At 50.5% G+C, this 142103-nt stretch overlaps 1 protein-coding gene across 16 annotated transcripts; it reads left to right on the top strand.

Moving 5' to 3' along the window:
- Nucleotides 1-49661: 49661 nt before the first annotated feature.
- TLE3 (TLE family member 3, transcriptional corepressor) lies at nucleotides 49662-96300 on the top strand. Of its 16 annotated transcripts, none has more exons than XM_037502834.2 (20): nucleotides 49662-50828; nucleotides 51379-51479; nucleotides 52001-52064; nucleotides 53069-53113; nucleotides 70617-70679; nucleotides 72967-73041; nucleotides 80958-81162; nucleotides 82565-82581; nucleotides 86162-86281; nucleotides 87027-87077; nucleotides 87641-87793; nucleotides 88158-88263; nucleotides 88757-88941; nucleotides 89731-89807; nucleotides 90534-90783; nucleotides 91121-91368; nucleotides 92287-92434; nucleotides 93605-93755; nucleotides 94883-94959; nucleotides 95902-96300. In XM_037502834.2, exons 1-20 carry the CDS (start codon nucleotides 50805-50807, stop codon nucleotides 96007-96009), a joined length of 2268 nt encoding a protein of 755 aa, XP_037358731.1. In that variant the 5' UTR covers nucleotides 49662-50804; the 3' UTR covers nucleotides 96010-96300. The 16 variants fall into 16 exon arrangements, with proteins under 16 accessions (XP_037358731.1, XP_037358730.1, XP_037358728.1 ...); XM_037502833.2 differs by having other exon boundaries at nucleotides 88757-88956; XM_037502831.2 differs by having other exon boundaries at nucleotides 88158-88290.
- Nucleotides 96301-142103: the final 45803 nt, after the last annotated feature.

The raw sequence follows: 142103 nt of genomic DNA, 5'->3' as shown, positions 1-142103 counted from the left end.
CACAGTGTGGTAGGCCAGTGGGAGCTCGATGGCGGGACTCAGGCACAGAAGCAGGACACATGATTGAATCTCCCAGGCAGCTCACACTTATGCCGGCTACACTGATTCTTCCAGCCCAAGCACAGCCCAGGTTTGGCAGATCTGTCGAGTTTGGGGCATGTTACATCATTAGCAGAGCCCTTGCCAAGCAGGCCTCCTGGGGTCTTAAAATACGTCAGTGAACACATGAGGCCCTTCTCTCTCCAGATCATTGGAGGTGCACTTTTGGCCAATCAGCCAGTTTACTGAGTGCCGTGGGTTGGCTCTGCAAGGGACAGTGTGGGGGAAGGGCTGCACAGACTGGGCAGAGAAACTGTGTACCTGAAGAGAAAAATAGTGTGGGGCCTCCCTGGTGGTGCAGGCAGTTGAGCTCAGCGCTGTGAGGCTGCCTGCAGCCTCTGCAGTGTGGGCTCAATCCTGGTCGGCTGCTGAGATACCCACATGGCACGGCAGACCTCTCCTGTCTCGCCCGCTACTTCCCTCAACAGTGTATTTCAGTTGGTCTGCCTGTTCTGTTCCCCGCTCTGTCTCTGGTGAGTCCTCTCACCCTCCTGCACATCTGGGCTGTACCCCTGTTCTTGTATGAGTGGATAGATGAAAGAAAGAGAGAGAGAGAGAGAGAGAGAGAGAAAGAAAGAAAGAAAGAAAGAAAGAAAGAAAGAAAGAAAGAAAGAAAGAAAGAAAGAAAGAAAGAAAGAAAGAAAGAAAGAAAGAAAGAAAGAAAGAAAGAAAGAAAGAAAGAAAGAAAGAAAGAAAGAAAGAAAGAAAGAAAGAAAGAAAGAAAGAAAGAAAGAAAGAAAGAAAGAAAGAAAGAAAGAGGGGCCTCCCCGGTGGTGCAGCGGTTGAGCGCTGGGTTGCGAAGCTGCCCGCAGCCTCCGTGGCGCCTGTTCGATTCCCGGCTGCTCCCCGGCCACCAGAGGAGGGTCCCACATGGCGCGCAGACCTCTCCTGCCGCCCACTGCTCCCCTCAGCAGTGTACTTCGGTCCTTCTGCCTGCTCTGCTCCCCGCTCTGGCTCTGGTGAATTCTCTCACCCTCCCGCGCTTCTGACTGTACCCGGTGCTTGTATAAATAAATAAATAAATATTAAAGGAAAAAAAAGAGATGGCGAGCATTTTAAAAAAAAAAAAAAAAAAGAAAGAAAGAAAGAAAGAAAAGAAAAGAAAGAAAGAAAGATAGTGTGGCCTCAAGGATGGAGATCAGTGAACAATCATGGGGGCAAAACCCTCTGGGTGTTTGGGGACAACTAGAAAGAGGACTGTGGAGGAGGATTAGCTTGGAGGCATAAGGCCGGGGGGGAGGGGGCAGGCATTCCAGAAGCTCAGGAACCAACCAGTCTTGTCGCTTGAGACTAACACTATCCAGCTGGACTTCAGGAAGAGCTATGCAGGGGCAGCCTGTAACATGGGCTGGGGGGCAAAAGAAAACAGGGCAAAGAGACTAGTTGGGGTGCCATTGTCCAGACCCTAGAAGGGTAATGAGAGCTTGAACAGAAGTAGTGGCTCTGAAGCTGGAGAGGCAGGCATATAAGAGGGAAGGTGGAAGGAGAAAGATCGCTTGCACCTCCATTCTGTGCTGGATGCTCTGCACACTATGCCTCACCCTCCACCCATTTCACCTTCTTCACTGCCGCTACAACTGGTAAGGAGGTCCAGGAAGCATCAAACGTCCAAAACACCATGACAGAACATTTGCAACGGAGAAAGGAAAGATTATAGAATGGAAAAAAGAATGGCCTCACAATAAAATTATTTTCTCTGTGGCAATTCCAGTAATTACTATGTCTTATGTCAAACTTGTAATTTGTGATTGCAAGCTAAAAATAATGGAATTGCATGTTTCCCACGTGTGGGGTGCTGTGTCCTGCTGTGACTATGTCATCACCAGTAGCAGTCCAGAATATTTATGACATCCCCTCATTGATCGACCACACCATTTCCAGCCAAAGCTATGGAACTGTGTATGTGGAGCAGTGTCTGCTTATTATTCCCATTTCATAGATGGGGAACACTTGCCAGAGTCACAAAGCCAGGAAGGGCTGAACCGAGTCTGTCCAGTGGAGCCTCTTTCCACGTCCTAAGCCCCAGGAAGGGGGCTGGCCAGCACTTGGTGACTAATGCCCACTCACGGTCCCAGGGGAAGGGACAGGGACTTGGGCCACCTCCTAGAGGCCTGAGCCTCCCAAGCAACAGCTAAGGGAATGCAATCCCTGCCGGGCTTGGCCACGCTGTCCCTCCTGCCACCAGGAGCCCTGATTGAGTGCAGCGCTTTCAGAGCAGTGAAGGATGAAAACGGGAGAGGAGGAGCAGGGGCGGGAGGGAGAACCTCGCCCAGAGGGTCGACAGCACCCTATTTAGGCCAGGCGTAGGTCTGCTCTGCCCGGCTATCACTGCACTACCTATTAGCACTTTAATCAAATGCCTGATGAATGGGTTCTCCCAGATGTCAAAAATCCAATCGGACACATTTATTGGCCTGACAACCAATTTTCTGCGATGTATCATCAGGGACTGATGGTCCATTCGAGGCAGCAGGGGAGTTGGCAATAATGGAGCTGGGAGAGTCACTGCGTGCCCTCAATATTGTTTCAGGAGGCTGTCATGGGGAAGAAAAGGTATCTGAGTCCATGGCAGCAGACAGACAGACAGAAAGCGCGTGCCTTGAGTCTCAGATGGTGGGGGGAGTGCTAGGCTAATAGGAGGCGGGTCATGGACAGCCTCCATAGCCAGGATATCACCCCTGCCTAATCTGGGCCTCCTCGAGGTCTCACCAGTCACAGCGGGAGAATGGAGAGCAAGAATCTGATAGGGTTGATGTAAAGACTTGGCATCTGCCCAGCATCCTCCCTGCAGAGGGGGTGGAGAAAGGTAGACCATAGGGATGTGAGTCCAGTCCTTGGGGTAAATTCCAGGAGAGTGGGAAGGTTTGGAGGGAACCGCAGACGCACTCCTCTCTCATGCCTTTCCAACTTGCACTGAGGAGGCCTAGGAACCTCCAGGAAGTTGCCAAAACTAGACCTTACTTTAACAACAGCAGCCCTACTTATAGCTTTTATGCCTTTTATATGTTGGGCTTCTGGGTAAAAATCACCTTTGAATTAAGGGTTGTATTCTTTTAAAAATAAAAGTTTAAAAAGCACTGATTTAGTCCAATTCTCTCACTTTACTAACAGGGAAACCGAAGCCTGGAGTGGTTTAGGGACACCAAGACAGCCCAGGAGGCCTGCTCAGAGGAAGCTCAATATACTGAGCCTTGAAGAGCAAGTAGAATTTCCCCTGCATTGAGAGGCAATGACAGGAGGAAGGGAACCCCCCCATGTGGGTTCCCATCACTGAATCTTTGCTCAGGGTCTTGTCCCCTGGAGAGCCCCATCAGCTTTTCCCCTCATTTGCTCACCATTCTCTTTCTTTGGCAATCAGCTAATGTTACCTCCCCTCAGAGAGCCTCCTGTCCAGAATGAATAGTCCCAGCACCCTTCTCTTAGAACAGATTTGCGGGACAAGTTAGTGCTCCCCTAATTGTGCTATGCCTTTGGCCCAAGGTTGGAGGTGTCAATGGCCATGCAGCCAAAGAGCACAGGAACACACCTGTGTTTGAACAAAGGTAAGGGTATCACCATGGCAACAAAGGAAAACTTACACTGTGGGGGATTTTGTGAGAAAGCGTTACAAGTGATTTCTAGGATTTGGGCTGATGATAAGTGACTTGGGGGAAAATTCGAGGAAGCAGAGTTTTGCTCTGAACGAAATGCTGTCCAGTAGTTGGGGGAGGGGGAAGTGGTTCTATAAAAGAGTGTCTTGAGGAATCTTATCTAGAAGGGGAGAAGAGAGCAAGACGAACGTGGCCCTTGCTAAGAAGCAGTCATTCCTGGTCTTAGCCAGGATGTTTGAGGATTCTTTGGTTTGGGTGATCTTGTTTTTGTCTGTATTCAAACAGCACTACAGAGTGGTCTTGTTTTTGTCTTGCTTGTGGTCTTGTCTGATGTTTATGTTCTAGGAAGTTGTTTATGTTGAATAGGAGACCACTGCGGCCTGGCTGGGGGGCCTGGCTGGAGGGCCAGGCCAGCTCCATCAGTCAGGGTCTAGCTGCATTCTCCAGGGCAGGGACAGAGCAGACACTGGGCACAAGAGGTTGGGGTGCAGGGCGGGTTTGAGGACTCAGCATGGCTGAAACCAAGGACACGGGAGTGCAAGCCATGGAGGTCAGGAGTAGGCCTCCAATGCCAACTAATCAAATGAGATAACCGAGGTGACTGCATTCTGGAAGGTATAAAGTGCGGGGGGATGGAGAAAGATTAGTCTTATCTCCTGCTTCTTCCTCCCTGACATTGGCCTGGCGACTCACAAGCTGTTCGGCAATCTCATCAGCCTCCAGAGACAGGAAGGGAGGAAAGCACAGCTCAGCAGAAGGCAGAGAAGCCCATCCCAGTAGGCGGGCCAGCAAGGGATGCTATTTATCCCGAGGACACCCCTGACCTTTCCCCACACAACAGGGACAGAAGCATGGTGTCTGGCCACATCCTTCTCCTTTAAAACAAGAAATGGAAGCATTACTCACCAAGCCTGGCCATTTATCATGGTCTGGGGACATTAATTTGACAGTGTGTCATTTTCCATTTAGTTTGGGCCCATGGAGGCTGCCCTCGAAACACCTTCAATTAAATGCAGCTAATAACACAGAGCTATTTTGAGCAAAGAGAGCCCTTTGTCATCGCCCCCACCCTGCCCCCAGCTTTGGTGTGTGTATGTGTTGGGGGGATAGAGGCTTCTTCGGGGAGATTGCAGCTCATGGTGATCCCAGTGATGTGCTTGTCTCCCACAAATCTGGGCTCAGCACCTTTGCCAGCAAGTGAAGGGCACACAGGGAGCATGGGGAGGACCACCTCAGCCCCTGGAATAGAAGATTCTAGTCACTAGCCAGGCTGTGGTCCCAGCATCTGGGGTGGGGTCTCTTGGGAGGCTATCAGCCTAGCCTAGCTGATGAGGAATACCTGCTAATACCTGAAGTCACAGCCTAATACCAGCTAATTTGTGCTAATACCTATAACCTCTCTGAGCCTTACTTAGTTATCTATAAAATGGAGATAAGAGTTCTTTCGTGGAGTGATAGGGTTAATTCATATTATTTTATGAACTCCAACAAAACATTACGCATATGAGACTTACCATTATTGGCAATAACTCATAATCACCTTTTGTTTTTCAACTTTAAATTTAAGAAAACCCCATAAGTCTCAGTAAGACTCAGAAAGGGGCAGTATGCTGCAGGAAAGTGCGGTCTCCAGACTTAGAACCATCTGGGCCACCAATTAGCCTTGTGATTCAGGACAATTTATTCAGCCTCCTTGACCCCAGTTTCCTCATCTATAGAATGGGGAAAGTCATGCCAACCCCCCTCAGATTGTTGAGAGAGTGAGATAACATGTAAAGTACTTTGGAAACAGTAGATGTTCATGCATGTCAACTTTCTAATTTTTCCCTGACAAGGTCCTGAGTCCAGAAAATATGTGCTAACACCAGAACTTAATTCATTTCAGATATGTGCTAAGAGTTGGATGTGAATGACAGCACTTTAACCCTCAAAATGTTACAAGGTAGAACAGTATTAGACTAAGGCGCATGAAATTTGTGGTTGAATATCAGCAATTTCATATGCCCAACCTAGCATCGTGCATTCTATTAATGAGGCAACCAGGCCTTAGGGGTGTCATTGTAGTCAGACCAGGCACCTTGGCCAGTGAGCATCTTGATTGGATTCCTTGGGAGCTTTCAGCTTAGCCAGGCTGGTGGGGAAGCACAAAGGGGTCATGGAAGCCCCCAGGCTCTGGGAATAAAGGACAGGAACTACCAGTCCTGCTTTCACAGGACCACCTCCACTAGGACCATTTGGTGGGACCCACTAGACAGACCCAATATGAAGGTCAAAGACTGTGTGAAGGTTTTGTGTGGGGAGGGCCTGGTGGGAGAAGTAGGGCTCAGCACAGCAACTCCTGAGGGTTGCTAGCCAGCCTGGAAGATGACTGTCCCCTCATTGGGAAGACCCCTCTGGGCCAGAGAGAGCCACACTCACCACAGGCCAGATGCCCATGGGCTCCTGCAAAGTAACACTGACTGGGCTGTGCTGCCAGGCTCCGCATGAAGGCAGTGCTAAGGGAAGGCCCAGGGCTCACTGTGTCACCACTGACACAAGTCCGGCAGGCCGGATTCAGAGGGAGAGTCTCAGCCAGGTCATCCTGAGTTCTGTTTTAGGTCAGGCTGCTGGCTTGCTCTGTGGTCATGGACTAGGCCCCTCCCCTCTGTGGGCACTGTCTCGCCTCTGTAAAATGGGCCTTGAATGAAAGGCCTTACAGTTCCTCCATCACAAATCTGTGAGTCTAGAAGCAGATTTCTGAAGGTGATCCCACTGGTGTCCAAAACACCTTCATTTCAGGAAGAACAAGAACAGTAAGATTCTCCTGTTTACAGTTACTGACAGTCCAGACTGGTTTTAACTCATGCTATTTTCTTCAAATAATTTTTTTTTATATTTTTCCTCCCCTTTCCTTCTCAACCCCCCTCCCCCCACATACACAGAAGAAAATGAAGGACTCTACATTCCTTTTGTCCCTCACCAGCATTGTTTTCTTATAACTGGTTGAGACAAGTATGTGGACATTTCTTAGCAAGAATGAAGGCCTTTGTTAGCGTCCCTAGAGCCTGGAACTTTTGCAGGGGGAGCCTGAGGGATACCTGAAGTTTCAATGAGATGTGCACTGCCATGGAAGACAGCCAGGTGGACAGGACAGTCTGCCCCTTTCTCTTGCCTTCAGGCGAAACTGCTCCAAATGTTCTGGAAAACAATTTGGCAAAATTGATCAGGATTTTTAAAAGATTAGTGTCCTTTGGAATACATCCTAAGGAAACAACCCAAGGTACAGAAAGAGCCATACACAGAGGTGTTCAGGATGTGAAAAATTTAATTAAACATCCAGCAATAAGAGATCAGTGAAGAAAATCATCCCACAGCTTCTTGATGGAATATAAAATATACAGCAATTATAAAAGAAGTCCATAAAATATTAACATGGAAAATATATCTTATCTTTTAATGGTAGGAAAAAACATGACCTAGATAATGTCAAGATTCTAATCCAACTAAACATTGTGGATTAAATCCACCTCGTCCTGTCTCACTCTCAAAAACTCATTAAATTGACAGTAAAGGAGGAGCGGTAAAAAGCCCCAAGTCCAAAATGGTTTGTGACATCCAGAATAAGAGATTTCAATAAATATCTGGATTCTGGAAAGCGAGGGATGAGGAGGGCTAATGACTCAACAGAATGGAGAAATCTACAAACTTGAGCACTTGAACAAGACAGACGAATGAGAAACAAATGGATTTGTCTTAAAGAATTCCTGGTAGGTTCAGTGCTTACATGTTCCAAGTCTGGAAAATCCTTGATGAAATGCAGAACTAAGGGTAGAGCGTGGCTGAAATTCCACATCTAGAGCAGTTGACTCCTGGGCGGTTCCTCCTATCCACAGTATCCACCTGGTGTCAGACCGCCACTCCAGATGAAGGAAGTAGAAGGCCATAGAAACATCCAGAAAACGCAGAGGGGAGACTTACTTCCAGCACAAAATTCTACACTCAGCCTGATTATAAATTCATTTCAGATATGCAAAAAGTAACCTCCCCTATCCCTTTTCTTAGGAAAGTTACTCCAGCATGTGCTTCAGCCAAACAAAAGAATAAACCAAGAAATGGGGATGCATAGGATACAGTAAACAAAGGAGCCACCAAGAAAGTGGCATAATTTTTTTAATATAAATTTTATTTTTATATTCCCCATACAATTACAACCCCCTTATTTTGACCCCAAGCCCTCCTTTCCCCGCCCCCCATAGAGTGTCTCTGGTTCATAGTTGTTTGTTGATTTTGATATTTTCTTTCTTATAGTTATTCTTTTTCCTGGTCCCTTATTTAGGTTTTCTAGATTCCTGCTATGAGTGAGACCATCCGGTATTTTTCTTTTTCTTTCTGACTTATATCGCTGAGCATGATCCCTTCCAGCGCCATCCATGTTGCTGCAAATTGCATGTGTTTATTATCTTTTTTGAATGCTGAGTAATATTCCATGGTGTATATGTACCACATCTTCTTGATCCAGTCATCTATTTTTGGGCATTTGGGTTGTTTCCAAAGCTTAACTATTGTAAATAGTGCTGCTATAAACATAGGGGTGCAGGTGCTGAAAGTGGCATAATTTTGGACAAGGACTATGCAGCAAGCCCTGAGCTCACCAGACAGCAGTCAGTCCAAAATAGAGGGACAATGATGAAATCCTTCTGTCATTGGGTATGTTACGTCAAACTTTTAGAAGATAATATTGATAGACATTCAAAAGATTTCTTGGAGCACGGAGGAACCCAGCAAATGAAAAAGCAAAGATATTAATACTAAGGGGAAAAAAACGATGTACAAAAAAAGAATTGCAATCAGATTTACCTGACTGGAGTCCTGGGGAAACAGTATTTTCACAGCCTTAATAATGTAAATACAAACCAGCCAGGATAGAACAGTGGGTCAGGAGAGAGAGAACTGGGGTGTGGAGCTTATAAAGTAGGAAATGCTCAATTACCAGAGCAAGAAGCCAATAGATAATGGGGAAATAAAGGAAGCATAACAAATCATCTAGAAGTATATGGAGATGAATAATAGAAGCATACAAAAGGGCTAAGGGAGATCCCTTCCTTCTGGGGGTGGGGGAGGGAAGAGGAGCAGAGGGGCTGGAAACCGCTGCTTTGCATGTGAAGGTTCCATATCATCCCATTTCTTATAATTATGTGTATCGATTACTTAGGAAAAAGGCAAAGTTAATTGTTGAAAACTTTGTGCCTGGGTTGATCACCACTACCACCTCCATGGGTGGTTCTCAAAGCCAAGCTGACCCGGCCCCCATAGGATGCTCCATCGTAGCTTCTAAAATCAAGCAGCACAGCTCACGAGTAACTCCACTTCCCAGGACTGTGGTTCCCTGCTACTCCTAATCGGATTCTCTCACTTCTCTGCCCATCACTGGAACCCCAGCTCCATATAGGATACCTAAGCTTTTTGCCTCTCACTTTCTATGGATTTAGAGATGCTCCTGGTTTGCTGGACTTAGCACTTCCATTTAGGTTTCCTCCACTTCCTCCCTTGCTCCCATGGCCTGGCGATGCTGCCAGCAGCCTTGTCTGTACCACCTGACCCAGCTTACTGGCCAAAGTTGATCAGAGCAAGGGTGAACGCTGGACCCAGGCAGAACCAACCTAGCTCTCTCTGGAAAATTCATAATTGAGAGTAAGAAACAGCCAGACAGTTAGAGTAGCAGAAATGTAAATGTGGGAACTGTGGGTTAGAAGATGTCCAACTCCATGGGCATGGAGAGTAGACAGTCAGTCTGGGGAAGAAAAAGAAGGGGCTGCCAACTCAAGAGACCACATAGTCTAGAGTAGAAAGCAGGCCATGTGAGAAGCCAGTCTTCCAAGGTCCTCCAGAATTGCTCACACTCCTTGGTTTCCTTAGGAGAAAACCCCCTTTTCTGATAAAGCTAGCTTGAGTTAGTTTCTGTCACTTACAACCAAAAATATCATAAATAAAAACCAAGCCAGCCCATCTCCCTAGACTCTGGACAGAAAGGCCCGTGAGAATAGATTGGATTCTTTTGTGACTTCAGCATCTGTTCCCCTTCCCTAACCACCCCGCAATTTCCTTTGCGGGGGCATCCCTCCCCTCACAGCATACTGCTCCAGTTTATAGTAAACATAGGAAGAGGAGGAGGGTAGGCCCAGAGGCTCCTTTTGCTGGAATCTTCCTCCCACTGTCCTGCTTCATCAGGGGTCAGGCCCTGACCAGAGACTCTCCCGGGACTCTGAAGCTTGGACAGACGTAAGGAAAGAGGCACGGTGGTGTTCCTGCAACTGACAGCGGTGGCTCCTACTCCTGTTCAGGGACCACTCTGTTATTTCCTAGCTCAGTGTTCATCCTTCTCCCACGCCGGGACCTCCCCCACATTCCTCCACAAGCTCCCTTGTTTGAGTTAGCCTGGTCTGCCTTGGGTTGCACGCAGCCCAGGAACCCTGGCCAGCCCTGCAGGGAGGGACCAGGCAGAGACAGGGCATCTGTGCGTGGAGCCCTACAGCCCCAGACCCCACCCTTCTTCTTTGGGGACAGCTGGAGATGACACCCTCGTTTTCAACAATGGCAGTCAGTACGAAGCATTCTTGGGTGGTTCATCAGGCAACAGGGGCTTTGGGAGCCGCACAAGAGAAAGAGCAGCAGTATCAGCTGCAGGGTAGGCAGATCCCAGGCCGGACATCTGGTAGCTTTGCTGATGGGACCCAGAGGGAGAGATTTACTGTAAACTCTGTGATCATGACCCCACTCTTACCCCCAGGCTGCTGTGGCCTGGAAAGCATGGATTACACCACCAAGGGGGTGGCTAAAAGACTACATGTAGAGAAAGGCAGGCGGGAAATAAGCAGTCTTCCCTTTTCCCCTCTTTCTCCCAGAATTTCTCTCCCCTTTGTGCATGTCAGTGACCACCGCCCCCATACCTTCCCCTCTTTCTGCGTGACCCATACTGACAGCATAGGACTTGCACTCTTGCCCACACTTGTACAATCTGATACTGACCTGGATCTACATGTACACATCTACATACAGAAACAAAGGCAAGTCTTTTTCATTACTGTTTTACAAAAAGTGGATTGCGTTAAACGCACTTTTCTGCATCTTACTTTGTCCTCTTCACAGTCCCCCATCACCTGGTGGGTACGGTGCTCATCCATTCTTGTTATCACCTGTGTAATAGTCCACAGTGCCTGTATTACTGTTTATTAGCCATTCTCCCGATTGATGGGCATCCACTGTGCTTGTGCGTGCGTGCGTGCATGCATGTGACTCAAATAATGCTGCCATACAGCTTTCTACTTACATGTGTACCTAATGGAGCTTTTATTTCCAAGGGTTAGATTCCCAAGGGTAAGATTGCTGGGTTGAAGGGCACTTGCATTTTTTTAATAGATGTTGTCAGACTGCTTTCCATATAGGTGACCCCACTTCACCTTTCCCCCAAAACTTCAGAGGGTATACTTTTCTCTCATCCCTCCAAGACTGGCAGGGAATATTGCAAAATATTTACAGTGGTAGCATTTGAATTTTGCAACAATGGATACGTTTCTCCCCTTATTTTTTTCTAATTTTATGTCCCAACATCTTCTTTAAAAAGAGTTGCAATATATCCTTAGTAACCATCCTCAAGCAAGAATTCTCTGTAACCTACAGGCTTGGGGTTCATGGTGCAGCCCCTTCCAGGCCTCAGACTGCTGACTGCTAGCTGCCCCTGATACCTTACAGCCCTATTAGTCCATCCTAGCAAGGGGGAGCCCTTTGAGGACTCAGCATGGGGTCCACATATCATCAAGGTTACCCGTGCAGAAGGTATCTAGTGTTCTGAGAGGAAACTTCTAGATTCAGAAGTAGACCCATCTGAAATTGAATCCTCTTTACTAGCTGGGCTCTGCCAAGTGACTTAACATCTCAGAACATCAACTTTCTTGCCTATAAAATGGGCAGAACAAAGCAACTGCGTCACAGGTGATTTGGCGCACAGTGCTTCATACTTACAAATGCTTAAGAAATCTACCATAAAGTATATGCTGTGACACTTTGTTAAATAAATGTCTGCCTTATAATACCATTGATGTGACTGAGATCGTGTACACCAAGGTGCTTTCATTGGCATGTTTATTGACATTTACAACTGTTTGATATAGGCTCCTAGCCAAATGCCCAAGGGACTCTGTGCCTCCTGCCCCCTCCACCCTATGCTTCCGGCTGTCCTGGTTCTCAGAGGGCACACTTCAATAGCATCTGGTTTTGTTGCTTTTCTCTTTCTCTCCAGTGCCAGCCAGCTTCGTGGGCTGCTCTAAAGAGGTGCTACATTGGCTCAGGGCTCCACCATCACCATCTTGAACTTCAGAGAGCACAGGCCTGGCATTTTCTTTATCCAGAGACCCCACAAGCAATGAGGCACCATGAAGCAAGCCCTCAATAAATATGTCAAAGTGAAGAAAACCAGATAATTAATCAGACACCGCGTCTGCCTTCCAAGCGCTCTCAGTCTTTCGGAAGTAGCTGGGGGCTCCTAAGAGCACTGAGCCCTCCCTGCTGCTCGCTATGTGGTAGTTCCACGCCCAGCTTGGAAATGGCCTGGACTCAGGTCCAGTGTATAACGCTGGACAAGTTACTTTACCTTTCGGAAATGCAGTTTCCTCTGCTGGAAGCTACACTGAGACTAGCAACTTCAGTCCTGGAAGGCCAGCATGACTGGAAGGAGAGGGGGTGGGGAGGAGCCATCCTGTGAGCTGAGATTTGAGGCTGGGCTTAGGTGATGGTGGCACCTGCCTCTGGGCATCTGGAGAGACTCGACTGTCCAGAATCTTGTAGTTCTCCCAGGCTGGTGTCCCTCCATAGGCCGGTGTCCCTCCATAGGCCCATGGGGAAGCAGCCTGGGCACGCTGACATGGGTCTTTGCCCACTGCCGAGACAGGACTGCAGAGGGCCAGCCTTATCTGCACACAAGCATTTGACTGACATGGGGAGATCCACAGCATTATACACGTGGTCTTGGGGGACCACAGGGCAGCACGAGCAAATCCACGGCTCCATGAAGTTCCATGATGTAACACCCAGCCCACTCTCCCCAGCCTTTCTCCTGGCACCATGCCCCTCCCCAAGCCTCTGAGGTCAGCACTCACCTTGCCCTGTTTCATTATCTTTCTCTTTTTTTAATTATTTTATTTTATATAATTCTTACATCATTTTTCCTTTTTGCACAATGTATGCATTTTCATTTTGGTTATATTCCCCATACAATTCCCGCCCCCCTTGTTCTGACGCTAATCCCTCTTCTCTTCCCCGGCCACCCCCCAGACCTGTGTGTCTCTGGTCTATTGCAATTCACAGCAGCATGAAAGGGATCATGCTCAGCAAAATAAGCAAGAAAGAAAAAGAAAAATACGGATGGTCTCACTCATAGCAGGAATCTAGAAAACCTAAACAAGGGACCAGGAAAAAGACTAATTGTAATAATGTTTCACTATCTTGCTTCCATCCCTCCTCAACATGCCCGGGAGGCATGCCAGGGAGTCAGGGGCCTGAGAGTCACAGTTGCCAAGCTGAGTTGAACCTTGCAGAAAGCAACTGGATTCCCAAGTGGTTTCCAACATTGCAAAGTCCCTGGTAGGAATTCCACAGTGTCCTAAACTTGACATCACAGCAAAGTTCACAGAATGCCGAGGACTGAGCTTTGACTGAAACCATCCCATTCCACACAGAGCCAAGGATCCCGGGACCTGGTCAGATTCTCTGAGCAGGAACCTAGAGAAATTTCTGATATATATTCTTTAAAAAGATATGGAAATGAATTCAGGTGACAGACACAATCCCTCCCAGCAGGGGTTTTTGGTGGATAAAAATAACAAAAGGGGCTCTGGCCATGAATAACTCCAGTAGGTTAGCCTGACAAGCTCCCTGAGAAATTAGGATTGGGTGTGCTTCCTGACTTGGGTCCCCTATTTCATTTCCCACCCCTGTCTCCCTCCTTCCCTCCTTCCCTCCACCTTCCCCTGTTCTCCCTCGAATCCAGCCCTAGCAGCCCCCATTTTTTTTTCATAAGAGAGGAAAGATTTTGGGTGAGCTCTGCCTGAAAGTTTCATGGGCTTTCCAATGCTGGCCTGCCCTCCACCTCCCTCCAGCCCCCATCCCCCGCCCCATCCATGAATCTTCCAGAAGGGTCGCCCTGAGGACAAGCAGTTTACTAACTCAGGGGAGAGCGGGGAACTCACATCCCGGGTATCAATGAAATTTATGAGTCATGGATATCACAGGACCCTGTTTTCATTTGACTTCATTCACCACTTCCCTTCTTCATATTAATTTCTCCCAACAGCCTACTTATCTTCCCTCTTGGAGCCCTGCCCACCATTACTATCCCTGAGACGGTGGTATCTCTAACAGGCTAAAGCACTCAACGCTGTGATTGCTTTGGAGTTGGCTCGCTCAGGCACTCACAACTCACTCTTTGTGGCTAATCAAATATCAAAACAACCTCCCCCAGCGATCTGGAGGAGCTTGGTGACAGGAGACGTTGGCCACAGAACCATCAGGATAGGCCACGTTTGTTCGGTGGCAGGTTTCTGTTGTGGCAGCTGGTGATGGCTTTTCCTGAAAAGCAATTGCTCTGTGGTTGCTGGGCTGGGAATTTTTCTTCTTCTTTTCTTTTTGTAGGTAAGAAATGCTCCATGCCAAGGGTCATCTGGGTGGGGGATAATTTTATTCTGTGACAGAATGAATCATTGCAGCGACAGCATTGGCCAAAGGGAACAAACTACATCTGGGAGCTGGTCTCCATCCTGCCCAGATAGACACATCCACTCTGAACCTGCTTCCTCTGCTAAGATATGAGGGAGTTGGGGTCAGTGGCCCCTAACGTCCTTGAGCCAGAGGTGATTCAGTCTTGGGCCATGCCTTACCACTTACCTGACACTTCCACGCTTGCTGCTTTGTTTGCTGTCCACAATATCCCCAAGAGTGAGCCAGGAGAGGGATTATTATCTCCGTTTATAGCAGCAAAATGACTTGCCTGTGGTTACGCATCCTGCATATGACTGGACTGAGCCTCCTGGCGCAGGCTTGTCTCCCCTCCTGGTACAGACAGGTCAGCTCCGTCATCCAAACCACCTCCCCCCTCATCTCCACATGGGAGCTTGTGTTCACAACAGAACTCAGGGCTCACCTCTCCGCATCATTTTCTACTGGAAAAACTGCACCCATAGCAGAAAGTGGAAAGGCCTCCACAAGATCACAGCGCAAAGTCCTCATCTCCTGACACGCAAGCCGAAATCGTCGCAACCGCCATTGTCCTTGTGGTACCACAGGGGCGAGAATGCCTGTGTCTCAGCCTGCCCTAAAGGTGGTACTGCAAGCTCTGGGCACATTGGAGATGCCAACAACATGTCATCAATGCCCCATTCTGGCCCATGTGGGGCCCAGAGAAAACATCCCTGAGGTCCCCTTGGGGGCAGAAATGGCAAGAGAGCTCATGGCAGGATGGACAGTCCCCGTGCCCCTCAACATCATCCCCCTGAACCTCCAGAATGTGGCCACACAACTCCTCAGGGCTCCTTCAAGTTCTTCCATTCCTGCTAAGGACCAGCCACACCCAGACCTCAGAGTGAGGGCCTCACTCTACCTCCGCACCCATGCCCACCCTGAGTGCTGACAAACACAACTTGAAGGGTCCAACCCACACAGGGCCTGCAGCACCCTCCCTCCTATCTGCCTGGCAAAGGCGGACACTTATCAGGTCTTAGCTGGCTGGCCCCTGTCCCAGACATACCCTCAGAGGCTATGCTTCCTTTCCTGCCCCCATGAAGCCATGTATCTTCTGTGAGAGTCCTTGCCCCACCCCACCCCCAAGCTGCCCCCGCCGCCCTGCCTACAGAGCCGGCACCATCCTGCACAAGGGCTTACTCTCCTCAGTGTGCTCAGCTCCTGCATCGTGGTGGGGTCAGTGAACCTGGGGGACAGGGAGGACAAGCCTGACATTTGAATAGCAGCACAGGCCTGAACACCGGGTCCCTCACACTGAAATCAGCTCCACTATTTACCAAATGTGATCCAAAACCTCTCCAAGTCTCAGTCTGCTCATCTACAAAATGGGGATAATGACACCACAAACCTCCCCATAATGAAAGGGGTAAACCGTGGAAAGAGTTTACACATAATAACGGGGAACTATCGTTATTACCGGGGAACTCCCTGCAAAGATCTTCCCTGAGCTCACAAGAAAGCCCCAGGGTCCCCACACTGTTTGCAGGAAGCTCATGGGCGCTGGCAACCGTCTCCCAGCCCTCCCTTCTCCTCCAGCCCTCGGAAAACCCCTCAGTCAGGTCGCCCCAGACACAGCCAAGCTGTTTTCCTTCCCCTTGTTGACTCAGGGAAGACCTGGCTGCCGAGCCTTGGGCTAGGCCTCCCACTCTTAAGAGCAAACACTGGGCTGTGTATTTTGGGTCCCTCTGAAGGGCCGTTTCTGGTGAAATACAAGGTTTTGAAATACTTCACTGCTTGTTTGCATTCGGAAGCCCATACATGCTCGGGTCTCTCAAGGCCCGTGTTTAGAAAGGCTGGAGGCTCTGTGTGGTTACAGATTCGGGGCCGAAGAGTGGGACACCACAGCCCCCTGCTCTCTGGACTGGGCCTGCTAGAGCCACTGAAGAGACCCCAGCCTTCATGGTGCCTACCTCCTGCCTGGTGAGAACAGACAAAGGCACAAGGAGACACCCCAAGTCAGCACGTCAGGCCAGCCAAAGGTACAAACTCAACTAAGCTCACACCAAGGCTTGAGCAGGAAAATGAGCCTCCTGTAGTCCTAGCTACAGACCCACTGGACCCCAGCGTCTCTTCCAGTGCCCTCTCCTTTTGCACACCCCCACCTCTCCTCCCACACCAATATGTAAACTTCTTGTCCTGCCAAGAGGCAGTCTGAGAGGAATGGGTGTTTATTTGAGCTGGAAGAAAGAACCATCGAGCCCAACAGCCTGGAGCAGGGCCGGGGGGCGGGGGCCGAGAGGGAGACAGAGGTGACTTGAGACCCTACAGGTCTAGAAGAGGGTCTGATGATCCTGTGGAGGATGACCACCTCGTGGGTGGTCATTTGAGCCAGTCGTTTTACATAGCTTGATTTTTAAGTCTCTTGAAATGGGTGGTACCATCCAAATTTTGCAGATGAAGAAATTGATGCCAGAACAGACTGGACCTCTGGCTGGAGGCCAGGGCCCCAAGGGGCTCGTCTCTCAGAGTCTGGCTCCCCTCTATGCAGAGACTCTCGGAAGTGTTTGCTGGGAGGAAGAGGGGCCAGGGCTTGCGGAGAGCCGTCTGGAAGACACCAGCAGGGAGAGCATCAAGGCAAGATGTTCAGAAGCTGGTGAGAAGCCCAGCTGAGCCAGAGAGGAAAGAGGTTAGAGATGAGACAGAACAGAGGCAGGAGCTGAAGAAGGACCTCCATCCCTCCTTCATGTCACGGGGAGACCCCCAAGGACTGACAAGAAGCAGAGAGTGCATGGATTGATATACACAGCCGCCTCCTGGGTCCTCCACAATAAGGACAGAGCTCATGGCCTCGAGTGAATGTGCACTTCCCCAAAGAGGGCCATCTTCTCAGCCGCCTCCACAGACCTAGTTACTCCTCATTTGCATGGGGTTCCAACAGGCTGAGTGGCCTGTATTCTGCCCCAGGCTGAAATCACTCCAGTTCAGAATGATGTGGCTTGTTTAGAGGCAAATACACAGCAACAGGGACAAACTGTTGCTGGAAACCAATGGTGAAAAAGGGCCTGGAACAACCCAAGCAAGAAGGGTGAAGGCACAGCACATGCAGAGCTGGCCCAGGCCATCTTACAAAGGAGCTTTTGTCTAGATGGAGCTGGACACCCTCCCTCGGCTGTTTAGCTATGTGGAGGTGGACTAGATCCTGTCACTCGGAGGCTCAGTTTCCCCATCTGAAAAGCAGGCCTAAGGCTACCAGCTAGAACTAAGTACTTGAGATCCTTGTGTCACCAGCCAAGTGCCTGATGCAGGGGTTGTCACTCATACATATCCTGACAGCCGTGCTCATGGTGTTTTGTGATTATTGGAGGAAACGCAACACATCCTAGAGCAGTGGTTCTCAAATTGACCACTTTGGAATCAGCTAGGGAGCTTTATTAAACATTCATAGCTGGCCCCACCTCCCAAAAGTTCCAAAGTAGATGGGCTGAGGTTGGACCTGAGCACCAGGGTTCTGTAAGCTCTGCAGATGGTGCAGCCTGCAGCCAGGGCTGAGAACCCCTGTCTGCCCCAGAAACAACTGTAACCAGCCCAACCCAGAAACAGGTATCAAGGGTCCACATCATCAGTAGAAGGCCAGATAGCTGGGCACCCAGGGTCTGACAGCAGGGGAACATATTTTAGAAAGCTTTCTGTCAAAGTGGTTAATTTCTTTTAAGCTTTGGTTCTTAAGGGAATAAAGTTCAATTATCTGGAAAACTCACTTATGTGGAACTCCTCACTCCCTAATGACACTGGCTAAATGAGGTGTTACAATTCTATAGATTCTCAAATGAGAGTCTTGGTGATTCTTCACCCAGAAAAAAGGAAATTATCCAGAGGCTTGGATTTGAAGCACACCCTCGCTCCTTAGGCATCTGGGCCCTGATTTACCCTTGTCTTGGGAAGGGCTTCCTGGCATCGTGGGAAGATTTTTTGCATGAGCCCTGGGCAGCCAAAGCCACAGGCCCCCTCCTAGGTTGCCCTGGCTCCTCGGACCAGTTAGCCAATGTCCGCATGAAACAGCAAGTGCCCTCTTGTCCCACGCCCCACAGCCACATCCTGCTGCACTAGAAGCACCCTCACCACCATCCTGCAGAGCACATGGCTCCATGCAGACATTTTGAATAGTTTCTTTTATAAAATATAAAAATAAAGGATTTGTTTTATTAGCCCATTTTTAACCAGAGGGGTGAAAAGAAAAAAAACAAAAGCTTCTTTGACTACTAAAAACTCCTTTTTTTCTTAAGGACTCCACGTAAACAGCATCTAATGACAGAACCTGGCGTTCAGGACCCAAACAGGGAAAGAGAATGGAAGGAGGGTCCAGGTCCCAGGAGGCTTGCAGTCGCTGCCAGTGCAAAGTGACTGCTTTATTATTGTCTGACTCCCCGTTGGTAAAGAAGCTCCAGGAGGGAAGGAATGTTGTCCTTTTTGCCTATTGCTGTGGTCCTTTTTGCTTATTGTTGCTTTTTGCTTATTGCTGTGGTCCTTTTTACTTATTGTATGCTTAGAGTCTGCAACAGCACCTTGCCAATAAGGCCAATAGTAGCCAGGTCTTCGACATTTGTAGAATAGGATGATCCTTGAACTGGTCCTGGGTTTTCTAAGCTTTGAACCAAAGTTCTAACATCTCCTGCTTACCTGCTCTGTTAGTGTCCTCAATCTGCAGAGACAAAATACCACAAGCTGCATGGCACTGAGCAACAAAAATGTACGGGCTCAGAATTCTAGAAGCTAGAAGCTAGATCAAGAGGTCAGCTGGGTTAGTTTCCTCTGAGGTTTGGGAGGGACAACCAGCTTGGGGCCTCTCCCCCAACTTCTGGTGGTTTGCCGGCAATCTGGGAGTCCCTTGGCTGATAGGAACATCACCTGATTTGGGGCTTTCTCTTTACAAGGTTGTAGGGGCAGGAACAGGACACTGTGCAGGTTTTCTATGATCCAGCAGACCGGGTAAAGAAGGAGTCAAGAGTCCTCAGTGGCTTTTGCAGGTCTTTCATTTAGATTTACCAGGCATATGGCAGGCAGGGGTGCTGGGGGGCCGGGAGGCTGGCAGTCCTCCCAGCCCCCAGCAAATCCTCCCTCTATCTGGGCTCTCTGGCGTTCTCTCTGCTTCTCTGCTCTTCTGTTCGTTCTGCTGCTTCTCGGCTTCTTCATTGGCTTCTCTTTCGGCTTCTGCTGGCATCCCCATGACGCTGCCCTTAAAAGCCCAGTCTCAGCCCAGGTGAATCCCATCTACCTATGCCCACACCCTACTCCAGGTACCCGCCATCAGGCATGCATTCAGGACCGCAAGGATCCATCATCTATCCTGATGGCGGGAGGGCAGAAAAGCCTGATACCTTTTACTTTACCCTACAAAGGTATTTTTCTGTGTCTATGTCTATGTCCAAATTTCCCCTTTTTATTAGGATACCAGTCATAGGGTTAGGACACACCCTAATGACCTCATGTTAATTTGATTACCTCTTTAAAGACATCTCCATATGAGGTCACATTCTGGAGTACAGAGGATGACAACATTGGAATTTTCAAGGGACTCAACTCATAACACCTCCTGATTAATCATTCATTAAATTAATTAAATAAATCCATTTATATCACCGCATGCAATAGGCATCTCCTACCCACTAGGTGTTTTGTTAAATACTGGGAGGATGGGGCCTTCCTGGTAGCTTAAGGGGTTAAGCACTGTGAAGCTATCTGCAGCCTCTGCAGCACGAGTTCAATCCCTACCCAGTTCAATCCCTAGCCGGCCAGGGAACCCACATATGGCGCAGCAGACCTCTCCTGTCTCGCCTGCTGCTCCCCTCAGCAGTGTATTTCAGTCAGTCTGCCTGTTCTGCTCCCCACTCTGTCTCTGGTGAATCCTCTCACCCCCTGCATCTCTGGCCTGTACCCCAGTTCTTGTATGCATAAATAAATAAATCTTAAAAAAAATACTGGGAGGCTATCCAGTGACAGCCAGAATAGAGGCAGAGGTAGTCACTGACAGCACCCAAGGAGAGAAGGGCCATACACGGCCCCCACCCCCACACCACAATACAGAGCAAGGTTGCAGTATGTCCAACTCTGTGGAGGGGAGCAAGGAGTTTTCACACAAGGTGGCATCTGAGCCGGGCCATTGCAGGATGAAGAACAGGAGCAGTGTGGAGGATGCTGGGCATTTGAAGGGAACATGGAACAGCTGAATGAGGCTGGAATGGGATCAATATGAAGACATGAGGTAGAGATGCCTGCACAGAGCACCGGTGTGGAAGGCTTAAATGAGTGTTTGTTGTAGACCCAGAGGAGCCAGGGCCTGTGGCTGCGGAGGGGAGTGATTTAGGAAGCGCCCACTTCCAGCCGCGCAGGCGCCAGCGGCAGGAGAGCAGAGAGCACCTTGCAAACAGAGTTTGAGATGGTGGGGCACTTGAGCGGAAATATAAAGACCCACTGACTCCGGTGCCGAACAGGTGGAGAGTGAGGAAGAGGCAGGTGCTGGGGAGAGCAGGAGTGCCACCCTGAAGACAAGCAGAGAAGATGGGAACTGGACGGAGGCTGAGGCTGGTGTTAGAGGAGGTGAGCTGAGCCTGGCTTGCCGGGTGGATGTGGCCAAGTGGGGGTAGCCAGGCAGGAGGCAATGGGGAAAGATCAGAGCGGAAAATCGAGATGGGGCAAGAGGACATTACAGGAGATGAGGACCTCTGGGGGAGAGAGGTGGGCATGTGGAAGAAAGGGGTGAGGCCAGGGTACGGGGGGCCCAGTGACAGTGAGTCTCAGCGGGGGCCACATGCAGGCTCCATGAGGAAAGTATGGGTGTCACACACAAGAGCAAGCCCCTTCTGGAGGAGCCTGAGTGGACAGGTTGGGTGTGGGAACCAGCACTGTCTTTTTAAAATGGTGATTCTCAAATTAGACCACACATGGCAATCACATGGGGGGCTTTAGTTGCTGCTGCATGTTGCATGCCTTGGACTGGGGAAAAGCCCCGCTCTGGAGACTTCTCAACACTCGCTTAGCAAGTCTAAAGCGCAGGCTGAACTAGAGCTGCTGCTCTGCGGTGGTGGGGGACTGACCCGCAGAGGCGCCAAGGGCCGCTGGCAAGAGGGGCAGGAGCCCTGGCAGTCCTCGGGGCCTACGCAGGGCTCAAGTACAGTGGAGAGGTCAGAAAGGGTGGGCACTCAGAAGTTGTGAGGGAGTGATGTGCTGCAGGGGCTCCCCCAGGCCTCCAGGAGTCAGTTGTACACTTCTCTTCCCAACTCTGTGGTCTGTGGCTTCACGGGGTACTTTGAACTTGGCCATGGGGAAAGGACCACGGAATCGGGCCCTCTCCCCTGCAGAAAGCCAGCTGCCGTACACTGACCTGCACCAGTGTCTTCAGGGCTGCTGCCATCTGAGGTCGGGGTCTTAATCCATCATAACAGCTTGTCTCCCAAGGGCTCCTCCCTTCCAGGCTGGGAATGGGTCTTGTGTGCCCTCAGCACAGGCCTTTGTTCTCCCTCCAGGCAAGAGCCTTTCCTGCCTTCACGGCCTGCCTGCTGCCCACAGCAGCTCCAAGGAGCACACACAGCTGACCCCTGCTCTGTGTGGCCCTGGGGGACCACAGTGATTATGAAAACAGAGCTTGACCCTGGCCAACCTCACTCATTGAATCGATGCCAGAGGTAGGAGCTGAATGACCACAGAAGACGTGGATGACAGGTTAAGTCAGAAACAAAAGAATCCCACAGCCCAGGTGATCAGATGGATGTGCCCACAACACGTACTACAACCACTGGCCTCCCTCAAGGAGGGGCAGACTCGACTGAGGGGGTGCTGAGCACAGCTGGTGAGTAGGAAGGTGTCACCCAAAGGGCAGACTGACGCCACATTATTATAGCGCCCTAGAGACAGTTCTACAAGAATGTCCTTCTCATCCTCGGGGCCTTTTTTGCATTACCCTCAGAGCCCCTGCTAGAAGCCCCTGCTTGATCCTGTGGGTCATAGTCCTAGCAGAGAGCCAGTCTCCTTAAGGAGCCTCTGAGACCCCCTGCCCTGTCTCCCCTTTCTATCCCACCCACATTTAGCTTTGTTAAGTACCCCTCTTTCAACAAACCCCAGAGGAGGTTCACCCGTCACCTCCAGCTGCCTTCCACAGGGGTCCATTTGAAGCAGTTGCACAGGAGAAATAAGGACTGGCCCAATTGTTTGAGTTGGCGATAATGAATTGGAGTGGGTCCAGGACTGTGATTAAGAGATTCCCCAAAAGTTAGGTCACAGAAAAAAAGGCAGAGATCCAGGGCCCTGGTATCGTTGGGTCTAGTGAACTAGGACCCAAAGAGCTTAGCTAGGAAGCTGAAGAATCACCATGTGGGTGTGGAATTCCTGTTTTGTGTGGCAGCAGAGGCAGAACTTGGCCAAAGGGGCGAATCCATGAAGCAGACATCGGTCAATTCCAGAATGTGCTTGCCTCTTACAGCTGTCCAATCTGCTACCTGTACAGGCATCTGGTGCTGGTCAAAGCAAAGGTCAACTCCCCGCTCCCCAGCCCCCTGCCAGTCTACCTCACGTGGGCTGAAGGCCCCAGGAGGCAGCACTTTCTGTATGTCAAGCTCCTGTATATTAAAACCTGGCCACACTTCTTCCTCCCAGTCTCAAGGCACAAGACACCTATGATGTGTGGTCTCAAAGAGCCTGAGAGGTCAATGATCGATGACAGTGAGACCCCCCTGAGCATCTAGGGTAGGAAAGGAATGTTAACCAGACCTCTGGCCTCACTAAAGAGAAGACCTTTGTTGGTGCGGTGTCAAGCAGTGTCAAGCTGGACATGGGAACTACTAATTGCAGATGTCAGTGCCAGGCCCTGTGCTGGGGGCTGGACCTCTCCTACCTCATTTAATATTCCTTCTCAGGAGTCATGAGATATGCCCCATAAACCTACTGGTGGCAGAGCCAGCCCGGTATGGAGATAGGGAAATGAATCTTTTAAAATATACATTTCTGAACTCTCCTCCACGGAATAGCCTGGTACATTATTAAACAGAATAGCACACCTGAGCAGATCTTGCAGCCTGATGAAGGAGAGGGTGAACTCAGCCCCGCAATGAAGGATCCCTTGGGCTGCGAAAAGATCGAGGGCCTCTCTAGGCAGCATCTCCTCCAGTGTTTGTTTTCAGATCATTAAATACTTAACAGAGGGAGAGACTAAAAACCTAAGTGTTCCAAGCCACTGCTGATTAAGTATCAATCAGAAATTAAGACAGAACAAGTCTGAAATTGTAATGATCCTTTTTAAGGACAGGTCTGTGTCCGCTTGACTTTTTTTTTTTTTTTTTTTAATTTGCTGGCAGGAAGCTAAATGACTAAAGCATACAGTGAAACATAGGACACCTGGTGCCCTTGCCACTCGGATGGGTATCCGCTCTCCTCAGTTTACAGGAGGGGAGACTGGGGTTCCCAGAGAATGTGCCAGGGCCCCAAAGTCACACAGCTACTGAGTGTGCACATGTGGAGGGTGGGGGATCCATCCTGGGTAAACTGAAGAGGTGGTAAATGTCACTCCCATCCCCCACAATGGCCTGCAGGGGAATTTGAGGAGACCAGGCCTGTGACCATGCTTGACCTTACAGGCGAATTCCATCCTCCATGTGTTGGTAGAGACCTGGGCTCTGGAGCAAAGACAATGTAATTCATACAGTAAGTCCTCACTTAACATATGGGAAAGGTGCTTGGGAACTGTAACTTTACAACATGTATAAGGAATAATGTATACAATTCAACATTGGTCAGGACTGTTTTTTCTTATGGACATTATATGGACAAGCGTTACTCGAGAACCGGCTGGAATTTCTAAGCACTTAACTGTACTCTGAGTTTATATTCTGGTCACAGGTCATTAATCGTCACATCCCAAGTGAAGGAGACACCACTAGGAACCCCATTACCGAGGAGAAAACGGAGACCCAGAACGGAGAGGAGTTATCTGCCAAGACACCTGGAAGGTAAGTGCTGGGCCTGATATACAAACCCAGGCAGCTTGATTCCAGAATCCCCTTGTTTAACCTCTGCCCCCACGACCCCACTAGCTGGGGAAGAGAGCCAGCCTCTCCTTGCTACAGCTGGGCACCAAACTTCTCTTTGGGTTCCCACATGCCTCTCTGCACCCCAGGAGATGACATTTGGCACCTGCCCTCTTCTATGGGTGCCAGAAGAAATCAGTGTCCACTTGTGGCCCAGGAGGAAAGAGTTAACTCTATTTCCCTTTCAAAGGAAATGAGGCAGAGGCTTGGGGGTAGGTCCTATGCCTGAGTCACTTTGGCACTTAATTGCTTATTATTTAATTGCTGTATTGGGGAGCACAAAGTGATCTACTGCAAAGTTATTAGCAAATTCCAGTTTTAAGGAAATAATTACTGAATTCTCCCTCCCTGGGTTGAGTAATTCCTTCCAAGATGCTCAACGACATTAAGCATTTTCACTCGGGCCTCTAGCAGCTCTGTAATATGCAAATAAAGTAACTCTGTAATTACCAATAAAATGCTTACTGAAGTGACAAATTTTTACTCAGCAGTGAGTTGGGGGAAAAAATGGCATCATTTGTTTTTTAAGGATCCTTTAACCTTGTTAGTTGGCATTCATTTCCTTGCTGTTTTATGGTCATTTAAAAAGACAACGGAGCCAACAGGCCTCCTTTGGTGGAGACAAGGCCCTCCTGGGAGTTCCCTCTTCTAAGCAGCCACACTGGTTCTACAGTCACGTGGCTGGCCCACTCAGGGTGCCAGGGAATCAGAGGCACTCCACACACTTGCTTTGGACATTTCTGTGAAAGCTGGGATTTTGAATTTCATTAGAGTTCAGGATTGGGCTCTCCAGAAGGACAAATAGAAAGTGACCTCTCAGCCAGAAGCAGCTGCCAGAATGATCCTTCTGAAGTCCAAGTATAACTGTGTTATTCCTCTGTTTTCAAACCTTTCCCTTGTACTCCAGCAATTAAAACAGAAACTCCAGCCATCGCTCGACTCTCAAAGTCCCTCACAATCAGTAAGACACTGGGGGCTCCAACCATTTCTTCTTCAAGCTCATTTGCGCCTCTTCATTCACCTTGATTTTTGCATCGATAAAAATTGATGTATTGGTCAGTATAGGCTAGGGTATGCAGCAGTAACAAGCAAGTCCAAAAACTCTCAGTAGGTTAAAACAATCATCATTTATTTTTGTGCTCATGCTATATGTCTATCATGGGTCAGCTACTCACTCAACAAAAACAGGCAGAGTGATAAAGAGTCACCGTCTTAAATATTGCTGGGCTCTTAACATGTTAGAAGGAAAATGACATGTTCTCCAATCTAGTATGCTGTGTTGCTTCTTTTCACAAGTCGTTGGCCAGAATTGTTCACATGGTTCCACCTGACCACCAGGCACCCAGCAGGTAAAATTATACTGCGTGTTGGGAAAGAGGAGAACTAGAAATATTAAAATGCAGATTTAAAAAATTGTATAAGATTGCTTTCCCTCCTGGTTTGTTAGGAGGGCAAAGTGATCACATTTATAGAAATCTCGGCATGGTGGCTAGCATAGCACTCTGCCATTGATGGTTACTAATAGGTACTCATACATGCTTATTGTAGTCACTTAGAACTAGACCAATCTCTCTCTCTCTCTATCCCTATCAATTGTGATGATCTGAGAAAGCTTTCAAGGAAAAGGTGACAATCAAACCCAGTTTTGGGGATTCTACAATGTCAGGAGGTGACACTGATGAGAAGAAAAGGCTTGAGCAAAGACACTGAGTTGGACAGTAAGGCAGACATTCCCTGGGATAGAGTTTCTCAGGGAGAGTCTTGTTATCAATTGGATGTCTATACAAAGAATAAAAAATAAATAACTCATTCTGAAGCCTGAGTTAACAGAAACAATTCACAAATCAGAAGTATTCCTTTGATGTGCCTGCATCTAATTCTTGGCGTGGAAACTATCGCTGGGAAATAAGGTTGGGGTTAGATTATCAGAAACCTTGATCTGAAACCCAGATCCTGACTGAGAACCAAGCCTCCTGGCCTCTCCACAGCCCCACGCGGTGGCTGACCTGGTTTTCTCTCCTTCTTCTTGTTGCCAAAGGCTCCATTTCTGGGTGACCACATTTGCCCCCGGGATAAGTCTTTCTCTTATATTTGCATTGGTAACTGCTCAAAGTCCCACCAAGGCCTTGGCAACTTGCCACCCACATCCTCTCACACTGGCCCAATTGTTTGTGGCAAATGCCTCCCTTTTGAACTCTGGACCTTCTGGAGGAAACAGTTTCAATAGGAATAGCTCCGAATTCTCCCAGGCCTTGCCATCTGGGCGTCTGGAATGGAGCTTCCAGGATATATGGCTCTTTTGAAGGAAACAAATTCAATTAGTGATTGTGTTCCCATTTAATATGCCTAAGGAGTGGTCTTGTACTCTTGCCAGTGCTTTTTTTTTTTTTTTTTTTCATTCAACAAGCACTTATTGATCCCCCACTGCACAGGGTGTGAGGGCAGGAAGGTGGGGAGAGTGAACACTTTAAAATAATGATGTTGACCCAAAATACTAAGAGGCATCATAGAGACAGGCATGAAGAACTATGGAAGCCCAGCAAGGGGAGGGTGGGGGGCGATTGCACCTGGGCAAACCAAGAATGCTCAGGAAAAAACACAGGCACTGAAGAGATTGAACTTGTAGAAACTGGGGTGGGGGTCTTACACCCCACAGTATTTCTGGGCAGGTCTAGGATGCACATAATAAGACACGACCCCACTGAACAGACATGTGAATGTGGACCTGCTGCTTACCCGGCACATGGCTAGGTGATTAGGAACCTGCAAAGGAACTAGACATCGTTGCCGCCCTCAGATGGTTTATCAACTTGTCCAGGAGACTGAGATCTGGCACAGATGACACTACCACATGGCTAGCAAGCAGAGTCATGTCACCTTAGCAAGCACTACTGCAGCCCTCCAAGTGGAAAGAGCAAGAGAGTCACAGGAACAGGCATTTCCCAGGGCAGACTTTTAGTACAGTGGCAGGACTTGGATTTTGGAGAGATGACATCATGTTGACCCAAAATACTAAGAAGAGCGGAGAAGAGCGGTGTGTGGCTCCAACAGGCAACACGACCACAAAGCACAACCACACACACATGTCCCAGGTGGGGCAGGGGTGTCTCTGGAGCAGTGGAAGCAAAATTGGGGTGATGAGGTGAGGTTAGGCTTAAGTTGCAGGTCTGAGGTCACCAAAGTTTCCACCAGCAGCAGGTGACCAGATGGCCAGAGGCAGCCTCACTCCCTGTCCCATTGGGACCACCGTCCATCAGTGTGTCTCATGTCCACACCCCAGGTTCCTACTCTGTTACTGGTGAGTGATTCTCATTTATCCCAACACCCAGCTGCTAGGTGCTCACTTAACCACCCTGACCAGTGGGGATGACGGCCCCAGGTCACCCCAAGTGCTTGACCAGATGACTGGGCCAGGGAGGTGACATGGGTTTGGGAGCCCTGAGTTGAGACTGCAGCTTTCCTTATTGGCTTGGCCCACAGGGCCTGCTGAGGAGGCCGAGCAGATGGGTATCTCCTCACCAGGCAGCTGGGGTTCTCTGTTGTTGAGAATTAGAGCACATGCCCTGTTGCCAGGGATGGTGAGGGCCCTCACAGGCAGACAGAACCAACTCCCTCTTTGGCCAGCTGTGCACAGCAGGGAGCGCAGCTGCCCTCAGGGCAGAGGCCAGGACTTGGGGGATCAAGATAAGGAGGGTAGAAGAAGAACAGGAGCCTCTCCCAGGCATCTAGTCCCCCAACTTGTCTCTCTGTTCTGTGAAACTTCCCTCATTCCAACCCATCAATATCACACTCATTTATTCATTCATTCATTCACTCCCAGTGAATATCGCTCTGCCTATACTTACTTCACTCAATCCTTGATAACTTGAGGAGGGCTTTATTATAATCCCTATTTTATTTTATTTTTTAATCTTATTTTTATATTCCCCATACAATTTCAACCCCCTTATTTTGACCCCAATCCCGCCTTTCCCTGCCCCCCCCATAGTGTGTCTCTGGTTCATATTTGTTTGTTGATTTTGATTTTTTCTTTCTTATAGTTATTCTTTTTCCTGGTCCCTTATTTAAGTTTTCTAGATTCCTGCTATGAGTGAGACCATCGGTATTTTTCTTTTTCTTTCTGGCTTATTTCACTGAGCATGATCATGAGAGGCTTAGAGGCATTAGTGACTCAGTAACAATTTAGGTGGGGGCTGAGACTGCAGCTTAAGCTGCCGACACCACACTCCTGCAAGAGAGCTCTAGCCCCCCTTCCTGTGTCCTAACCTAGAAGGAGTCCAAGAACTTGGATCACATTAGAAGATTCCAGAATTCAGGGCTCCTCGTTTCCTTCAATGGACTTTTGCTCAGGCCCACACCAATCAGAAAAGTCTCTTGTCCTTCCTTGGGGGCCCCTCCCAGCCCAAGAACACTTACCTCCATAACGGGGCAGGCCAGAGAGGACTAATTAACTGTCTGCTGAGGGCTTTGAAGATGAAAAGCAGCCTTGAAGTGGCAGCCTATTATCCCGAAGCTCACACAGAATAATGACATTCCAGGTTGCAAATGGAGAGCAAAAACCTTAAACAAGGTGATAAAGGGAGGCAAGCGAGGGTCAGGGTGGAAGACTCACACCCACCTGCCCAGATCCCAGCAGTTTGGGACTAAAAGCATGTCAAAAAAAAAAAGCGTGTCAGCCCCAGGCTAGGACCCTTTTCCTCACTGCTCTCCCTGCCAGCAACCTGAGCCTCTGGAGGAAAGAGAACCAGGCCAACTCCAGAGGGAGAAACCTATGGCCCTCCAAGGACCAGGATCTGAGGCAAAGTGAAGGGGCCAGCAGGGAGTGAGGATCCCCAGTATCTAGTCCTGGGTCCTCATTGACTGGCTTCCTGACCATGGTGGCTCTGGCCTTTCTGGGCTGTCCGCCTTAGGACTGCCCAGTTTCTACCCACCCCAGCTCGTGCATGATCCCCACCCCACCCCCAGACAGATACGCCTCTTGAGGATAGGCACTGTGGGCTCAGCACTGTGGCCCCCAAGCCCACACAGGGCAGTAACTATTTATTGACTGGACAGCTGACTGGGGTACCCTCTGAGGTTGATTTTTGGGGGGTCTAGAATATTTGGTATTTGGTCAGTCCTAGTTTACTGTTGTTGGCTAAGAACATTTTTCTTGGGAGTTAGGGGGAGAGGGCCATTGGCCTAGGGCCAATGACTGTGGGTGCTTTGATGGTACAGGTGGGGTGGTGACATACGTCTGAGGTGGTGTGAGTCTATTCCCCTAAATGAATGTTACTTTGGGGCACTAGGTCTTATTATTCAGGCCCAATAGCCTCTAACCCACTTCCATCTCCTTCTACTTCAATGAAGGATTAAAGGAATTCCAGGGGGCCACAAAGAAAATAATCTTACCACAATGTTACTCAATAAAGAAAAATTAATTAATTAACTACTTAATTAATTAAGACGTTTTTCTGTACCCTACACACACATACACACACACAGTCACAGGAAAAGGGTGCCCTGGGAGCAGCTGAAGATCTGATGTAAGCTCCCCACACTCCTTCACCTCAGAAGCACAAGTTGGGCCTGCTCTGCTGCTGTCTCCCTCAAAGGGAGTGGGTTTTCCAAGGACACGGATCCATCCCACTCAACTCCAGGCTCCCAATGCCTGACAGAGGGACAAAGTCAAGTCACACTCAAACAAATTCTTGGAGTTAGCAGTCCAATAAGCAGTCATAAAATTGAACCAGCAAACTTATTAGATGGGAATCTCTCATCAAAAATTAAAACTTGATCCCACCATTACTCTTTGGACAAATTATTTAACCTCTCTGTGCCTCAGTTTTTTTACCTGTAAAACAGAGAAAGTGGTAAGATTATTTTCTCTGTGGCCCCCTGGAATTCCTTTACTCCTTCACTGTAGTAGGAGGAGATGCAGGTAGGCTAGAGGCCATTGGCCCTTAATAATAAGACCTAGCACCCCAAAGGCACATTGTAGAGAGTTTACAACTCCTAATCAGCATCACGTTTGATCAAACTTGAAATCCAGAAAGGTGAGTATTATCCTCCCCATTTGCAGATAAGAACAAGGAGGCATAAAGAGTGATTTGTCTAAGTACCCCAGCTGAGCAGGGCAGAACACAGATTTGCACATGCTTAAGAAATCTTTTGCGCAATTGGATGCAAAAGACAAGGGTGGTCCAGGCACCAAGGATGTGAGGTGAAGATCAACAAATTCCTTACCTCCTGAGAAATAACATTCTAGTAAACAGACAGCAAAGCAAAACAAGGTAAATAACACAGCTTGTGAGAAGGCTTGGAGTCTGGGCTGAGCCCTGGAAGATGAAAGGTGAAGGAAGCCAGTGCCTTTCACAGCTCTTGGCTATGCATCTCTAATTCTTACTAAGGTGTAAATGATTACCTACAGGTGTAAACCTGGAAACAAGATTTGTAAGTAGAAAGGGAGAGGGAATCTGAGGGCAGTGTGGAGACCCTAAGTGTGAAGAAGAAGAAGGCATGAACAGGAAGTAGAACTTTGCAGATGTAAGGATGGGAGCTGCAACTTTCCAGGTCTTTGCTAAAAATAGGAAGCCAGGCTTGGAGGAGAATCTTCCACAGATGAGAAAGGCAGGGTACATACCTGAATCCTCCCAGAAAAAGGCAGCAATTTGGGGCTATCGAGCCAAAAAAATGAAAATCATCTGTTTCTGAGATGCAGGAAGAAAATAATATTCCTAACCAGAGCAATCAGAGGGAGCTCTGCACAAGTCACCTCTTCTAGCCCGCCAGAAGGATGTCACTGCTCCTTCCCTTTCTCCCAGCCGTCAGTGCCTAGCTGGTCTCCTGCACCTCTCACATCCTTTAAGGGTTCCTAATATGGACCCCACACATTCCTTGGCTTTGAGGAGAAATGACAAATCAACCTGTAACCCTAGGGTGTGGCCAGGCCCTGGGAATCAGAGAAGACTGCCCTGGGGAAGCCCCATTTGCATTGAGACATGAAGTATGAAAGAGGAGAGAAGTTGAGTCTGGCAAAATGAACAGTACATGCAGTGATGCATTAGAAAATTTCAAATAACTGGCTCTGGTGGAGGGGCAGCAGTTCGCTGCTTTCCCTGATGTAAAGACTCCTGCCGTGGCATGATGTCACCGAGTGTGAGCAATCACAAGGCAGCAGGACTGGCTCCAGTCCCTCACTGGCTGTGTGAGGCCTGAGGGAAGCAGACATTCTGTGGATTGAAGGAACATGAGCCCAGCAGGGGCACCCAAGGAGTTGGCTGGCCTTGGACGGGGGATGGGCTTTAGTCAGCAAGTGGCCTGTGTAGATATGACCACACATTCTCTGTTTCATCTTCCTGTTCCTTGCAGAGCTCTGCCAGGTTGCACCCTGGGCCCAGAGTTCCTAGCGTTAAGTGGTGAGGAGAGAATTAATTAGGTCCTGCAGGAGCAACTGCCCACTTTTCATCTGGCTAAAGGGGGGCGGGCACTCTGTAACCATGGATGGGACAGCCTGGACGTGCCTGTCTCCCTCTCAGTGCCAGACCCTGGATCCCAGACAGCTGTCCTTCTCCATCCTTTCTGCCCAAGGAGGTCCAGCAGGCAGCCAAAGTGAGGGGAGCAGGAGTACAAAGGTAAGGTACGGACCCCACCTGACCCTCCAAGGGTCTGACCCCAGGTGTCCATAGACTACATGGCAGAGGGCCAAATGATGGCAGGTAGGTATGGAAAGCTGTCCCAGTTCCAGGCATCCAAGAGAATCCGCCATTCAGATGAAGGAGGAGGGGACTTGGAAAGGGCAGAAGTAAGCCCTGGGACCATGAAGGACAGGAACCGTCACTTCCCATCCCAGCCCTCATCCTGGACCAGGTTCCTGGCTCCTAGACCTCTTGCCAGTCGAAACTACTCTAAAAATCCTCTGTGCTCTGCCTATCATTCTCTCCTCTTCTCCCTCCCCCAAGCCCTCCAACCACTTGATCTTTCCAGAATGTCATCTAGTTGGAATCACACAGTATGTAGCCTTTTCAAGCAGGTTTCTTTCACTTAGCAAAATGCATTTAAGCTTCCTCCATGTCTTTTCATGGCTTAATAGCTCCTGTCTTTTTATCACTGAATATTATAATATTCTATTGTATGTCCGCCACAGTTTCTTTATCTCTTCACCTACTGAAGGACATCTCAGTTGCTTCCAAGTTTTGCTGATTGCCAATAAAGCTCCTGTAGATTTCCTGTAAACATCGAGGTTTTTCACTGGATCTAAATTTTCAGTTTCTTTGGGTCAATACCAAGGAGCATGACTGTTGGACTGGACGGTCGTGGTGCCCTTTCACATGATGCCCCTCACCCTCTGCCCATCCCAACTGGAGAACTCTTGGAAGACAAAGAATACGTCTAGTACTTTTCTGTCTCCAAGATGTCCACGTGGCAGGTCCTCAATAAATATCTGTTGAAATAAAAATACAAGTAGACAATCATATACCTCAGATTTTCCAGGACACTTCAAATTTCACATCATTTTATTCTTTGCCACAAAGGTAATTTATTATAAACACAACCAAATGAAGACTGAAAGGCCTGCATAAGGCCTTCCAGGTGACAACATCTCACAAGCCATTTTTTTCTAAGTCCTCTGCCAGAGACTGACTCTTGCTCTGGGGTTCTGAACACATATATGCTGAAAGGATGCTGATGGGGGGCCAGACTGGGTTCAGGAGTGGTCTCTCTGACCCCAGTCAAGTCCCTTTCCCACACAGGGCGTTGGTGCTCCCTGATGAAACAAGCAGGGCTTGGGCTGGCTGACTGGTTCTTGGGAGCTAGGCTGCTATAGGACTTCCCTTCAGAACAGCTGGTAGCCCCACCCACAGGGGAAATGGGAGCTATGAGGGCAGCTGAGAAAGAAGGCCAGGTCTCTGTCCCCCAGGCACAATGCAGGGTCTGCAGACCCAGAGATAGGAAGGGGGAGGGTAGAACACTCTTTTCCCCTTTGAAAGGGCAAACTTTACAACTTTTCTCTTTCTTGTCACTCATTTTAACATATCAATCACAGGGACCTTGGCTGAGCACTTGGCCAGGCTTTAGGCTAAGTGTTCTTAGCAGATCAACTTAATTCTGACCCAGCCCAATGCTACAGGAACTATTAGCATCCAGAGTTACAGATTCTATTGACCTGGAGTTTGTTAAGTACATACCCCGTGCTGAGGTTCTGTTTTAGGGCCACTATAGCAGGTGAGGCCTAGAGAATCCCTGGCCTCACTGAGTGGATGTTCCAGGACAGGCCTCTGCCAAAGAGTTGTCCACACAAGTGAGCTTACAGTTTGCTAAGAAGGTAAAAGTGCTCTGCCTCAGAGGCAGCCCTTCAGGGCCGTGGGAAGCGGGAGATTCCAAGTCTGCTTCTTTCCCAGCTAGACTATTGATGCTGTGGCCACCCCAGAAATGGAAATCCCCTCTTACACCTCTCCTTTCCCCTCAACTGCATGGGCCTCCATCCCAGTTCCGCCTGCTGCAACCATAGATGGCACAATCTTGGTAGCTTCCTTTTGCACTCCCCAGAACTGACCTCCCAGTCACCTGGACCCAGCATTCCAGTTAAAGAGGAAGCAGGCAGAGCCGGAAGTGGGACTCCTACCCCAACATCCCCACATTCTACAGGGAACTGGGGTAGGCCCGGGGGTGGGGAGAGAGAGCAGAGGAAGGGGTTCCCCTTAGCCTTGTTTAAAGTCACTAGACATCCCCAAATCACTCACTCATTGATATTTTTGCAAATTCTCTGCTTCACTGCATTTAAAAAGCTCATGCTGTATGCCTACCCACTGAGCTAGGTGTTGTCTGTGTATAAGATCCCAAGTCTGGCCTTTATTGGAAACAGCACGGGTGTTTGACTATGAAGGGTGGGTAGTTGAGTCGGGTTCTCCAGTGTTAGCTCCCTGGCCATGCATACCAGGAAACCTTCCAGGTTTTCACTACATCATCTTCAAAATGGGGAGAGTTCCATGAGAACACCAATGCATAAACCATTTTATAAGCTGAAAAACTCTGCACAGAGGTCAGCTTAATGTTCACAGCCTAGGGGGAGAGACCTACACATGCCCAGCTATCCATAGGGCAGGACACCCTGGGGTTAGGGCATCAAGGATGCCAACTGGCACCCAAAAGGGGAGTGACTCATTCTCACTAAGGGGAAACCCTGAAGACTTCATAGAAGAAACGGCCTTGAAGGATGGGTGAGATTCCATTAGCTCCAACAGAGAAGACAGGGCATTTCAGGTAGAGGCAACACCTGGGCAAAGGTGATGCTGTGAAAGTACAGTGCCTATGGCCACAGGGAGCTACAGAAGGGTTTTGAGCAGGGGAGTAGCAGAACCAGATTTGCCTTAGAAGTCACCCAGTCTTCTAGGGAGGGGAGGAGTAGAATTGCTGAGCAATACTGAGGCCTGAGCCAGCTGCTCCCTCCAGAGAGGGCAGGCCTGCAGAGGTAACCCCTTCGCCCCCCAGGAGGACTTACAGGCAAAGGCAGATGGACATGGGCAGCCAGTGAAAGAAGGAAACTGCACCAGGCTAAGCCAGCTGCCTGCCCAGGCCCCCTCCCCCCAGCATCCCCCCAACCTGCCCTCCCCCTGCCTCCTGGGAGACTGGAGACCTGTTTGTTTTCCTTGTAAAGAGGGGAGCCCTGCCCTTTGTGAGATTTCTGCTTGGGAAGGAGCGAAATGTCTACTAGGGCTGCTGCCTGGATTTCCAGCTATTGACACAGACACTGACAATGAAAGCAAAGGCCAGCAGAGGCAGAGACAAGGTGGCTGATTAAAATGTTCTTCCCTGGGGTTGCTCAGCACTGCCCGGAGAAGGCTAACTGGAAAACCCGGGGAGGAGCCCTCTCCTCCTGAGTTGCAGGCCCAGTTAGTGGTGCTGCTTTGAAAATGGTTGAGAAGTTTCTGCACCCGACCCTCAGCCTGTCTGATCCAGCTCTGGAACCCACAGCTTTTGTTCTTGTGCTCCTTCCTTAAAAGCCTGGGGCACTCAGACGACTAACTTCTTTAAGGTTCAATTTTGTTTCTAAAACAGGGGCAATGAGAGTACCCACTTCATGGAAGTTCATAAGAAGCCAGATTCCCCAAGGAACAACTTTGAGATGGAGCAGGCTTGCTAGATACAATATAGGATACCCAGTTAAATTTGAACTTAAGCTAAATAGGGAAAGCCTTTTTTTTTTTTTTTTTTTTTTTTTTTAGTGTAAGTATATCCCACATAATATTTGGGATATACTTATATTAACAGTTTGTTGTGTAACCAAAATCCAAATTTAAATGGGAATCTGACAGCTCTAGAGTGGAGAATGTTCACATATGCTGGGGGTTTGTTGAGTGGCAGCCCTTCTGAGGGGCAAAAGGGAGCAGGATGCCGTAGAAGAACTAGGGTCCTGATACTCAGCTTGTCCTGGTGCAGCTCCAAAGCTGGGCCAGACTTTCAGAGCTTCTCCAAACTAAGGTTGGGGCCTTGAGTCCTTATACTGCCATACTGTAGCGGCAGGATGGCCACTGAGCAGGTTATCTCAGATCCCAGCAGACTGGGTAAAGGAGAGTCCCGGAGCCCTCAGTGGCTTTCTCAAGCTTTTAGTGAGCTTTTACATGTAGCGCAGCAACCAGGTACACAGCATGCAGGGGTGCTGCCAGGCCTCCAAGCTCCCCGCCCCCCACGCCCCCAAGTCTTTGCTCTGGGCTTCTCTGGAGTTCTTTCTCCCTGTCTCTCTCCTGCCTCTCTCCTGCCTTGGCTTCTCCTGGCAAATATCTAAACTGCAGCTATGACCCATAAAAATAAACAACATTACTTATAACAATGTAACAAAATACAGGTGCCTCATTAGGCAGGGCAATCCTAATGGCAGGAGGGCAGAAAAGCCTGAAAATCTTTTACCCTACACATACCCACCTGTCATTTGGAATCTGACATTCCTGAAGGGGTGTGACCTGAAAGAAGCTTCTGGAGGAGAACTCAGCTCAACACTACTGGCTCCCACTATACCCTGCAGCTGGGCAGGGAGGTTCCAGTCCTGAGGGGATCTAGGCAGCAGCTGGACACAAAACCAGACCTGGTTGTTAAACAGTTATGTAAACAGCTCAGTAGGAGCCTGAAACCTAGTTGGCAATGATTTTTTTTTAAGATTTATTTATTTTATACAAGAACTGGGGTACAGGTCAGAAGCGCAGGAGGGTGAGAGAAATCACCAGAGACAGAGTGGTGAGCAGAACAGGCAGACCGACCGAAGATACCGCTGAGGGGAACAGCGGGCAAGGCAGGAGAGGTCTGCTGCACCATGTGGGGTTGTCCCTGGCCGGCGGGCGGGGAATCAAACCGATGCTGCAAGGCTGTGGACAGCCTCGCAGCGCGGCGCTCAACTGCTGCGTCACCGGGGAGGCCCCTAGTTGGCAGTGATTTTAGCATGTCCTTCCACCCCCAATGAAGGTCAGGTCACTTAGCCTGGCCTTCAAGGCCATCAACCACCCAGATCCAAGTTATTGACTCTTCTTATTCCCATCAGCTCTTTTGGGAGAGCCCTTTCCCAAATCAGACATGTCGATTGAACATCTGGGAAGGAAGCCATGTTCATAGTTCTTCCCTTGTGTTGATAAGCAAATCCACTCTAGCCTTCAATTCCATTCCACTCGTTTCAATTCAATTCCCAGATAAAGCATAATGTAGGTCTTCTCCTGAAGGCTCTGTCCTAAGCCTCCTTCTGATCACAGTGGTGGGGGCTTTGTTATTCCTTTGTCTGGTCTGGCCTAGTTCCCATCTTAGCTTGGAGTTACAAGGCTGCAATTAATTTGGTTGGACAAGGCATGCCTAGCATTGGCTAAAAGGGTATCCCTGCTTGCCAATTGTGGGGGCAGCCTGCTTCTGCTTCCTTGTGTCTCTCTGGCTTTGACCTCCGAAGGGAAGAAGGCTGCAGTATGTAGGTCTGTCTCCATGCTAGCCCCTTTCAGCTGATCGAAGCCCCATCTCCACACATCTGTGACTTACTAACCTCCCTCTTGCATTTTTCCTTTTCAAGGACTACAGGGGCCCCCTGATTAACACTCACCTCCAGCATTTGTACTTCCGAGTCCCCGGTTTCCCTTCTCCCCATGTCTCCCACTTCTGAGACATACTTAGATCCTGGATGTAGAGAATCTGGCTTGAGCAGGAAAGCACCAAGTGTGGATTTAGATAAAAAAGACTGAGGACGTCTGGACACATAGAGACGATGTGGTTGATGTGACCTCATTTGTTCAGAATCACTAACAGTCACTGCAAGCTTGCTGCCAGCCCTGTAAGCCCAGTGATTCTCACAGCCACCCTGTGAGGAAAACACTTATTATTCCCATTTCACAGATGAGGAAACAAAGGCTTAGCAAAAACAAGTGTCTTATGCAAGGTTACACACACATACACACACGCACACTCACACACACACACACAGGAAAAGAAGAATTGGGATTTCCACCCAGATCTATCTACAATAGCACTTGATCAGATATATCAGAGAGAACCTTTCAAGGTTGTGTGGGTTCATCTGTCTATGTGTACCTTCATGGTCATGAGTCAGCCTTTCTTTCAATATAACTATTCTTATGCAACAAATAAACAGCAGGTAAAAAGACAAAACACCCTAATCCAAGTCAGGCTGAGACTGGCACAGTCAGGAGTCTTGCTGGAAACAGCAGGCACCTAGCAGCCAGGGCTCGGGTGCAGAGAGAGCAGCCACTTCAGCCAGGCAACACAGAGCAGCATTCAGCAGGAGGAATTCCTGCCTGAGCCACCATTGGAAGGGGTAGAGGAGAGGGGAGCAGTTGGGCCTGGAGAAACCATGCCCAGAACTCTGCAGAACTCACCTGCCACAGGGGCTGCCTCCTCTTCTTTCTTTTTAATTCTTGCAAAAAGCACATAGCGTAGAATTTACCATCTTAACCATTTTTTAGTGTACAATTCAGTAGTGTTAACTCTATTTACACTGCTGTGCAACAAACCTCTAGAACTTTTTTATCTTGCAAAACTAAAAGTCAGTACCCATTCCTCATTCCTCCTATCCCTGACCAAGCCCCCCCCACCCCACACACACACCAGTCCCTGGCAACCTCCATTCTGCTTTTTGTTTTTATAAGTTTGACTATTTTATATACCACATATAAGTGGAATCATATAGTATTTGTCTTTTTGTGACTGGTTTATTTCACTTAGCTAAATGTCCTCAAGATTTATCCAAATTGTAGCATGTGACAAGGTTTCCTTCTTAAAACTGAGTAATAGGGCCTCCCTGATGGCACAAGGGTTTAAGTTTTAGCACTCAGCAGCCACTGCAGCATGAGTTCTATCCCTGGCTGGGGAGCTACCCACATGATACAGCAGACCTCTCCTGTATCTCCCGCTGCTCCCCTCAGCAGTGTATTTCAGTAGATCTGCCTATTCTGCTCCCCACTCTATCTCTGGTGAATCCTCACACCCCCTGCACCTCTGGCCTACACCCCAGCTCTTGCATGCATACATAAATAAAAAATAAATCTTAAAAAAAAAACTGAGTAATAGTCCGTTGTATGTATAGATTACATTTTATTTATCCACCCATCTGTAGGTAAGCATTCAGGTTGCTTCTACCTCTTGGCTACTGTAAATAATGCTGCGTGAACATGGTGGCACAAATATTTCTTCTAGCTCCCATTTTCGATGATTTTGGATCTATACCTAGAAATGGAAATGCTAGGTCAGACTATAATTCTATTTTTAATTTTTTTGAGGAAATTGCAGCCTCTTTGTCATAGTGGGTGCACCATTTTACACTCCTACCAACAGTATACAAGTGTTCTAATTTTTCTGCAACATCCCAACTCTTGTTATTTCCTTATTCTTATTTTTAAAATAGTGGCCATCCGTATGGGTTTGAGGTGATATCTCTTTGTGGCTTTGATTTTCATTTCTCCAATGATTAATGATGTTGAACATCTGTTGATGTGTTTGTTGAGTTCTTATAAATCTTCTCTGGAGAAATATCTATTCAAGTCCATTGCCCATTTTTTAATGCAGTTATTTTGATTTTGTTGAGGTTTTATCGGGCTTCATTACATATTCTGGTATTAACCCCTTATCAGACATGTGGTTTGCAAATATTTTCTACCTTTCTATAGTTTGCCTCTTCACTCTGTTGATTGTCTCTTTGGTTGTGTAGTGATTACGCTTGATGTAGTGCCATTTATCTATTTTTATTTTTATTACCTCTGCCTTTGGTGTCATATCCAAAAAATCATCACTGTATCCAATGTCATGAGGCTTTTCCCTTGTTTTCTTCTAGGAGTCTTGAGGAGAGAGTTGCCTCTTTTGGTATATTCAGGAAGAAAGTAAACAGACAGCCAGCTTTAGAATCTCTAACTTCATGAATACCTGTTCCCTGTGATCCCTGAATACCTGCTCCCCACCGTCCAGAGCTTACAAAGCTGTACCATCCCTCCCCACACCACAACTTAGCCTTGACATTTATGAAGCTGGTGATTCAACACTGAGGCCTGAAGCAGAAAAACCCATTGTCTCCACAAACACATTCCCAGTCAGGAAAGCCTGGGGTAGCCCAAGATGATCTCTGCCATATTGCTGTATCCCAGACTTGCTTGGGATCATCTCGTTGGGGAACCCTATTTTCCTTCAGTGCAGCAGTATAGAAGTGTGCAGTTTTGCTGTCAGCCTCTCGGCGCAGGCAGTTGCCCTATAAAGAGGTTGGAAGGGATGATGAGTGTTGAGGGCCAAGGTAATAAATTAGGTGATCTGTCAATAAGTGCCAGGTCCCTGCATAGCAGAGAGTTATATAATTGACTTTCCAGGCATAATGTGGGCTGATGAGACAGATTGGTACTGGGTAAGGGAGTGCAATAGTTATGGGCACAAACTCTGCCACCAGACAGGGCTGGTGTGGAATCCTGGGTCTTCCAAGCTTAAGTCTCATTCTCTGCTAAGCAGGAGACTGGTGCTTTCTGAAACATCATCTAATTTTTGGTGTGACCCCAGAAGCTCATGGAGACTCTCTGGGTCTCCCTTTCTCCTTTACAAAAGAGCAGGGGGTGGGCCATTTCACAAGAGCAAAGTGGAGGCTGAATTAGAGCTAAGGGATACCCTGAGTGTGAAAACAATACAAGATCTTCAGCAATGATGCATCATCAGAATCGTCACTGCACTGGGAACCCCCTTAGCACTCTTCTCTTAGTAGAACATTCTATGGTAATGACTGAGAGTTATTACGCAGCTTGGTCATTCTAAAACTTCTGTGCATAATATGTACAGATATTGTGTAATTTTGTCATTCGAAAACTACTTTTTTACCCCCAGAACCTTTCTCTCTTGTCCCCAAACAAAATCCTTTGTGCAACCTAACCAACAACAGATACAAGTGGGGCTTGTACAACTGAAGTGGCAGAGGGGATCCTGGTGGCCACTCTTTTCACTTCTCCATCTTCTTCCCACTCTATCAATTTCAGAAGATGCCAGGACCTTACATAACAATTTACATAACAATTTTAGGACCTGACTTCTTTATGGAAAGAATGAATCTTATGCCAGAAAGGCCCATTTTGGCCAGAACTCGACATTATCATTTTGTGGAGTGGTAGACAAGACACTAACCTATCTCTATCACTCAGTTTCCTCATCTACCAAATGCTGGACATGTTGGGTCTTGCATCTGAGCCCACAGATATAATAATGCTTCAAGCTGAGACCACAAAGCTAAAATGGTGCTGGTGTAGTTTGTACCTTGCTTTGTTCTGCAGCACAGTAATAGTCAAATCATAAGTTGGACCTTCAGACTTTCAAAATGAGTCTTCTTTGCAGTTCTACTGTGACATTGAAGTCTGTAGTGGTCTATATGCCTTATTTTCTCCTTTCTTACAAATAAGAACCTCATCCTCCTTCTCCAAGGCCTCAGAATACCAGAGTCTACCTGAAGCCTAGACCTTCGGGAAATTCCTCACCCTCTTCTCTCTCTACCCTCCACTGGTGCTCCAGCCCACCCTTCTTGGGCTGCCCCAATTGCCCTCCTGCACCGCCATTCTAGGAAGCGCATGCCCAGGAAGGCAAAGTACATCCCATTCCTAGGCCACACAACCGCCCAAATCTACACAATGTAATTTTATTTAGCATTCCACCTCAGCATCATTTAGAGCTTGACCAACAACTACTTTTGTGTCCATTTCCCAGTGTAACACGGGCCCCAGGGCTATTGTCCACATTTGTAGGAGCTCTGGGTGTCCCAGGAAATTTTTTAAAGACTTAGATACTATACAAGATAGAGCTGGTTGGTTTTACCATACAACCAGAGCTGGTTGGCTTTACTTATTTTCTAGGAGAGACCACAATAAGAACGGGGAAGATGCTGACAAAGGATTCGGAGAGAGAGGGCTTGAGTTCAACAATCCTTCCCCGCTTGCACAGGGTACTTTCCTGTTTGCCTCTCAGTTTGCTCATCTGCACAATAGAGACATGGAGACCCACCCTGCAGGGAAGATTAGTTAAGACGGTGATGTCAGGTTACTGAACCTTGGTGTTAATAGGCATTTGGACCAGATAGCTCTTGGTCTTGGCGGCTGTTCTGTGAGCAGGTTTCTGTCTGTCTTTCTTTCTTTTTTAAAGAAATATTTATTTATGCATACAAGAATTGGAGTACAGGCCAGAAATGTGTGTGTGTGTGGCGGAGGGGTGTGTGTGTGAGAGAGAATCACCAGAGACAGAGGGGGGACAGAAGAGGCGGATTAACTGAAATACACTGCTGAGGGGAGTAGCAGGGGAGACAGGAGAGGTCTGCTGCGCCATGTGGGTTGCTCCCTTGGCGGGTATCAAACTCATGCTCAGAAGCTGTGGACAGCTACACGGTGCTGTGCTTAACTCCTTGCACCACCAGGGAGGCCCAGTGAGCAGGTTTCTGTGGCAGGCTTCAAGGTATCCCTGGCCGGTACCCACCAGAAGCCCATGGCAGTCCTACCCTGAGTTGTGACAACCAAAAGTGTCTCCAGAGATTGCCCAACATTCCCTCCGAGCAAAGTCATTCCCACTTGAGAATCATTAGTATATGTGAACCCGGTAGATGAACAAAAGTCTTTGCTATTGTTGTATGTGATAGACACAATGTGTAACTGCATGTGCAGTAAGGATATAAAACAGAGAGCAGATCTGGAAGGGACTATCAAAGCTGTCAGGCAAATACCCTCTCCTCCTGCTCCCCCCAACCCGCCCCCCTGCTCCCACCACCTCCCTGCAAAGACCAGGTGTGCTCCCTGAGAGCCCTGCCTTAATCATCCCACTGACCCAGAGCCTCGCCTCCACTGGCCTGGATAATTCTTGCAGCATGAGCCTCACCCTTGTGAAGTTGGATGCATTAATACCAGCAAAATATTTCTTAATCTCCTAAGCCTCAGCTTTGAATCCTTAAAAAGGAAAGAAAGAAACGGCACAAATCTCTTAATTAGGACGCCCAATCACTTCGATAAATATTTACCCGGTTCCCGGCATGAGGCATGGAAACCCAGCGCCATTAGTCAATAGAGGTCAGCAAAGTGCACCTTGGGAACAGCGGGATACATGCAGCTTGGCTTTGGAAGGAGTACTGGGAAGATGTTTCCAGTTTTATGCTTCCGCTAAAGACAGGTGAACAAACAAATCCCATGCCGACTCTGCACCCCCATCCCCCACAAAGAGCCAGGTGGACACAAGGGGCTCGTTGTAACTCATTGTCTGGCTTTTTTAGCATTCTAGAGAGACCGATGGCAACATCCTCTGCGGGTTGGGCCACCCAGTAAATCAAGCCATCCCTGGCATTCTCTAGGGTAGTCTCACTAGACACCTTTGGCCCTCTCTGGAGGCTCTCATTTCTCTCCACAGGGAAGAGAAGGCTCCCTCACCCAGAGGTCTGTCTCCTCTAGACAGCTGCCCTGATTGTCAACCCTCACCCTTCTCCCCAATACTGCTTTCCTGCTTAGGCTCTAGTTAAGCTCTTAGGGCTCTATTTAAGCCTGGAATTAGGGGCCATCTAGCCTTGTGTATGTACCCAAGGCAAGGGGGTCCCGTGGAAAATGGTATCTCCAAAGAAGCCTTGCATAAAGTAAGCTAGTAAATTCTCACCAGGTAAGCCATCAGGTGCAACTATTCCCATTTAACAGAGGTGGAAAACAAGACCTTGGGTGGTTCGGGGTCTGCCCAGGATCTTGCAGATCCTCAGGCTTCCAGGATGGCAGGCTAGGGCTGCCGCACAGTGCTGGTAGCCTTCAGAGATATAATTCACTAGAGCCTGAAATGGAAATGGGATGAGGGCTGGGATCTTGGGGAAGCAAACTCTTAGATCCCTTCGTGAAGGGGGAAAAATAATGTGTCAGGTGGCAAAACAAAAAAAGAACCAAAGGAAGCAAAGAGCACCCTGGTATGGGCTGAGAGGCAGTGAAGAGCTCTGTTAGAAGTGTTTGCTAGGCCTCCCTGTTGGTGCAAGGGGGTTAAGACGCAATCTATGAAGCTATCCGCGGCCTCTGCAGCACGAGTTTGATCCCTGGCCAGGGAGCTACCCACACGGCACAGCAGACCTCTCCTGACTGGCCTGCTGCTCCCCTCAGCAGTGTATTTCAGTCAATTTGCCTGTTCTGCTCCCAACTCTGTCTCTGGTGAATTCTCACCCCCACACCTCTGGCCTACACCCCAGTTCTTGTATGCATAAATAAATAAATCTTAAAAAAAAAAAAAAAAGAAGTGGTTGCTCATCCTGGCCCCTCTATCCACCAGGACTTCTGTCCGTCCTTCTGGATCAAGCTCAGGCAAGAGCCCCCCAAGAAGTTCTCTGAGAACTCCCTTCACGCCTCCCATTCCCCCTCAGAACCCAGGTTACTTTATGCTCATATACTTCATTTTTGTGGCTTGTCTTCTCAGAAATTCTATGGACTCCACTGCTGTTGCAGTCAGATTCCTCTGACTCCACCTTCCCACCTTTCACATGCCCCCAGGACCTTGAATCCCCACCATTCTTTCCCCCTTCTCCCTTATACCTCAGAGGACCTTGGGCAGTAGGGATGTCCAAGATGATCTGAGGACCATGATCAAGAATAGGGTTTCCAGGGAGAGCGGGGAAGACCCCATGACCTCAGGAGGGGATTCAGGGAGCTCCAGGGAGGGGTGCTGGGTGTTCCCACCCAGGTTTGACTATGTCTATGGAAAGCAGGGTTGGGGGCTACTGCATGGTTCACTGCCCCCAAGGGCTGGGACATCAGACCTTCCTTATCACTGTAGGCACCCAGAAAATGTACGAGGAGTTGAATCACCTGATGGTACGACATCATCATCATGGCCGCCATAGCTAACTGTTATTGATCACTTAATGTTCCAGGTTCTGTACTGAGTACATCGCGTGCATTATCTCCATCGATCCTCAAAACAATCCTCTGAGGAGGGCGGGATTGCTTTCTTCACTCTGCAGATGAGGAAATGGAGGCTTAACAAGATGAAATAAGTCCCCTAAGGTCACATAACTTGGACCAGCAGAGAGAATTGGAAGAGGGGCTGGGAGACCCTGGGAAGTCCCTCAATCTCCTGGCACCTAGTCCCCTTCCCTGAAATGAGGTGGCTTTAGGATGAGCTCTACAGGGACTCCCTCTGGGACTTCCTGGGGCCCTTCAGTTTCCTGTGGTCTATCCTACAGCCTGAGCCTAATTGCCAGGAAAGCCAAGCTGGGTGTGGCTGTGAAGACTCTGAAGTGACCTTGGACAAGTCGTTGTGCCACTGCATGTCAGTTGCACCCACTGTAAAATAGGGGTGATACTGATAGCACCCACTTTGTTCATTGTGAGAGGATTAAGTGTGTTAATATTTGTCAAGTGCTTAGAACAGTGTCTGGCACAGAGTAAGGACTATGTAAGAGTTTGTTAAATAAATAAAATTCCCTTCCCTCTTGCTCTATGGTGAGGTGCTTGCTTGTGGAGATAGGTAGACCTGGGGTGCCTGGCGGTGGTGGAGGTGCTGGTGGTGGTGGTGGGGAACAGAATTGCCCTAAGTTTGGAACCAACTGCCAACCGTCAGAGGAGCCTCACAGAATCAACCAAAGGGGTTTGAGTGAGGGAGACTTTTCTTCCCTGTGCAGCCCCTGCTAGAGGCCTCCAAAGAAAATCAAAGCCAATGGAGGCTGTAGAGGAAGGGATGACAGGGGAGGTTCACAATCCCACCCAAGACACTGCCATCAGTTCCTCAAATAAGAGGCCACAGCCTGGGGGCTGGCCTGAGTTAGACCCTGTAAGTCCTAAGAAAGGAAGAAAACATGTATCAACACTATTTAAATTGTCTGACAATTATTTTTAAAGAACCAGAGGAGCATCTCCCCAAGCTGGCAGACAACTGCCCACCAACCACCCTACAGTCCCAAAGGAGGGGCAGGAGAGCCTCCGCTGTGGAAATCCAGGCCGGGCTTTCCGACTCACCCGGGTGACTTTTTATTTTTTTTTTTAATGTGCCAGGAATTCCTCTCCCACGTGGGGTGGACTCCGAGGTACTCAATTAGGCAGCCAATGAAAAGTCAGCTCTCCGGTAGCAAATGACCCTGACACTTCTTGTAACATAAACAGTTGAAACGTTTCCAATTAGAACTGGAGACAGAGACGTTTGAACTCTCTCTCTACTCCCCTCCTTCTTTAAAAATAATTGTCGAGCGCTTTGGACTGGGTGTTGTATACATGTTTTTTATTTTCTTTTCTCTTTCTGGAGCATAAAAGAAATTTATTTTTCTCCTTGTTTTCCCTAATTTGTGGGGTGGGGTGGGGGAGTAGAGCAGTGAGCTTCATGGGGTGCTGCCCGGGCTTACCTCCACGCCCCTCTTTCGGGGCTCAGGCAGTCCTGGAGAGCAGCGAGGGACACTCAGTGCAGAGCAAGTGGGAGTCAGGGGCCGGTGAGCTGGCCCCGAGACTCCACAACCTTAGACCCTTTCCACAGATCCGGGGCTCAGTGAGCGAGTGAATGCCTTCCCTTCCACAGATGCTAGCACAGAGCCAGTTGGGGGAAAGCAAAGGCAGCGCTGAAGTTGGCTGCCCCAGATTCAAGTCTTGCACCTCTGCCCAGTTTGGGGACAAATTACTGAGCGCCTTAGCCTTTCCTTTTTACGCTCTAAAATGGGGCTACTGACCAAGCTGTTTCCCTCAGGAGTCAGGTGAGGATGAAAAGGGTTTTTTCCCGGTAGCAGCCCTGCACCAAGTAAGGGCTCTAGCGCTCTAGCTCCGTTAGCACCGACTGCGCGGCGGGGGTCCTTCACCCGGCTCTGCAAAACCAAGGCAGCGCTTGCAGCGGCTGGCTTCACCAAGTGCCAGGCCTGGTGCTGGCGCTGAGGCTCCCAGGTGAGCTCGACGTGTGAGCTGCAGGAGCACCTGGCAGGTGGAGTCCAGCGCGGCCTCCAGGGCAGCAGGGAAGCCCAAATTCGAGACGAAGCTGCTGTGCTCTTCGGCCCGCGGTCCGCTTACACCCAGCCTGGGGGCCAGGGTTCATTGGTCGTCTGCGGGCTGGTGCCATCAGAGCCAGTCCCGTAGTGAGACGAAGAGGGAGGCCCGACAAGGCGCCTTGTCCCGGGCATCTTGAAGGCATTGTGTTTAATAAATCCGACCGAGACGTACCCCGGCTCTTCCCTCCCCTCTCCTTTCAGTTTCCAAATCGAGACCTGCTGTGGGATCCCCAGTTTACGGGGTCTTAAAACCCCCTCCACTTTGATTAGTAGCTTCAAAGAGCTCCCTTTAATGTTCGCCCCCTGCCCGCCCCCACCTTCCCTTTTACAGGCCACCCCTCCTCATCATTCCTTCTAGACTTCTGGACGACAACAACAAAACACTTAATGCAAGTTTAAGATGGGGGAGGGGAAATCTTCAGGCTTCCTCCTGAACGTGGGCCGTAGAAATTACCTGTTTCAGGCGTAGCACAGGAATCGGAGAACCGTGGAGTCTGGGATTTTTCTTTCTTTCTTTTTTTTTTCTGTCTTTTCTTTCCCCTTTCTTTTCGTTTTTCTTTCTTTCTTTCTCTCTCTTATTTATTTATTTATTTTTGGTTTGTGTGTGTGTGTTTTTACCTTTTATTATTTAAATTGATACGTTTCATTACTAGGGAGAAAAATAAAATATTCCTTTGATACACAAAATCAAATTGATATTTAGCCTCTGCTTACTTTTTTATGCATGGCTCCTTTATACCACATGGTAGTGACAGATTGTTTGAGCTGGAAGGAAAAGCCATTCAAAGCTAATTAAGCAGCCATTCCAAGCACTATTTGCAAGCGGGAGGCTCAGAAGCCTCGGCATTTGTCAGCGCTCCCCCACCCCGCGTGGTTTTGACTGACAGCTCGGGCCGCGGACTGACAACTCGCGGCAGTTTCGCCAATCAGTAACGGAGAGCCTCCTTTGAGATCGCTGATTGGTCTTCCGAGCCTCGCTAGGGGGCGGGGTCGACGGCACCCACGTGGGGGACGGGAGCGAGAAAGGGGCGGGGCGGGTGGAAAGCGGGTGCGCCCACCCGTGACGTAAGGGGGGAGGGCAGCGAAGGGGGAGGGGAAAAGGAAGCTCCAAAGAGGAGCCATTTTGTGTCTAATGAATGCTGCGGCCAGATGCTCGCATCTGTCGAGCTGGGCTTCTCCCCACCCCCCTCTTCGGTGCGCGCCGCACACGATTTATGTTTTTATTTAGGAGAATAAATAAATGAAGAGAGGAGCGCGGTTCAGGGCTGGCGGCCGGAGCGGGCGCGGGGAGGCTCAACTCTGAGGCGGCCGCTCACGTGTAACTCCCTGCGCACCGGCCCCCGAACGCCGGCTCGTTCTCAGCTCATTAAGATGCAAAGCGAACTGCGGCTCCTAATGAGGGGAAAATATAGATCCGGGGCGCGCGGCCGGCTCGCGCGCGCCCGCCGCCGACCCCGGGGTGCGTGCGGGTTCTCGGTGATTCCGGGGGGGGCCCCCGGGGCCCCCCACCCGGCCGTGCCCTCTGGGGTCTGGGGCGCGGCCGCCCCTGCTGCCCAACTCCTCGAGGGCCGTTTCCCCGCGGCCGGCCTGCCCTGACGTAACCCTGGGCTCAGGAGATCGAGGCTATCGGTTTGCGGGCAAACTGGCCCCCCGAGTCGAGCGGCCTGTGCGACCGCGCGGGGAGTCGCGGGGCGGGAGAGCGTCTGCGCCTCCCGGGGCGTCGGGCCTGACGGCCGAGACACCCACAGACTCGCACGCGCGCCCCTCCGCAGCTCCCGCCGGCGCGGCCGACTCAACCTAGTCGGAGCTCGGAGTTGCCGGTCCTCAGCCCGGCGGGCGAGCGCCCCGGCCCCGGGCTCCGCTGGCCCCGGCCCCTGAGCGCGGGGAGAAGCGGCGGCCAGGGCGGAGCTCGCCCCCTCGGGAGGGCCCCCCACGGGGACGGTGAAAATTGAGTTGGTTGTCGGCGGGCAGCCGGACCCCTCCATCTGCGCTGCCCGCCAAGCAAGAGTTCTTCAGACTTCTCGCTGGCAGCCGTCTCACATCAAAGACGCTGTTTATTTGGCTTTCTGAAAAGAAGGACGAAGGAACAAAGAAGGAAAGCTGGGGGCCGACGGGGTGTGTGTGTGTGTGTGTGTGTGAGTGTGTGTGTGTGAGAGTGTTGTGTGTGCAGGAAAAGGGGTAAAGAAACCCCCTCAGTTCCGAGCAAAATCTTTAAAATGGGAGGCAACTTTGGGAGCCACCATTTTATCGGTCCTAAATCTTCTGAAGTGAAAACATTAAAGTGACAAAGTGATTCTGTTTGTTTTATAGTATCTAATTGGGCTGCTTTGCAGACCTAATGAGATTAGAGGAAGGAATCGCTCGCCGCCACTGCAGAAAAAATGGATACATTACTACCAGCCACAGGTTTTGAGGACTGTACAGCTTGTCTTTTTTCTTTTGTTGTTCTGCCTCTGTCTCTCTCTTTCCTCCTCCCGCCAAATAATTATTTGCTAGTAGATCGTGGGAAAAAAAAAAAGAGGAGGTAAAAAAAAAAAACAAAAACCTCTAGCAGCCCAGGACTATAATATATATCTATTTATTATATGTCTTTCGGTTAATTCCTGATCTGAGGAGCGCTGTTTTTCACTCCCATGCGAAAGTCACCAGCGGGTAGGGCCTGATTGCTACTTTTCATGCATAGTTTTAGACACAAGAGGGCATTGTGACGTCGCGCCCGGCGGCGCCCAGTGGCAGGCCGAGTCCGGCGGCCCCACGTGGGGGTCCCGCGCTCCCATTGGCCGGCGCCGGGCGAGGCTGCCACATTATTTTGTTACTTTTCAGTCCCTATTTGGAACTGCTCTCGCGGCAGTTCAGACCTCGTGCTCGTCCCCCTCGCTGGTCTGTGTGTGGTATCCGCAGGTCCGGGGCACTTTTTTGGGGTGTGTGCGTGTGCGTAGGTGCGCGTGCGTGTGCTAGTGTGTGTTTTGGGGGTTTGTCGGGGCGCGGAGCGGAGCGCCGGGCCGCGGGGAAGGAAGGAAGCCGCAGAGCGCCCCGGGCTCGGGCTGCGTCTCCCCGCCAGCGCTCTCCAGCCGGCGCGCTCCGAGGCGGCGGCGCCGAGTGCTCCTCGCTGGGGACGCGGCGCTCGACCTGGGAGCAGCGAGATCCTCTTGGCGGAGGCTTCCTGGACCCGCTGGAGTTAGCATGCCGGGGCGCTTGATTTGCACCTCCTGAGCCCGGAGTTTCCTCCTCGGCCCTGGGAACGGCGCGCCGCGGCCGTGGCGGCAGCAGCAGACGGAGCAGCAGGCTCTCTCCTCCGAGGGGGGGCGTCGAAGCGCCCGCGCCGGGCTCCCGCCCTCACCCTCCGGCGTTCCTGCGGCCGAAGCCACCACCTCGGAGCCTTCCTCCTTCCTTTTCTCGCCGACCGCCGCCTCCAGGATTGGACTCGCGCGTCCCGGATGCCGGGGCTGCCCCGGCGCGCCCCCTCCCGGTGCGACGCGCTGAGTGACCCGGAGAGGACCCGCGCGCGCCCCGGCAGGGGCCCCGGGCTGGGGACCCGGCACCGGCCCGCCGGGGAGACAACGATGTCCGCGCGGCCCCCGGCTCTGACGCGCTCCTCGCAGCCGGGGGAAGGCGGCCGGCCGCAGCCCGCGGGGCCCTGAGCTCACAAAGCCCGCGCCCGCCGCCCGGCCTCGGCGCCCGCCGACGACTTTGCCGCCTGCTCCGCGGCTCTTTGTCTCCTCTTGGGGCGGGCGCCCGATTCTGGGATTTCGCTGTGAGAGCGAGCTGGGGGGGCCGGGGGCGAGCTCTCGGTTTCCCGGCCGCCCCCCGCTGGGGCTGGGCTACCCCCTCCCCCGCACCTCCCCGACCCGGGCTCTCGGCACTTCCAAGCTCTCGGAATCACGACCCCTCCCTGCCATGTATCCGCAAGGCAGACATCCGGTGAGTAATTGCAACTCGGTTTATTTAAGCATCTATCAAGGCAGGGTAAACGAGGCAGTTTAGCTGGCACCTCCATTTTCCTTGTTGCTACCTTTATGGTGTGCGTGTGTGTGTGTGTGTGTGCGCGCGTGTGTGCGTGTGTGTGTGTGCGCGCCCCCGCGCGCGCGCGCTCACACAAAGGGGATGGAGATGGGGGGCGCCGTTGAGAGGTTAATTCAGCCCGTGTGGCGTGGGGGTCTGCTTGTGCTCCAGGGAACTGTTTGTTTTCCTGTTGCCTCCCGCCCCCTCACCCAAGTCTCCAACTCGCCGGGCTTGGCTCCCCCGCCCGTGTCTTACTTGGGAATGGGAACCCTCCGGCCAATAGGGAGGGATTGGGGGCCCCCTCCCCCGCGGGGAACCTGAGAAACTTGCTAGGAAGATTCTGGTCGGTGAAGGTGGCCTCTCTGATTGGGCGGGGGTTGGGGGGGCAGGAGACACCGCCTGGGGGCCCCGGCGGCCAGCACCCCTTTCTAACGCCCCCGCGCTTTCCCCGTCGTGTCGCGGACTGCAGGCACCCCATCAACCCGGGCAGCCGGGGTTTAAATTCACGGTGGCTGAGTCTTGTGACAGGATCAAAGACGAATTCCAGTTCCTACAAGCTCAGTATCACAGGTAAGGCCGGTGGGGGCCGCCCGGGTGCTGGCGGGGAGGGGGGTTCCCCGCCGCTGCTCCTGCCACCCGCGGCGGGGAAGGAGGGGGCTCCTGACCCCCGCGGCCGGGTGGCCGGGGCCTCCGCCTTTTGTTTCCCCTTTCCGTGCGCGGTGCTTTAACCCTTGGCTGCTCGCCGCCTCCGGACTCCCGTGCCGCCCGCCCCCGGGCCCTCCTGAAGTGAGGGTCGGGGGTCGCCGGTGGGTTCGCTCTGGCTTCTGGGGGCCGTGAGCCAGCGTCGGGGTTCCGCTCCCCTCCCCCACTCCTGGACCTAGCGGAGTCCACTTGCTCAGCTCGGGAAGTTTCAAGTTGTTTCATCCCCCCTCTCGGTGGTGGGGAACCCAAGTCCCCTCTGTCCAGAGGCTGCGGGAGGATGGGGCTCCCCCGGGGGTGTCAGGGAAGTGGAAAATGGCTCTCAGGAGTCCAGGGGTTCGGAGGAGGCTGTGCAGGCTCCAGGCCTGAGCCGGCTCCTCCTGCCCTCGCAGCCTCAAAGTGGAGTACGACAAGCTGGCGAACGAGAAGACGGAGATGCAGCGCCATTATGTGATGGTGAGAGGCGGCCCAGGGGCCTGAAGGCGGGCGGCCGAGCCAGCGGGGGTGCGGTGTGGCTCTGGGAGTCTTGAGCTCTAGGGCATCTCTGGGAGGAGCTCTGGGAGCATCTTGTGATCTGAGCGCCCTCTGACCCTTCCCCAGTTTCCCTTAGCTCTAGCTAGTGGTGGAGGGCGGATGAGAGCACGGGCAGAGAGAGAAACCCACATCTAAGCCCGGCACTGCTTCACCACCTTGGTGCCCTTTAATTTGTGTGTTGGAGGTTTCCCAGAGGGCTGGTTGCCCTATCTTGGCTAATAAGATAGGATTGAATCAGTCCACATAGGGTTGGATAAAAATCTCTCTTAAAGACCTCCTGGGAGTGTTTGGAAACTTCTCTGCAGCCCTGGGATCTGGCCAGAGTAGGACATAAACCCTCTCCCCGCCTTCCCTTTGGCTCCTTCAGGGCTTTAGGACAGTGGTGGAGTCTTTTTGAGCTCTCTGCCTCCCCTTCCCAGGGATCCCCCAACTTGAGAATGTGTCAGCCCTGGGGCAGTAGGTAGACCTTCTGCCCCTCTGCAAGTGTCTGTTTCAGCAGGTTTAACTCTCCTGTTTGTGAAAGGGCAGGGAAGGCACTTAAGCACAGCTCCCTGCACTGCTTTCCACATAAGAGGCCTTCCACACATTGCTAAATAACTCTCAGAGGACATGAGGGTCCCAGTATACACACGAGTCCCTGTTGAACCCGAACTTTGTATAAACAGGTTATGTGGCACATGTGTGCCTGTGGGAGAGGGGGGAGGGCCCAGCTTTTCTACTGCTGTACATAGAATGTTCTGGTCACATGGGAACAACACTCACCCCTTGTAGGCTCTGAAACCTCTCTCTATCTCTGGCTTTAGAGTTTGATTTTAACTTCTTTAGTAAACACTGTTTTGTTAAAACCTTACCAAGTAAAAGCTGATTTTGAAAAATGAACAGATTTCTCTGTTTTTTCTGTTAATGGAAATTCTTTTTACTTTTAGTACTATGAAATGTCCTATGGCTTGAACATTGAAATGCACAAGCAGGTAAGTGCCTTTCTCTTTAAAAATACGTATCTCATTTTTAAATACGCATATCCATGGATTTCTTAGGTCCCTTTCTGTTTGAAAGTGAACCTAGTTCTTCTGTTCCTGGAAGAGTGAATGGATCCAGGCCTTGAAATGAATGCTCTGAGGCTTTATGGGTTTCTTGGACATGTTGAACGTTTAGCATTGGAGCTTGTGAAATTATCCTGGTCTTGGATTTTGGTGGAGAATAAAGGAGCAAAGGGAAATTTGCACCTCCAGCACCTATTTTGCAAACTCCTGAAGCTTAGAGGTGACTGGTGCTTTGTTTTAATGTAAAATTCTCAAGAGGAAATGCAGGAGAGTGTGTCTGTAAGTGCGCTCTAGAGTACATTGCATGATCCTATGAAAATGTGATGTTCCGCCTTGATAAGATGAAACTTAGAGTCTCACATGCCAGGTTGAGCTGCCAGAATTTAAGGGAACAATCCATTAACTGCTTAAAAATATTGAAGGCGAACTAAAATTCATATGCCATACGTTTATGAGGCCGATTTCTCATCTCTGTCTTCATTTGAAGGCAGACTTGTTCCCATTTTACAGAGAAGGAAGCTGAGCTGAGAGGTGAAGTAATTCGCCCAGAGGCAGCTCAGCCAGGACTTTTGTGATGGCTGGGAGTTGAGCTCAGCTTTGAAATCCTGAAGTCAAACCAGTTTAGCTAGTGTGGTGTTGTTTGATGGATATGTAAACCACCTCGTATTGTCACTCTTCTAATAACAGTATACCTCAAACTGAGCAAATACAAACACCCTTTATCTCTGTGCATATCAGTAACTAGTCCGGCTGCTAGGCTGGGCTGTGGGAGAGGCCTGTTTGTGTGTTTGTGTTCCAAGGAGAGGCTGCCTATAATTTGGCTCGGCCTGGAGATTAGAGTTGACTTGGCACATCTAAATGGCGCAGGCAGGCCGGTTGTTCTTTTTAACAATTGGTGTTCTTGAAATCTCAGAAGGCTGTTGACTCATTCTAGCCTTTGGTGACCGTGACTTGAATGGATTTTCTGCTCTAAATTAACAGTCATTTACAAGGTTTAAATTTTGCTCTTTAAGGGGGCAGGACCCAGGGCAGGTGAGAAGGGCAGGTGACCCCTGGAAAGCTGGTAGATTCCTGCCTGCTCCAGTGGCTTTGTGTAGAGTCTGTGGTTTTCTTTCTCCTCTTGGAAGGAGGCTTGTATTGGGTGAAGGGCAGCCAGAAAGGGGCCTGGGTTTATTGAGCAATGTGGGAAACCAGCATGTGGCTTCCTGAGGGATTAGCTCCCTAGGAAGGCCCATAAAGGCTACCAGGTTTTTACTTATTGACCCATAGAAATAATAAACAGAGACCTCTTTGTGTATGAAGATGTTTCTCTTTGGGAGAATAAACTAGAGACAGGTTCTGCTCAACTTTAGGGGGGAATGGACCAAGTCTGATAGGGCCAATGAGAATGCACGAAGTAGAACTTAGGTCCCAGGTGTTCAGGAACATCAGTGTGTTATGCAAGGTGCCCTGCCGCCTTCTTCCTCCATCCCCCCCTTTTTTTTCCCTCCATAGCGCTTAGTATCTTGGGTGTGTTTAAAGAGGGTAATTGCACCCAGGTTTAAAATTTATAGCAGCAGTTATTCTAAGAGCTTCGTAATTAAGGTGTAATATGCCGTTGCGTGTTGAGGTCTGCATGGGTGGTGTTCTCTGTGTTGGTGAGTGCATGGTTCCTTGGCTTAAAGAATTCACCTTGGCTGGAGCAAAGCTGTTCCCAGAGTCCTTGGGACACTCTGAATCCAGGAAGAGTTAAATATCCTAAAGAGTTGCTTTTGGTGGTGGGGCTTGTATAAAAAGCAGCAGTGTACATTTAGGACTTCTGGCCATTCTGCAAACTGGGCTCTGGGGGTGGGGGGAGGGGGGTCCTGAGGTTTGGCTGCATTGTCTCATGTAATCCTCACAGCTGCCATTGGCAGAAAATGGCTTATTTGCTCCCTTTTTTATAGGTGGGCAGACTGAGGCTTTGGGGAGAGGGGCACAGGAGGGTAGAACTGGTGTCTGGATTCCCAAAGCGGGTGCTTTACCCCACGCTACACTCACCTTTGCCTTCCAGCCAGCCTCAGTTCCCATTTGTCTCCCAGGATGAGTGTGTGTGCTCCCCATGCGGTGCCATTGCAGGGTTATGGCAATCTCTTGAGGCGGTGCAATCGCCCGTGGCTGTGTAGGAACAAAGAGGCAAGGAGGTGAAGAAACCTTGCGCTGAGAAATGCAACCCTGACCTAATGGGGCTGGCCACTCCCTAAGCTTGCGAGGCTTGTGCAGAAGAAACCTGGCCACTAATTGTAGTGTGGGTCTTGGGTGCATTTGGCGGATGGTGGTTAGGCCTGAGCAAACAAGTTTATCAGCTGACCTGTTTAGCGGTTGACTGGTGTTTTATCTGCACACACAATCAAGTGACTGGAGTGCTTGAATTATTCATGCAGTGTCCTGCCCTCTAGACTTGACTGTTCGTGTGATTACATCTGCCTGGAACAAACAGGCTGGATTCTTCATCTTTAAGCTCAGGAGTGGGGGGCGGGGACTGTCTGTTCTTTTATATAATAGATCATCTACAGAGCTAGCACCTTGGGAGATGGGTTGGTCCTCACACAAATACACTCATAGATGCACACCCTCTTACCATAGATGCACACCCTCTTACCACCGTACATCTTCTTAAAAGCTCTTCTTTGCTGGTGCGACGGAAAATGCCTGTGAATTTCGAACCTCAGGTTCTGCCAGATGTGCCCAAGTATTGACAGAGGGCAGCTGATGAGATGCGTCCTGCCCCTTTTTTACTGAGGTTGGATTCACCGTGGCTGGCTTCTTTCTTGCTTGTGTCTCTGTCTCCCTGTCCTTTTTCCAAACTGTCAAATCCCAGGGAAGTAATAGATGGTTTCTCCTCCTACTCTGCTGCCTCCCTCCCTAATTGTGGGAAAGCAAAGATTACAGAATCACGGGCCTGGCCCAAGACTTCAAGAGGTCACCCACCTCCTTCCAACCCCTGCTTCTAGGCAGAACGTCAAGGGTGATTCAGCGAGACCAGTTTGGCGACGATGGCCTAGCAGTCCATCAGCTCCATCTAGGCTTTCCAGTGTTAGCCACAAGTCTCAAAGCCAGCTTAGAAGCTGCCAGAGCAGCTATTTGTTGTACATGGGGCTTGAGGCTCTGACACTCTGAAAAGCTGGGTCAGGCAGACTTTTCACCCTCTGCTGCTGAGCACTGATGTTTAGAAAAAGGACTTGAGGTATTTTGATTTGGGGGCAGCAGTCACCTTTTTTCCCCCCGTAAAATGAGCAACACTTTACCTTTCTTTCGGCATCCTGAAACTGGAAGAGCCCTGTTTCACATTACAGGGAATGCCACTGAGGCCCAGAGAGGAGAGCCAAAGGACCAGATCACACAGCCCCGTGATAGCCATTGTAGCCTCTGCCTCCAAGCCTATGTCTCTCTTTCAGCAAGACTCAAGCAATGAAGAGTGCTAATTTAACTCGGTGTGTTTACTATTGCTTCTTTCGGCTTTATTATCTGAAGAGGCATGGGCAACAAATTGGTGACACCAAAGTCCAAAGTATTCCATTTCGGACTGTATAACGATATCAGTGAAGTCCTCTTCTGCCTACAGTCCTGATCTGAATTGCCAGCGGTTTGCAGAGCTAATGATTTGATGTTCATTGCAATAAATAGAATGTATAACTAGCAGCCCCAGAGGTCAGGTTCAGGGTTGAGGTAAAGTGGTTGAAACTGTGAACTTTTCACCCAAGGCTACAACAGGGGCTGGAGAAGGGAGATGGACAGTCCCATTTGTCACCTCCTCTCTGGGTCTTCTAAGCAAAGAGGGTCTGGCCTTGATCTTGGTACAACAGCTTGAAGTCCTGTGACCATTGTGGAGGTGTGGGTAGCCAGGGGGAGCCACCAGGTGGCGAAGTTACAAAGACCCCGGACCACAAGTTGAGTCTGGCTTGGTAGGGAAAGCGGGGCCCACTCTCAAATTGAAGGGTACCTGGGTCCTGTACTGTTTGGTGGCATCTGAAGAAAACATTCCTTTGAATATCCTTTTTTGGGTCAGAGTGCTGGCATCCAAGAGCCTCTCTACCCTGGTTTCCATTGAACTTTCCCTGCCTTATCACTGTTCTCTGGAACAGCGTGTCCTGGCACACGACTCCTCTCACTGGGATTCCTGCCTCACCCAGCTTTGGGGGTCTATTGAGTTAAAGCCCCCTTTACACTATCCTGTCCACCTAGAAGGTGCTCCCCCTACCCTACCCCTCCCAGTCTTCTCTGGACCCCTGTTCTTTAATTGTGCAATTGGGGGTTAGGTGAGCTTCTCCGGGTCCTCCTCACTGTGTGGTCACTTGAGTGATCTGGGAGATGGGCAGATAGACGGCCTGTTGTCCTTACTTTCCAATCAAGGAAATGGAGGCTGGAGGGCAACCTGGCCCCCTATTTAGGACTCTTTTCTCTTAGTGCTCCTACTTAGGAGCCCCCCTGCCAGTGCAGAGCTCTTCTTTCTGTCTGAATTCCTCCTCCTTCCCCACCTACCTGAGTTTTTGTTGGCGGCTCTTCCCAGGAAAACAGTGAATTCCTTTTGTCCATGAAAACATTTTTCTGTTTTTTTTTTTGGTTGTTGTTGTTGTTTGTTTGTTTTTGGTACAAAAACCAGTGGCAAAAAGGATCAAGGCTAAATCTCAGCGGGATGCTCCCCTGTGACTGGCCTGTGATGTTCTTTCTCGCACCTCATAATCTCAAGATTTTTTTTTTTTTAAAGCTATGGAGAAGCTCCTCTGTCCAGGTCTTGCGTTCACTTAGCATGAAATAGATGCTAATCAAACATGTTGAATTTTCTTGACTCAGAATTACTCAGGTTGGCAGAGGGTGGAATTCTAGTCTCTGAGCCCAGTGAGTAGGAAGTAAGGGTTGTAATTGCGGCCTGGCCACCAGCTCTGCAGCCTTCCTCCTGCGGCTCAGCATCCAGTTTCTTCATCAGTAAAATGAGGGGTTGGATTCATTCCCAAAACGGTTATTAGGTGCCTGGGACGTGCTTGGTGTGGGCTGGAGCTAGTTAACACAGACAAATAAGATACCATTCTTGCCACGGGGGAGTTGGGCATCTAAATAAGTCATGGGTGGTAGGTGAGGTAAGTGCTAATGTGCTTGAGTGTCACCCGAAGAGCCCTGGGGACAGCAGCTTATTCTTCCTGGGAAAGGGCAGTCCCTCGAGAGCAGGCTCCCCCAAAGGGCCGTTCCTTGGCCAAGTCTTAAAGGGAGGGCAGGGGCTCATTAGGCAGAAGCCAGCAAGTGGAGGCTCCTCCAGGGTGGCAACAGCTTGTGGAGAGGCAGAGGTGTGTTCTGGAAGCTCCTAGTCTGCAAGTCATGGGAATGGTTCGAGGTGGTGATGGGGGGTCCACATGGGGAGTGAGGCAAGGTGGTGACATATTACAGCAAAGTGATCTCCAAGGCCTCTCTGCTCTCTCACTGCCGACTCTGTGACTCCCATAAGGCTCTGCAGGGGCAGATAAGGCACTCCAGAGCTGGCCCAAGTCCATCTGCTGCCAGGGTGGGGGTGGTCCCCCCCTCCATCTGTGGCCTCCACTGCCTGCTTCCCCACCGCTGTTAGGCTCTTTTGAACTTTATTCCCCAAAGTGGCATTGTCTTCCTTTCTTGTATTGGTAATTCTGTAATGACTGGTTATGACCCGCCCCCTCCCCCATATTTAATTCTCATCAGCCGAGCTCTCCACTTGGCTATTAATGATAGCAGCCAGCAAAATAGCTTTCAACATGCCATTGACAGTCTGGTTTAAGAGAGCACTTGAAGTAGTGCTAGACAGCTGAAAGCACCCATAATTGTGTACCAGAGTGAGAACTGCGTGCTCAAGGGCCTTGTTTTTATATGCTTAAAGGGACAATATCATGTTTTCAACAAATGCTCTCTGCAACTCCCAGCCAAGATGCTGTGCTTTCTTCGTCCTCTTTCCCGTTCTCCTTTGACTTCCGTTCTGGTCTTTCCCTTACCTTTTAAAACAAATGTTCCCCCTCCAATTGGGACTAAGGAAAAACTTCGGGAAGGGGCAGTTTCCTGCTGTCACATCAGGAACACTGGGGCGAATGCCTCCCCCTTCATGCCTTCCCCCCAGGGGGTTTGGCCTGGGCCCCTCTGGAGGAGGTAAATGGGGGATTGGCAGTTCTCACCCACATTGATTGGGAGTTCTTTTGTTTGCTAAGGATGTTGCACAGTCAGCAGGAGGATGGGCTGTCAGCCTCTGGAGCTGTCATTGTGAACATTAGGCTGAGGCCACCTTTTGGGGGCTGTGGGGGTGGGGGGAGGCGGGGCTGGCCGGCTTTTGGAGAGTAAGATCAGGGCCCCTTTAAGCCTTTTTCAAATCAGATTTCAGGAGACTGTTCAGTACACAGGGGCAGGGACTTAAATTCCTAAGTGGTGGTTTATCCTAGGCTTAGGGGGTTAACCAGGGGTCCCATCTACTCAGCCCTGAAGCTTGTGCTCAAGAACAAGTACCCTCCTGCTCCTTTACCTCTGCAGACTTAATTATAACCTGTTGGCAAGAGGCTCCTTTTACCCCACTGTCACCAAAGTTTCCCTTTACCAGTTGCATGCTAAGGATGAAGAAAGGCCAGGAGGGGGACCTGAGCAGCCAGGGAAACCCCATGGGGGCCTGGAGTCTGTGGCCGTGGGTTTGCCCTGCCCTCCCAGAGGTTGGCCCTATGGAAGACACTAGGAACATGGCTGCATGTGGCTCGTGTGTCCCAGTTGACCCATCTTGTGGAGGACCTGCACAGGGCCTGGCACCCTGGGGCAGCTGCCACCACCACCACTACCAAATAATCCCAGGAGAAGGCCTTGATTGAAGATTAAAAGTTTGAAAAATTTGGTCCTCTAAATATTATAGATTATAAAAATATAGTCATTTTATATTTCTGTAGCACTTGATTACAAAGCAGATTAGACATGTCATCCTAGGTACCTAGAGTAATGGGCATTTTGGTTCAGAACAAACATCAGGCAGAAGCTTCTGAGCCTGGCATGAAAGGTGTGGGGTGTGGAGAGGACCTGGTTACACCAGGGCACTAGAGGACTGTTCTTAAGTGGAGGTAAAGTGAGGGGTGTGGAATGAGGAGGCGTTGAGTTCCTTCGGGGGACTTGACTGTTTTGTAGTCACTGAGGCCCCTGAGCTCTGCGTGGTGCTTGGCCCATCCTGGGTGCACAGTGAGGGTCATGTTCCAGTTTGGGGTTCTCCCTGACCCTGTATAGCATCTTGGACTTTCCAGAAAGTATACAAGGGTTTCTGTGGTGGGCCTGTTGGCTTCAAATATTGTGATTACAGAAAGATGTCAAAGTGTCATAAACCTTTATTTTAAAGCCTCTTTAATGTAATTTAGGCATTTCCCCCCCAATCTCATATTCTAGATAGTTTGAGTGTGTAAGGGGAAGGAAGAAGGGGGTGACGGAAGAGCTCATTGGGAGGAGAGGCGATAAACAGACATTTTGGGGGAATAAGGAACTTGGGGACTGGACAGCAGAAAGTAAGGACCAGTGGCTTGGAGGTAAATTAAACTGCCTGTCTTGTGTTGGCAGTTTGGGCCTGTTTGGGCATGGAGGTCCCTAGTATGGTGACCTCATCTCACTGCCCTTTCAAATCCTTGATAACCATTGTTCACAACTCTTCATCTCTTGTTTATTGTTGTTCTGAATGAAAACTATACCAGCCTAAATGGGAGAAATTCCTTTTTGAGTTTACCCTGGAAGGCTACGTATTCCCTTGTGAATGCAGCCAGAGTTCTTCCTTTCCTCTGTCCTGCGGCCTGGGGAATGTCAAGAGCACTTTCGGGCAGGGAAGGGGGCTCTTCATTCTTGGTCGATGATAAAGGCCTTGCTTTTAGACTCCGACACCACCAGCCAGTATGTAACTGGGCGTTTAGAGGAGGAGGCCTTCTTGCCCCTCCCCAAGTAATTCCTAGGGAGAGCTCGCACAAGTAGGTCCCAATCCTGAGTCTGAAACTGATAATTTTGTCAGGACCATGCTTTGAGAAACAGTGGTGATTTTTTTGGGCAGAGGAAGGCAAACTCTGGGATGGACATAGGAACCGGCAGACTTCCTGTTTAGGAAGAGGTATTGGGGCCCACTCAGAGGGCCCAGGAGAAGCTGCAGGTGATGGTGCAGAAGGTGGGAGAAAGGCTGATGGGAGCAGAGAAAGTAGATGGTGCAGAATGAGAGAGAAAGCCTGATGGGAGGGCAGATGGGGGTCGTGAAAGGCCAGGACTGACGGGTCAGGGGGTGTTTTAGCTTTTCCTTAAACTTTTGCCGTCCCGGAAGACAGCCCCTGCCCTGAGCACCCTCATCAGGGGACAGAGCCTGCTGTCCAGTTCTCACTAGGCTTTGCCTAAGAGCAGCTTTGCCTCCCAAGGACTCTGGAGGAATTGAGGTTGACACGTGGTATTGCTCTGTCTCCCATCCTCAGTGCTAGGACCTCACATGTCATCCGGGGAAACAAGGGTCTCTGTGAAGCCAGCATGAAGCACTGGGACTCCTAGAGAGCTGCCCTCCCCAGCAGGGGTCTCCCACATTGGCTTTTCCACTTTGCTGACTGTGGCACCAAGTCCAGCCTGCAGCAACCCCAAAGGGGGGGCCTTCTAGAAACTTTGGACTCTTAGCCTTTAGGGGTTTTTATCTCTTTCTTTTTCCTATCACTTTTCTTCCTGGCTCTCCGTCACAGTCTACCTCACCAGGCCTCTTTGTACAGCCCCTGATTGCTGCAGGGACATTGGGTGTTTCCCAGGCCTCCTGGGGGTGTCTGGATAAGCACGCTCTTACTGGCACCTGTGTGCCGGTGGACTCAGCTTTTCCTCAGAAGTCACTGGTTCCCAGAGGGGAGACTGGGGAGTTAGGTGTGGAGCCCTGGGATCTGGGACAAAGTATGTCCGTGGTGGCCGAGACAAAGGCTTTGAAGTCAGACAAACTAGGGTTTGAGTCCTAGATCAGGACTTGCTGGCTGTGTGCCTTGGGGCAGACTTTCACCTCTGTGAACTTCACCTTTTCATGAGGATGGTAATAACACCCACTGTTCACTAGAACTTTCTGCAGTAACAGACATGAATATCTTACTGTCCACTGGCCGCCAGCAGCACATGCGTGGCTGCTGTGACTGAGGGACTGAATTTTAAATTGAATTTTAATGAGTGTTAGCTAGCCGCACGTGGCTACTGGCTTCATCTCTTGGACAGAGCAATTATAGGGAGTGTTAGGAGGATTATATGAAATGATGTCTATTAACTGCTTAGCCTGGTACCTTGGGAATATGAAAACCCCAGCAAGGTAATGTCACAGTGACAGTCCCAAAAGTTACTAAGTCCTCAAAGAGCCAAACCACTTGATGAGAATAAGCCACTTGATGTCATGATACTGAGAGACTTCCCAGGACCCTTTCTCATGGGCTACTTGCTGGCTTCCTGTGCCAGTCCTGCGGGGCAGACGTCGTCAGCACCACTCGCTAGGCAGTAGCGTGACCTCTGAAGAGGTTAAGTGACTCCACTGTGACAGACCAGGGACAGGTTCAGAACTGGAAACCAGATCTGTTTGTGCCTCACAAGAAGCCAGGGTCTTGTCTTCCCACATGCCCATCAGACCCACTTGTACTTGAGGGCTGTGGCACCAGTGCTGGCAGGTCCCCTGACTGTACGATTCAGTGAACTGTGGCAGCGATGTGTCATCTGGGTCGCTCAACCTGGGACTTGGGCTGGAGAGTTCTTGGTGGTGGAGCCGTCCTGTGTGTGGAGGATGTTCAGCAGCATTCCTGACCTCTATCCACTAGTGGTCAGTAGCACCAGCACAGTTGGGGGACACCCCAAAAATGTCTCCAGACTTAGCCAGATGTCCCCTGGGGAACAAAAGCATCTCTGATTGAGAACCTTTGATGGGGGAAGAATTTTGACTATTAAGTTGGGAGACTTGGTCTACTGTCTTGCAGCTGTGTGACTAAGACAGCTCCTTGCCCTTTCTAGACCTCATTACCCTCAACTGTGTAATGAAGGGTTGAATGTGGTGGTTTGGGAGGGGGTTGGTTTGAGAGGGAGCAGATTGCATAAGCAAGTGTCTGCATAGCTGTTCTTGATTTTTGTGGCCTATGAGATGGCAAGACTCCTGCCATCTTTGTCTGGGGGGAATGGGCCCTCTGACCCTTTTAATCCCAGGAAAAGGGACAAATTCTTTTGGGGAGCTGGGGGTGAGTGGATGGAATGGGGCTCTGTCCACGGTTAGCCTGTCCCCTCCCCCAACCTCTTTTTCCCTTCCTGCCAGGTTTCCCAAAGAGCCCTGGCCTTAAGAAGTCATAGCCAGTGTGTCATTGTAGTGCTGACCTTAATGGGGAGACACCCAAAATTTAATGAGCTGCCTCTGCAAGGGTAATGTGACTTTTACAGCCTGTTGAGGGGCAAGGGGAGATTTGCATAATGTTCCAAGGGGGATTAGGTGGCTGGGGGTTTCCATGGCAACCCCACAGGGATGAATTGAGAATTTTTCCTCCTGGCAGGAGTTGGGCAGTGGAGTCTGAGAGAGGGTGGAGGAGGGGCAGGGGTTACCTGAGAGGAGGTGTGGAGGGGTAGTGGCAGCCGCAGCCTCTGGGATGAACTGTGTTGGGGGAAGGTGTCATCTGAAAAGGCTTTCCCTATTCTGTCTACACAAGCAGTACTTAGAAAGGCCCTCCCCCGGAGTAGGGGTGGGAGGCTAGCTGAGTTTAATGTGTTTGGGAACCAAGAAATTAAAGTGAACAAATATTTAAAGATTATTGGATCTTGTTAACAGGAAGCCTGGTGGATGGAAACTGAAAGTCTGAGAAATGAAAGCCTTAGCACCTTAGCCTGGGCGGGCAGCTAGGCCTGCGGGTCCCTCTCATGGAGGGGTGGTGCCCCATATTCCTGGTGGGTTGCGTTGAATCCTTCCCAGGATGGGGCACTCATTCACGCATGGCACCTAATTCATTTTTTGAGGGCTCTGTTACAGGGGACCCAAATCAGCTTCCTTCATATAACAGAAGCTGAGGCCTAAGTGCAGAACAGACCCGGGACTGGAACAGAACATGTCTTTCGACTGTGCGGTGGCTCTTTGAGGGTGGGTGGCTGAGAAGTGCCCTTTAACACCCACCCCCACCCACCCCATCCCTCCTTCCCATTCAGCTCATCATTTTCAATTCCCTTACTCCCTAGGATCTCCGCAGAAAATGCTTGAGATTTCTGGTGGGTAGAGTGAGGGAAGGCCTTGAATTCCTTTCAAGGAAGCACAAAGAGGGGTCGTGTCATGCCCCCAGCATCCAGCCTCCCTTCCCTTTTCCCTGTCCTAGCTGGGAAGGGACAAGTGCTTTGGATTCCGACGGCCATCCTCGCCTTGCACAGGGGGAATGGGGGCTTGTGCGCGAGTGTCTGTGGCAGGCCAGCCCCAGCCAGCTTCCTATTCCTTCCCCCGGGAGACAGATCCTCAGGGTCACCGCAGGACTGGGCCTTTTCTTGTACCAAACCCTCCCGGCATAAAGAATTCAGCAGGCTTCCTCGGAAGGCATAAATATTTAATGGCACTGTAGTTATATATAATTTGATCAATATGTCAGTGCTAAAAGGGCTTTAAGGAGGCTCACCTATCACTGAGCGATCTGTGATGTAAGCCCTTCCCGGCCCTCCCGGAGCAGGGTCATCATCATCTCCCGTGGCTGCTAAGTGGATCATTTGTGCTCCCCCTCCTTAAGGACACTGTGGCGCTGCTTCTCCCTGGAGCCCAAGGTGGAGAAGGAAAGGAGCTTGCCAACCTATGGGGGCCTTTGCTGGAGGTCTCACCCCTCCCTGTCCCTGGACTTTGCTGCTGCATTTGGCAAAACTCTTTCACTTGCTTTATTTCGGTGCGCTCAAGAGTTCGGCTCAGGGAGAAACTGCCTGGCAAGGAATTTCATCTTGTAGTCCAATAATTGAGGGCCTATCAATTTAGAATTGCCTAGGAAATGCAGTGGGATATTTTAAGTTAAAATTGCCTGGACACATTGTTCCGGAATCTTCCAGTATTTGAAAGCTGGGTGAGTGTGGCGCCTGGCTGCTGGCACCGGCTCCTTCTGCACAGCCTCCAGCCTTTCCCCATGCCCCTCTGATTTTAATTCACGATTAAAATTCAAGAGCCCCAGAGCCGAGTGAGACCCCACCCCAAATGCACATTTCTGGAGACATCACCTGAGGCCAGGGATCCAGGACTGCCTTTCTAGATGACACAGGGCTTGCTGGACAGATTGAAGACTAACCACCATTTCCTCATGGTTTTGGAGCATAACTCAATTGTGCAAGTAGGCAGGGGTCTTTTTCTCCTTTCATTTTTCCCGTGCACATCCATAAACAGGTCTCTAATACATACCCCTCATCAAGACACTGTCCTGATTCTCCCAGGAAGAAGTAATTGAGGCCAGGATCTAAGTAACATCTGATAGCGGCGGTTTGCCAGCCTCAGGAATTGCGGTTACTTCCCAGTAAAGGAAGCGCCCTATCTGACCGTCTCCTGCTCACAACCAGTCTTTGTGAGTCACACACCAGGGACAGGAGCTACTTGACTCTTACTGGAGCGACCTTACTGCTCTGATGACAGTTGTGTGCACTGTTGCTGATGGACACATTGAATCGTTCATGCTACCAAGACTGGTCCTTAGGGCCTTGCCCCAGCCGCCCTGGGAATCCACCCACGAGGTGGCTTGTCCCTTCTCTGCTCATCCTTCAACTCATGAGCTTTAGGAGGAAATGCTGTGTCACAGAGCAGTGCAGCATTCAGAGATGCTAAATGAAGGTTCCTGATCTTCTCAGTTATCTAGTTCATCCCTCGAACTGCAGACAAAGTTTGAGGCCTGGAGGAGGGAAGTGATTTGCCCAAAGTCACACAACTCTGTGGAGGCAGAGGTCGTAGCAGAAGCCAAGTCATTTCCATGTGACTTTGGGTCATGACATGCTTTAAAATGGCAGCTTTCTCCTTCTCCTTGTTGCTCTTGGCTTGAGGTTAGCAGTGGAGTGTGCATGCTCAAGCAAGAGCTGACAGGGACAGATGACTGGGCCATTTAAAATAACTAAATAGCTGAGAGGTGCCAGTGGATGGTGCAAATCGCAGTTGGCTGTTTCTTGAGCAGTCAGCTAAATGTCTTTTTTAAAATACAGGCCAAAGACTGGCTGGGGCTGAAGGACCAGGAGGCAGAGGTTGCTGGCGGGGAGAGTTCTAGGCTGATTCCATGTTCCTCAATTCGGTGTCTGCGTCAAAGGTGCAAGGGTGACAAGCAGCAGCCAGTGTGAATGATAGTTGTTAGGGAAATACACTTTCCCAGTGCTCAAGTACCCCCAGTTTACAGCAAGATGTTTAGAGGTCCCGCTTTAATGAGAAGATGATCGTGCAAATGGGAGCTACTAAGGCACATTGAGCAGATTGCTCTTTGGGAAATTACACTTGCCCCCCACTATCTTGTTTTCCATCATTTATTTGCCTAACAATCTCAACGGAGACGTGGGGCAGATGTTACTCCCAGCGCCCAGTTGGGAGCGCAGATTCTGATTTTCGCGGGATCTCTGCACGTCTCCCTGAACTGCTTCTCTTTCTGTGTCTAGTAGGTTAGTTCCTTCTGAGCAACAATGTTTTTCTAGCAGCAAAGCTGCCTTCTTTGAACTACACTTGAAAAGAAACTTTCAAAGGCCCCACCAGCCTCCCCAAACACCTCTTTCCAAAGGAAGCCGGCCTTCCTCCTCCTTGGCACCCCCTCCTCTCAGTCTGAGGCTTCTGCTCCAAGGCAGTGGCTTCAGGAGCAAGATGGAGGGGAGGATGGAGGTCAGCTCCCCAGCCCCAGCTGCCTTATTGATAACAGATTGTCCCGAATTGCCAAAAGGAGTTTTCTGATGTGTGATCTGGTTCCAGTTCTGATTTGTGACCTGTCCCGATTGTTGAAGTCACACATCTTGATTTTTTTCTCTTCCTTTCTTGGAACTGGTGTTTAGAGCTTGTTTGAGTTGGATCGAATGCTGTTTTAACAGCTGTTCTAATCGGAAATGCTGTCAATTATTAACCCTGATATGGTAGTTTTTCCTTTAAAAATACTTCTCTGAGCTCTCAAAAAATTTGGCTTCTTGGTAGGAGGTCGTTTAGAGAAGTTCCTTAATTGTTGGGCATCAGTTTACCCATCTGAAAAATGGAGGTTTTCTTAAGTGCGTTCTCCATAGGGTTACCGGTGAGCTTGCACATGTGAAATGCTTGCAACAGCTGGGTGGGCCGAAGCTAGCTAGCCTTCATTATCTCTGTTGCTGTTAAGAGGCTGTTCTGTCCAGCCAGCTTCCTTGGCCACCGCCCCTACCTTCAAAAAAATAAATAAGTAAATATTTTCAAAAATTGGTGAACACAGTCCTATTCATTCTTGGACTCACTCATGCCCTGAGCCCTATCTCAGGGCTGGAGAAACCAGCGGGGATTGCTGCTCACCAGCAGACAACGGCAGTTACATACAGCTGAGACGGATGGGATTTGCCTGCTCTCGCCACCCCCATGTTTTCCGGAAAAGAACACAGACCCCTGGACAGGGAAGCCCTGGTTTATTACAAAAGCTGTCCCAAGCATAAAACCCCTCCTTCCCTCAGCCCATCCCCCAGCCCTACACAACCCAGGCTCATGACAAACCAGCATCCTTCCTGCCGGCAGCAGGCCTGCCTCTGAGTTTGGACCCCAGGATCAGGCCCAGATGCTGACGGCCAGGCCTCCTGAAGGAGGCCTGTGGAGTTGTTCATATTGCCCTTGCTTTGTGGAGTTGTTCATATTGCCCTTGCTTGATGTTTGTGGTGTTGGAACGGTAAAGGAGGCAAGAACTGGTTTTGGTGGGCGAGAGGGAATTTGCTCTGAGCTGTGCGCAGGCTTTCTGAGCCACTCAGTGGGCACCAAGTCTGGTGGCATGAAATCAGGCAGGTCCCTTTTTCTTATTCGGAACGAGCTCACTTAGGGTCACATGTTTGCTCGAGGTTATGAGGAAGGAGGTCTGTTTTACTTTTTTCCTTTTACTGCTGAGGCCCTGACACTTGACCTGTTTGCTAGAGAAAATAGACAACAGCTGGGAGTCCTTCTGTACCTGCCCACCCAGGAGACCAAGTTGTAGTTGTAGTCTTAATTGTAGCGAGATCCAAGTGACCAGGAGGATGCAAAACCTGCCGCCTGCCTCCCTGAGTGTGGGCACAGACAGCTGTTGGTCTGGCCTGCTTACTCTATCTCACCCTGTTGGTGAGAGGCATGGGCCACCACCTTCCTGACCTCCCAGTTACAAGTCACCACTCCATGCCCCGGCCTCCACCCCCCATCCCAATAGGTACTGCCTGCACTGGAGGAGATCGAGTTATGGGGCGCCTGCAAGGTGCGTTCTTGAAAAATACATATGGAGAGGCTGGTGAGATTCTTTCAGCCAAACATTTTATTGAGCACTTGGTATGTGCTAAACTCTGTGATGCTCGTCATTTAAGGCAAAGGCTTTGGACCAATACAGTTCCCAAGCAGTGAAGCTGGCTCGGTTAGTTTATCAGTAGTTCTGGGTTTTTTTTGGTTTAATGTGCCTTTCTATTCTTTCTTGGCACACAAACATGTGACAGTTGAATGACTGTTACTCTGTGCAGCTTTAGGTTGAGATGCAGACCTGCTGTTTCTTGCCATCCTGCCATAGCCAATTCTGACTCCAAGACTTCATTCCTTTTGCAGTTTATTTGAGGGAGAAAAAAACAGAAACGAGACGCACCCTGTTTGGGAGTAGAATTCTTCTCATCTAGCTGGATTAATAATTTATGCAATAATAATTTGGTAACCTTCCCAGGGTCTTGTAGTATGCATGATGGACATCACATGGGTAGAGGCCAGGATGCTGCTAAAAACCCTAACAATGAACAGAACTGCCTCCCACATATAACAGAATTATCTGGCCCCAAAGTCCGTAGTAATGAGGCTGAGCAACCCAGATGTGCCAGGTCCTTGCTAGAGTATGCCTCAAATGTAAAGCCCCGTGAGTCTCGGCTGGTGGTGCCACCCCAACCCCCAAATTTGAGAGTGAGGACCGTTAACACTCATTTGGTCTGGGAAACTATGGATGGTCCTTTAGAGAAAAGAAATGCTCCATCCACATGCCAACAGGGGTGCCTGCTGGGAAACAAGAACCTTGTTCTCGAGGCTAACGGAGTGTACCAGGCAGGGGACAGAATCCCTGATCTCCACTCTGGAGCATAGGGCTGCCAGTGTGCACCAGGTTCCTCCTGCAACCAGCAGCATCCTCACTGTGTTGGGGTTGGAGGAAGGTGGGGGGGTTGTGTGCTGCTAGGACACCCCCCCCCCCACACCAGAATTTTCATGAGGTCCAGGAAGGCTTCAGAGAACATTGTTTTTATTCTGAGAGCACAAGGATTTCTCATCCAAAATCATTTGACATGCAGATGATCAGAGATTCCGAAGGCTGTTGTCATGGTTTTTGTCTTTGAAAGATTGCTATGTGCTGAAGCAAGCTTTGAAGCCAGCCCTGGGACCTCAGTCCTGGCGGCCTCAGGATTCAGCATGAGATAAGAAAAGCAATTCTGAGCCTTGTCTCTCCGTGGTTCTGGGCTTTCCTATCAGTGGACTCGGTTAACCATTTAGCACCAATGTCTTTTCTTTTCTAACTACTTTTGATCCCAGGTTCACCCCGGACAGGTGGCAGAAACAGTTGATGTTTTCTGAATGTGATCTTTGCTGGAGCGTTAGGTGGTGGGGTAGGACTTGATCTGTCTTTCTATGATCAATTTATATGAGGCTTAGGGATCTCCTGAGTAGCTTCTTGGAGAAGAAAATGCCTTATACCACCCCCCGCAAAAAAAAAAAAAAAAAAAAAAAAAGCTTAATGGTGGGATTTGAGGCTGGAAGGCTTATACTACTTGGCAGATGGTTTTGGGGACTGGTCTGGTGGGAGAGAGATGGCAGTGAACAGTGGGGGGAGTGTGAGGGAGAACCCTCAATGCCACCATAATCTCTGTGAGAGGCTGGCCACAAGGAACCTTTTGGCTTATGCAGCTGGGGACTTCCAGTCATCCAAGCCTTAGGCAGCTGAGAGCCCGTCTTGCAGTTACCTTCGGCCATGGCAGTTCCTCCGGCATCACACTGCCCTTCACTCGTGTAATAGGTTTCACTGGGTGCAAGGCAGGGGGCTGTTTGTGTTTTGTCATATTGTGAACCAAATGTAAGCCACCACCTGTAGGGAGCATGCTCCCAAACGCGCCTGCATTTGGGAGCATACCTCAAATATGGGCTGCCTGGCTGGGAGTTGGAGGGGATTTCTTGGTTCTGTGGATTGAGGGCGGCCTCAATCCATTACGGGTGTCTGTGGCTTGGGGCATTTGCACTTCCACTGTCTTGACATTTCAGTGGCTTATGAGTTCACCTGAGTTTTATGCGGTCTCTTTTCTTTCGCAGACAGAGATTGCGAAGAGACTGAACACGATTTTAGCACAGATAATGCCTTTCCTGTCACAAGAGGTAAGTCATTCTTTTACTATCTCTCTCTATTTTATTTTATTTTTTAAAGATTTATTTATTTATACAAGAACTGGGGTACAGGTCAGAGGTGCGGGAGGGTGAGAGAATTCACCAGAGAGAGCAGGGAGCAGAACAGGCAGATGGACCGAAGACACTGCTGAGGGGAGCAGTGGGTGAGACAGGAGAGGTCTGCTGCACCATGTGGGTTTCTCCCTGGCTGGCCGGGAATCAAACCTGTGCTGCAGAGGCTGCACACAGCTTCACAGCGCAGTGCTCAACCTGCTGCGCCACCGGAGAGGCCCTCTCTTCCTTTTTAAAAGATTTTATTATTTATGCATAGAAGAGCTGTGTGTAGGCCAGCCCCGGCGGAGGGAGGTAGTTGACTTTTAGGCATCTTTTGGCTCATAACTTAAAATAAAGGAAGTTTTGATTACAAAAGTAATATCTGCTCACTAAAAAAGGTTTAAAGAAGAAAGTGAAAAGTGCCCCCTGCCCATACCCCCTGTGCTGTTTCGGTTGAGTGGACCCTCTGCCTACTGTGGGTGCTCAATCCCCAGTGCCTTCCCTGTACTTACTTTCTTTAGGGAGCAGCATGTCTAATCCACACCCTGTTCCTCCAGCACCAGCAGCATGGGGGATGCGGGGGAGGGGAGTTATAAGAGGATTCACCAGAGACAGAGTGGGGAGCAGAAGAGGTGGACCAGGAATCAAACTCATGCTGCTGTGACTGCCAATAGCTTGATAGCACTAAGACTTTAACTCCTGCGCCACCAGGGAGGCCCTGTCTCTTCTTTTTCTTTCTAAATCAGTGTAGTGGCTGAGCAACTCTTACTGGAGCCCCAGCCTCTGTCCATTCATACCTAGTAAAGTTGACAACCTGGAGATTTATAGAGGTTTCTCCAGCCGGCTGGGGTGGGGGGTGGGGGCAGCGGCCACATCAGAGGGACCATTTACTGGTTCTTCTGGTAGAAATAGTTCTCTGCCTGAGGCCAGACAGGAGGTTCCTGGCCTGTGACTGGGCTAACAGTAAGCATAGAGTGATGCCTGGTGCACCCAAGCACATCCAGACTGGTATTCCCAGCCTTTACTTCCCTGTACCCCAGCTTCCATACCCGGAAACATCTAGGAACAAGGAATCCTGGCCAGTGCCAAGGGCCAGCCCCTGTGAGGGGAAGGGATACCAAAGGGGGGCACCCCAGGCCCCAGGCACAGTTGCCCTTACCATTGGCAATCCTACTGGGCACATCCCCTTCTAGCACATTTGCCAAGAGAGTCCTCCCTGAGGCAGGGGCTGGGCTCAGCGCTGTGAGAAGAGAGGGCGCCTCAGTGTAGGACTGACAGGTGGCCGACCTAAGGGCCTGACTCTATCCAGTAGAGCCCACTGTAGTTGGGGCAACCATGCCTTCTCCGTGGCTGGGCCCACCTCCGCTCCCTCGTGGAGTCTTGGGTCTGAGTAAGAGTAACGACCAACAGAGGACACTGCAGCATCCTTGCGGCTTGCAGCTTGGCAGGGGAGACAGTTGTCTACAAGGCAGGTACTGACTCCAGGCTGAAGGGAATGAATGCACCAAAAGGTAGGCTTTTAAGTAGACTTTCATTTTTTTAGAGCAGTTTTAGGTTCACAGCAAAACTGAGCAGAAGGTACAGAGATTTTTCCTGAGTCTTCCCCACTACCATCATCTCCCACCAGAGTGGTATCTATTTTACAATCAATGACCCTCCATCGACACAGCTGTCACCTGAGGCCCAGCGTTTCTATTAGGATTCATTTGCCACTCTCTGTCTAAGCACATTCTCTTTGCTTTCTATTTAGATAGATGTAAGTTGAGTATATATAGCTACATATCCTTTCCTTCCGAACCCTTTGAATAACTCCTAATGCCACCACTTCCACTAGCTGCATCTCCCCAAAGTGGGGCCACCCTCCCACATGATTACAACACTGTTACCAGATTTAGAACATTAGGGATCATTGAGTAATAACATCTCATGGCCAGCTCATGCTCAAATGCACGGGAGCGAGTCTGCGTGTGTGGTGGAGGGAGGTGGTTGACTAATAGCCATCTTTTGGCTCATAACTTAAAACGAAGGAAGTTTTGATTACAAAAGTAGTATCTGCTTACTAAAAAAGGTTTAAAGAAGAAAGTGAAAAGTGTCCCCTCATCCCCCCTGTGCCGTGTGGGTTGAGTGAACCCCTTGCCTACTGTGGGTGCTCAGTCCCCAGTGCCCTCCCTGTACTTTCTTTCTTTGGGGAGCTGCATGTCTAACCCACACCCTGTTCCTTCAGCACCAGCAGCAGGTGGCACAGGCTGTAGAACGTGCCAAGCAGGTCACCATGACGGAGCTGAACGCCATCATCGGGGTACGTGGACTCCCCAATCTGCCTCTCACCGTGTGTATAGCCCTTTTATTCCTCTCATTTACCATAACAGAGATGGACCCTGACCTTAGCTGGCCTCAAAGAATGGCGGCCCTGGGGCTCCTGCCATCCCATGTGAATCATGGACTCGGACCCCTATGGGGTTCTTGCTCTCTGGGCTCCCCCATTGTCTTGCTGCCCCTGAACTAAAAGGGTGCCAGGTGCTTCCTGGCCCCACCTGACACTTACCAGCCCAGTGCTCCCCACTTTTGAAGGGGTTGGGCTCCAGGCTCCCCTTCAAAGCCCGATTGGCTGCCTGTGGGACCAGCCTGTCTCCTCACCCATCCCCAGGGGCCTGTCTGCCCCACGCCTCCTCCCTGGCAAAGGTCTGCCCTTCTTTGGCCACCTGGGATCAGAACTGTCTTCTGCTGTACTGTTGATGTGGAATTGGGGTTGGGCCTTGCTGTCCCCTGCTCTGAGCTGCCTGACTAAGCATCCCTCATTTCCCCTTGTGACTTCTCTTTGGGGCACCCAGACAGGGATTCCTGACCTGGACATCCTGTTTCACCTGGGAACAGGAGAAAATATGCACAGGTGCTTAGTGTATGCATCTTTAGTGCATTTTGGGGGTTCACAGACTGTCTTTCTCCTGCTTGCTGCTTTGCTGTGAGGCTAAGTGTTTGGAGATAAGCATCTGAGCAAAAAGTATTTTCATTGTGACTTTGGACAAGGTCTTACCTTGAGGTGTACCTGTCCACCTTTGTCCCTTGGGTGCAGGGATAGGTGAGATCACTGCCCTTCTCCCCCACCTAGAGACGTCTGGGTCAGGTCCCCACGGGGACTTGTAAACTGTATAGATGCTAGAACACTTGCCCAAGAGTTCTTTTTCACACCTCTCAGGGTGCGGGACGGGGAATCTGCATTTCTGACCTCTTCCAGATCGTTCTGAAGGGCAGCCAGGGTAGGGAAACCGCGGACTGGTGCGCTGTGCTTTCTTCTGCCCTAACATTCTGGGGCCGTGGTTGGTCTTCATTCTTTTTCTTCTTATGTGAGCTCATGATTTCAAAGTAGACCCGTAGGCCTCAGAACGTTCTTCTGTTCAGTGGGATAGATGGTGACTTGCCTTTCCAGTCCAGGCCTGAACCCCAGAGACTGTGTTTTTGTTGACTCTTCCCGTGTGACTTTGGGCAGGCCTGTTTCTTGTCTCTTCTGCAAGCCTTAGATTCTGCTCATCTTTCTGGGCCTTCCCAAATTAGGCCAGGAATATCGGGAGTTGGGGTGGACAATGATGTGGATCCCAAGCCTCCATCACGCAGTTGGGGCCCATGAGGGTCTCATGGTTCTGTCCTGGTCCAGCCCCATGACAGCTGTGTGATGCTGCCAGGGGAGGGCTTGGAAGCAGCAGACTTGCTGGGGGGGAGAAGCAGACCTTCCCCCTCTGCTGAGGGGCCGAGGGGCCCATAAATGGGAATCTGAGCAAGTGGTCAGTGTTTTTGGCCACTGAACTGGAAGGCAGCCTCTCAGGAGAGGTCAGAGTGTAAAGTGTGTGATGTTGCTTTGAGATCAACTGTTCTAGGTTCTTCAGGCCCCACAGAAGTGAAATAGGGGCTCAGCCCCTTCTTTGAGGTGGGGGCTGATCTGTGTATTGTAGGAAGTTTAGTATCTGCCCTGGCCTCTAGCCACTGCATGCCGGCACCTTCTTCCCACAGTGGTGACACCCCAAAATGTCTTCCAGACATTGCCAGATGTCCATAGGGGGCACAGTGGTCCCTGGGGGAGTACTGCTAGCCAGGCCCTTGTTTCGGGGAGTGAAGTGCTTCTTGGATGGTTACAAGCTGTTGAAGGGCAAAGCCTGAGAGGCCAGAAGTGCAAGGGCTGACTCCCTAGTGTGGGGCCCGTGTCCTCTTTCCCCATGACCAATTCCTGGCTCTGCTATTAGTGGCAGCAGGGGACGCGGGGGTGGGGAGCGTGTTGTGAGCTCTGTTGCCTCTGCTATTACCCTTTTCCCCTCCTTGTCTTCGTCCCCTTTCCAGAGGACTCCTGGCAGTCTCCTGGCCAAGCTTCCCCCTCTGCAGTGGCCCCCAGTGGGTCCTCCCCCACCCAATGCCTCACTCTTTGGGATTGAAAAAATAATTTTTTTTTTTAAAGTTCTAAGAAAAGAGTGAAATTGGGGAAGAAGTGCTGCTTGGATTAGCTCCACTTCCTTTAAGTAGTATTTAGGAAGCGACAAGTTAGGTCAAGGCAGCTGGAGGCAGATATTGGAATTCAATTAAAGCCAACGAGTGGGGCCTGTGACCCCCATTTTCAAGGTAATTGCTTCTCCGGCTCTGAGTGAACGCAGCCGTCGCCCTGTCATTAAGCAGGCAGCCATCTAATCGCTGTGCCTGACAGAGCCTCACAAGGCAGGAATTACGGACACGGTGAGCCAGGCTTGCCTGCCCCGGCGGAGGAGCAGGAGCAGCTCAGCCAGGCAAGGAGGAGCCGGGAGAGCGGGTCTCAGCTGAGCCACCTCTGGGACAGGAGGTGGGGAAGGCTGGCAGGCCCAGGCCCGGACTGATGGCAGAGGACAGCAGCCTAGGCCCCACAGGAAGGGCAGTGAAGGGAAAGGCCACGGAGGCTCAGCCACTAGTATCCACCCCCAGAGCACTACTGGATTTGTCCTGTTGGAGGGAGAAGTAGCCCACCCCCCTGGTCTGGCAGTTAGGAGGTTAGGCTAGTCACTTCATTCCCCCAGACCTCACTTTCCCCATTTGTGAAAAGAGGGGGAAAGACCTGGAAAGTGTATATGATGTACGCACTTCCATCAGTTGTTTGGTCCTCTGGTCATGGAGTAGAGGGTTCTGAGTGTGCCTTGGCTCAGCTCAGGGAGATGAGTTAGTTTTGTCCGGTGTGGGCATGACTTAGATAGTGGTACAGTTAGCGTGTAGATTAGAGTATTTCTAGGATCCCCCTCCTGATCAGAAAGCCCAGGATCCAAAGTCAAGTTGGCGTGGGAGGAGAGGGGGTGGAGGAGCAGATGGAGGGAATGCTGACTTCCTGGCCCGGCCTGGCCCAGCCCGCATCCTCCCCTGCTGGGCCCCAGGGAACTCTAGTAGCATCCCAGCAACACTGGTCCTAAAGCGCCTGTCTCCTCCCTGGCAAGCCTCAGACCTGTTACAGTACATGCCCCTTTTCCTTGGATCCAGATTATTGGGGGATCCTCAGAAGGGGAAGATTCCTGAGCATGCGGAGGGAAATTTTGACCTTGGCCAGCAGCTTGCAGGAGGTAGTCTCCGGCAGATTAAAGACCCTGGGAGCTGACCTCTCACCCAATTCCAGGACCATTTTTTCTTGTGGTGCTCTCTGCGGACCACAGGTCATTGGCCTGGCAGGTGGGTACGTCTTGAGCCGCCAGCAATATGGCAGTTATTCAGGGAAGAAACGTTGCAAGGTTGACTTGGATTTTTTTTTAATGGGGGTGGGAGGGTGAGGAGGAAGAGGGAGGTCACAGCTTGTTAGAAAGGATTATCTTGAAGTCATTCCTAAGGTTCTTGGATTCAGGGCTGCAGGATGAGCTGGAATCAGTTGGTTGAATTTTACATGGGGGAAGGGTAGCACACACCTTATGGAGACTGTTTCTTTCGGCCAGGAAGCGCGCTTGAGTCTTGGCTCTGGTGGTTTTGGTTCAGTCATTCCTGCGCCTGTCCCCATCTCTGAAGTGGGGAGAACAGGGTTACTGTGAGCACTAGAAGCTGTGATAGCGTGAGGCTCAGTTCAGCGTGGAGCTGTGGGACCACGGGTCTCGTGAAGTAAAATAACAAGCAGTGGCCTGGGGTTGCTCCCTCCTTGGAGGGCAGGCAGTGCTCCTTCTCTGCAGTATGGGTTCTCTGCATTCTCTCGTGGGCATCCTCTGTGGGTCTGGGCTCTGGGAATGCCTAGACAGCGTCACTGCGTCTCTCCCAAATCATGAACCTGAGAAGTGAAGCATTAAATCAGCTGGCAGAGGCATAACGTGTGCTGTGTATAATCCAGTTACACGTACTCTGCAAGCAAGCTCTTCCCCGAAGCCTCTCCCCTAAGTGACTGAAGCACAGGAACTGGGCACACTTGTGTGTGTGTGTGTGGGGGGGGGGAGGTGTCACACAGATGCTTCACGGAGGCTACATTCTTTGACCTGTTAGTGTTTTGGCATGAAATGTTAGGGAACAAGTGAGCACCCCTGGCTGGGCTCGTTCCAGACTCCCAGCCCCTCTTGGGGGATGCAGTGGAAGGGCAACTCTTGCCTGGCTTTTGTATCATGGATGGAGAAGCCCTGGCCTTGGAAGAAGCACTAGAAACTACACAGGCAGCTGCAAACATGAACTCAGGTGCCATTCAAATTGGAGACCTGAGTGCATGCCTACATCACCGGGGGGGCTCTCCAGTTGGAAACACTGTCACTGCCACTCAGGTGGCACTGTTTCAGCACATCGTCCTCTGGGGTCTGGGACCTGTGGCAGAGGTGAGAAGTGCAGCTTCCGATGGCCGTGCCCTGCCCACCGGCCTGTGGAAGGGCTGGGACCGCCATGGGGATGGTAAGACGACGCCCACTGCCCTTCCAGGGAGAAAATTTGTCTTCATTTCCTTTTGCAACCAAGAGTGCTGTTGGCAGACCTCTCTGCTGGAGTAGCCCTGGCATCTGCCCTTGCCCCGAGAAAACTTGGAGATTGGTGCCCTGCCCCTGCTTCCCAGAAGCTGCTGGCCATTCCTGATTATGCCTTCACGCCACCCAAAGAGACCTTGGAGCAGTCTTTGGTACTTGAAGAAGTGTAGACAAGTTTCCTTTCTTCTTGCAAGGACATTACGGCCGAAAACCACCGTCTCGGTCTTGGAAGCTCATCAGCTTTGAAAGCACTCTTTTCCAAACAGCCGATGATGCAGCCTTTTCCCAGTTTCTGATGTTGGTTCACTGGTCCACATACTGGGAACACAGATACCCCACTGGTGTTCCTTGTCTCAATGAACTGCCCTAATTGTATCCCAGCAGGCCCTATGGAGGAGCAAGGGATGGGAGGCGGACGGTTGCTTTAGGCCAGAGCCACCTGCTCAAGGACTGCTGAGTATCTCCGTGTGTATCCTCGCCAACATTTTCAACTTACTCCCCAGCAAATGAACGCTGAGCTGATGTGCAGCACGCCGTCGGAGGTGCTGCGTAGATCAGACAAAGCCCTGTCTTCCTGACTCTACAGTTGCCAGGCGTCATCACTGAAAGTTGTGGTCTATCATTTTGAGGGCATTGAGCTCCTACTTGGCCTTTATATGTAGTAATGTTTGTGGTCCTGTACAACCCACAGAGACGAACTGTGTCTGATCTCCACCTGCCCATGCAGGAACCAAGGCCCGAGAGCCCAGCTGACTCATCTGAGGTCTCAAAGCGGATAAAAGACAGGGGCTGCACGTCCACCATTGTCTGTCTGGCGCCAGAGCCTGAGCTGTTAGCATTCACAAGAGTCGAGGAGGGGACCTTTGACCCGGACAAGGTTGAAGCTGGGAGGTGGGATTAGAGAGCAGGCCTTACCCGGTGAAGTGAGAATTAGGGTGTTTATTCAGGTCTCTTCTTGGGTGCAAATCTTCAGTAAGCTCTTTCTATAGAAACGATCGTCAAGGAAGGAAGGAGTTCGTCGTCTACCTTCTTGGAAGCCATCCGCCTCTCCATTTTCTCCTCTGTTCTTACTGGCCATGCACTATAAGAAGTGATTAAACACCTCAGGTCTTGTTTTCTGGATTTTTCTGAATAATTAACACTGACAGAATGAAAATGCTTGCTAGCAGCTGCCAGCACAGACCCCAGCAGAGATGCATTTTCCTTCCAACCACAGTAGAGAATACCATGTAGCCACTGTTGATCTGTTCTTCAGAACCCCCTTAGATTAAAATCCAAACGTATAGGGTAAAGTGAATGGGCTTGTTGGTACAAATTTGAAAATTTTTTCAAATCTTTGTAGATTTCCATAAAGGAAAATCTAGAATAAACTGGAATCTTCCAGGGAGGGATAATTATTTCAGAAAACTTTTTAATTTATACTTTTAATGTTTCCTGATGATGAGCATGTATTATTTTTGTAATAAGATATAAAAAATACATTTTCTTTAAAGAGAAAAAGGAGGGCGCTCAGGTATGAGCCCGTCTTAGAAAACTATGAGCTCCTGGGTGGGTCAGGGGTTGTGTTTGTGCTCCTGTGATGGTAGCTCCAGGGGCTTTGTTTCTGCTCCGGGGTCAGGCAGACATGGGGTCAGGCCACAGTGGGACCAGTGCCCCCTGGCAGCTCCATAGACTGCCCAGCAGTAGAGCTGCTAGGTCTTGGGTCCCAGCCTTTCACCCAGAGCAGAGAAATCAGCCTCCCAGGTCAGGAGTGCTGCGTTGGCATTGATTGCCTTGAACTTTGGGGTGGGCCAGGTTGGTAACTAGTTGGGAGATCAGGGCTCTTAATCCCTATTGTCAAACACTCCCTCCTGGAGCCTCCCCTTCAACCAGAACTGTGGGCCTTCACTATGTCCTATTGTCTGTCTGGTCAGAAAGCCATTTATGCAAACTTGTCAGATCTTTGTCCTTTGTCACTGCCACCAACTCTTTTTACTTTGGGGCTCTCCTTAGGTGCATTAGGCTGAAGATACTGGCTGAGTGATTTTGAGTGCAGGTCCCACTCGCTAGTGGTGAGACTTGGCTAGTTACTGGCTGTGCCCACCAGTCCCCAAAGTGTCAGTCTCCCATCTGTAAAATGGGTACAACCCACCCCCCGCCCCAGCAAGTGGTTAGCAGGATTGAAGTTAATGTTTGAAACATACTTGGGTATGCAGTAAGTGTTCTTGTGCTGGTTGAAAAGAAATATGCATGCACTAGTAGGTCTCAGCCACTCCTGGGCAATATTACCATCCCTAAGTAGTAGCTGGCCATAGTGTAGCCTGCCCCCCATCATCCTTGGCACAATCTTAGGAATGATAAAGGGCATTTGGGATACTGGTTGCCAAGCCAGTCACTTGGGTGTGGGAAGGAGAGGAGGGAGAGAAGACCTGAGGCCAGTGTTGTTTAGAGCTGTCTGGGGCCTCTTATCAATCCTTGCTGTTGATGATAATACCGAGTTAATGCATGCCAGGGTTTTGGAGCCATGGGGGACATGTAAGCCCTCGGTAAATGTTACCTGTGATCACAGCTGCTACACACATTATCTTAGCTTAATCTCCTGAGGTGGGCACTGCGTCCCCCTTTTATGAGTAAGGACATTTGAGGCCCACAGAGTTGAAGAAACCTGCCGGAGGTCACATAGCTAGGAAGTGCCAGAGCTGGGATTTGAACCCTCTTCTGTCTGGTTCCAAAGCCTGTACTCTTCTCGTTACCCTGTTCTCCATTCTGATATCCAGTGCCACTAGCTCTCCTCCCACTGGCTACAAGCTCTTCCTGCTCTCGGCGCTTTTCTGCTGCAGCCTGCCCTCGCTCTGTAAGGCAGGCACGGAGTCCTCAGAGATAGGGCGTCTTCACGGGGTGTCGGCTCAGGGTGGGAGACCCTGGCTGCTAAGGTTTGAAGGCATGTAAGCATGAGCAAACACGTGTCTGCTAGGAGCTTACAAATAGCTCCCTCTCGGCTCAGAGGGAACCTGGATGACTGTGTGGTTTTTAAATGCATGCTTTATTTATCTTGGGCTTGGAAATACATATTGAGAAATTCTGTCCTGAAAAAACTGGGACAGGGGAGGGATGGGGTATTTGAAGACATAAATCTTGTATCTAAATTGCGATCCATTAACAGACTTCCTTCAGCAAGACAGCATGTGGCCTGAGCCGGGGGCCAAGGTTTTGGGGGGTGTTTCCCCCTGCTGCCTTTTGGTGGAGTGAGGGGGATGGACAGCCGGGGTTCTCCCCATCTCCTCCTGCTCAGCTGTGCTCACCACCACCTTCATTACAGCAGCAGCAGCTACAGGCGCAGCACCTCTCCCACGCCACGCATGGTCCTCCGGTCCAGTTGCCACCCCATCCGTCAGGCCTCCAGCCTCCCGGGATACCCCCTGTTACGGGGAGCAGTTCGGGGTTGCTGGCGTTGGGTGCCCTGGGCAGCCAGGCCCACCTGACGGTGAAGGACGAGAAGAACCATCATGAGCTGGACCACAGAGGTGCGGACCCGCGCTGTGGGTAGGGGCAGAGGGCAGGGCTGGGCTGGGCATATGAATAACTGTGGGTCCCACCAGGCGTAAATGGGCACAGCAAATGCTGTTACCCTAGGACAGGAGTGTGCCAAAGATTTGGAAGCATCTGTTGAATCCAGCGCCTGATCCCTGATGAATACCCATTACCCTCTGCCCTGGAAGACTCTTGTCCATTCATCAATAAACACCTTTCCCTTTTCTCTCCCCTTCAAAGTGCACTCCGGCCCCACTCCTTTTGGTTTCCTTCCTGGCCAGTTCTAAGTTCCCATAATAGTTTAAGAGTTGGGATCCAGAGAATGGGCCCTTTATACTGTCCTCTTGCATCCTGCCTGCGCCTGGAAGATGTTTTGCTCTCAGCAAGGTCATTAGTGCTCTGAGGACAGGGGCAGGTTCCTGTGTGCTTAACTCCGCACGTGTGTCTCCCTACTGCGGGTGCCTTGGGAGGGGTACCCAGTTGGTGCTAAAGTGAAGACTTGCTAGTTGACTACCTGTAAATGAAGGTAATGATCACGCCACTGCAAGAGGATAATTGGGAAGACTTGGGTTCAGGACCCCCATCCTGGTTCCCTGGCAGACCTTTTTACAAAAGTTGTGACCCTTTGTGACTCTGCCTTTTGAGGTGTAATTGACACTATAACGTTGTGTGAGTTTAAGGTGGACAGTCACCACAGCGCATGGCCTCTGAACCCCCACTAAACACCACACTGTTGGGCAGCAGGGGTCTGGAATGTCACCAACCTGGCCTGGCTCAAGGCCACAGGGCAGAGGCAGGTCGTGGGAACGCAGTGGGGTGAGGGCTGAGTTATTGTCCCTGCAGTAGGGTGGTCTTTTGGGCAGAGGGAGAGGAGAATCAGGGTAGTGACTGGGCACATAATCAGAGGCCTCAGCTTCCAGGGGCTATTGGCCAAGAATGGCGTTAGCTAAAAACAACCACAAAACCACTCCCACAATTGCCTTTAAAGAAAAAAAACACAATTATGTCCTCTACTCCCAGATCCTACAGATGCTCTGGTTAGTACGATCCTTCTCACGCTTGTAGCTTAAAAACCTGCTAAATAGTAATCTTGGTGCCCTTATTGGCATACTGGGGAGACGTGTGCCCCAGGCTTTCCCACCCCACCTGGGACTGCGGGCCAGAGCAAGTCTTGAAATTGAGACTGTTAATATCCAGAATGAGACATGTCACCTCTGTCCACTCCTTGGCTGACCCACGGTGATGCCAAAAGCCAGGCCTGCTGCCACCTTTAAAACCTGTGAAGTAACAAAGCATAAAAGCCAGCTGCATGAAGAGACTGACCTTTCTTTTTCTCTTGTCTTTTTGTCTTGGGGGGCCTGACCTTCCTCCTGTCTTGACCGTGTGTTTCTGAAGAGAGAGAATCCAGTGCGGTAAGTGTTTTGGAGCTCTTGTGGTATGTTTGGGGTGCTGGGAGGAAGAGGACAGGTCATTGTGAGCTCCTGGTGGTAGTGGGGTTGTTGTCATGAAATAGGAGTTGCTGTCACCTGTTGAAAGTGACCTTCAGTTGGGGACGCCCTTCATCTCCAGGCTTTAGGGCCATCATTTTTTAAATGAAGAGCTTGGGTTAAGTGAATTCTGACTTGCTGTTATATGAGAAACGATTAACTGGAAGATCAGCTGGGCAGCCCTGGATCCTCTGGGTAGATTTGTGGAGTCACTTACACTGACCCAGGACTTAGGACCCAGGGGTCCCTTGTCCTGGGCCAGGGTGCTTCCCTGCCCACAGCCCCAGGTTGGTTGCCTGCTCTGTGGTTCTGTATCCTCTTTTCCTCCATATGCCTGAGGTTTGTTTCTCCCTGTTCTGTGCCTTTTAACTCTGTTTTAGAAAGTGCTAGCATGCGAGCATTAAGGCCAGGCTGCCTGTGTGTCTGCCAGCACTGAGATTTGTTGTAAATCTTTCTGATCACACTGAGGCTCAGAGGTTCTGTTCTAGTGAATAAGCCTTCTGAATAAGCACAGTGGAGTCTGGATAAAAAAAAAATCCTCCAGCGATTAGCAAAGCTATTTTATTCCTCATCGCCATCCTTGTATCTGGGGGCATCTAATCTGTTAGATGCCTTTAGGATGGCTTTGGTTATTACCTTGTGTTAAGTGGGACTTGGAAGGTCAGGCAGTTAACTAACCATCTAGACAACCGCTTCCTCGGGCAGCTCCTCCACCCCGACCTGCCTTCCCTTCTCAGCCTCCCAATAGCAGCAATGGGCGAATCTGCTCTGATATTCTCAGAAATCAGGTCCACTTGGGCTTGGGAATGGCTCGGTACGTAAGAAAGGAATGGCTGAAGTAGAAAATCCATTTTAAATGCTTTAGTGTTGATCCTATAAGTGGTGGCGCTTTGGGAGAGGTGCATTGCCCAGATAGTAGGAGGACTAGACTGGATTCCCTGAGGCTGAGATCTGATCCCAGCTTCATGGGACATTGGTGTCTTCAAAATTCACTTTCTTCATCTGTAACTTGGGCCTAGTTCCTGCCCAAGCCACCCCCTCAATAGGACCTGGGATCCGAGAGATTACCTTGTTCACAGCACTGGTTGCACAGCCAAATAAGTATCTGAAACCTGGCCCCTTACTTCCCCCCTTCACATTGTCCATATCCCCAAGCCTAGTTGCCTTGGCCTTTGGCTTTGTGCCTCAGTCTGTGAAAGCTTTCTGCTAAAAGAAACCCATGGGGAACCCCCCAGGAGCGAGCTCTTCACTCTGCAACACTCTCCGACATCTGAGCCTGTCAGACAAAGCAGAGGGGGCACGCTTGGGTCACGGGAGAGTCTCATGGGAATGAGTCAGGACGCCATCCCAGGCTGGGCTGGGTGGGCTGCTCCGGGGTGAGGCAGGCAGGCAGGCCATGTGCATGTGGCAGTGCGGTCGAAGGGGGTGTAGACTGAAGTCATCAGCCCTTTGGAAACCAGGTTGTCAACAGCTGAGGTCTAGGCAGGAAGGACAGGGCCATGTCTGGGTGGGAGGCGGGCGGGCTGGAAGCCGTCCCAGAGGGGTTAGTCTGGAGTCCAATTAGAGGTAGCTTCATTCATATTTCCTTGCCTAGCTGAAGCAATAAAAAATACTTAGTTTTTTGGCTGCCTGCCAGCCAGAGGCGGGCTGGATCGATGCCGCTAAATGTCTGACATGACTCTCCTGTAGCAGCAAGGGTTTTCAGCCTGACTGCAGGAGAAGAAAGAGCTAGCTGTTTGGGAGCGCGGACTGGGTTGCGAGGAGAAACACGAGCAGCCGCTCCCCCCTCCCCCGGCCCTGCAGCCCAGTCCCCCGCCAGAGGAGAGGGCCAGCCAGCACGAGGGAGGGGGCTGGAAGCAGGGCTGCTTAGCACGGGGTGGCCGCCACTATGGGAGGAAATGAAATGAAATGACGGTGATTTTTCTGCCGGCGCTTGCAGCAGCTAATTGAATTGCGGCTGTGTGCGCATCGCCGCAGCTCTTGCCCGGCTGCGGGGAAGGTTGAGCTGCACTTCCATTATACCCTCCATTTTTTTCTTCAAGCCTTGATAACTCTGCCATTTTAATTTGCTTCAGGCAGAAACTTGGCAGGGAAGGGAAACCGACTTAGGAAGGGAAATGAAGGTCTGTGGCCAGTTCTCCTACCGCTCCCCCCAGATGCCTCCCATTGACTGTCCGCCCCTGTCCCTCCAAGTGCCCCAGGCCTGTGAGCCAGCACTGACCTCTGGGGAAGTGCGAGACCTGAGTGATGCTCATCCCTGCTGTCTTTCACCTCTGAATAGACGTCCCTCTTTGTTCCCCTATGGCTTCATCAGGCACCCTTGTATTGTATGGGGAGCTCAGCCAGCCTTTTTCATCCCTGCACTTGGGCTGCAAGCCCCTGGTGGGCAGCAACCGTATCTTACTCATTCCTCCATCCCCAGCATCTGGCCTGATCCAGGGCAGGTGCTCGGGGAAAGCGGGAGTGTGTGGGTGAGTGAGGGACTGTGTCTTCTCGGTACCTTGAAAAAAGGGCACCTCAGCTGCTTCCTAGAGGGATGTGGGCTCTGGTCATCTTTTGGCACAGAGGTTTGCCTGCAGGCACCCTGTAGCTCCTCCCTCCCTGCATACCAGCCACCACGGTGCCCAGTCCACCTGAGGGCGGCGCTCTCATCTTGAGGACAGCTTTGTGGGAGTGTTGCTCCTGTGTGGGTAGGGGTCCACTGCCCCTTCTCTCAGGCCTCTCATGTCACCCTGTTCTCCTCCTGACTTTATAGTTGCGGGGAGAACTTGAGCTCACTAGGCTCCCCCCGGCCTGAAAAGTGTGTGTTTCCTGCTTGCTGCCTCCTGCTGGGGATGTGGGCAAGAGTTCTTGTTTCCCAGGACCCCCACTTTCCCATCACCACATGGGGGATGGTTCTACCTGCCCATATGCCTTTCCCCGTTTTTCAGAAGGAAAGAGTCTGTGACCTCTTTTGGTCTTTATTACCCGGGTGTTTCTCTATAAAGCTGCTGAAGGTCACGTGGCTGAATAGGGGGCGTTCACACAAAATGCCAAGTCGCTCACCTACACGTAGAAGGCCTGTTGGCAACCCAACGTTCTTCCCTCTCAGTCTTCTCTTTCCTGTCGGGCTTAGCAGATGAAGTATTGCTCACAGCCCAGTTGGTCGGCTCAGATCCATCTTCCAAGACTGAGTGAAATGCTGCTTATCCCTTCTTTGAGCAAATATGTGTGACAGGCACAAGCTAGGCGGTGAAGGCAGATGTGTCCCCTTGCCCTCAAGGAGCATACAGTCTCATAGCCCAGAAGGCACATGACTCTTAGCATTTAATTATTTCATAGCAGTGGCATTGCTATGCGAGAGAATCTTGATGCTCTCCTGGCCTCTCCCCGGGTGGCCTAGTCCAGGGCAGTTGGGAAGGATTTCCTAGCAAGGCTCCAGTGGGGCTGAGACCTTTAGGACACACAGGCCATTTCCTCTGACCTCCTGACATACTTAGAGGTGTCTCTGTATTCTTGCTTCCAGAATAACTCGGTGTCACCTTCAGAAAGCCTGCGGGCCAGTGAGAAGCACCGGGGCTCCGCAGACTACAGCATGGAAGCCAAGAAGCGGAAAGCAGAGGAGAAGGACAGTCTGAGCCGATATGTACGTTTGAGGGTGTGGCGGGCACCACTGGGCTTGTAATGGGCAGGCTGGGGGTAAGGGAGAGCTGATGGGGCCTGAACCCTCTTGGCATCAGGGAGTGAGTCAGGAACACACGTGGTGGCCTTGGTGTCTATACACACACTGAACACGTGGACCACACCCTGGAGGGAGTGGATGGTGGAAGGTCGTTAAGAACTCTGTGGGGTTTGGGGAGAGCCATGGGCCCATAGATGGGCCAACAGCCTTTGGCTGCCATCGCGGCTCTCTAGAATCCCTGGCACCCCACACTGGACATGGTCATGGTGTCTGTATGGGGCTCAGACGCATCGTAGAAAGTCTCAGCTGGACTTCAAGAGAAGAGACTGACCCTATCACCCACAGTGATAGAGATGACAACATGGGACTAGTGCATTTACTTGTGAATGATGCAGCTATAATCCCAGCTGGAAAAGTATCTGGCTTCAGAGAGACAAGTGACAGGAGCTTAGAAGTATAATGGTACAGTTATTAGGCTGCCTGTAGGCCCAGGATCAGAGTGATCCCGCAGCTGGGAAGACGGTGGAGGAAGGTGAGGAGACTAGGAGACGGTGAGGAGGAAGGCCAACTGGTGGGGTAGGGTAAAGAGAACCTGATCTTTGGACTTGGCCCAGGGTCAGCGTCTGGCTGGTAGAATTAGGGTAATTTGGGCTCGGCGGGGGTTAGGGAGGGCATGGCCTCTTCTTACTGGCTTCTGTCTGGGTTGCAGGACAGTGATGGAGACAAGAGTGATGACCTGGTGGTGGACGTTTCCAATGAGGTAAGGGTAGGCCCGGGGTGCTAGGTGGGAGTTACTGTGTCATGATGGCTATGCCTTCATTGCTGGTAGCCTAGGCTGGGCAACGAGGCTTTGGTGTTGGGGCATCACCTTATCAACAGGCTGGGTATTTGGGCCCCGAGGGGTTGCTAGAAGGGTCTCCAAAGAGAAAGATCCAAGCATCCCAGGGGAAGGCCTGCTTTCACTCTGCATGGTACTCTAGTAAGCTCTGTATCCCCACTCATGCAGCTCTTGAGGTGGGGGTTTTAGGCCCCCAGGGGATCAGCCCCAACAGGGAAGAGGAGCCCAAGAGGTTCCCCACAAGGCTCAGATTGGTGTCCTGAACTTACTTGATTTTGAGAGGTCACCCTCTACCCTACCCTTAGTTTTTCATCTGTGGGACAAAGCGGTCAGGCTAGATGATTAAGACCTAGTTACCTTGATTTTGGTCCCCGAAATCTCTCAGCCATGCTCTCCTCCCACCATCTGTGCCACCCCCTCCTACCCAGAGCAGGAGACTTCAGGATGTGCTGTTAAGTGCAGCTCTGTACCCTGTGTCTTTTTAGGACCCTGCAACTCCCCGGGTCAGCCCTGCACACTCTCCTCCTGAAAATGGGCTGGACAAGACCCGGGGCCTGAAAAAGGATGCCCCCACCAGCCCTGCCTCCGTGGCCTCCTCAAGCAGCACACCTTCCTCCAAGACCAAAGACCTTGGTCATGTATGTGGGGTCTGCTCCTGGTACAGCAGAAGCTGGGAAGGGGCTGGTGAGGGGGGGATGGTGAGAGAAGGTTCTGGAAAAGAACATGGATTGGGATCGTGACCACTTACTGGCTGTGTGCTGTGCTAGTTAGTTCACTTTACTAATCAGCTTTAGTTGCTACTTTTTAAAAGTGGGAACAAACACTGTAGTCCTTGCCAAACAAGGTTGGGCAAGAATTGGGGGGCTTTGGGGTAGAAGGTTCAGACCTAGGGCTTTGGCACCTGGCGACTGGCACCGGCTGCTGTGGCCAGCTGCAAGTGCCAGCTCTTAGGAGAAAGGGGTCTTCATGACTTCCCTTGGTGTCTGCATCTTCCATTTTCAGAATGACAAATCCTCCACCCCCGGACTCAAGTCCAACACACCAACTCCGAGGAACGATGCCCCCACTCCAGGCACCAGCACGACCCCAGGGCTCCGGTCAATGCCGGGTAAACCTCCAGGCATGGACCCGATAGGTATAATGGGTAGGCATGATGGGGCTCTGTCAGCCGTGCTTGAAGGGAGAGGGTCTGCCTCAGGCTGGAACAGAAGTCCCATGGGTGGGTCATAGCATGGGGCTCTGGTGCTAGGTGGCACAGAACCAGTGCAGGGTTTATACTGGGTCAGGCATGTGGAAGGACAGGACACTATGGTCTGTTCCCAGTGAGGGTTCTTTGAGGCTGACCAGCCCCCTTCTCTGGGCCTTTGCGTCCTGCTCTATAAAAAGAGAGGGCACGTCTCTTAGCTAGAACTTTCTTGAGCTGTGACAGGGATCCCACTTAAGTGGGTTCAATCCGAGAGGATAGCCTGGAGCAGGCAGATTGAGAGTGGAGTGATTGCTGCTCAGCAGACGTGGGCGGGTGGCCTGCTTTTGTCCTGAAGGAGGGGTGAGGTCCATTCCCCTTGACGACCACCTCTCCACTGACACCCTCCTCCTCGCAGCCTCGGCCCTGCGCACGCCCATCTCCATCACTAGCTCCTACCCGGCACCGTTTGCCATGATGAGCCACCACGAGATGAACGGCTCGCTCACCAGCCCCAGCGCCTACGCCGGCCTCCACAACATCCCGCCCCAGATGAGCGCGGCTGCTGCGGCCGCTGCCGCTGCCTATGGCCGATCACCAATGGTGAGCTTTGGAGCTGTACGTAGACCTTTTGGCTCCTTTTTGGGGGGGAGAGGGGCGGGATCTGAGCAAGGAGTGGGGGTTGGTGGGGGAGGCACTCCCTGCATACCGAAGGGGACCCTTGGTCTCTGCCCCAGGCAGCTGCCTTGAGGGAGGGGGGTTTGGGGTGGGGTGGGGAGGCATTTATTAGAAACAAGTGGGACCATACACACTTAGGAGACAGTGGCCATAGATCCCACCTCTGCCCGTTGGTCACCATGTGACTTCTGTAATGCCTCCTCCCTTGGCTCCCCCTTTCCAATGGGAAGTAGGGCTGATCCCTGTCTGTCTAGGTTCTTTGGAGTAGGAATCCCCGTATGAGCCCAGGGACTCCCATGTAGCAGAGGTTGGCAACTGTGGCTGGTTGTCTTCTGTTGATGAACAATTCAGATTTGGGTGGTGGGGAAGAGGGGTCCGCTTTTAAGAGCATTTCTCTCAGTACACCTGTACCTGTGTGTTCTTTCCACATGACGGGGCCCACCGCGATACCAGGGAAGAGAAAAGGCAGAGGCAGGGACACTTGGGGGTGTCGAGAATTCTGGTTCAGAGCTAGGGTTCTGGACTTCCTCGTCCCTGTCACTTAGCTGGGCAAGGCATTTGGCCTTCCTGGTTCTCTGCTTTAATCTGCTTGACGGAGTCTGAGGAGGCAGCAGTGTGTGTGCAGGGCCCAGGAAGAGGTGGAGGAGGGAGCTGTAGGGGAGGGGATGAACGTGGCATCCCTCACTAAGGGCTCGCCTTGTCTTTGCCTTACAGGTTGGCTTTGACCCTCACCCCCCAATGCGGGCCACGGGTCTGCCCTCAAGCCTTGCCTCCATTCCTGGTGGAAAGCCGTAAGCTTCGGTTATATTTCTTGCTTGCTTCTTGGGAAGGGCAGGGGAGGGCACCTTCACCCCCTAACCCTGGCCCCTGACCCGCTAAAGCTCCCCAGAGGGAGGGGGTCTGCCCCTTCAGAGGAACTTACAGGCCAGGTTGCAAGTACTGGGAACAGTTGCCTGTTCCTTCTTCCGATCCCAGGGGCTTCTTCTAAAGGGGACCTGAGTGGAGGTTGAGGGGTGGTCCCTGGGTTCTGAAGAGAAGCACTAAAGACATTAGCATTTCCTCACCAAATGGCATGAGCTGCCCTGACCGTGGGGGCTCCTTTGGGCATTGCCCCCAGCTGGCACCCTTGGGAGCCTAACATGCCTGGCAAACGTGCTGGCTGAGGTGTGTGTTTGGGGAGCAGATATCCCTCCCTAACAGTCCTGAGGGCTTTTAGAGCTGATGGGAAGGGGCATTTCAAGCCATATGTGGGGCTAGTGACTGGTTTGGAGCTAAGGAGCTTGGGAGCAGAAATCAAGGTTGGAATGTGGAGCAGGCCCCACCTGGTGGAGCCAAGCCAAGGTGGAAGGGGGTGACTGGGTTCCCTAAGATTTGGGGAGAGGGAACCCTGAGGCAGAGAGAGTGGGGGTTGAAGGAGGTCCCAGTCGAAATGGGCTAGACCTGTGGAGCCTGGGAGAAGCCCCCAGTGGGAGAAGACCAGGGATGGCCCAAGTGACTCACCCTTCTCGTTCTTTCAGCGCATACTCTTTCCATGTGAGTGCCGACGGGCAGATGCAGCCGGTGCCCTTTCCCCACGACGCCCTGGCAGGCCCCGGCATCCCAAGGCATGCCCGACAGATCAACACACTTAGCCACGGGGAGGTGGTGTGTGCTGTGACCATCAGCAACCCCACGCGACACGTCTACACAGGCGGCAAGGGCTGCGTGAAGATCTGGGACATCAGCCAGCCGGGCAGCAAGAGCCCCATCTCCCAGTTGGACTGCCTGGTGAGGACCCTGGGGCTCGGGCATCTCCTCTAACTGGCAAGCCGGGCAGGGCGGCAGCTCGTCCCACCTGGCCTGCTTCCTGCCCCCTGCGTGGGCTGGGTGACTTGGTGTGAGCTGGCTCACCTCATGGAACCCTCGCTTTGCCGCCTCAAGAGGGAAGATTCTGACCTCCTGGGGCTGGTGAGGAGAGACTGAAGAGCTGTGTATGGGCTGTGTCACAGGGTGGGGGAGGGCAGGCTGTGAGCAGGGGTGCTGAGGGTGTGCAGTGCTGCCGGACATGACTGGTCTCCAGGAGGAAAGGTTAGGCTGCACTCAGCCTGGGCCCTTCTCCTTCCAGAACAGGGACAACTATATTCGCTCCTGTAAGCTGCTCCCTGATGGGCGCACGCTCATTGTGGGAGGTGAGGCCAGCACGCTCACCATCTGGGACCTGGCCTCGCCCACACCCCGCATCAAGGCCGAGCTGACATCCTCAGCTCCCGCCTGCTACGCCCTGGCCATCAGCCCTGACGCCAAAGTCTGCTTCTCATGCTGCAGCGACGGGAACATTGCTGTGTGGGACCTGCACAACCAGACCCTGGTCAGGTGAGGCTGCAGAACGCGGCAGGAATGCCCTGTCCTTGGGGAGTCTGCACTGGTCGTGCATGGCCTTGCTGCCGAGACTGCACTTGTCCCAGGGGCTATTGGTGGCCAGAACAGTGTGGATGAGGGACACCTAGGTCAAAAGACAGCTTGGCCTGCCTTGTGCAAGTGGGCAACTCTGTGCCAGATGCTGGTGTGGGCAGACGATGGAGGTCTGCTTGTTGCAGGAGCTGGCAGAAGGCTCTGGTGTGTGGAGAGAGGCCAGCCTGTGGCAGGTCTGGGAAGGCAGAGTTCAGATTGACAGATAAGCAGAAAGGGGTGGTGGGAGAACCCAGAAAGAGATGGCTTTGCAGTCAGAATATAGCAACAGTGTCACTAGTGGTCAGCGTGGAGGCCTTGGCAGCTAAGCCTGCTGGGTTTCAATCCTGCCTACTTGTAACCTTCCACAGGTCACTTAACCCCTGTTCTTCCATTTCCCTTGTGAACTAAGTAGAGTGAAACTGTTCCTTAGAATTGGGCCGCAGCGCAGTATCTAACCAAACATGGCTCTTACTGTATACTTTGGCCTTCATATGAAGAGTCGTGTTCCTCTTGGGCTTATGGCTTCGATCCCTGCAGGGTGAAGGGGATGGATTAAGAATGGGAACTTCGAAGACACTGAGTGTTAGACTGACAGGATCTCTATGTTATACCCCTCACCCTCACCCACACACACACACCCCCACACACACCTCCCCCCCTTTCCCCCCCCTCCCCCGCCCAGACCTAGCTCTCTTGCAGGTTCTCTAAGGGACTGTGGCACATGGTGCAACCACTTCTGGGCCTCAGTTCCCTGTTCTGCTCAGAGGCAGAGCTGGCCTGCTCCCAGGCACCACTGCAGGTTCCCTGGGGCTAATCATCTTCCTTGCTTGGCCTTCATAGGCAGTTTCAGGGCCACACAGATGGGGCCAGCTGTATAGACATTTCCCATGACGGCACCAAGCTGTGGACTGGGGGCCTGGACAACACAGTGCGCTCCTGGGACCTGCGGGAGGGTCGGCAGCTGCAGCAGCACGACTTCACCTCTCAGGTGTGTGGCCCCAAACGCCCCCCTCCCCCAAGAGTGGCATCTTCTCTTCCCTCCCAGGGTCCCAGTGACCAGGTCAGGGGCAAAGATGGTCATTGCAAATGGGCGTGGGGCCCACTGAGCTATCTGGGAAGGGTTTCTGGAGGAAATGGTAATGGTAGAGTTCACAAGCCCTTGGCGTTCCGTTCCCAGCTTCCCTATTATTGAGCATTTTGGCCTCGGTTTCCTTTTTTTCTTTTAATGGAACTTGCTATTGGAATGTTTTTTGAACTTATTTATTTTTATTTAAATATATTTTACATCATTGTTCATTTTTGTGCAATGTTTGCTTTCTCCTCTCAGGTGTAGTCCCCATAAAATTCCCACCAATTCACCTGTGCACCATCACTATAGTCCCTTGTTTTGCGCCTTCCCTCCCCTGTTTTGCCCCCGCCCCGCAGAATGTCTGATTTATAATAGCTTGTTAATTTTGGTTTTTTATTTATTTATTTTTTTCCCTTGATCCCTTATTTGGTTCCCCTATATTCCTCCTGTAAGTGAAACCATACGATATTTTTCTTTTCCCTTCTGGCTTATGTCACTGAACATAATCCCTTCCAGCTCCATCCGTGTTACCGTGAATAGCATGAGTTTGTCTTTTTTGATTGCTGAATAGTATTCTGGTTTCCTCATTCTTAGGCTGGGAACAGTAGCAGCTATTTGTGAGCACTGGAGACAGCTCCTCTAATAGCCCTCACCATCCACCTGGCTCATAGGAAGCATTCTGTAATGCCACCAATTATCATTTTGTTATTTTTATTATTCACTTTCATATCTTAATTTTAAGTATTTAATATTTTGGCATTTCACTTTCTTAATGAAAGGCAAAAGTCAGAGACGGAGATAGTGACTTTGAAAGTTGACATCGCTGTGCCACCTCCAAATTTGAGTCCTGGCTCTACCACTGGAGTCAGTACCCCGCTGAGCCTCAGGTTCCTCACCTATAAAATGAGGGCACAAAGTGACATCCCCTGCCCCTGGGGTGGTGGACTAAGGGAGAGGGGAGCTTCATTTTGCAAATGGCAGGAGTGGCAGTGATATTGGAGGGAGTAGCCCTCAGGGTCCCGGAGCGAGGCCTCCCCTACAAACTCTGCAAGTGCTGGATGCCAGACTCAGCTGTTCTCCCCTCTGCAGATCTTCTCGCTGGGTTACTGCCCCACTGGGGAGTGGCTGGCCGTGGGCATGGAGAGCAGCAACGTGGAGGTGCTGCACCACACCAAGCCCGACAAGTACCAGCTGCACCTGCACGAGAGCTGTGTCCTCTCCCTCAAGTTCGCCTACTGTGGTGAGCCAGGGGACCCGGGCCTGGTGGGGGTGTGGGAGCTCCTGAGGTGTCTGGCTGGCCCACAATGTCCCTATGAGAAGCACAAAGCTTACAGAATGGGTCTTGGATCCAGGCCTCCTGTCCCTGACTGGTATCCTTCTGGTGCTCGTACCCCCACCTTTGTGCCTTAGATGCAGATACTGCCACAGGGCACCAGGTTCCCCTGACACCAGGCCAGACTTTACCAACCTGGGGCAGGGGAATGGCACTTGCAGCTCCGCAGGGAGGTCGTCTGGGTGGTTTGACCATGGGCATTAAGGTCTGGTAGCCCTGACTGGAAATGTCTGCCCCTCTACTGATGAGCCATGCGGCCCTGAACCCCTTGTCCTCTGAACCCCATGGCCTTTTTCTGTGGACTGAGAATAGGAGGGCAGCACTGCCACATGGCTTGGAGGGAATGTTGGTGTGTTAACACACTCACGGTCTTGACAGTGCTGGGGCCGGGTCTCCTGCCTTGGGTTTGCTTGTTTCCCACACTGGACGCTCTCTAGTAGAATATAGAAGGATCAGTTCACCTTAGTAGCTTTAAAAGGAATCTTTGGGGGAAGTGTAGTAGCTGCAGTTAACTGCAAATGCTACTGCTCCTTTTCCAACCCTCCCCTTGATTGCAGAGGCAGCATTCTTACTGCCTGCGTGGGTCTTACATGACTTGGTTACAAAGTGCCTCTCGGGCCTTCCTGGTGGCACACAGAGTTAAGATGCAACCTATGGAGCTATCCTCAGCCACTGAACACGAGTTCGATCCCCAGCTGGCCAGGAAGAGACCCACATGACACAGCAGACCTCTCTTGACTCGCCCGCTGCTCCCCTCAGCAGTGTATTTCAGTCAGTCTGCCTCTTCTGCTCCTTGCTCTGTCTCCGGTGAATCCTCTCACCCCCCACACCTCTGACCTGTGCCCCAGTTCTTGTATGCATAAATAAATAAATTTTTTTAAAAAAGCGCCTCTCACAAGAGGAGTGCGGTGTGGCACGCCGCTTAGCAGTTCACGCCACATTTCCATGGCAATTGACCATGCCCGGGATAGGAGGGCTGGCTTTGGAGGGCAACAAGGCCACAGCTTGACCCTTCCCATGCCTCCCACCCACAGGCAAGTGGTTTGTGAGCACTGGGAAAGATAACCTTCTCAACGCCTGGAGGACCCCGTATGGAGCCAGCATATTCCAGGTATCACCTGCCATTCCAGTGCCTGATTCTGCCCGGCAGTGGGGGTAGGGGCAGGGTGGTGGGAGGCAGATCAGAGACCCTGCTCTGGCCTCTGCCAGCCCCTACCTGATGGGGGTCCAAAGTTGAGTTCCAGAGATGAGGACCTGGTTACACCAGCAGGCACACGTGCTGCTGTTCATGCCTTCTGTGCTCTGCAGGCCAAAGCTTTTAAGCAGGGACTCTTGTAGGATTTTTAGCACGGAGCACACAGTGCCCTGCTTTGGCCTGTATTCTGAGTGCTCATGGAAATTGCACAGTTGAATAAAGCCGGTTTACTGCACACCGGCAGCTTTTTTTCAGAGCATTGTTACAGCTCAACACTTTCATGTTAGGAGGTCGCTGGGCAGGGAGACAAAGATGGAAGAGAGGGCAGAGGCTTTAATAATTAAAGTTTCTCAAGAGCTGATGCTCAATATATAGCACTCCCTCTCTCTCTCACACACACACACACACACACACACACACACAATCACACAATCACACGCATAGTGTGAATCCATGCTGGAACTTGTCCAGGGTGTCACCCACATAATGTTGAGTGTCTGGCTACACCCGATGCTTTCGAGCTCAGGTGCAAAGCCTTCCCTTAGCCCACCAGGCTGAGGATCAGGCCTGCTGGCTGCCCCAGCTCAGAAAGGCTTCTTCCCACTTGTAAACTGAGCAGAGAGGCTCACGCTCAGGTGTCCGTGTTAAAGATCACATTGGCCCCTGTGGCGAGCGGCTCTGCGGCAGAGCAGGTAAAGAGGTCATTGTCACCGAGAGTGCTTCTCCGCAGACTTCTAAGCGCCGGTGACCTCATCTCTGCTGTGTGAGCTCGGGGTTGGAGCAGTGAAAGGGTGTTGAGTACTGAGAAAGTGAAATCCTGTCTTCCCCCCCCCACCCCCCCTGCTTTTCCTTCTCCAGTCTAAGGAATCCTCATCTGTCTTGAGTTGTGACATTTCGGCGGATGACAAATATATTGTAACAGGCTCTGGTGACAAGAAGGCCACGGTTTATGAGGTCATCTACTAAACAAGGACTCTAACAGGGCTGTCAAACTCTGGGAGAAACAGACTCGGCTGTGACAGGGAGACCCCGGCAAGGGGCCCCCGAGGACGGCGGAGGACGGGCGGCGAGCAGCCGAGCGTCCCAGGGCTGAGCTCCGGCTGGCTGCGAGGGCGCGTGCCCCGTCACGGTCCTGACTCCTGGGCATGGATTGATGTGTCTCGCAGACTCGGTGGATTTCTCTTCTCCTCCTCCCCCGTAACAATCCTGGCAGATGTTACAAATAGATTTATTTGGAGGCTCCTGGCTCCAGTTCCCTAGACCCCTTCATGACTCTCTCTTCCCCTCTCTCCCCTTTCTTTTGACCTGTACCCCTGCCCTGGGTCGGGGACACTGGAGTGGACCACATTTTTGTGCTGGGGGAGGGAGGGATCTCATTTTCCCAGTTGTGCAGCGCACAAGATTTGTGAAAAATGTACATAACAGACTCCTATCTTGGACTGGTCAGTGGGGGAGGCACCCCCTTCCCACCGGACACGCTAGCTGTGTATTTCGCCTGCTGTATTTGTAATCCACTCGTGGTGGTGGTTTTTTGTTTTGTTTTTATGAAACAAGTTCCCGTCTGGGAAAGGGAAGTACAGGGAGGGACAGACAAATGGAGAGGGGGGTGCCATGGGGAGGAAGATCTTGGGGTAGAGGAAGGAAACGCAGGTGGCCACCAGATCAACCATCAGATGCCCCTGGAACAAGCCTCCGTGTGGACTGGGGAATTGTCCCAGACGTGTCAGGGTGAGACGCCAGACAGACGGCGGACAGACGGTACTTGAGACGGGCCAGCCTGGGCCAGTGTGGACAGAAGCACAGGTTCTCTGTGCGCTGCGTCTGCCTTCCACCCCCCTCCTCTCCCGCTCTCTCAGGTGTCTGTTGTGTTCGCGCGCTCCCTCTCCTCAGCCTCGGTTTCCCTTTGGTGCATACGTGGTTATCCTGACGAGCAGTGGAAGTTCAAGGCGACTCCCTCTCCTTCCCTTCTTAATCTTGGACACAACCTATAAAAAGGATAAAAAGTTAGAGGAAAGCATAGCAACTCAGCTCAGGGAGCTACAGAGAAAAATAGAAACTGATGTGGGTGCTTTTTTTTCTTTTAATTTGAATAAAAAGAATTAGAAGTGATGTCTTTTTATAAAATAAATGCCTTCTCCTCTTTGCTGCCAGTGACCCCTTACTCTCTCCTTAGAGGGGGGAGAGTGTATTTAACCTGCAGAGCTGCTAGTCTGCAGGGCAGCGGGCTGAGGGGACAGACACTCTGGTGACTTCTTGCAGCTTTCGGTGTCAGGAGCCCAGCAGGTTAAGGTAGGCTGTCGTCCCCTGCAGGTGCCACTTTTTGGCACCCAAGTGTTCTGAGGTATTAGGATTTGGGTTGTTTTCTTTTGGTCTTTTATTTTTTTCTTCTTTTAAGGAAAAGCTAAAGGCCGTCATGAGTCCTGGTGTGGGCTCTCCGTGGATGTAGCATATGGAAGATAATTTTTATACTGCATTTTTATGGATTATTTTATAATGTGTGATTCTGTCTGGAGAGAAGGAAGGGGGTGTCCCGTGAAAAACTGCCCGACTTAAATGATCTTGCTCCCCGGTGAGCATTCCCCTCGATGTGACATGTGACGTGAGGCCGAGGTGCCCTGTACCTTTCTGAGGTCGGGGGAGGGTGTCTAGAGTCTCTCTCTCTCTCTTTCTCTCTCTCTCTCTCTCTCTGGGTCTCTGATGTTCATCTGCCACCTCATGTTAAGGCTCTAGCCACAAGGGAGGCCAAGGGTAGAAGAAAATTGATTCCTGAAGAAAAAAGAAAATGAAAAGTCATTGTAATGAGCTGTTTTTATATTTTTAAAAGTTACTATTTAAAGGTTGGCTTGATTGTTGTGTTTTAATTGCCTCACTTGCCCCTACCCCAGCCCTTAGCCGTCAGTCAGAAGCCTTGCCGCCTCACCTTCTCTGTCACCCCTCAACATGAGTTCTTCTCATTTCAAGACACCATGCTGCTCCCAGCCCCCAAAAGCCAGATCCTGCAGGATAGTTGGGGGGTGGGGTGGTTTCATAAGATCAGGTCCTCTACAGTCTAAGCACCCACCTAGGGATTGTTCGGGAAGCGGCTGGTACTCCTCCACAGGCAGCGGCCTCCCCTGAGGGGAGGGCCGCGGGTTAACACAAAAGTCTAGTACAGCTGCTGGTGCCAAACTTTTTGGAAAAAAAAATGAAAGGGGACAAACATGAAATTGCAGTGTCTGAACATCTGGATCCTGAAAACCTGTGTCTTTTTTTTTTTTTTTTTTTTGAAGCTTAACTTGGATGTTAGGGGAAGACCCTCAATCCCCAGGGCGCGCGGAGCTTTGGTTTTGAAGGCTTTGGGAGCAGGGGTTTGCAGAAGCGCTGGGACAGAATGTAGCACCCCAGGGAGGCAGGGCTGGGCTTGGGTGGATTTCAGGCACCCCTAAAACTGGGCAATAACATGGTTTCCAGCTCCTCATTTTGTCCGTCACTATAAATCAGCACAAACTCACTTCACACAAGAAAGGGAATTTGACATTCTTTATAAGGAGTGATGGTCAGACTAAAGCACAGCCTTCATTCTAAGCCTAGAAAGGACAGCTGGGCTGCACATGGGCCATTCAGCTCTCAGGCTTCATTCTCAGGGAATCTTCTAGCAGGCAGCAGGAACACTGCAGTTTACCATTTGGATCAGCTGTGTGCACCCTTCATACCACACGTTCCTCGACTGTCCAGGTCCACACCTGGCGGCAGAGGGCTGAGGGGCCGGTGGCAGGCTCTGCCGGGACATTCTATGTGCTGGGAGTACTCTTCAGTACCAAGATGGGGGGGAGTTGGGGCCTGCAGACCCCAGTAAGGGAAAGGGCAAGATATCCTTCAGTGTATTCCCCATTCCGTGGCTGAAAAACAGTTCTACCAATTTCCTGGCAGTCACAAGTGGGGTGATGACCCAGATTCAGTCCCAGCCCTAAACACGACTGTAGTGGGGGCAGCTCACAGCCCTTCATTTGGCCTGTTTAAACTGTGCTGGGGACCCATCCTTCAGCCCCAGCGGCTTGCGTCTGTACTCCTGCCTGTGCTCACTGCCAGTGGCCACGGCCAAGTTCTGGCCTCCATGGATTAGCAGCTGCACAAGCTCCCCCTCTGCTCCCCCCACCCTCTGCTCCCTCTGACGCTTTTCCATGAGCTCAGCCCAGCCTCCCAAAGCCTACTGATACTGTATCCTAACCATCTGAGGGCGAATCCTCTGCTCTTGGAAGCTGGGGAGACTCTAGTCTAGAGTGAGGGGCCCACTCATGGTAAACAATAACTCCATCCTTAATTCCCCCAGGTCGCCCCTGCCCCCTACTCAACAAGGTGGCAGGAAGCTTTGAAACCATTTTTCTAGTCTTTTTTTTTTTTTTTTTTTTTAAAGCTACCCTCTATGATTATCTTCCTTCTGTGTAAAAGTCCAAGTTCGTGCCCAGTCGTGGCAGTGGCGATTTACTACGCAGCTCGGCTAGTTTGCCTGGAGGGCAGCACACAGCTGGTGTCGGCCCAGGACAGTCTTTTGACCTGTGACCTTTCACTAGTTTAAGAGGCTCCTGTTCTCAGGGCAGGCCTTCCAGCCTTACTAACTGAAGCCATGGAGAAGTGAACTGACTTGGGCCCATCGGCTCTGTTGTGCAACCTCTGCTTGAAGCAGATTTGTTTAGACAGAGGGCCTGGTTGTTAGAAGCTAGTTTCCATCATGGTAGATGACATGGGTTACGTACCAGTGTGCAGGTCATCGCTGGCAACAGCTGACAGCACCCCTCCTGGCCTCTCTGAGTCACTGCCCTACTCTGTCCCCCTACCCATGACCCTGGCACAGGCGGTACCTGGGAGGGGAGGGGGAGCGTTTGGGGAAGGTACCAACCTCTGGATGCTGCCTCCGGAAGGGTCCTTAGCAAGGCCGTTAAATGGTATGAACTGGCCATGGAAATCCCCTGATGGTGAAGTGCATGGTTTTTAACGTAGTGTTTGACAATGAGCATTATTTTAAATATAAAATATAGCAAACAAATCTGAATACGTTTTTTAACTTGCATGGCTAGATATCACCTGATGTGTTTGGTGAAGGTAAAATGTATTCTATTCCAGCACTCGAGACATTTTAAACACTGCAACAAAATTGGATCTTTTGTATTTGAAGGGACGTCTATATCCAGCTTCTGGTTTTATAAATGGGACAATTAAGGCCCCAAAGGGCAAGTGGCTTGAGTCACAGCCCGAAATGAGATTACCACTCCTCCCCCTCCTCTAGCCCCTTGGCACACTCTTAGTGAGGGAGGACAGGAAGCCAGGAGGGAGCTGCCCACTATGCAGGGCAATGTAGTATTACAGGATTATTATGCAGGGGATGAGCCTCCTGTCCCTTCACCAACAGGACTGGTCAGAAAATTTCTCCTGGAAGGCAATGGCCTGCAATGGCCATAAAAACCAACCTCCTGCCTTGAGAACAGCCACCTATCTTGCCCATGCTTCCATCTATCCATCCACTCATTCTATTATCCATCCACTCATTCTATTATCTATCCACCCATCACTACACTCTCTCATCTACCTACCCATACATTTGCCCCTCATCACCCACTCATCCACCCATCTGCCTGCCCACCCATCCATCCATCCAGTCATCCATCACCACCTACTCATCCATCTATTCGTCCCTATATGTAACCCATGGACTCATTTCTTCAACCACGCATGCATCCATCCATCTAGCCACCCATTCATCCAAGAAGTATATAATGAGAATCTAGCATGTGCCAGCTAGCCATAGTTTGTAGATGGCTGGGGTGCAACAAATAGGGCATAATGCTTGCCCTCAGAACTCTCAGTCAGCTGGGAGAAATACTCACTTAAACTGGCGATTACAATCATGAGATGTGAAGGCACAAGCCAGAAGATGTCCCAGTGCAGACATTAATCTGAGAGCAAAGGTTCCTGGAAGGAGTGAACTCAATGGAGACCTAATGAACACAGACTCATCATAACAACGTGGTAGGAAGCAGTGTTCCAGGTAGAGGGCACAGCATGTGCTATGACCTGGGAGAGGACACCATTGTACCCCTCTGCCATCTCCCCATCTTGTCTACTTCCTTCTCCTCCTCTGCTCTAACACTAATCCAGGTGCTTCAGTCCAATTCCTACAGCCTCTCCCTGGCCAGTATCCAATGCGGAATCCAGGCAAGGACTCTGGGCTGACTTGGGCAGATGACAGGGTTTTCACCTGAGCCAGGAAAGGCAGAGGGATGGGGAGATGATGGTGGGGGTGGGCTGCAGTTCAGGAATAAAGAGAATGACCGTGATGATCCCCCCTCAAGACTACATCTCCAACACAATTGGCATATGAAATCTGGGGATCTGTGCACCAGGTCATTGGACAGGGTCAGTCCCTTATCTAAGTTCCCCACTGCAGTCACACAGGCATCTTCAGGAACTGTACTCTGACCCCATCACTTCCCTGCTCATTGGTCCTCTGCACATCAGTGTCTAACTCCCTAGGCAATCCCCTGGCCTAAGCCCTGAATCTCCAGAATTACCTCTTACCTCCTTTCCTGTTTAATTTCACCCGCCGGTCAAACACACCTCCAATGCCCTGAAAAAAATGCTCTATAACGTTAAGTTTTGGATGTGCTGCTCTTTCAACTGGGAACATCCTGCATGTTCACATCCTGCAAAGTTCCTCTTTGAACTCCTGCTGATTCTTCAGGACCCAGCTTTGGTGTCACTTCCTCCAGGAAGCCTTCCCTGACTTCCAGATCCTCTGGTCTGAGTTGGGTGGGTTTCCTTTGTGCTCTCAGAGCATCTTTCCCAGCTCTCTGAGCACGCAGGGCATACTGTGTTGTGACTATGTCAATGATGTCATCCCTCTCCTGGTGTTAACTTAATCTTCCCACCTGTCAAGACTGTGTGTCTTAAATATCTCTAGTACTTAGCACATAGTGGGTGCTCAGGATATTCATTGAACAGTGAGTGTGGATGAAAATAATCACTAATATTACTAGAATACTTAGTAGTGTTAGTGCTTCATAAATATTATCTATTTTCATACTCATAACTATCCTATGAAGTCATAGCTGCTATTATGCCCATTTTATAGATGAATGAACTAAATTTGAACTTGCCCAAGGTCACATAGCTTGTAGTGTTTGTATAATATTGCTGCTGGATGGGTGGGTGGATGGGTACATGCATAGATGGATGGATGGGTGGGTGGGTGGAGTGAAAGGTGGGAGGGCTGGCTGTATCATTAGGACAGGCTCAGTCGCTTGGAAACAACTGACCCATAGGTAGAGGAAGAGATTAGTGATATCCAAGTGAAGGGCTTATAAGGGGAAGTCAAGGGACAGAACCCACCCCACCCAACTCAGGCCTTCTTCACTTCTATCAGGGCACCTCTATTAATGACCGGAAAATTCCACCCTGAATCTCCTTCTGGCCTGCGTCCAACCTGACAGCACCCTGACCCTGACTCTGAGCAGATCAGACAGGGCAGAACCGAGGGCACAAAAGTGGGTCCTTGGCACTTCCTAGATTGCTGAAGCCAAATGAAAGCTTAGGAAGGGGCTGTGGCCTTGTCTCCAGGATGTCACAGGCGGACCTGCCCGGTGCAAGAGTCTGCTGACACAGGTTACAAGCCTTGAAAAGAGCAAGTCTGGAATTTTCAATTCTGGCTAATGAAAAGCAACTAATAAGGATTCCCTTTCACCAACTGAATACAGACATGTTGGGTACAATTTAGTAGCGTACTTTGAAAGAAAGAAGGGGAATTCTTTAATGTCAAAAATAAAAACATTTAAAGGCAGAATGGGGAAATCCTAAGCTCAGAAAAATACCCCAAAGACTATATAGAGCAAAAATGGACAGAATTACAAGGAAGAATGGAAGGTTTTGACATGCCACTAACAGAAACTGGTAGATCAAGCTGAGAAAAATTTATAAGGATATAGAAAGGTTGAACAGTATAATTCTCGTTTGAGACATAAAGCCTTACAAGCAACTATTAGGAGCATGAATTATTTTTCAGCACACCTGGAAGAGCTGGACAGTTTACCAATCAAAAGAGCCAGACAAGGCGTTTTACACAATTCAATACTTGTCCATGACTTTTCTTGAAGTACCAAACTAAGACTAAAAGAAAATGTCTTTAATATGAAATGAATAGCTAAATCGGGCCAGCAGCCCAGTAATAAATAAAGGTTAAGTTTTAGAAGCATTGTTTTAAAGTCAGCAAAATTCCAAAAATGCTCATTATTTCTCCTCCTATTTAACATAGTGCTGGAGACTAGCCAATGCAATCAGACAAAATAAAAGAATAAATACAGTATGATGATTGAAATGAAAGAAAAAATTTCTAATTGTTTGCAGATGATATGACTATATGCATACAATATATACAAACAAAAACAAATAAGAGAGTTTAGACAACATGCTGGATCCAAAATCAACATTCATTAATCAATGGCATTCCTATTCAGAGCAGGAACGAATTAGAAAATACAAAGTAAATTTTTAAAAATGCATTTACAATAGTAATGAGAACTACCCATGAATAAATCTAAGCAAAGCTACACAAGACCTTTATGGAGAAAAATATAAACTTTAATTGAAGAAAATAATTTTTAAAAGACCTATATAGATCAAAAGCTGTGTCATATTCATCAATGAGAAGATTCAATTTCATTTGAAAGGCTAACTTTCCCAGCTATTTATAATTGTTAAACAAGGTCCAAGTAGGATGTTTTCTATGTAATTTGATAAGCTAGCACTCGACTTTCTTTAGAGAGTAAAGAACTAAGAGTGATGGAGTTTTGATAGGAGGACTTGTCCTCCATATAACAAGACTTTCGTGAAGACAGCAAGAAAATGTGCTCTTGGTGTGTGAAGAGACAAGCCAATGAAACAGAATATGGCCCATACATGCCCTCAGGAGCATTATGTCTGTGGAGAAAAGCGTTATGCAACAAATAGTGCTGGAACAATAGGTCTTTAGGGAGGGGTGGGTTTTAATCTCATACAACAATAATTTCTAGCAGGATTAAAGTCTTTAAACGTTGAGGATATATACAAGGGAATGACTGTAGGACTCTAAGAAAGGAAAGGATTATTGACCAAGACACAGGAAGGCAAAGCTATAATAATAAAAGAAATCGATTGGACTACGTTAAACTTTTAAATCCCTGGCAAGAGATGCCATGAAGTCACAAAACATGAAAAAATATAAATGCGATACCGATACCTGGCAAAGAATAATGGTGGCACAAGGGGTTAACCACAGCACTATGAAGCTACCGGCAGCCATTGCAGCACAAGTTCTATCCCTGGCCAGGGAAGTGACCCACATGGCACAGCAGTCCTCTCCTGCCTCACCTGCTGCTCCCCTCAGCAGTGTATTTCAGTCAGTCTGCCTGTTCTGTTCCCCACTTTGTCTCTGGTGAATCCTCTCACCCCCCCACACCTCTGGCCTGTACCCCAGCTCTTGTATGCATAAATAAATAAATCTTTAAAAAAGAAAGGAGTATCTGAAATACAGAACAAGTTCTTCCAAATTATTACATGAAATCAAACACCCCAGAAAAATGGGTAGAAACCAAAACCAAGTAATTCAAGGGAGAGGAAGCATGAGTGGTCAGTAATCCTGAGGAAATTCTCCCCCAACCCCATCTCTCATGTTATAGGGGAAATGTAAATTTTTTAAAAAGGGAAGACAAAGCAACTTACTTCAGCTGGATTGGGAAGCTTTTGAATTTAATAATATGAAGCTTCTACAAGAATGGAGAATGACCAGTATTGTCTAACACTGCTTGGGGGGACATCACTGGGTGCCCCTCTTTATCCAGCAATTTGACAATAGTAAAGTAGAAGCAACAAATTCTAGGAGCTATTCAACTTGTAGATATATACCCTAGAGAAACTCCTTCAGGAGTACACAGAGAGGCAGGTACAGAGATTTTTCATTGACCCATTGGAGCAAAGTTAACCTGGAAAGAAACTGTCCATGATTAGGAGGAATGCATAAAGAAAATCTACACATTTTTGTGTAATGAAATTGTATATATGCTGGATCCTTATGTATCAACTTGGCTAAATCTCAAAAACCCAATGTTGTGTGAAAAGAGCAAGTTGCAAGAGGAAATACATGATATGATATTCTTTTTGTCAATATAAATCCACTCAAAACAATTGTAAATTGAACATATATGTCAAAATATAAAAGCCTGAGGCACAGAACATGCCCGTCACCCTGTAACAGTGAGGCGAGGAGGGAGGATGGGAGCCCAGGGCCAGGTGGGGGTTGAGCTCTGCCCCATCTGATTACCTTTGAGCAAATCTGAACAAAAGGAAAGTGTTCACACTTTTTTAGATCGGTCTGGTGACTTGAGTCGTGTCATCTTATGTTCTGTTTTCTACATGTTTGAAGCATTTAATAATTTGGATTAAATAAAGAAAACCATAAAGGTCAGGCCTTGGTAAGGAATCATTCTCACCATAGTTGCTGGTGACTCAATGTGGAGACTTGGTGGATAGGGGACAGGAGGGGGGTGGCAGAGAAGCCCCAAGCTCACCGCATCATCTTGGCCTGTCACTGACCCTCTCCCGCCTCTGTCTTTTCATCTGTGGGATAGCGCTCCAAGCACGCTGAGCTAACCTGGGGCCTCGCCAGTCTGCGTGCCCTGTAGACCTGAGGATGTCGTGAGAGTGCAGAGGCAGCTATTTCATGTAGCACTAACATGTTAACTGTGTATAGCTTTCGTCCTGAAATACACCAAAGGCACAAAAGTAGGACAGTATGAGGAATCCCCACACAGAGTTGTCCAGCTACAGATATTAACTAACTCAGGGTTAATCTAGTTTTAGCTATACCCCACCTACTTCCATCCAGCCTGGAGTATTATGCAACAAGTCCCACCTAACTAGCAAATATTTCAGTGTCTCCAAAATGATATCTTCAAAAATTGAACTATTTTTAAAATAATACCATAATAGTACTAGCCCAGCAAAAAACTCAACAATAATTTCCAGTGTCATCAAATACCCAATCTTTAGTCAAAATTTTCAAATTTCTCTGATTGCCTCAAATATTTTTAAATGTTTATTTGAATTAGTATCCGAATTAGGTCCATACAGAGCAACTGTAATTGATATAGGTTCTGCCCACACACTCCCTGTCTCTCTCTCTCTCTCTCTCTCTCTCTCTTTCTCTCTGTCTCACACACACTCACACACACACACACACATTTATTGAAGAAACAAAATTGTCCTTGAAACTTCACATAGACTGAATTTTGCTGATTGCGAAATTGTACTTAGATCTTGGAGCTTGATTAGATCCAAGCTTGATTTGAGAGTGGAGGGAGGGAATACTTCATTGATCTATTAGGAAGCTCATAGTACCTTGATGTTTCCCCTTTTGTATATTAGCAGTCACTGATGATTATTGTCTAGATTCATTAATTCATTAGGGGCTACAAAATGATGATATTCTATTTCTATCACTCCTTCATCTATTTGTTTGAATATTGCTATAAGGAGAAACTGCCCCTCATCAAACATTTGGTTATCTTGAAATATAGCTTCAATGCAGGATAAATGCTTGATTCATTGCTTTATTTGCCAGTTTTCAAAATAACGAATTAGTTCTTTACCATCCTCAAAAGTTGACAATAAGATTTTTTAAAAATATGCATCATTTTGAACTTGTGGATTGAGACCGATTTAACGTTTCAGTCAAATGGAATTATCATTATTGCCTCTCAAATCATCCTATTTTAGGAAGCCTCTTAAAGATGTCTGCAGAGTCTTTTTGATATGAGCAGTAGTCTTTGATAGCTTCTTTGCTTTCTGGTATAAGACAATGCTTCTAGCTCAGCTCACACATTCAGTCCTAGGTCTGGAGCCAGCCATTTCTCCAAGGAGTCCTAGTTCCTTTCAGTGGAAGTGGTATTTAGAAACCATAAACTGGGGGCTGAGGGTGCTTGAAGCTAATGGATTGGTGATTATTTTTAGATCCTTTCAGTAGCAGAGCTAAGAAATATGTGTGTGTGTTTATATATTTGTTCAAGGTAAAATACATCATGAAATCTATTTATACTTCTAATTCAAAATCAGGGTTGCAGGTTTTATTTAACCTTATTATCTTCTATGTGAATCTCCTCTCAAAGTAGATTAAATTCTGAGTGGTTTACATCTACGTGAAGATGAACTTCATATCCTTCCCTGGTGGTTATCCATTTGCTGCCTGTCTCATTTCCCCAATCTGACTGGAACTCCCTGCAGGTAGAGCTCAAGTTTGGTTCACAGATACTTCAGGAGTGCTTGCCATGTGATAGATGCTTAATAAGTAGCTAGCAAGTACCTGGAAGAATGATGCTTTCAATGAAAAGTCTTCTCTTCTTTTATAGAGTTAATACTGAAAATGGAATGTGAAAATCATTAGAACTTTAAATCAAGCCTACCACCCATCCACCCATTGACCCCTACCCCCTGCTCCACTATCAATACAGACTGAACATACCTGGTACTGAAGGCTAGGGACATGGGATATGGGATGAATGGTCCATGCCCTCGATGAACACACTCATTAGTTGGGAAAACAAAGTCGAACAGTGACAAAACAGTATAGTGACTGGAGCATGCAATGGGGACCTGAGGAAGCAGGTTGGGCAACTGTGAGGAGGGTTAGAAAAGCAGGTTGCCCATGAAGGCTTTGGTTGAGAGAAGGAAAGGCACTGGACACACTAGTCCCTGAGTCATCTGCACTAGTTTGTGCCCAGATAGATAATGAGTTTGCAGGTCCCTGGTGCTAGGGCTGGGGGCTGCTCTTGGGGGGGACCCCTGGTGTGCCCAGGGCCCCGGGCCTGAAGGAGGGCCAGCAGGCTGAGTGAAAGGAGAAGGGTAGAGAGAGAAGCCTGCAGCCTCTTTGTGGAACACTGCACAGAGGCTGCGCCTGAGTGCACAGCACTGCTTGGAAAGTGCTGCCAACGGCATGTCCTCTGCAGAGGAGCCTGTTTGTCAAAGAAAGTCATTTGCATTCACATTTGTTGAGACACATTTTCTCATCCCTGGGAAGGCCTAAGGCCTCTCTTACCCAAGACTGCCAGCTGACTCCCTATCACCCATCATCAGGGTGGAGCAGCCTCCTCTGACCCTGATGGTGCAGCTCCAGGAGCCCAGCTAGCAGGCCTCTGAGTCCTGCCCCCCAACATACATGGATTCCCCTTCCAACACAGCAACCCCTGTACCCACAAGGTAAAGAATTGCTGTCATTTGTAAATGATCATCTAGTAGTATTCGCCTAGTTTCCTAAATTGAGAAGGTTATACATTATTTGATAGTTTTCTGAAATAAGTTCACTTTCAAAGCCTAAATAAAGTATTTAAAAAATATTACTTTCTTAAGGGGTTGTCACTCACCTTAACCAAATCTCCATTCTGGTATTTGCAATGAAAACAATTCTAACTGACTCAAGTTCTTCTTACTCTCTTTTTGGTTAAGAAAAAAGGGAAATAAGACAAGAGTTTGAGAGATGTGGAGGACCCATTAATGCCTGTTGAGGGGTACAGGGGAAACCCCCCAGCCCTCAGGTTCTTTTAGAGAGGTCTAGAGGAGCAATCACAGACAGCATCAGAAGAGTAAGCAAAGGAAAAACTCAGTTTCATAGAACACATACGGAGAGTTCATGTGGCTGTAAATATGAAAAAAAATGGAGCAGACCAGGAATATTTATCCAGTGTTCGAAGACCTAGGGCATCAAGGACAGAGAGGGGGAGACTTCACAAGACAGATACGCAGGGGGTGAGTTCATCTTTACTCCTGGAGAGGACATGTTTACGGATACACCTCTACTGGATGATATCCCCAGACCACATTCTTCCAGGTCATAAAAGGGAAAGGCTGTGATTACTTAGGAAAAAGGACAAACGATGGCGGCAAGGAAAAAGCTGCTTTTAGCCTCTGGGGCCTTCACCATCTTAACATAATGTGCATTCTTAGACTTTCAGAAGCTTACTGGGCCTTGACTGACCTCTAGTTCTCCAGCTCAAGGTGACAAGAGGCCTACTCTGGACACATTGAGAAAAACCTATCCTCCCCTTTTAGGGAGACCTATCCCACACACCGTGATGAAATTTGCCCCGTGACCTAATCAGAATAATTGAGAATTGGAAGGGGGTAACTTTCCTGCTCTGGATCAAGGACTTGCAATGCCTTCTCATCACCCTCCCCCAGAACACACTTTGGGAAAACAGACCTAGTTCAATATCCCTGCTACAGATGGGGAAGGCCAGGAGAGCCCAAGTTACTTGCAACAGGCACTCCGAGGAGGCAGCACCACTGTCCGCCCCAGTCACCCTTCATCCCTAGCTCTGCTTGCAGGATTAAGGAACAGTGGGTTCCCACAGCCTGGAGTGAAGATTGAAAAGAACACTCGGGGCTCCTGACCCTGTTTTTTGCATCACTAACTCCCCCAGCCAGTCCCCAGCATCAAACACCTCTCCTCAGCTTCCTCTTTCAGTTCTTCTCGGGGAATTCCAGGGACTGATTATTGGCCCTGCCTGGACCTCGCCCTTGTACTGTAGCTCCAAGTGACCCCCGTGGCCGAAGCTCCGTCCCTCGTCTCTCGGAGGCCTAACCTGTGCTATGCAGGAGAGAGACGGCAGCAGGCCTGCTCCCTCTCTGGTCTCAGCTTTGGCAGTTCCGAGCTTCACACCGCGCCGCAGCGGAGACAGAGGTGACACCGTGGGCTGGTGGCGCAGAGACTAAGGGGCCCATGTTGTGGGGAGAGGCTGAGTATGACTCCTGTCCCTTCAGCCCCACACCCCCTTGCTCTTCACTCAGCGACACCGGTCTCCGCCCCATTCATGGGCTTGGTTTGTCCTCTCCTGACCCGGACCTCGCTAGGCAGCCATCTTGCCATCTCCTGTCTGGGCCACCCACCAACATTCAGCTTCTATCCAGTCAGCCCCAGGACTCCAGACATGCAGGATGCAGCTCTTGCCCCCAACTTGCTGTGCTGGAGGGTTGGAGGTGGGAAGTAGACCTGTCCCCAGATGACCCTAACATTCTATGGTCAGAATTGCAAGGGTGCTCCCCTGCGGGTGTGGGAGCCCAGCCTCAAAGTCAGGATGGCTTCCTGGAGGAGGCAGTGTCTAAGTAGGGCTCTGAAGGACAAGTGGGAAGGGGAAGGCCAAAGGAAGAGGGGCAGCGTGTCAGTCTGCCTGTGAAATGGCATGTGCAAAGGCCCCGGCAGGACAGTGGTAAGGCTCAAGGCAGACTCCCTGAGGGTTCAGATGTACCTGAGATAACCGAGAAGCCACTGACAGTTTAACACAGGAGACTGGTGCTAGGATGGGGGCTGGGGGAACAGAGATCTGCTGTGATGTTGGGTGGAGCTGAAAGGAAGGGACCTGTGTCACATGGATGCTGCCATGGAGACTGTGGCCACCAAGGCTGGCACCACCGGGAAATGTTCTGCATGAAGGAGTAACAGAATCCCTATGGAGAGAGATGGAAGCCCCTCCTTTACCTTCCCCTGCCCCCAGCCAGTCAACAGGGACTCAGCAGTGAAACTCTTCCAGATGGGGGTACCCGCACGTCTGCTGGTCCAGTGCACAGGTGTTTCGTTTCCTGTGGCTGACAAATCTGGAGACCTGGTATTCTGGGGTGACTAGTGCACTCCTGACCTTGAAGGGCACCCCCATCCTCCCACCCCTCACCTCATGGTGGTACAGACCCCAGCCATGGACTTCTGCCTCCCTCCCTTCTCTTTAATCTTTCCCGGTCACCCTGCCCAGAGCCCCCAGGCCAGGGTCTGCTGCCTGCTGATCGACAGCAGTCTCCCCCTCCCCACCCCCCAGCAGCCCTGCCCTGGGCCCAGCGTGCCCTGCATACTCCATGGGCACACGGCATTAGTCTAGACTGTTGACCTCAGGCCTCAGCCTGACCTCCCCAGCCTCCCTCTCTGAACCTTCCCCAGGACAGCAGGCACAAGTGTGAGTTTGGGCTCTGCCCCAGGCTTACTATGTGTGACCTTTAGGGCCTGGGCCTCAGTTTCCTCATCTGAAACATGGGGCCAAACACCAGACCTCAGGATCCCATCGTCCGCCTCGGTGGGTGGGCTCAGCCCCAGAAGAGCACACCCACACCCCTCCTCCCCACCACCGCTTGCAGTTGTTGGGTGTCTGGTGGCTAGGTCCGCAGGGCGGGGTCCAGGTGCATAGGCTGGTTGAGCAGCGCGCAGGTCCAGGTCCCAGCCGGGCCGCTCTCTGCTGCTCAGTCCCCCATCAGCTCCACAGCGGCCTTGCCCCTCGGGCGGCTCCGCGCTGAGCAGATGGCAGGGGAGGCGAGCGGCCGCGTCAGCTGCTGTGATCTCTTGCTGATGACACGGAGTGTAAATTTTGTTGGCAACACTTCCTCCTGCCTCTGCATGCCACCAGCTTTAATCACTGTAATTGAGTTATAATGAATGATTGTGCGTTCGCATTGTCTGAGCCAGGCGCAACCCCAGTGAGCAAGAGCGCTGGGCCCGCCCTGCCTGGGTGGGGGGTCCCCAATGCCAGGGGAGGGGGCCTCGCAGCCCCCCTACCACCACCCCTCGGCTTCAGTCAGGCTGGGGCCTCTGGTGCTCCCTTCCCCCAGCGCAGAGGCAACCACATGCCGCAGCAGGCAGCGGGATTGATTTTCACTTTATTATCACTTTCAAATGACAATGAATTCAGGAACATTGTGAAATATTTGGAAAACTCAGATAAGCAAAAGGGAAGGGAAATGGAGTCGCTGGAATTCTGCCCCTCGGTGATAACCAGCCCTCTCCCTGCTGACATTTGGAATAATCTTACTCACCTAACAGTTACAGCTGCTCCTCCCCTACTTTGCCTGAAGTCTGGCTGAGCCTGTGAGGCTTCCAGCTCCACTTACCTCCACCAGGCCTCCTCGTCATTCCATTGCACAGAGGAAGCCACTGAGCCTCAAAGAGCAGGAAGGGCCTCCCCAGCCAGCCGCTAGTGAGTGGGTTGCCCTGTTTCACACTCAGTTGTGACTGAGTCTGTTGGCCCCCTGCTAAGTATGCAAATAAAATGAACAGATTTAAAACACCCTTCTCCCTACACTTTCCCCGGCTCCCAAGAGAAAAGCAAAACTGATTCTAGAACCTGAAAGTTCTCTCTCACCACCCACCATAATGGTCACCCAGGAAAATGGAGGCTGGGGCCAGATCTTTGTCTTCCAGGAAGCAACCTCCAAGCCCAGGGGCTGCGGGCTGGGGAGTGGGTTGGGGGACTAGTGCTTCTCTCTGATTCCCATGACCCGGCTGCTGCTCCTTCTGAGTTTGGAGTGCTGCCCCCATGTGTAAGTGAGGGATGAAGGGAGTCTTCCAGGGGGGTGTTCTGCCAGTCGTGGCATCAGGGACCCTCCCAGCAGGGTGGGGGGTGGCTGGTGGGGCCCTGGCCTCTCCGGGCTCTCAGCACTAACCTCAGCCAAAGCAGAGGGAGGCACTGGCAAGGGACAAAAGCTGCCCCCACGCAGAGACAACACAGGCTGGGGAGAGCAGCTGGCCCCTCGCTCTGCCAGGGCATGGGCAGGGTGGGAGGACAGGACTAGGAGCTTGAGCAGTCCCAAGGCCGATGACTCTCTGCATAACTGCCGATTTCCCCTCGAGCCCCTGCTCCCTTGTCTAAATGAGGACTTTGGGGGGTCACCTGGTTGCTGCTTCCACTAATCCAGGTAGCACCATACCATTATCATAAATATATTATTAATATTTGCATCTTTATGAATCCTATTTCTAATACCTAAATATTTATCATAATTACCATTATTACCGTTGTCATCTGCTGAGACTGCGTGGGCATCTGTGCTAAGCGTCCTTTCTTTCGTGGCAGCGCAGATTTTTCTACAGCAACGTATCCAAACCCATTCACAAATAGCTGCTCTAGTGCCTTGGACCCTATGTTTTAAAGCCGCGCTCTAGGGGAGGAGGTGACCTGGCCTCGGCCCCGGACGCTCCTTCAGCTCTTTGGATCTGTGTGAAGTGAGTTTATGTCTCCTCGTCTCCCGGCTGACACAGCCCTCCAAGCAAGTCCCAGTGATTGTTCTTCTTGGAGTATTTCTTGGTAAGGTATTTCAAGTGCCCTTCAGAGAGTGCTTCTGGGGGAAAACAATGATTACTTTCCCCAAGTATTCTCAGTAAACAACATTCCTCAGGTTTCAGGTTTTTTAGTGCCTTTAACCTTCTTTTGATGATGGTGCTGGTTTCTAGAATAAAATGTCTCTTTTCCTGATGGCTGGTGAGCCTGGGGGGCCCCAGTTGCCAGCCTGTGTGTTTCCAAAAGCCCCGGGGACGCCAGTACAAAGAACATACTACGTCCATTCACTGTCTCATTCAATCCTCCCCACAAACCCAGGACCGGTTCCATTTTACAGAAGAGGAATTTGAAGCACACCTTGGCTAGTCCACGGTGATAGGCACGGAGGCGAGGCACACGGTCCCTGTCCTCTGGAAACAGTCACAGGTCCAGATCCTTGCACACCACTGACAGCTGTGTTCTCTCTGTACATCACACCTGCAAACACCCCTCACCACCCCCCACCCCCGCCCCCATGAGCCACGACGCCCATGACAGTGCTGCTCCAGCTGTTGGGCAGCCTCCCTCTCCATGACTACTCCTGATGCTGGGCTTACCCATGTGGACCTGGCTGGTGAGGCCTTTAAGCAGCAGAGGGGGACTTCTCTTCCCCCTCATTCAGAATGTGTGGATCCCCAAGATTTTAGGTTTGGTGCTGCAGGAGACTAAGATATTCCTGCATTGCTGGCTGATTCAGAATGTGACCTGAAACTGCTTCTAAGCAGGGCCTGAGCAGACTACCTCCTGTTTCCCTCCTCCACAGCCTAGGCCTACTGCTCTCTGCAGGGTTGGGGGTAGGTTAACTCTTGTGGAGGCCCCACTCTGATCTCTCTTAGTCTCTATCTGCATCCAGTCCGCTGGACACCCAATCTCTGTGGATCCAAATGTAGAGTGTCAGGAGGGGATGCTCTGGCATGGCCTGGGACTCAGAAGGGAGGAGGAGGAGGTGGCTATTCCTGTCAGCTGGGGCAGGTAGTCCCTGCAATTCCATTCTCTCTGGCTGACTTCATTTCCCCCTCTAACCCTGCTCCAGCCTGGTCTTCAAACCCTCTGGCAGCCTGAGGAGATTCACCCTCTCTGAAGGTACTTCTTCATTACTCTTCTCTTGAAAAATATCTTCCTGGGGGAAGGAAGGGAGCGGGTGGTGGCTGGAAGTGGGCCATTTACTGCATTTCTTATTTCCCCTTGGCATCGGGAATTTTCCTAGGAATGTGGGCTTCTGAATGGACCTTAAACATCCTTAGTTGTGACTCAGCCAAATGGATGCTGGGCTAGAGCTTTTGAACCCCCTCAAATCTTCCCACAAGGATACAAGACCCTGGGGTTGCACTGCTGACCAGGGTTTCTCCCTGGTGCCTCAAGTGGCAGTGGGCACAACACAGGGCTTGATGTCAGAGATGGAGCTACCCCTGGAGCTGCCCCTCATGTGCTGGCGACTTCAGATGTTCGTCTTTCTGGTCCTCGGTTTCATCTGTGAAATGGGTCTAAATAGACCTGCTTCCTGGGTTGTGAGTTTGGAAAAGACAATATGCAAGACATGCTTTGTGAACAGCCCAGGGTTGTAAGGACAAGTTGCTGCCCCCACCTGGCCCCCAGCCACCTACGGGAGTTGAAGTTTGTCTCTGGACTTGAGCTAACTTGCAGGGACTATCAACCTAGGGACTGTCAGACTGTGCAGCTGTATCTTTGAGAACATGTAGCTGGTTTCTTTTTAAAAAAAGTTGCTTAGAGAGGCTCCCAGGGGTGCTTATATGGGTGAGGTTTCCAGGGATGCTTTTATGGGTAGGGTTTCAGGCGCCCTGGCTCCTACGTGGGGAAACGTATTTTGGATGAAGAGAGAGTTTCCTCTTTAAGAGTGCCTCGAATGACTAGTGGAGTGACCTCTGGCCTGTTGGTTTTTCAGGAAACTTGCTGCTCACATCATTAGCGACCACAGGCTGCCTGCCTGGTTGCCACAGAACTATTAGTTGGTGGAACTGAAAGGGACCTTCCAGAGTCCTTTTACCTTCTGCCTTCGGCAAGGATTTAATCCTTACAGCAACCCTGTGGCTGCCCCCATGCCCCGGTGAAGCTGGGACATAGATTAGATTAAGTGCCAGGGACATAGTGCCAAGTGTGCATGGCATGTTAGCCTGACCTAGGCCCAATTGTGTGGGCCCAGACCTGGGAGAGAGTTGCAACAGTTTCCATCTTGTGCAGCCTCTTCCTGCCTGCAGGTGCCATGCTCAGCCTCGCTCAGGGGGCAGGGAGGCAAAGGGACTAGGATGGTGACCCCATGGGAGAAACTGGAGGGTAAAGGGACGTGCTCGTGGGGCAGGGGAGAGTAGCCTAGAAGTTTCAGATGAGGAAAGCTGGGCCCCAATAGACAAGGGCCTCTGATTTCTGTAAGGCAGAATGCAAAACTCACCCAGGAGAGAGAGCCCCAATACCCTGGGCACCCATGAAGAGTCCAGAGGCCCCCTTCAATGGCAGCGCACATGGCTCCATGTTCTGACATTTGGCTATTTAGGTCTCTAGTGGGGACTTGCTTCTGACCAGAGGGCTTAGCAGGCAGGTGAACTCTAGGGTGGGTCAATCCCAGGGGAACAAGGCAGGTGGAGAAGCTGTGGAGGCCAGAGGGTCACCTCTTGCCTATTTGGAGGAAGTTGAACTCAGAAAGAATGGGCCTTCTGCTTTGGCAGGTGCTGGGCCAGAGGCCTGGTGTGATGCTTAGATTAAGAGGCCTGGCGTGATGCTTAAATCTCTAATGTGGAATGGGCGTCACAGACAGGGCGAGCAGGGGGAAGGCAGTGGCCAGCACTGTGGTCAGATGGCTTCCGGGTCTGGCTCAGGGCCTCGGTGCCCATATTTTGTGACTTCCCACATGATGGGCAGTGCAGAAGGGTGGCAACAAGTGCCCCTCAACAAACAGGCTGCCACGGCAAATGGCAGCTTTGTCCATTGTTATCTGGAGGGCCTTGGATAAGGTACTTAGTCTCTCTGTGCCTCACTTTCCTTCTTTGTAAAATAGGGCTCATAATAACGTCCAGCTCACGGCATTGTTGTGAGGACCAAGTTTTTTGAAATTTGGAAAGTACTTAGAATAGTGCTGGTCTGAGCACCTACTAATTAGTGAATGACTATTCATTATTGTTACTTTAGTGACTTCAATTTTCAAATGGAAACTGAGGTGATAGGTTTGTGAGGGGTATTCCTAACACTGACACCTGCATTTGTCATGACCTGTGCTCCAAACATTAACCAGTCATGGTTAAGAGTGAAGCCTCTGGACCTGACCAGTCTGGTTCCATCACCTATTAGCTGTGTGACTGGACAAGTTCCTTCACCACTCCGTGCTTCAGCTTCCTCACCTATAGAATAGAGTTAGATATATAATAACACCTTTTTCATATGGCAAGAGGGAGGATTAAATGAATTAATACATATAAAACAAGCTTAGCAGATCATCTAGCATATAGTAAATGCTCAATAAATGATGATGGTGAGGAAAAAGGAAGCAACTGCTTTATCTGAATCCATGTCTCCAGGCCTTCTAGCAGCCTCCACGGGGCCCTGCAGGACCCCTGGCTCTGGGTCCTTTAGGGGTTAGGGACACTAGCCTCCCTCCATCATCCTTCCCTCCCCCGTGCTATAGTCGTGTTCTCTCTCTAGCCACCAGAACCCAGGTGGTCAGCTTTCAGAAGGCCACAGTGACCTTCTTGGAAGCTGGCCCCTTAGCTCATTCATCTCGCATCCCTAGTTCTCAGCCCAAGGGCGGGAGACACAGGCTGGGTGGGATGGGAAGGTGAGGACTGCTGAGCCCCCACCAGGGGCCCCTCCCCACCCCTCCACTCTCCCATCCATGTCTGCACCTCTCAACCACCAGTGCTTCTGGGAAAGGCTGGCACCAGTGGGGCTCCAGGTATCAGGTGGTGTCCCTCAGGGAGCACCATGTCGGGGGCCCTGCCCACCCGCCAGAGCTCTGATTCTGAAGCAGAGCCTGCTCTGTGGGCCCAGCCCTGGGTCCCAGGTGTGCCTGTCCCAGTCCCGGCTCACTCACCAGCAGTCTTCTCATCTCGGAGGGTTAGTACATTTTATGTCCTCAGACGTCCTTGGGGATTCAGATTCACCTCTCCGTCAACCATGCCTTTCAGGTTCCTCCACATGTTATCTATCTACTCACAGATATGCATCTTTAGATCTAAACATGAGGTGAATTAGCTACATTGATCTTTAAAAAAATCATTTATTTTTTGAACATAGCTAGTGAATAAAGAGAGGGAGACTGATGAGAGTTGAAAACAGAGTGTGGGGGGCCTCCCCGGTGGCGCAGCGGTTGAGCGCTGGGTTGTGAGGCTGCCCGCTGCCTCTGCGGCGCCGGTTCGATTCCCGGCTGCTCCCCGGCCACCGGAGGAGGGTCCCACATGGCGTGCAGACCTCTCCTGCCGCCCGCTGCTCCCCTCAGCAGTGTACTTCGGTCCTTCTGCCTGCTCTGCTCCCCGCTCTGGCTCTGGTGAATTCTCTCACCCTCCCGCGCTTCTGACTGTACCCAGTGCATGTACAAACAAAACAAACGAACAAACAAATAAATAAATAAATAAAACATGCCTCTATAAAAGAAAAAAAAAATTAAAAAAAAAAATAAAATAAAAAAAATTTAAAAAAAAAAAGAAGAAAACAGAGTGTGGGGTGGAGGTGGGGCTGTTGAGGGAGGAGGGAAGATCGTGTCAGCCACTGGGGTCCTGGACTCCGAGGTGTGCTTCTAGACTCCATTTTTCTTTGGGTGGGTGGGGGGTTGCTGTTCCAGCCTGGAAAGAGCAGGAATTATGTGCCTGAACAGAATCCTCGGGTAAGAACTTGGGTGCCAGGGACTGGGCTTCAAAGTCTACGTGATGCTCTGCTCAGCCTTGTTCAGGATGAGGGATGATGGGAGGCCAGAGCAGAGGCCAGGGAGGATGAAGAGGGCCAGGAGGGAGGGAGGCAGCCAGCATTTTGTCCCTGGATAGGGGAGAAATAATTCAAGTAAAAACTTCCAGATGTGCAGAATGCTTACATTTTCCTGTGCACTTGACTTCTGTTGCTCATTTGCTCCTCATGACGCTGTGGAGGCATAACTCTATCTAGACGTTGTTGGAACCCGAGGCTCAGAAAAGGCAAACAGTTTATTCAAAGCCACACAGATGGTAGGGGAAGCCAGCAGACTCCATCCCAGGTCTTGCTCTTGCCCCTCAACCCAGAATTTTGCTCATGTCCTAAGCCCTGGCTGGCACACAGTCATGTAGGCAGAGTTTTCCAGCAGTTTCTCCAAGCCCCTTCCCTAGTGAGGACTAAGAAGGAAGGCTTAATGTCTAAACCAGGGAATTAAAAGTTCTGGTCACACAGAAACTTCTAGCTTGAAGAGCAGCAGCAGCTGGAGAGTGTCCCAGATTCCCTGCCAGATGTTGTCAACCTCCTGTCCAAAGACTGCCCGCCCCAGGCTTACAGATGAGGTCCGAACTCAGAGCCCTCACTGTATCCCCCAAAACCTGACCAGTGTGGCCTTTGGCTACTTCTGCAGCCTTCCCTCCCCCACCCCACTCTCCCCTCCCTGCCCAAGCCTGCTTCTGCCTCTGGCCTTTGTCCTCGCTGATCACGGGGTCTGGAATTACACTTGCTGGTGGCCTTCTGGTCTCTACCACCCTGTTACCCTCCCCTGTGTGACAGCCACCCCCCACCAACACCCATAGCTGTGCTGCTTCTTTGGGACCTTGATTACTGATGGACATTACTGTACCCCATTGCTGTCTGTCTCCCCTGCAAACCCTGGAGGTGAAGCTCTGCTCCCTTGCTCTCTGCTGTAGCCTGTGCGCACCTGGTGAAAATTTATGGGATGCCACTTTCCCCATTGGATGTTGACTGTGTCTTTTCTCCCAGGAGAGAATTGGTGGGGGAGCAGTGAGGGGCGACAGGCAAGCAGGGGGTGGTGACAGAGCCGCCGCAGCAGGGACACTGTTCGGCAGCAGTTGCTGTCCCTTTGTGTCTCAGTTTGTGGACACAGGTCAACTGGCTTAACCGGATATGCTGCTCCGCTGACCCTTGCTGTCACAGTGCCCTCAGGTCAGGCTCCCAGGCCAGGGGTTTCTCAAGGCCTGACCACAAATTGGCTTTGGAGCCCGTCTTGAGCTCAAAATCTGGTCCCTCAGTACCAGCTGGGTGGTCTTGGGCAAACTTCTGAGCCCCTTCGGGCCCCCTTATCCATCCATCAAATGCACAGAGGGATGGAACTATCCAGGCTAAAGCCGAGCTGAGCTACTGGTGTCCCCTTTACTGTCTGCACATGGAGATACAGATTCTGACCTTGAGTGAGCACTTGAGGAGGAAGTGAGCTAAAGCATTTGAAATGCAGGCATGGGATGGGTGCTCAGATAATATTAACTTTGGCTTCTTCCCAGAACTGTCTGGCTGTAAACCCACCCAGTGTAGAGAGAGCAGAAAGGAGGATGGGGCTGCTGGAAGGGAGGAGTGTGTCATTTAATGGCCCCAGAAGGTTTGAAGATAGCTCTGAGGATGAGTCCCAGGCCAGCTAAGGTCCGGAGGCCCATTTGCAGAGGGTCCTCCTGAAACTTCTTCCCAGCCCACCTGTTCCTGCTGCCCATACTAAGCTAAGGCTGCAGGCCAGCCCTCTCACCTCAGTCTGAGCAAAACTCCCACCGAATGTCAGATGGTCAGCGGATGGTCACCGGCCTCTGTGGGCTTCGTCTGCCTCCTGGACACACAGATCTCAGGAGAGGGGAGAGGTGCAGCGGGAGAGCCCTAAGACGTCAGCTTGGCCTCGGTTCTGGGCTCAGAAACACTGCTGCGGGGGCTGGTCTCCTTGTGTGAAGAGGGCATTTGAGGTTGTTCCCCCAGAATAAGTGACACTGAGCGGTGGCGCCTACCACCTCCGCACCCACGGAGCCTGCCTGCTACCCTTGCGGGAGCGGAGAGGGCTGGGGAGGGGCCGGGAGGGCGAGTTCCTGTCTAGATGGCATCTGCATGTGCCTGTGTGGTCTTCCTGGGTGCCCGAGTCACCTGGGAGCCAGTCAGGTTGGCTGTTTCTCTGCTGGGTCCGTCTGTACCTGTGTGAGTGTGTGGAGATTTGTGACCGCCAGCGTGACATCTCTGGGTGCAGGTTTGTCTTAACGTGTCTGAGCATGCGTGTGCCTGTGTGCGTGTGTGCCTACGTACGTGTGCATGTGCCTTGCCCACAAGCCACCCTGACTGTATCCGTGAGTGTGTCTCTAGGGGGCTTGCTTGCTTTCACTTCTGTGACTCCAAACGTCAACCCCAGCACGTCCGCACTACCCGCCGCTTGGCCTGCGGGCGAGTGGAGCCCGAGACCCCTGTGATGCGTTCAGAGGAGCGGTTGGAAAGCCAAGGCAGGTCTTTCCTCTTTAAAGGTAAATTCCAGGGGGAAGAACACTACAGAGGAATTGTCCCGGAGATAGTTGGCTGGTGGCCAATTCGTCTTGTAAAAAAGATCCCTGGTGCCTGTGGAGCCAAGATGAAACAATTCTTTGGAATTAACCAAGCTAATTTTGACGAGCAAACATTTTGCTACAATGAAAGTTTTTATTGTAGCACATAAAAGTCAAAACAACACCCAGTCCCCTTGGGGGAGACAGGCGGGCGGGAAGAAGAAAAACAGCAGCGCACACAAGCTCTAACTAATCATTGTGAAATCAAAAGTGCTCAGCACTGCCAAATTAAATGTGACTAAAAATACCCATGCAGAGGAGCTGCTGAAGGGCAGCCCCCGAAGCTGTTGATTCCTTGGCTTACTTAAGGAATCCAGGGGAGAGTAGGCTGAAGGAAAAGGCATTGCCGGTTTCTAGAACATTCCTCAGGTCTGGGTCAAGGTGGTGTCTCCTGACTGGAGCTGAGAAGAAAGCTACTATGGCTCTGGTGCCTCTCTGAGGCCAACCCCAACTGTCCCTTATGTCTCACTTTTGGGGCCATCTCTGTGCCTTTGTTCATACTGGGTTCCCCTTAGGAATCTCCATCCTCATCCCCTCTCGCCCATACTTCCGGCAAGGTCATGTCCCAGTTTCTCCAGGTGGTCTATTTTGATGACTATTTGATGCCTTGGGTTTCCCCTGTGGCTGACATGACCACCACACTTCTCCACATGCCCATAATGAATAACCCAAATTTTGGGCTAAGAAGCTCCCTTTGATGGAGAAGAATTGATGTTGTGTGCTGGGTGGATGGGTATGGAAATGGGGGGTCGACCCAACCTGGAGAGCTGTTCTTACTCAATATGCTTGCTGTGGAATGATACTGTGTCCATCCAGCAAGCATTGCCCAGAGGCTGTTTGGTACTGAGAGCTATGCCAGGCATGGGCCCCTGGGTCTAGGACAGAGTCAAACTCTCCAGATCCAGGCTTACTTGGGAGGAGAGATAGACACGCACCTTATTTGCAGGAGACAAAATGTGTCCCTGAGTAGGAGTGGGCACACATCTGTTGTTGGGGCCTAGGTCTGCTGGGGACAGTCAGAGCAGATCTCCTGGAAGAAGGGACACTTGAATTGCCCTTGAAGGATCTAGCAAATGGAACAGGAGATGTGTTCTTTCTGTTCATTCACGCTTCTGGGGCGACCATCTTGGATCCCTAACACAGCACACGCCTTTGAAGGGCAGGACTGGTTTCACCCTAAACTGGCACAATCCCATTATCTCTCTCTTTTCAACTCCCAAATACGTCATCCATCTGCTGGGACACATTTCGGCATGGTACTCAGAACAGGACCATGTGTTGCTTTGGTGCGCAGGTGTGGGAGTCTGAGAGACCTGGGTCTGTGTTCCTTTTCCTGTACTGCTTGGAGTGGAGATATAAAGTGGGTAAACTCAGTATCGTCTCTACACCTCAGCTTTCTTATATATAAAACAGATGCCAGAGCAGCTACTTCATCCTGTAGATCCTTGTTATTGTTATCCCTTTTATCACCGGGACAAGCCTACCTGCGGGAAGCAGAATACCAGATAATGGCATAAACAATACCTAATGTACGATCTTACTTGACAAGACAGGTATTTCCAAGGATGGTGCAGCAACTCAAGAGCATCAGAGAGGTTCTCTCTAGCCTCTTGCTCTGCCATCTTTGGCAGATGTTGACTCATGGTCACAAGGCAGTTGCCATGTTTCCAGGCATCACATTTTCACCACACAGCATTGTCAGCAGGAAGAAAGGTAGAGGTGAAGAGGGAGAACTCAAGGTCTTTGTCGCTTGTTCCTCCTTCTTCAGGAAGAAAAATTTCCCCAGAGGTTCCCAGACTTCCTCTCCCTTGGTGTTGATAGGAATTGGGTCATTTGGCCACTGCCCGACCAATCACTGGCAGAGAAGAGAGGATTAACATGCTTGATTTAGACCACTCTCATCTTATCCCTTGGGCTGGGCATGTGACTATCTGCACACAAATCTGGAAGGATATTGAGTGGACAACCAAGTGTGTCACCTCTGGCTCACCTGGCCTGTGCCTGGTACTGGGATGGGCACAGCAGAAATCTAGCTATAACCAAATGCAGAGAAGTATTGCCCTGTCTCATCAGAACCCAGACCACAAAGTGTCAAGGGTCACACCTGAATGCTTTTAGAAAGGTAGAGAATCTCTGGGACCTACTCAGCACTCAGCTAGCATCAAAGCCCCCAACTCCACCAAGCACACCTGGCACAAGGCTTTGCAGCAAAGCCCAGGGAAGGAGAGTCCAGCTTGGCCTAGGCCTGTCATTTGGCTTCTCTGGGTCTTGGGGTCCTCCCCTGAAAGGAAAAGTGCTTGGCTTTGTGGACGCCACATTGCTGGTGAAGACCCACCAGACACAGGGGATCCCCTGGGAAGTTATGATGCAAATTGAGGTGAAGGGGAGATTCCTCAGCAGAATTCAGGACTGGACCAGATGTGCGTTAAGGTTCCTTCTAACTTGTGTGTTCAGATTCTGTGCCAGGAAAGTGGCAAAGCAGAGGTGGCCTGGGTTCAAATTCAAGCTCTCTTGCTCACAAGCTGTGTGACTTTTGGTCCACAAAGCCTAATTTCTCTGAGTCTCAGTTTTCTGGCCTGTGGAAATAGGAATGATGAGAAGGTTGTAGCGGGGTACCTTGAAATAGTGCTTGTAATGCCCTCCACTGTCCGTGGCATGCTGGCATGGACAGGGCAATGGAGCTCGACTTACTGCTTGGGAGCATTCTCACAGCAACTTCACGAGTTAGTGATTATTGTTGCCTCACTTTATAGGGACTCTGAAGGGTGAAGGGATGGCCAAGGTCCTTCTGCTCATAAGTGCAAAGGCAAATTCAAGTCCAAGTCATATAGCCCCCTAGCTCCACATCCTGTCTCCTGCACTCCATTCCAGAGCAGGAGATGAGCCAGCAAGGCAAGCAAGCATACCTGGACGTGCAGGAAGTGTCTGCCTGGCTAAGGCTCAACAAAATTGTATACAATAACTCCTCTGCTCACGTATGATATTTTAAGCCTTAAGACTCCAAAATGGAATTGTTCTTTACCTCCATTTTATTTATTTATTTATTTTTTTGTGGAGTAATAGAAAGCATCAACTTTTCCTCTCTGTTTTATTCTTCCTTAGAACATAATCATCCAAAGTCACCCCTCCCCTCATGGGTAAGTGCTCAGACAAACAGGGTTGGCCCAAAGCAGAGCCACTGAGGCCCAAAAGCTTGCCATAAGCCTAAGGCACCTTTTGGTGGGGCCCCATAAGAAAGGGACAGAAGGGCCCAGGCAAGTCTGGAAGGAATGGTTTATCTCCATTTATAAATGATGACATGATATTCCAAGAGGTGGAGAAATATGTCATGCAGCTACATCAAGGCCCCCATCTGTCAGACTCCAGATCCTGGGCCCTTCCCAATAGGTGGGGCTGTAGCAGGTCAGGTCTGTCATGGACTTACTGGGCCCCCTTCTGGCCCCCCAGCACTTCTTTCCCCACAGTCACTCCTAGGTCCCCAGGGCATATGAGCCAGCTCCCTACTTCTGCTGCCCAGAAATCCTCAACGCAGCCAGCTGCCTCCTCCCTTGGCCTCACCCTGGGGTTTCAGGTCACTGCCCCACCAGGGCCTCCTGCCTGCCGGCTCACTCACCTACTGCCACTGGGCTGACTACAGGTCCCACTGGTATGGGGGGCCTGTGTGGTTTGTCACAACCCCTGGGTCTCCTCCCTGCAGATACTTTAGTTATAAGTCAGCAGAGCTTTTGGAATGACCCAGAAGGCTAGAGCTAATGGCGGGGATGGGGTACATGAGCAGGCGAGTGGGGAAGACACTTGAGAGCGGCTGAGCTTTGCTCTGCTCAGGCCTGGGATACCTTTGCTGGCTGGACATCATCACTTGCTGAGACTTTCCCCTGGATTTCTTGAGCCTCTGGCTACCTGGGGGGACCATGGAGTGTGTGTGTGTGTGTGTTGTGAGGGGACTGGGCAACTCTTGCAGGCCCATTTGCCAAATGAGGAAACCAGATCTTACCTGTGCCCCGAATTACATAATACTAAGAGGCACCCCAAGCGCCTCAGCTCCCCAGTGTCTCCAGAAAGCTCTGGATCCAAAAATTTTAGCCCCAAGATGCCAAAGGATCACCTGGAAGGTGAGAGGTTGTGCTTGGCTCCTCTTCATGCTAGAATCCCATGTGAAGAAACAAGGAGAGAGGATGAGGCCCTGGCTGGGGCTGGGAGTCCTGCCGGCTGGGTAGTGGGAAGCAGAGTTCCTGGGCCGGGAGCAGCTTCAGGAAGACATCGTTCTCAGAAAAGCTGGCCAGCCCTCTGGTGCCAGCAAAATGGGTGGAATTGCACTGGGTCCAGCATTTTGAGTCAGATAAAGAAGCAAAGGTTTGCTTTAACAGAAAGGCCTGGGCCACAAACTGGGTGCTGTTTTCCTTTGAGCTGCTTCCCTTAGATCTTGGGGTTTGCATGTGGGCTATGGAGGCCTGGGCCTTGTGACCTGGACAGAACTTCTCTGGGTCCTGTCCGTAAAGTGAGGGAACTTGGGCCTCCCCGGTGGCGCAGTGGGTTGAGCGCAGCGCTGTGGAGCTGTCCGCAGCCTCTGCAGAGCGAGTTCAATTCCCTACCAGCCAGGGAGATAGGACATAGCGCAACAGACCTCTCCTGCCTTGCCAGCTGCTACCCTCAGCAGTGTTTTCAGTCCTTCTGCCTGTTCTTCTTCTCATCTGTCTCTGTTGAATCTTCTCACCCTCCCGCACCTCTGGCCTTTACCCCAGTTCTTGTATAAATAAATCTTTTTTAAAAAGTGAGGGAACTTGTATATCTAGGCCATTTCTCACTCCTATAGGCCCTCCCATCCCACCACACACAAACATAGACACATTAGATGCACAGACACACAGACGTCACACACATACAGACATGCAGACACACAAACACAGATTTACACATACACACAAACAGATTTACAAATACACACAACACAGATACACCTGCAGACATATAGATGTAGACACAACCCAGATTTACACACGACATATACACACCCTTGCAAGCTCATACACTCATGCACACATCCAGACAATTCCTCTTGTGCCACATCTGTTCTACTCATCACAGGTGCTGACATCATCAAACAGGCCCCAGCAGCCTGGTTCAGTGTTTCTCAAGCTTGACTGCACATTAGAATCCTCTGGAACGTTTTAATGATCCTATCTATCCGGGCCACGCTCCAGCTACATCACAGCATAGTGCCTATGGGTGGCCCAGCTCCAGGCATCATTTCTAAACCCCAGCAAGGAACCCCACAGAGTGAATCACAGGCACCCCCACATTGGATATAGCACCCACTTTGAGGCCCAGTTGTTCTTCCTCCAGCTTGTCCAAAAATCTAATTTTCCCCCCAGGAGGGGCAAGGTGAATGACTATGACTCCAGCCTCTCCTGCACTCTGGGGAGGGGGCAAAGCCAGTCTCACTGCCTCTATCAGCTGTTGGGGAGGGGTTCCTTAAATTGGGGAAGTCCACCTGCACCAGGATTTCCCAGAAAGCATTGACATGCAGGTTCCCAGGCCCCAGTCTCACCATGTGGGTCCCGGCTGGGAGGTTGCTAGGGCCTCTTGGGGGTACACAGTGACTGCTCGGAGTGTCTTGGGCCCAGCTCTGGCCCTGACAGGAAGTCATCGTTCTGGCCTTTCCTCTCTCCGTCACTCAGGGGTAGGGGGAGGGTCTGTGAGAAGTGACCAGGGGCTGTCTGGGAAGAACTTTATCATTGCTGCGGTGGCTTCTGTCACGCTTCCCTGACACCTCTGTGAACAGACCTGTGGAGAGGAGAGCCCTGGAGACGAGACTGCATTGACATGCCTGTTCCCAGGCCCAGTCCCACTATCTGCAGCCTCACGCACAGGGAAGGGCGTGGGGTGGAGCGCTAGGTCAGTGAGAATCCCTGGGCCACACTCTACTTCTCTCTGTGTTGGGACAGTGTGTGGGGGCCTGCTGTTGTGACAGGGTGTCCTATCCTATCCTGTCCCGAAGAGCCGGGCCTCTACTGCAATTGCATGTGGAAGGGACAGTGGAGGGGGACCTGCCCTGCACCAAGCAGTCCAAGGACACTTTACACACGCCGAGGCAGGCCATTCTCAGCCACTGTACTCCCAAGAGAGGAGACATGAAAATCCAGAAGAGCAAACAGAAACTCAGGACTCGTCCACTTGTCAGCAGCCATGGAGAGCTCGGGAGAACTCAGCAAGGTCTGTCCTCTGACCCATTCTGTCCATCAGTGCCCCTCTGTGCCCTCTTACCCCGTTCCTGGACCTCCATGCCCTCTCATGAATGCTGTCCCTGATGTCACTGCCCCGCACTGCCCCCTGCACCGCCCCATCCTTCTGGTGCACGTGGCCTTCTGGTGTGCCAGGGACGGCAGGCTCATGAAGTGCCTCCCACTTAGTCTGGGCAGGTGCCCAGCTGCAGTCCCCGGCCCTGGAAGGAGCTCTATCCAGGGATTGCCCAGCCAGATCCCCCGCCCAGTGTTGCCTTGGCTGCTGCCACAGGAGGTTGAGAACATCTGAAGTCAATAACATCAGTTTCAAAGAAAGTTAAAGATCAAAGGCAGAGGAAGTCAAAGAAGCCAAAGTCAGATCAGCCCCAGATTAAAGCAAGAGGAGCCAGCTCCCCGCAGGAGGCTGCCGGCTTTGGAAAAACCGCTGCAGCCTGGGATCCCAGCCGCTGTCAGGTAGAGCCTGGGACGGAGGGCAGGCCACAGACAGACAGACAGACACGCAGCAGGGCAGCGGCCCTGAAAAACAGAGAAGGGAGGAAGAGAGATGGTGCCTGGGGAGAGAGACACAGAGCGAAAGCAAGATAGAGAGACAGCGGCGAGGCAGAGAGGCAGAGAGAGAGGTGGGGGGAGGGGGTGGGTGGAGGAGGGGCACAGAGAGAGGGAGAGGACACAGAAAACAAAATAAAACAGAGTCATAGACATGAAGCGAGGCCGTGAGCGTCCAAGCTTCACCGAGCCCAGGAGAAACGGAGGGAAACCTGGAAAGGAGGAGACCTCAGTTAACGAGGTGTCGGGGTGTAGTCCTGGGGCAGAACTTCTTTGAAGCAGGCACATCCTGGCCTGGCAGCTCCGCTGTCCTGCTCTCCTGTCCTCCCCACGGAGCCGGCATGCTTTCTAGAAGAAAGGTGGAGGCTGCCGGGCCGTCTACTCCCTTTCTCACAGATACGGTCTTCAGAGGAAAATGACTTCCCCTGCAGACTGCGTCAACACTCCACATAGGCTGAGGGGGGCTCTGGGCTGGGAGGCCTCAAGGCCCATGTTCCTGAGGCTTCTTGCAGGCTTCTTGGGGGCTCCTCTGTACCCACAAGGCCCAATCCAGCCTGCAATGGCCTTGGCCCCCATGTTCCTGTGCCGTTCTGCCACCTGGACCTTCCTTTCTCCCCTCCACTGGTGTGCACTGTGCCTTCAAAGCCCAGCCCAGCATCTTCTTCCAGGAAGCCCACCAGGATCATGGAAGAGGGCGGTGCAGATTTAGGGATTTCTCCAACTTCTTTTGCCTGCCATGCTGGATTACATCCAGTGATGCAGCATTCGTCTTCTAAATGCCGTACCCATAAATCCCGTTGCCCTCTCTTCACCTGGATGCACGATCGCCTTCCTGTTCCTTTTTCTCCCCTCTCCCCACCCAGCCTGGGGCACATGCACACAGAGGCATGTGGAAGGTTGGAAATGTGCTACTTTGATCCATATTATGTTGCTGCTTTGCCCAGCTTTCTCCGGTGAGAGCCGGTACTCAACCTTCAGTTTGGAGAGCCTACCCCCAAGGACAGCAGCGTGCCCGTGGACAGAGGGCACAGAGGCTGAGACAGACGGTGTGCCGAGCTCCTGGATCTGGTCCAAGGCACCCTGACTCCTGGGACCCCAACAGCTTTTGCCACAGGTCGCTGCTGCCCCAGCCCCTCTTCTTGAAACTCACTCAGGTAAGGGCCTGGATTGAAAGGGGGATCTGGTCATTGCACCTTGCTGGCCTGCCTCAGGCCTGAGACTCACCCCATGGCCCAGCCTGCAGCCTGGGCTCCTGCTCTCTCACTTCCCTTTCTCAGTGGGTCGGCACCTGCTGAGTGTCCCACACCCTCACTCCCACCCCTGCCAGACACACCCTCTTCCTCTCCCCAGGGCCTCCTTCCTGGACTGGTCCTGCTTGACCAAAGCAAAATACATGAGCTTCTGTGGGTGGGGCAAGGCAAAACTGCCACCTACCCACAAGCAGCCAGGCTGGGACACCTGTATGTCTCCCAGCAACCGCCACCTTCCGAGCAGTGGTCTTCCGCACGCCAGGCTGATGCACCTTTGGGGTAAGGTTGTACTTGCTGGTCTCTGGGCTCCGTCACCCCAGCACAGTGGATGGCCGGTGGGGCAATTTCTGAGCAGGGGACCGGGCCCAAACCAAAGGCAGAGCCTGTCAGCTTTGACCTGCACGGCCCTCCCGTAGTGATGACAATGGTGACAGTGATGATGAGAAATGAAAACCTCACAGAGTGAAGCGCTAACCTTGTGAGCTGAAACCCACAAGTTGCACAGATGTCTGGAACATCGGGGCTCAGTGATGCGGTCAAGGTCACAGCTAAGGAGGGGAACGGGGCTGCAAGTGGACTCAGAGAGATCTGAGCTGAGTCCAAGCTCTTATGAAGTCTGCTGGACCCCTGAGCTGGAAGCTAGAGCTGTGGGTGCTACTGGCTCCCCATGTGACCCTGGGCAAGTTCTGTCACCCCTGAGCCTCATGTGTACCCAAAGAGTATGTTGAGAACTCAGATTCCTTGGGCTCTGTGTTCCCCTTCTTAGCTGACATGCCCAAATTCTAAGGGGGTGAGACCCCACCCTTTCCCCCTCCCCCCAGCAGAATGAGCACTAGTTATGATCAGACTCCTGCCTTCACAGACCTCACAGTCTGGGGGGTGCCGAGAGACGGTTCTGTAACCTTTCACATGGGGCTGGTTTCCATTTGCTGTTCAGACAACGGGGACTGTGGGAAACCTGAGGAGGGGGCTTGGAGCAGGCTCCTGGAGGAGGGGCAAGGAGGCAGGCTGGAGAGAGGGAGGGTGTGGCTTGTGCTTGGGCTGGGAATGGGCAGGGTGGAGAAGAGATGGTGGTGTAGCTGGAGATGAAGAGACTGCAGAATATTTGACTGACTGAGAGGACCCAGCTAGTTGGCATGGAGAAAGCAATGACCTTCTAGCAATTTCCCTTTCAAGCCCCCCTCTTGTGAGTGAATGTCTTTAATTTATTAAGGGACTGATTTTAAATCATCCTCCCTCTCTCCCTACCCCCCCCCCTCCTCCACTGCCTATATTTCCCCTGACCATAAATTTTTTTTTAATGACAGTTTAGAAAATGAGCAAATCTTTAGTGACACTTTTATCACCTCCAGAATACTTTTAATAAGAGGTTTCGGTAGATTGCCTTCTGGGGGTGGGGGAAGAGAGGGCAGGGCTGCAGAGTAGCTGCATCTGCCAGGTGCCCGCTCCCTCGGCCCCAGCCTGGCAGCCTGAGAGCCATTCACTCTCCCAGGGGGACATCCCCGCTCCCTGAGTTCCAGCCCCATCCTGACAACCGCTCACCCCTTGACCTCCGCCACTACCCTGTGCCCCTCCCTTTTGGTCTTCTCATCTGTGAAATCTTGCCTGGGTGCAAGGGATAATTAGGGCAGACCTATTAATAATGGTTAGAAGTCATTAGCTGCTGACATTTTATACCACACCTGGTTGTTCAGACTGGCAAATCAGGCCCAATAATATTTCTCAAACTAAATTCAGAGCCAGCCCTGCTGGATTGGAAAGCTTGGATCCGCACACTCCTTTGAGCAGCCCGATGTTTGCATGGCAGGCCTCTTGTGCTCACCTGCTGTAAATGTGTGTGTGGGTGCTTGTTGGGAGATCCGCATGGTCACCACCAAGGGTTTTCACCTGGGGAGCAAGAAAAACCACCCAGGAAGAATAGTGGAACCAGGGCTTCTGCAGAGGAAACATCCCCAGGACGTTGCTGGGAAGGAGAGGGGCGGGAGGGGCTGTCCCAGGTCAAGAGTGAGAGGAAGGCTGGACAGGAACCAAGAACCATGATTGGGAATGAGATGTTTGAAAGGAAAGCAACAGAATTTGGGGGCTGGCTGGACACAGGGCACATGAGTAGTAAGATTTGGGAGATGGCCAGGTGATCAGTTATCGGTAGGCTTGTGAAGTGATTCTGTGTTTTAAAAAATACAGGGAGGAAAGAGCAAGTTTTATTTTATTAATGAAACACATAGTTGAAGGCAATCAAAATGTAATTTTCTTCTAGTTGAATTATGGTTTAAAAAAAGGGAGAGGCTTATATGTTAACGGAGAACATGACTTGGGCACCAACGCTGTGCCATTAACTGTGCTTGGCACATTTAGGGACTGATGCGTAGTAAGTGCTTAATACTATGCTGGTTTCAAAACTGGGAGCTATCCCCGCTTATACCCCATAGCTACAAATGGGACAGTAGATAAACTGTCCTCTTAATCTTTATTATTGGGAGGATATCATTATGGCCATGAGTGAAAAATGTCCATTTAGGGCATGGAAAATAATTAAGTTCTATGGACCACCCTTCTAAGTGCTTTGCATTTGTTTGGTCCCACAAAAATTCTGAAAGGTAGGCGCTATTACCAATCTCATTTTATAGGTGAGGAAGTAGAAGCACAGAGAGGTTGAGTAAGTCTTCCAACACCACACAGTAAGTACTAAGTCAGGTTGAACCTGGCAGCCTGGTCCTAGGTCCTGAATTCAGCCATTCCCCAATTCCCAGACTGCAGTGCCTGGTTTATTTCTGGTCCTGAAGAGAAGTGACAAAGAGCCCCAGCTCATGGATGGGGAGCTGGTGCATGGTGGGCTTTGCTTCCTGGCCCAGACTTGACCGTCTGTATTCCATAATTGGTAACTATTATTATTATTATGGCTATAACTATAGATCATTAATTTACAGTTTAAAAATTTCTCACCTATTTCATTTTGCACAATTTTATGGAAGAATTAAATTTTTATAGGAAGTTCACCTAATTGACTGGATTCAATGTCATTCCGCTTCCTTCGAGCACACATGTGAGAGGCACTATTTCTCTCTGGCAGCACCCGTCCACCCAAGCCACTTTTCTTTACCGCCTACCTCCTACCAGCGTCAACTCTGTGTCGGGCACTTGGTGCTTTGTGGACATGACCTTCAATCCTGCAGACAGGACTGTTCCCCACCTTACAGATGAGGAAGCTGAGGTTCAGGGAGGTTAGATAGCTTGCCTGAGGGTACACAGCTTTGAAACAGAGAGCAGGGATCGGGAGCCAGGTGTGTCTGTCAGTGAAGAGTGAAGCCCAGGCCTCCTCCCCATATCGCACATCCAGGGTGAATGGGTCTTGTGAAGATGGAGAGAGTGGCCAGCGAAAGGCTGTCCTGTTGACCATCTGAGCTCCCCAGAAATGAAGGTTCTCTTCTGGGACTGAGAGCTCCCAGAACCCCCAGAAGCATCGATGGAGAGAATGCTGCTGCTACATGTCAAACTTCCCCCCACCAGGCAAAGGACGCTAATTCTGCCTCTGGAATCCCCTGTGGCTGACTCCCTGGATCCCATCCTGGGCTCATCTGCCTGCTATTCAAGGGACCAGATGTGAGGCAAGGAACGGAGCCATAATCACTCCTTACACTAGTCCAGGCTTTGAAATTTGCAGAGCTGTTCACAGTCCCCATGGGTTCTGCGCTGGCAGGAGAGTGTCCCTACAGCGGGGAGCATGGGCTCTAGGGTACAATGGCTTGGGCTCGAATCTCTGTTCCATCCTTTATTTGCTGCAGTAGTAATTTGACCTTGAGTAAATGACCTCACCTCTCTAAGCCTTGGTTTCCTTACATGAGGATGGAGAAAAGCACATCAAGTTTTTGTGAAGATTAATTGAGATGATGAATATACACTTAGATAGGATTATATTAGTTATATATAGAACCTCATTTAATTCATAATAACCTATAAAAATAATAAACACTAATACATAGTAATGTTTTAATAGATTAATATTAATAAGCACAACCATACCCAGCAGTGAAAGCAACTATTCTTTATGAGACCAAATAATTTTCATCATATTTCATTTTTCTTTATCCCTCAACTGTCTGCTCCATGAGGCCAGACTTAAGCTCACTGAGGCCAGGGCCATGTCTGTTTGCTCAGAGCTTCACCAAAGCAATTAGTATTTGCCATACTACAGGAGGTCAATATATCTTTAGTGTAGAATCAGAGAGCTTTGATAATTCTCACAGTTGCCCTCTGAAGTAAGAGACAGTTTCATGCCCATTTTAGAGAAGGAAAGGGTGAGAGAGGTGAAAAAGCTGGCATGGCCAGTCAGTGGTGGAACTGGAGTTCACACTTGGATTCTTAACCCCAGACCGGGACTAGGACCATAGGCCACGCTGCCAGAGAGAACAATTTCCTCTCCACGGACACATGGCTGGGACCTGCTGGGCTTCCGGCACAAGCAGCCATGGGCCCTCCCACTATGGCAGAGAAGGTGCCGGGTGAAGCCCAGCTTCACTGCTTTCTGAGAAGTACCAGCTGGGCGATTGCCCTGGGCGTGCTGGGATAACAGTTCCTGGACAGCAGTACTGTGACCCCCTGCCGTCACCTGTGTGCCCAGGTGGTAAGGCTTAAAAGACACACTTTCTGTGTTGTTCCCCGGGGAAGCCCCCTCTGGGGCTCTTCTCCACAGGAGGGACCCCTGCCTGGCTGGGTACCCTTTTCTGCAGGGGGAAGGACAGGTGGGCCTACAGTGAGCTGGGGAGGGGCCACCAGAACAAAGGCCCAGCTCTCAGGCCAGCCATTGACCTGTCTCTGCAGCCTGGAGGCACCAGAAGACTCTGAAAGCTTTGCAAAGGAGCCCTCAGCAGCAGGCCTGTTCTGGGGGTGGAAGGGGTCCTCATAGATGCTGGGGCCGCATTTTCCAAGGGCTAGGAGAAGCTGGCAGGAAGTCTTCTGGGGAGAGAGACTGGTCAGTTTGGCTCCAGCTAACAATAAGGCCCATTCCCCAATCAAATGCCTGTTGTTCTTTCTAGGCCTCATGGGGCTGAGACCACTCAAATTGCTGGAATTTAAATGCAGCACGTCTAACTCTGGGTCCAGCAGGCTGGGGCCTCGCTTAACCTCAATCTGTTTATTTATGGTCAGGTAAAAGTGGCAATGCCTGGTTCCAGACCTAGTAGGGCTCTAGGCTCAGGTTCATCCCTCCACAGTTACAGCCCCCAGGAAAGCTTCTTTTTGGTCCCTCAGGAAGAGCAGATGGGTAATGAGGACCTGGGAGAAGAGAGGAATCCCAGGAGAAAGAAGGAGCAGGAAGGAGGAGGCCAGGTACTAAGAATGCCAATACCCTTTCTAACACCTCAGTGTGGGTGAGCATGTTTTGGTGGATGCTAGAGAGGTGGAAGCTGGGGGAGTGGGGTCAGGTCAGTGTGTGTGTGTGTGTGTGTGTGTGTGTGTGTGTGTGTGTGTTAAGCTTACCATATATCAGTGGTGGCTTAAAGATCAGGAGACAGCCCTTAGGAGTCACTTCTCTCTGTGTGAGGAAGACTGACAACTTAGGTGCCTGTTGAGGCCCGGCCAGCAGGCCGCACTGCCTTTCTCAATTTCTAACTTGAGCAAAGACACAGATGCAGAAGGTCCCATGTGGGCTGTACCAAGTAGCAAGTATGTGACAACAGGCAACCCCCGTCTCCCAGCCTTGAAGGCAAAACAGGCGCCTGCTCTGCAGGAGTTGGGAGGATTCAGGGAGTTAATGCTTGTAAATCAGTAAATGTTCAGCAAATAGGAACTATCACTGTTGTTACTATCCAGGTTCTTTATCCACAATCCTGAGATCCCAAACACTCAACACTAACTGCTTTTTAAAAATTCATTTGGCAACTATTTTTAGTCTTTATTTACCCCACGGACTGTGAATATTCATTAGTTTTCCTGCAAAAATGTTAATGCATTTGATTACAGGGCCTGTCCCAGATCACGCTGGAGTGATACATAAGATGGTATTTCCCCTGCACAGCTTTCCCCACCATCTGAAGGTAGAACGTTCCTATTTTACCAGCTATGATGCTCAAGATTTTTCCTCATTTAAGTTAATATTAATAGCCTTCACAGATCTCCCCCAAATAATCTAATGAAATCATACCAAATAGGAACAGTCTACCTTCAGATGCGGGGGAAACTTTCTGCCATTTGTAAATTCTAAAAAATATTCTGAATCCTGAAATGCATGTGGCCCCAGGGAATTCAGATGAGGGACTGCAGACCTGAGCTTTCTTTCAATTCTTCCAGTCATCCTGAAAGTAGATGGGCTTGATTTCCTTTGTACAAACAGAGAAACTGAGGCTCAGAGGCGTGGACAACTTGTCCAGGACCCCATGATTGGTAAGGGGCAGAGCTGAGCCTGGAGTCCAGGACTCTGACTGTGTCTGTGACAGTGGTCCCTTGGCAGTCCCTCAAGGCTGTCAGCCCCCAGAGGCCCCTGAGGGTCCAAGGGTGGTTCAACTCCAAGTGCACACACTGGGCATTCAGGGCTTGGTGAGGTCGGTCGAGGTCACCCAAATGCACAAATGCGCTCATGAACAGAAGACATGGCTTCTTCTCTTGGGCAGCTTCCAAAAGAGACTTGGAGAAAAAAGATGAACTCAACAAGAGCTGTCCTTTGGAGCCTGCTCAGGTGACCTGCCGTCTGGGAATGAGAATGCTAATACCCTTGAGTCAGCCTGACTGGGGGCTATTTCTGGCTTGGCCCAAACTCACTGGCAAAGGGACCTGGGCAAGTCTGCTGATCTGTGTGAGCCTTGGCTGCTCATCCACACAATGAGCTCAGGACCGGTTCCACCTCAGGTGGCTGCAGGACTCGGCAGGGGCTGGGACGCTTCAGTGACAGCAGTCTTTCTTCCCAGTAGGCTTCCTGCTAGGTTCTCCTGACCTCCTGGGAGATGGGCACCCCCGCGATCTATGAGGATCCCCCACCCCATCCAGCACATAGAAGTGCTGCCTGGTTCCAGAACCTAGTAGGGCTCTAGGCCCAGGGACATCTCTCCATAGTTACAGAATCAAAGCGTTCCTCCAGCTGCAGGCACAGGGCCCTGGCTGACCAGCAACCTCGTCCACAGCTGGCATTGCCCCTCAGCTCCTGCAGAGCCCCTCTTCCCTCTGTGGAGGAAATAGCTCGGGGCGGGGGGTGGGAGGAAGCTTTCCCAGGGAAAACGCAGTGTGTGCTGTCCTCAACCTGCTTTAAGTCTCACCCCGGTCCCCCCACCCTGACACATAGTCTGTAGATACTGTAATATTTGAAGTTTCTGGTTTAATAAAGAAAAGCTGTCCCTGCTGTGAGCTGGACAGTTTCTGCTGCTTAACCTCCCTAACTCTGCTGTTGCTAAGAGCTGGTGTCCTCTGTGTTCCTTCCCCTTGCCCAGCGACCTCAACCTGGCCCCTCCTGAGCTAGCCTTATCCAGCTGTTGCAGCAAGACCCTCCCTGCCTCCTCCCTTCTCTCCATTCCACTGTTGAAATAAAACATCCATCACGCTTCATTTGCCTAATAAGCTTCAGTCTCCATTCTGCTGGGTGATTAACCAGCTAGAATACCATGTGCTCCCATCACAGGCTCTTGGTGATGGCCAGGGGAGGGGTGGCTGGAGCAGGCCTGTGCTGGTGGAGGGCATTCTTTCCCTCCTTTGCCACCCCCTCCCATCTTTTTCTCCAGATGAAAAATGACTGTGTGATTCCGTTAAATTCCCTGTGCAATAGCAATCATTCTGCAGAAATTGATTGTGACTCTGTTAGTGACTGCTTGGTCGCATGTTAATATACTCTGGGACAGTTTACACTGTCCTGCTCGTTGTGGCCAGAACAGGGAATTATTGCCTGAGAGGGCAGACAGGCAGGGAGTCAGGGTGGGCGGGGTCTGGGTGCAAGGAGGGTGGGCATGGACTGTAGGAGGGCAAGCGTCATTTCATTTAAAGAGTAGTAATTTGCTTTTTTCAGAAAGGAGTTTCCAGCCCTTCAGGTGCGTCTGGGAAGAGATTATCCTTTCTTGCAAAACCCTTTCTGCTTAGGAAGGCCTACCCTGTTGCTTGCCCCTGATGGCTTCGGGAGGTGATCCCCCAGAAGGGAGCGCTGAGACAGGAAGGAGGGAAGGTCACGGAGGACCTGCTGTGACTGGTGGGGCTCCATGTTGCTGAGGCCTCTGTGTAGCGTCAGGAGGTCTCTCAGACTCTTCTGCCAGGACACAGGGCCTGGTGCCTTCAGCCTCTGATCCACATGGAGTCTGAGCACTGAAGGGCCCCTCAGCAATAGCTGGTGAGTCAGGCTTATGTTACCCCCTTCATGGGCCCAGCGGAGCTGGGGTGGGGATGCTCCTGGGTGGACCCTGCACCTTCCCAGGCCCCTTTCCTTCTTCCAAACCCTTGTGGTCTCTGAGTGCCATGGCTGCAGGGGGAGACAGCAGTGCCCTGCCGAGGGCAGGTATTACCCCTCAAACCTTTCACGTGGAGTGTTTTTTTATGGCAGGAATTAGAAAATGTTGTAATTTTTTTTTTTTTGTAATTGATTCTTCTAACTGCAAATCAATAGAACTGATTTGCACACGGGTTTGTTTTGTTGGGAAGTAACCTGGGCCCAGAAGGACGCCCTGTGAGAGAAGGTCTTCAGGAGAGGTGAGATCACGTGAGTCTGAAAGCATCACTCGTGGGTGGCAGGAGAAGCGGGGACCAGTCTGAGCAGGAGCTGGTCCCTCTCCCTTTTCTGGTTCTGCCAGCACAAATAAGCAGGGCCAATGCTTGGGGCGGTGGCGGGGGGGGGTACTCAGCAGGTGAAAAGTGCTGGCCACCAAGCTGTCCCCTCCCATTGCTGTCTCCTTTTAGGGACTTTGACACAGAGCAGAGAAAGTCTCTTCTCTGGCTCCTCCCAGCAGCTGTGATAGGTAGCCTGGAAATCTATTCACCCAGGCAGTAGCTGCAGGTATTTCCTGAGTATCTGCTATGTTTCAGGCTCCAGGTGGAGCCTGGGGAGGCCATGATGGACAAGAGAGTGAAGGCGGCTAGTCTCACGGAGAGACTGGCATTGAATGACTGTCAGTCAGGATTCAGCTGCCTAGCACTGAATTCTCTCTGGCTATTCATACAGGAAGGGATTCACTGCAGGACATGCAGCGACCTTCAGAACTGCAAGATCTGGAGAAATAGATGTTGGGCTGAGCTTCCAGGAATGACTCTGAAGAACCAGGCCTCTGAGAATGGCCCATCGGGGCTGCCTGAGGTAGGTGCTGACACAGTTGCATGTGACAGAAGTCTGATGCTTCTTTTGCAACATGGAAGCCTTGCGCTTTCCTCTTGGGTCTGTTCTGAATTTGAGTTTCAGAGGAAACCACTGACTGGCAGAAATCAGCGTGGAACCCTAGCAGCAAAGGAGTCCTTGCATGCTGGCTTCAGCCCCCCAAGAGAGAACCTCAGGGGAGGAGAGAGGAGTGGATTGTGAGTGAGCAAATCTGCATTTTCACTGAAGCAACTGACAGCACATTGTATTAATTAAATACCTTTATGGTAACTGCCTGGCAGGAAAAGCAGAGGGAGTTATCAAAAGGAACTTTATTAAACTCTTGGCAAGAATCAAGAGGAAATTGTGACATAAAAGTGGATGGTGGACTCATGCATGGACCTTCTGATGATAATGACTCCAGTCCCAAAGGCTTGACCACCCAGTCTCCTGAGACTTAGCTGTGCCCCCTCCCCTTCCCAGTCCCCCAGGCCCATATGGTGGTCCCCATGGTGTTCCCAACATACCTGAGTGAGACCCCCATGATCTCTATCTCTCCTCCGACCCAAGGACCCTTGTTCAAATGGTCTGGGTATCCCAAGGTGCACCCATGCATCTGAGCTCCCCGGACAGGTAGTAGGGGCACAGTGGATCCCCACGGTCTTGATTCAGGCTATCAGTTCTGCCTGTGTCCTGGTCTGAGGCCTCCTTCTTTCCCCATGGTCAGAGGAATGACCCAGTCTACTATAGAGCCATATTTTTTGAAGTTTGATCTACCAACAATAGACCACCTTTCCCCCAGGTATGATTGACAAATAAAAAATGTATATGTTAAGGTGAACAAAAGGATGTATATGTGAATATACACACATATATTTATATACACACACACGTTGTGCTATTAGCACTGCAATCAAGCTAATCAACATACCCATCATTTCATATAGTTACCATTGTGGGAGTGTTGAAAACACCTGAGGTCTGCTCTCTTAGCGAATTCAAGTACGCAATACACTATTGCTAACTGCAGTCACTATGCTGTCATGAGGTCTCTAGACATCATTCATCTTATAATTAAAGTTTGTATCCTTTGGTCACTCCCACTCACAGCCTCTGGTAACCACCATTCTACTCTTCTTTTACTATGAGTTTAACTCATTTTTAGATTCTCTATATAAGTGTGATTATTTGATATTTCTCTTTCCATGTCTGACTTATTTCACTTAACATAATGTCCTATAGATCCATTCACGTTGCAAATGGCAGAATTTGCTGCTTTTTAAAAAGGCTGAATAATATTACATTGTCTAGATAAATTACGTTTTCTTTATCCACTCATCTGTTGATGGACACTTAGGTTATTTTCATTTCTTGGTTACTGTGAATAATGCTGCAATGAACATAGGCGTGCAGACACCTCTTTGAGACGGTAATTTTATTTCCTTTGGGGATACAGACTGAAGTGGGATTGCTGGATCATAAAATAGTTCTATTTTTACTTTTTGGAATAGTCTCCATACTTTTTTCCATAGTGGCTGCATCAATTTACATTTTCACCAACAGTATGACAGAGTTCCCTTTTCTCTACATCCTTGCAAACTCTCATTAGTTTTTCACTTCTTGATAATAGACAACAGATGTGAGGTGATCTCTCATCTTATGGCTTTGACTTGCATTTTCCTGATTAGTGATGTTAAGCATCTTTCATATGACTGCGGTTATTTGTATGTTTTCTTTAGAAAACTGTCTATTCAGGTCTTTTGTCCAGATTTTAATTGGGCTATTTGTTTTTTGGTGAATGTGTTCCTTATGTATTTTGAATATTAATACCTCATCAGATATATGGTTTGCAAATATTTCCTCTTATTCTGTAAACTGCCTTTTCATTTTGTTGATTGTTTTTTTGCGGAAATTTTTAGCTTGATGTAGTCCCATTGCGCTTTTGGAGTCAAATCCAAAAAATCATTGGTAAGGCCATTGTCAAGGTTATTTTTTCTTATGGTTTACTTTTAGGAGTTTTGTGGTTTCATTATCTTACATTTAAGTCTTTAACCTTCATTGATTTTTTGGTGTGGTCTAAAGTAGGGCTCCAATTCCATTCTTCCGTGTGTGGCTGTCTGGTTTTAACAATACTATATACAGAAGAGACTGTCCTTTCCCCATTGTGTATTCTTGGCACCATGGTGGAAAACCTGTTGATTATATATGCAAGGGTTGATTGAAGCCCTCAATCAATTTCACTGATCTATATATCTGTTTTTATGCCAGGACGATACTGTTTTGATTACTATAGCTTTGTAAAAATAATTTGAAAGTGGGAAATGCCATTCTCCAGCTTTGTTTCTCTTTCTCAACATTGCTTTAGCTCAACATAAATTTCCACTTGAAAAATTTCTGTTTCTCAGGTCCTGCCCCAGACCTACCAATCCAATTCTCTGGGGGTTGCAAACAGAGACTGGGCCTTTTCTGCAGACCCTGCAGGTGACTGGTGTGCTTGGGCCCAGGACCACTGCTCTTGGCACACAGGTGAGTGGGCAGCAGTGCAGGTCATGGGAGGCATTGGGACCTGAAGCCCAGTTTTACCTTCTATTTTCACTCAATCATCTAATTGTAAGTCCTGCTGTGAGGCTCAGTTTTCTGACTTGAAAAATGGGGTAAGGATATTATTTGCCTCATGAGTTTTTTGTGACTGTGAAATAGCACATGTGAAGCTCTGTGAATACTGGAAAGCACTATTTAAATGCCTGTCTAGCCCTGCGGAGCCTTGGGGAGTGTGGCATTTAGGAGGCAGAGTTCAACATTCCCCAGTAATTAAAAAAAAATTCATTCTTTACTCAAGTTTCTCAAAGGGCATTAAAAGGGATTTAAATACACAGTCCACAGGAATACTTGTTAACCCCCTTTTCTCTCCCACCTATGGCCCTCATGTACCGCTGGACCCTCAAAGGGCCCACATTTCCCTCCTTGCCCCAACCTCCCCGAAGGACCTTCTTCTCTCCTTGTCCCTGTGCCCTGTATTGTATAGATTACAGGTCAAGTTAGTTCTCTTGCTCCTGGGAAGGAGCCATCGTTTCTGAGGGGGAGGGGCCCAGGGAGCTTGGGATGTACTCACATTAATGTGAGTTTTTGGTCTGTCGCGGCGGCGGTTAGTCCGAAAAGAGCAGAATCCACAAAGGTAGCACTTCAGGGTTTCTATGCAGAGTGTGAGGTGTGAGGGGAACCATCCTCACCCTTCCCAGGGGAAGGGAAGAAAAATCCTCCCCTCCCGCCCCTTCCCTCCCTTCTTTTTTTTGCCTCTTCTCTTTGTGTCTGTCTCTTTGTCTTCCACTTTAGAAAATGGTCTTTCCTTTTATCCCACACATATTATTTAACTAGTTTTCTCTTCGGTTTTAACAGCTCGTGTGCTGATGAGTCCCTCTGTGTGTTGGTTTCCCCATCTCTAAAGCAGGGGAGTCACATCCCAGAATGAGGTGTCACTGCACCAGCCCTTACACCTTGCTGAGGGTTGCGTGGCCGGCACCCTGAGCAGCTTCTCATTCTCCTAAGGGAGCAGGAGACGTGGGAGAAGGAGGAGGGCCAGATGCTGGGGTGTGTGCTTGCCTATGTAAAGCTGGCTGGGGACATGGGTGTCAGGACCAGCCCCATCTCGCCAAATGGTGATGTGTCCTCTGTCTCCCACCTTCTCTCTGTAGCCTGGCTCCTCCTTTTCCTCCGTCCCCAGTACTAGGTGGCACAGAGCCCTAGATGGTCTGCTGTCTCAGGGCGGGAGAAAGAACTGAGTGAGTCTGCTAGGCCCTTTGCAGGGAGCAGGAGAGAGGCTGGAGGAGATTGTGGGGGAGTGAGGAGAGGTGAGCTGGATATTAGAGGCCTGGCTGGAGCTTGGGCAAAATATCTGAGGCTGAAGGCAGCCCCCCAAGTAATCCAAACACCAGGCAAAAGGGGCTTGAAGAACTTAGGCTGGCTCCAGATCCTATATGCAACCTGACCTACCATGGATTTATTCATTCGGTCAACCCATAAAAAGCCAGGGGTGACATGCTTGGCATCTAATGGGTGAGGCCAGAAATGCTGCTGCACATATTGCAATGCACAGGGCAACCCCCATGGCAGAGTCAATAGTACAAAGGCTGAGAGGCACCTTGATGCACTCGCTTTCAGAAGTGTAGCAG

The sequence above is a fragment of the Talpa occidentalis genome, unplaced genomic scaffold (assembly GCF_014898055.3).
Source record: "Talpa occidentalis isolate TD23 unplaced genomic scaffold, MPIMG_talOcc4v2.1 talOcc4.11, whole genome shotgun sequence".
Lineage (NCBI taxonomy): Eukaryota > Metazoa > Chordata > Mammalia > Eulipotyphla > Talpidae > Talpa > Talpa occidentalis.
Note: the sequence above shows the minus strand (reverse complement) of the source record. Positions and strands in the feature narration are given on the sequence as shown.

Bases quoted from the DNA above. Each gene is read 5' to 3' on its own strand.
- TLE3 (XM_037502818.2), top strand. From the start codon at position 50,805: ATGTATCCGCAAGGCAGACATCCG. The intron at 91,369-92,286 runs GTGAGGCTGCAG...TGGCCTTCATAG, and splicing joins CACAACCAGACCCTGGTCAG to GCAGTTTCAGGGCCACACAG. The intron at 94,960-95,901 runs GTATCACCTGCC...TTCCTTCTCCAG, and splicing joins ATGGAGCCAGCATATTCCAG to TCTAAGGAATCCTCATCTGT.